The 120499-nt window shown below is 29.3% G+C and overlaps 2 protein-coding genes across 2 annotated transcripts; both read right to left on the bottom strand.

Annotated features, from left to right (window-relative positions):
• Positions 1-26516: 26516 nt before the first annotated feature.
• LOC132925241 (uncharacterized) lies at positions 26517-29526 on the bottom strand. The gene is made up of 4 exons (XM_060989651.1): positions 29502-29526; positions 27423-28226; positions 27215-27379; positions 26517-26671 (listed from the first exon to the last, which is right to left on the bottom strand). Exons 1-4 carry the CDS (start codon positions 29524-29526, stop codon positions 26517-26519), a joined length of 1149 nt encoding a protein of 382 aa, XP_060845634.1.
• An 11532-nt stretch (positions 29527-41058) lies between these two features.
• Positions 41059-106251, bottom strand: LOC132927542 (fez family zinc finger protein 2-like). The gene is made up of 4 exons (XM_060992088.1): positions 105829-106251; positions 56179-56892; positions 47276-47551; positions 41059-45234 (listed from the first exon to the last, which is right to left on the bottom strand). Exons 2-4 carry the CDS (start codon positions 56890-56892, stop codon positions 44914-44916), a joined length of 1311 nt encoding a protein of 436 aa, XP_060848071.1. The 5' UTR covers positions 105829-106251; the 3' UTR covers positions 41059-44913.
• Positions 106252-120499: the final 14248 nt, after the last annotated feature.

The raw sequence follows: 120499 nt of genomic DNA, 5'->3' as shown, positions 1-120499 counted from the left end.
ACTAAATATTTTTACAAATTTGACTAATTATATTTTCCGTTCAATATAAAATGCAAAATGAAACCAATCAACATGAAGTGATTGAGGTTGGAGCAACCGAAGGTATACTGTTAAAAAAAAAATATCATAAAAGGTCGTATTCAATCATAGAAAACATTTTTTTTTAGACAATGTTCAGTTTTGGCCAGTGGGTGAACGCCCACATTCATATACATGAATACCAGGTGTTCATCAACATGAAAATGTTATTAAAGACAACCTGGGGTTTCTTTACTTTAAAAGAAAAAGATCAGAAGAAAAAGTGTAAGTAATAAAATCTTTTATCATCATGTATATAGTACAACATACTGAAGAAGCTGAGTATTTCCATGATTTCATGTACCAGTATGTAGGTATTTGTATATTGGTTTATAAGAATGCGACCAGAAGCTTTCACTATATTTGACAAGGATATCAGAACAAATAATTATCTGGAGAGCTATCACGCAGCTCTTTTACGGTTCATTAAACCTCACCCTAAAATATAGGAGTTCATGGGTATAATTTAATGTATAAAAAAACGTTTGTGTTGGTTTATTTGTGCAAGTGTTAGTAAGGTTATAGATACATGTAATATGGTATGCATGTAGGAATATTGAACTATAGGTATTACCTTTAAAAGTATGTTGGTATGTATAATTTTGTATTAATTACATTGTGGGAAAGCATTTTTTTTAGTGGCTTCAAGATCTTTGATTCAACGTGCAAAACTTCTCTGTTATTGTTTTTCTCTCTGTTGTTGTTCATCTAAATAAATAAATGTTAAGTATCTATGTGTATGTTCATATATGTAATTGTATTAGTAATAATCAAATAATTAAACTTACAATTCTTTATTTTTGAATATATTCGACAATTTAGTTGATCTTAATGATTTTAGATTTAGATCATACATAAAATGTAATGGTAAAATTATGTTTAAAATGGTTAATGGAATAGCACCTATATTAGGATTTGAAAAACGAAGCTATGTTCCGGAGTATGAAATTTATCAATCGGAAAAAGCTGTAAATTAAAACACAATTAATTCTATAAAAGTGATGTATAATATAGCTCAACAATCATTCAACAATCACCTTTAAGTCATACAATTAATGAGTTTTTTCCGAGTGAAAAGACTGGAACAAAAGTTGTTCAATCAATACAAAATTTAATATATTATATATATTAAAAATTAAATAAAATAAATATTGATTCAAAAACTATACAATTAGTTGATCAAGATTTTAATCATATCGAAAATTTTGGTGAAACATTAACAGTCATGTTACATAATAAACGTTATAGTTCTTTAGATGGGATTAAAATTCAATATAAACCCATCTTTTTTTCTTTACGGCCTTTTTACTACACATCCAAACATCCAAAGTTTTGTCTGCAGCAAAAGTGAATCTATAACAAAACAAATATATATTATTAAAACTCTTGTCCATTCTTCGACCTCTGTGTCATTTGTACTTCTGAATCTATCGACGGTGAGGATAATAACCAACCAGAAGTCATCTCAGTTTCGCACAATCGTTGTGGCAAGTGAAAGTGAAAGTGCAAATCCTGGAAAAGTTGATTTGAATAAAATAGTTTGGAAGGTACCATATGTCACTTTTAATTATAAAGAAAGGTTGAAATTATTAAAACTTATAGAAAAAGAAAAAAGTTTGTTTATCCCGTTCAGATCTTCTGAAACCTTGAATATCCTGAACTCGAGTTCAATAAAAAGTTTTATGGAACCTGAAAACTGCTTCAAAATTAGAAAAACCTCGTTTCATAATAATTGGGTTACAAAAGGGGCGTAAAAATTCAATAGAAAAAGATTATAAAATATACGACAGAAGACCTACTGTGGGGTAAAAATATTTCTCAAATTGACAACATTTTAGATAATATAATCAGTTCATTAAGGAGTAAGTGAAATGATTTAATGGTTAATTTTCCTTATTTCTTATTTTTTAGTAGAATTTAATACATACATGATGTAAGTATTAAAGACTCCCTTCCACTTTGTAAAGGCACGGATCCAAAGCAAAGGTGTGGGGTGAGGGGACAGTATAATTCCTTATTCTTGCTGTACCTCTAGCCCCTTCCACGTTGGGTACGTCGCTAACCTAAAAAAATAATATAAATTATAAAACCATATGATATAGGAAAACAGAAGAAAATATTTCAAAAAACTTTAGTGTTGGATGAACAAAATATATTACAGTTTATTTTTTTCCTACAAACGACAAAAACTTTAACGATATAATAATTATGGGATACCTTAAAGTATACTATATCAATTTAGAAAGAACTAACAATGACACAGTATGTATGCAATAATATTCAGAAATATATACTACAATTTGTATTACTCCCCCTAAAACTTTAAAAATCTCCCTGCTTAAAACTGCTGTGAACACACAAATACATACTACTTACCGGTGACACATGCATAAACAATTGTAATTTTCCTTAACTTCATCTTCATCTTAGTAGGTACTCTTTTTACCACATAACTGCTAAGATTTATGTTAATCAGCATAAATATATATTAGTGTTTAAGATTAATGGCATTGCAAAATGTCTACATCCAACTACATTTAATGTGTTTATGTCCAAATATGAATCACTATCTCCAACATTATATAGGTATACTCTCATTCGATCATCTATCATAAAAAACTGTAAAAACTAATATTATTTTATATATGTACAATATATTATACTTCAAATAATTTTTTGATTATTTAAAATATTACATAATGTATTACTTGATAAAGTTTAGTCCAAGGAGTTCATGGTGTTCTTTAGATCCATTTATCCATACCAACAATTTTCATCACTCAGGGACCAGTGACAAATCTTGAACTTTGAGGATCATATTGCAAAAAAAATATAAAATAAGCCAATTAATGCTTAAACTATGCACAGATATTATATTAAATTCATCTTTTTTAATAATTTACTAATTACGTATGTAAATAATTTTTTTTTCTGATAACAATATTCTCATCCAGATGTTTCATCACAACAAAATTTGTCATTATGGTTTTGTCAAATTCACAATATTATTAATATGAAGCTTAAAAAAACGTAATTTAACTGTGAAAAAGTTAATGAAGTATGGTGCTAAGCCTGGTTATGTAATAATTAATAATAAATCAAGTGCAATGTTTATTAATTCATCAGATTTATTAGATTCAGAGTGATACACCAACCGTCATGTATTATTCATGCATCATTTATTGGAATTTTACTTGGCGTTATTTCCTTGAACAGGATACTTGAAAGGAAATGTCTACAAATCATATTTCACAAAAATACTGGAAAACGGTTAGGTATGATACCAAACCTGGACATTTCGTCGCAGACCCATATGATACATATAACTATATAAGACTCTTGAAATCAATGTGAAGTCAGTGTAAAATACTTTATCCGGTGATGTTGTATTCGAAGTATCTGTCCGTGAACACCGTAACGAGGATGGCTGGCTGAACTTACCGGACATTTTGCCAGAGGTTGGGTCACCTGTCGTTACGGTGTGGTGGAGAAGAAGGCAGCAGGCGGAGGTGCAGCTGGCGAGGTACTTCCTGTTTCAACAGCTGAAGGGAAAGAAGAAAGTTAGGGAGCTTGTAAGACAATATTGATTAGCGAAGCACCTTAAGCCGATTTCGGACCATGAAGTCGCCAGAACACCGGCCTTGAAGAGAAACTAACTCTTTGCCAAGTAATTCTTTGAACACATATACTTCCACCTTGTAGCAGTTGTACCACCATATTTTTAGAACTAACACAACGCCCCCCCTTGACTTAGTTTCTATTAATTTGTGTAAATTTTCAGTTGGAAATTCTGAATTTTTTCTTTATACATTTTCAATCAAGAGTACAGATCGCACCCTGAACGCTTCAACAATATTAAATTAAATAAAGAAAAGAAGGCTGACAGCGGTAAAAACCTAAGAATGATGCAGTAAATAAAACCAAGGATGTAAAGTAAGACGCAATCGCACGCATAGTCAAATAAGTCATGATAGTAAAGTTCGTAATCATTAATTTCAAAATTAGAACTCAATTTTAAGCTATTTAGATGGTCGGGTCTCGAGTGAGTAGAGTGTGGAGTGTACTGTTTATCTATCTCGGCTCATAGAACAATAATTTTAGTTCGAGTTATCCGCTTATTAATTATTACGTATTTTAATTTGTAGTGTGTACTGTTGTTTGTTATTTATTTAAGTAAATATTTTATTTTATTGTTATAACTTATAAGTACGGGTAAAACTCAATACCCATAGAAATTTAAGGATGAGTTGATGATGGGTTGGTCGAATCCTCATTTAAGGACAGGTTATTAAAAATTGAAGATAATGACACTAAGTGTAGATTTAAAATCAAAAAACATAAAGAGGACCCCAAAGCGTTTTCAACATTTCGATCAATGACTACTTTTGTACGGCAGACCTCATTAAATACAGCAGCTGCAGAAGGTGTTTTAGCATTATTTATCTAAATTTAATAAGTCTATTGCTCAATTTTTTCTTGTGACCACCTCGGAATATTATGCAAGAAACAATTCCAGGAATCAGAAGTAGGAAAGAACATCAGAATGCATCGATAAAGTGTACAACTGTAATATTTTATGTCTTATCACCACATTTTCAAGCCACTCTAAGAGCAAGCATTGGGGAACTACCATTTAGCCTATTAATCGATGAGTCAACCGACATCAGTGTATTAAAGTTTTAAGCATAAAAATGATGTATTTTGACTTAATAGTGGGTAAGATTGTTTTTACTTACTTGGCTTTAGTTGAGATGGAAGCATATGATGCAGATGCTATACAAAAAGCTGATAATGATGCTATTGAAAAAAAGGACTAGATATAACGAAGATTGTGGGTCTGGGAAGTGATAATGCGTCGGTGATGGTGGGAATCAACAAAGGCGTTTACACAAAACTTAAGGAAAAAGTTCGTTCTCTAATCCATATTCCATGTGTATATCATTCTTTGCAACTAGCAGTTTCAGCAGCAGCAAGTACAACATTACCCAGGAACATTGATTATTTAATCAAAAAAACATATAATTAGTTCAGCCACTCAACATTAAGACTGTGCAATAAACGATGAACACAATTCTCTTAAAATTGTAAAATCATGCGATACAAATAGCTATCCATTGAAACAACTGTTGGACGCATATTACGTCAATGGATTGAATTAAAAACTATTTGGAATAACTCGACAAAAAGAAAAATGTTATTCGGCAGAAGTTTTGTATGGTGGTACAGTGGTGGATAGGCTTATATTTTTTTACCGGCAAGTAATTTGAATAAGGGCCCTCAAACGCAAGTATATCCAAGTAGAGCTAAAAAAAATTAAAACTATAACTATAATTATTCAAACTATCCAATTCTATATACCGCAGATGAAGCTTCGGCGTTTATTATAGCTAATAAACTCACTAAACAACAGTACATTTATCTGGGTTCAAAAAAATAATTTGTAATATATATCCACCGTATGAAAATATAAGTATTGCGAAAAAAAACTACTATCCTAATTATATGGACATTTGGGAATCAAGCTGCAAAATACCACTTAATGATCTATTAGATTACACTACTAATAGAATATTTCAAGTACCAGAAGTATATACTTACAATTAATTTAAGTTCGACAAAAATTGAGATGTTGTATAAGTGGGGGTGTGATGGCAGTAGTGGTCAAACATGTTACATTTGTGGGTGTAAGTCGACACGTTTTAATGACATCGATAGTAAAACTTCCAAATAAAACTGAAAATTATAGATTCGGACTGATATAATTTTTTGAATATTGTCTACATTTGGCATATCGTTAAAAGTTCAAAACTTGGCAGGTAAACATCTTAAATATTAAAAATATTTTCATAGCCAACTTAAATTAATATTTATATATATTATTAAAATTAGACAGGTTAGAGCTATCAATAAAAAATAATTTATTGATAGAAAAAAATTAATACAAAATAAGATTCGGTCTGAAATGGGACTTTTATTAGAGGTGGTATTGCAAGGTAAACACAACTAAATATATATATATATATTTAAGCTAACGGTTTTTATTAAAAACTCAGAAAATGGCACTACAAATGATGATAATACTGCACGAAATTTTTTTTAGAAATATTGAAGTATCTGCAAATTGTACAGGCTAAATGTAGAATTAATTCTACAGTGTGGAAATATTTTATCAGCTTTGGCAAGCGGAAACATAATTAATATAGATTACTTTGAAGAGTATTGTTTAATAACGACAAAGATGTTTGTCACGTTATATCTATGGTACTACATGCCTGTGAGTGTGCATAAAGTTCATTACACCATAAATTCTTAACCATGGAGTGGCTGTGAATTTTTTTTTAATAACCCAAAAATAAATTTGTTTCGATATCGTTTTTAAGATAACAATAATGATGTTTGGCCGCATTCTGCCACTTGAAAAATAACAATTTTTTTTCTAAAAAAATTTAGATTACATGTCATATAAACCATAAAGTTATCGTAATCGTAAAATAAGATATGGGCATATAGCATTACAATCTAACAAGCATTTGAATTGCACACGGAAACCTATCACTTCAGTTAACCCGTCGCCGTCGCGTTGCGCATTGTGCGTTGAATTTTGCTTTCTCAACCGTCGTCATAACCCAAACTTGGATTTGTACCTCCGCAAAAACCTTGGCTCGAAGCATCTTACACAAGGTAGCTTACTGTATTGCTAGAAGTAAAAAACCCACATAAATTTGGCGAGTCACTTCTAAAACCATGTGCATTAGAAAAGGTAGAACTAGTACCTATGTGGTTTGGAACAACGAAAAAAAAAATTGAAGCTATACCTTTTTCAAATGATAATATTAACTCTAGGATTTCTGATTTACTAACATTTTGGAACAAGCAATTCGGGAATTAGATTCAACTCCTTTTCCATTCAGTATGCAGTTGGACGAAAGTACAGATGTTTCTCAATGCAGCCAATTATTAGTTTTTGTACGTTACATATATTCTGGAACTAATAAACCTCTAATCAACCTCGACGTTTTTATATATATCCATCTATTGTGCTTATTGTAAATATATTTTATACAGATTGTACAAATAAAAATAAATATGACAAAAAAAAAATTTTTTTTTGAACTGTTGTGTGTGACAAAGATTGTGCGCGTGTCATAGGTTAGCCATCTTTGTTCTACGCTGTCACACAACACTTTTTTGTGCTCGCTTGCAACGTTGCCAGTCTACTCGCTACGCCCGCCCGACCGACGCGACGCCGAAACGCCTCCATAGGAACCTCCGTAACTGTATCACTACCGATTTTCTTTGATTATGCTACCCGCGATGTATTGGGCGACGGTCTAGTGATAGAAAACTGCTATTTTTTTTTAAAAATCCGCTAATGCTATTGATATTTTAAAATAACAGTAATAAATAGCATCTATTGCTATTTTGTAACAACAGCTGATAATTTAATGCGTATTATTCATTTCAACATATTTTATTAGCAACTAATGTTTAATTTTTATAGCAAATATCAGTAACAGTGTAGTGTGTAGTATCATTTTTTTCATTAGCTGTTCAGGCCTTGTCGCCGGGCGATATGGTTTTATAGCTGGCGTTTTATTTGCATCGTTATTTGTTTACAACTATTACCAATTATCTTGTATATTGTTTAAACCATGAAGTGTTGGATATGAAATTGTTAATAATTGTAAACTTGAAAATAATGTGAACATAAATTAGCAATAAAATTAACGGCTTTATTTAATAATGATTCAAATGGACATTAAAATTTGTATTAGGTATTCAACATGCTACGTGCTCTGATATACATAATAAGGTTATTGCGACGTAGGCATAAGTATGTGGCGACACGGCCGGTATCACCACTCGCTTTCACGAGTGCAGTTTTGCCAACTCTAGTTTGTCATATATTATATTTTGTATTTGTATATTTATTTTATGTTATGTTGTCATCGCCCGAACTGTCGCGACTGTGCCCCCCTCCGCGCACGACTACTTCTCATCGCCGGCACGTCGCCCGTGAGGCGATTTCGTACGAGCCTCTTCGCTCGCGCCGTTCTTACGAACAAGTCGTTAACGTTTTTCTCGCCGACCGCGATTTTTGTAACGCTACGTGTAACACCACGCGACTTTTTTGTACCCGTTCGACCCGAACTTCGTCCGTCGACGAATCACCTTGTGATTTATATATATTTATTTGTTTCAATAAACTTTCACTCGTTTCGGCGTATTTACGCGCACGACCGCTAAACCTCTGCGTTAAGTTTTTGTTTTACCTTACCCTTGTACGGGCGGTAATAGAGTTTTGTGTTCGACGTATTCGTCACGTACGACTACCGAACGACTGTTGGTAATAGCGGAGGAAACTCACCCGTACCTCGTACGTTATTACTACAAGTATTAGGATAACGATTACTTATATGTGTAGTAAACCCAATACACTCGTATTGTGTTAAATTATTGTAGAAAACACATTAATTTAACATTTTTACTTACTTAGGTAAATAAATAAAATATCTTATTGCGTATAAAGAATCACATTTATTTACTGAGACATGTTCCTTACGTCGGCGTCGGGAACTAACTGACTGGCTGTGTGCAGTGTTGCCCACAGCACGTCTCGTGGTCCGTCCCAACCACAGATATAGATAATAAACTAGATTGCTAACTAGTATAAATTGACAAGCCAGCCGGCGGACGCCGATTTTCCGACATGTTGGTTGTGGGCTGTGGTATTTTATCAATTTTTATTATTGAAGTGATAATATAATACTATATTTATTATTACTTATTATTTATTTAAAATAATTATAGTATCTTTTAAAAGTCATCAAGAGAACTTTCAACTTATTACCTAAGTATTTCAAAAAGCCAAAAATATTTAAAGAACTAATCTTACTGCTACAAACAATGAAACAATATAATACATTATAATTTGATGAAGATATTGTCTCACTCACTGTGTAGTCCAGTGGCTCTATTACTGAAATATAAATAATATTTAATTTTTTTAGAAGAATATATAATTAGTGCTGATTTTTAGTTATTACGAGAAGTATCATTTTGAACATTGGGTTCACTAAATCGACAATAAGAATGTTCACTTTGAACCGAGTTTATATCAAATTTTTCTTTGCTGATAAACAAACTAGGGACTGCTGTTTCCTTAAGCCGCTTAATATCTGGGCGTTCTACAAACTCTGTGGAAGCAAAATGAATATCACATATCCTGTGATGTGTTGAGACAAAATTATGTCTTTTTATCGCAGCTATCCACTTTTCTTTCTGTACATTATTATTTGGAAATCTACAAAAGTTATTTAGTAAAATTGTATGTATTATGTATAGATAACCATGTTGAAAACTACTACTACAAAATAGATTAAATCTAATCTGTGCTACTGCCTACTACTAATACATACTTAAAAAAAACCACTTTGTCACGACCAGAACGATTAGCACATCCAAGCACACAACAAGTTTGTGGCATTTTAAATTAAAATTGTATTTTGTTCAATTAAACGGCTAAAGTAAAAATAAATAACAATTCTACTTTTTTTATTTGTAAGTAAAAGTCAATATACAATGTTCATTTGTTTGTTTTTATAAACATTTAAGGGTGATGGATATTATTTATTTTTAGATCAAATTTAAATCAGATTCTTTTTTTACATATCACTATCAAACAGTGGTGTAGTTACGGGAGGCAAAGGGGGAGCTTGCCCGCCTAACCTACTCTGAAAATTAACTTTTAAACAAAATTTGGTAATTTAAAAACACTATATTGAAGTTGTATAGTATTAAGTTCTATATTGTATATTTGTATCATTTATTTTGTTATTTTCATTTACTGAAATTAATTACTAATTACTACCTATATATACTTGTGTATTTTTAAATTTGAAGTGTGACATAAGATTGGTAATTATATAGATATAATTTCAATTATGTTTTGTACAATGGAACAGAAGGTTTCATTCAGTATTTCAACGAAATTACATTATTAGAATACTAACGGTTAGATATAATATCATGTTGTCTAGTGGATTGAGTTGTACATCAACATGCAGTCATGACGCAATATGCGACCGTTATGCGTCCGAGGACAACTTTGTGCAATATGGGCAAGCGTCTCCGCCGAGGCGCCACAAGCAGGGCCATAGCGATCGTGGTTTACCCGCTTGCGAGTCGGCAACGCATTAATGTGAATCTGAGCATAGCTTTTGAAATCCGACGACGGAATGCCATCAGGACGTCTCAACCACGCAACGGACGCCGGCTCTACAGAGCATAGTTTCAGCTCCGAACCATCCATAGACACATGAATATGCTGCGCATGATTAGGCTTGAGACGGTGATCCTCAACCGAGTGACGCGCAGACGCCAGAGCGGCCCTGTCATGAAGCCGGTATGCCTCGTGGACGCCGGCGACGGAAGAGTTCTTGAGTCTTACAAGAAGATTCACGTGATTTCGGGGTACGACGAACTGGAAGTCTGGAATACCTAAGCCATCCGCCGATGTTGGCGAGTGAATGTACGCGTTCGGGCATGAAGTGGTAAGGTCCAGCCAATGCCTGACAGCGCGGCGCGTCTCATGAGCGAGACTTCGTTGTTTTCGTACGGAGACTACCGAAAACGTCAGTCCGTGAACAAACTTCGGAATCAAGTAGTCTCTTGCGATATAAAGTCGAAGACATCGACTTTACTTCCTGCGAAACCCACGCCTAGATACCGTCATAGAGAGATAACGGCGAGGGTCGGGAGTCTTACACAACTAAGGGTTTAAACCTCGTCGACGGTCTTGACCTTACGACCCCGTCCGGATGGCACCAGGGTGAGAGTCGCACACTTCATTGGATTTACCCTGAGACCTGCTACCTCGATCCGGTCCGTGAACGCTTCACACGTTCTTCGCAATCCCTCCGGCGTTTCCGCCATCAGAATCACGTCGTCTGCAAAAGCAACCGCGTTCACTATGGTCTTACCCAAAGAGTAACCAACTGCTTTTGGAATTACTTGTAAACCGCTATCTAACACCAAATTGAATAAAAGCGGGGACCCCTTGTTCCCCTGCCTGACACCATTTCGTGGGAAGATTCCCCTTGTGCATTGCCCATTCGCTTGGAGAAAAGTCTCTGATTGCTGAAACGTTCCGCGATTATACTTTACGAAGCGCTGGTTGAGATTAATGCGACGCCAAGCACAGCCACTTGCACGACGAACGCGCATCCTTCATCACCGACTGTAAGAGGAAAATATTTTCCACCACACCATCGGCTCTACGAAATGCGCGCTGACCCTCATCCACCAGGGACAATTTCTCCAAACGACGCGCAAGGATACGGTGGAAATGTCGAATAGCGACCGATTTTTCGTTTAACCAATATTCATTTTTTTGTCAGTGTACTTTATGTGACGTATTTATATTTCAGCGCGTAGCCCTTTCTCACACTCTAATTAGTACAGCATTTCAAGATAATCCCATCGAATTAGTTGTGCTTTGGAATTATGAAGTTACTTAGGAACAAGATCTAACTGACCATTCAATTTTTTTTTGTATTTTTTATCACCCCAAGAATTTCTTATGAGCTTTATCATATCAGCCGCATCTAAAAAATTTTATTTTTATTGGAGTAAAATTGTGAAATATTAGATTATATAAAGTACTTACGCAGTATTTACAACAATCACAGTAGAAAAAAATATAAAAAATTAAAAGCAAATTAATAAAATATAATTTTTAAAAATAATAAAACATAATTAAATAATAACACTGGTAATGGTAAAATAAAGTAATAAGTCTTAACAATAAATAAAAATATACATCCACAAAAAATAATATCTATAAATATTTTATAACGATAAAGATTATAATTTTTTACCTTCTAGATTCGGGAGCTGATGCTGATTGTATAGGTCCATGGACCTCCTTTTTCTTATTGAGCTGCATGTCGTACCAAAGTTTTTGTTGTTTTCTGCAAAATGTTCGGCGGGATGCCAGGCTTTAGCGGGATTTTCAAAATCTAGGTCCCTGTACCTAATCGTTGTAGTTGTAGGATCCGAATGCCAGTATCTTTTTGGCCTCGAACTTTCATCCATCACTTGTAAATCTATTCATTAATTAACATAATTTATTTTTATGAAGTGATTTATAAAAATACGACAATATTGGATAGGTAGGTATAAAAGCGATAGGTATTTGCGTACCAACGTTATAAGTTTGCCTGATAATCTTTGCCATCGACATAAGTCCTTCAGCACCAAATTTTCTATTGAGAACTTCAAAGCAATCATTAAATTTACAACAAAACATGGCAGTTGGTTAGTCTTCGAAGCCAGAAATGTTATAAGGTTTTATAAAATAATAACCCATTACTCATTAACCACTGAATTACTCAAGACCCATAAATAAAATTAAACAATAAGTTAACTTAAAAAAATTAACTTGCATTAATTCTTCATATTTAGAATTATTGTATTTGTTCATAAATAAATATCATACTTGAGTGGCCAAGCAACGCTCATTTTATCAGAAACACCAAGTACAATATGATTTTTGATAACTTTGGGCACACTCAAATTTCCCGTAAGTTTTATATCTTATTCATATAAACGTTTGATATGTTGCCATTGAATACATTGACCATGAATCTATATTATACAATTAAATAGGTAAATTACAAATATGTTTTCTTAATTTTGTTTAGAATAATAGAATTGATATTTAACATTCAATATTTAAAACAATTTTACATAGTTTCAAATGTCAATTTTTAAAACCATAATATACCACCCAGTATCTAGTATCTAACATAGCATATTAAAATTAGAATACATAGCACCGAATCACATTTATGTGATATTACTTCAAATAGGTTTTTCGCACAAATGAATTAAATTTATTCTGTTCGTATACAAAAACAATTTCAGATACACCAAAGAACTTTTTATTTATAAATAAATACTTTAGCCAATTTGATGGCAAGTTCCATACATCTAGTTCGCAAAATAAAATTCTAGCAGTATTATATTGTTCTTTAGATTTTTGATTCAATTTATTTTATTAATAAAAGTAACACCTTAAGTATGTATTTTTAAATATTTTAAAAAGTAGTAGGAGTTAATTTTTTGATGTACAGGAATATTAAAAGCACCGTTTTCTGGACAACTCGACCTCACCACCACTGTATACTGATTGTATGCATCCAAAACGCATCCCCAGCATAGATACAACCTAACGAAGCCGGTGATATTATTATTTAAGTCGAAGTACAGTCATTAATATTTTTTAAATTTTGCGGAAAACCATGGTTCATTATGTATTTTGTATTTTAAATTTTTTTTTCATTTTTTGCATGTTTAACGGATTATTAATTTTAAGATTTCTATTTATTTTTGATATTTGTATTTCATTGATATTAATTACCCTATTTATAGGCGAAATTTGGCTAAATTTATGATGACTAAAATGACCCGTGGAAGGCTTTGTGTCCTCCTCCCCCCTTACAACACCATTCATGCATTTCATTTAAGTTTGTTAAATAGAGGTTCGCCTGTATTTATAATAAACATTTTATCATAAAAATTAATATTTACGGCATGTTCACAAAAATAAAATAAAATTTTCTATTCTTTCTATCATAAACTCAGCTGTATCACAGGTAAAATCAAGATATTTCAGTACTTTGATTGTATTTTTCACCCAGTTAGTTTTCTTTGCACTCATATGCTGTGTCTTTTCTACACTGGGCATCTAACTTAGTTTGAGAGTGTACATGGCATTTTTTTTTAATCCTACTTTTCCCTTCAAGTAGTACTATGCGTGATGGGAAATGACGTTCTGTGAGTCGAGTTGGAAAACCTCCTTTAATTTTTCTTCCTGGACGACTATGATTTATATTTGTATCAGAAGAATAAGTCTGAAGTAACTGTTCAATTAATTTTAAACGATATTCAGGTAGTTTCAATTTAGTTTTCTTCAGAGAATTATACAGAATACCAGAATTGAGGACAGATAGATCAAGTAAATGAAAAAAAAACTTCTTATACCATTTTATAGACCGTCTAGATGTATTATTAAATGACATCTGCATACCAGATTTATCAATTAGACCCATGTTTACATTGTAATCTAATATGCATTCAGGTTTTTTTAATCTTATTTCCTACACGGTCAGTTTTATTTGTCATTGACATTTTTGTGTCGTGTACAGTTGAAAGCATATGGACATCTCTTTTGTCCTTCCATTTACAAGTCATGATGTATTTTGTTGTAGCTGATATACACTGACTAGGAACTAATTTTGTTGGAAACGTGGGAATACCTTTTCTATTATTTCTAACTGTACCACAGGCACCAGTGTTATGATCTAACAAATATTAGTATAGTAATGGAGAAGAATACCAATTGTCCATATAGATTATATGACCTTTATTTAAAGTTGATATAACTGAACCTGATTGTTGCAGAGATTCATTAAAATTGAAATGTTTGTTATCGCCTGTATAAACCAAATAGTCCAAAACATAACCTGTTTTGCAATCACAAAGGACAAATAATTTAATTCCGAAACGATGCCTCTTAGAAGGAATGTATTGTGTGAACTTAAGCCTTCCTTTCCACTCAACTATACTTTCATCAACACATACTTTCTGATATGGTTTAAAAACTGAACGAAATTTCATTCTAAGAGATTCAATAATTGTATCAATTTTAAAAAGTCTGTTGCCTGGTACTTGATTTTGGTTATCACAAAAATGTAATAATCTAAGTATTATTAAATATCTATCTTGACTCATTATTTTACCAAATATAGGAGACAATGGTAGTGGTGATGTAAACCAATAATCTTTTATGTTATTTTTCTTTTGGTGTGCCATTAAAAGTGATAAAGCCAAAAAAGTATAGTTTACATTGGTTTCCATCCATTTTTTTAGTTTAGAATGCTGTTTTAAAACTGTATTTCTTATTATATAATGAAAAATTTGTTTGTTTGTTCAACAATATGCTGAACTAAGTGTTCATCAAAAATCATTTTAAAAATATCCAACTTAGAAAAATCAGGTGCTAAATCATAAATGAAATCTAAATTTATACCAGACTGGGCATCATTAAAATGAAATTGTTTTGGAATATATTTAGAACATACATCATCATTAAAGTTCCACTGACCAGAAAACACTTGTTCTGGTGTATTTACATTTTTACCTTTTTTACTGAGTTTATTTGCACCACTTATGTTGTCACTAATACTATTACTTATATTTGTTATACATTCATCAACATCCATAGGAACATTGGAAATATTTTAGACGTAATTTAACTAAATTTATGATGACTAAAGTGACCCGTGGGAGGCTTTGTGCCCTCCCCCCACCTTACAATACCATTCATGCATTTCATTAAGGTTGTTAAATAGAGGTTCGCCTGTATTTATAATAAAAATTTTATCATAAAAATTAATATTTACGGCATGTTCACATAAATAAAATAAAATTTTCTATTCTTTCTATCATAAACTCAGCTGTATCACAGGTAAAATCAAGATATTTCAGTACTTTGATCGTATTTTTCACCCAGTTAGTTTTTATTTGAATTTTGAAATCCGTTAGAGTTGATATCCATTATTCTCCTGTGTTCATTATAATAACTGCATGAATATATAGTACTGCGTGTGATGTTGAATCTTTTCCATAAAAATAAATGAGTCTTGATACAACATCGGTAACTAATATGATTAAGTAAAACTATTAAATGTAAATATTTTCTTTAGGAAATTTTTCTGTATGTGCGAGCACGTATATGTAAATCAACTTATTATGGCCTCATCTATGGGAGTTGAATAATCAGCAATAGCAAGTGTATCCATCATTAAAATTCCTAATACACTGAACTCTAAATTGAGTTGATTCGAAAATGATGCTGCATGTGATACCCAATCTAACATTCTAGCATGAGAGTTATGCATCTCTTGATACACTTTATAAATTTCTCTCAAAGTAGATCCATTTGTAGGAGTAATAAAATACTGATTATTGATTATACCGTTTAACACTCTAACATTTAAATATTATATAATATTATACATAAAAATTATAATAAAATGAATTAACTAAAAAGTTAATAAAAATGTACTAGTTTCTCGTGTTTATGTGAAATTTTTTTTTTTAGTTTTTTATCATTTCAGATCCACAATAACTAAATAATGCATTTTATAAAAAATTTTTTAGATTCTGAACGGAGTGATGAATTTATCGATTCTACAATGATGTGTGCTTTTTTTATTTTTATGTGTCATCACGTTTTCGTGTAATAATAGTGCTTTGGTTTTTGGCTTCAGCCGCTCTTTGAAAAGGAAATTGAATCTAGTTGATACTCTAGGGGATCAAAAGTAAAAAATGTCCAGCGTCAGTACAATGTTTAACAATGTTGTTAAATTAGCATTCCAAGTTGTAGGAGTTAATAGTGGGGTTCGACGATATTGTACTATTATATTATTTGTACATGATCTACCTTTGCAAAATTTTCCGTTTACATATGTATGGTCGAAATATAAAAGTAATTAGAAAAAGCAACTACACAAAATACATCAAATCCATCTAATATCAGATTAAATATAAATAATAGTACATACGATTCTAATACAGATCCACTTCTCCTTGCCAATGAATTTAATAATTATTTTTTAAAAATGGGCAACCACAAAGAAAGTAATACAATAAACCAAAATTCAAATATTTCTAATAATCAATCTCACTCGCTATATTTAAGAAAAATTACTAAAACTGAAATATCAAATATAATCTCCAATATGAAAAATGACTCAGCTCCCGGTATAGATGGTATATCTATTAATGTTATTAAGAAATTTAACAAATTCATGTCCAATATATTAGAAATAATCTTTAATCAGATACTAAAAGAAGGGCTTATTCCTGATTCATTTAAAAAGGCAATAGTAGTACCGTTATATAAAGGTAGTGGGCTTAAAACGAGTTTAACTAACTACAGACCAATTAGTTTATTAAATGTATTCTCTAAGATATTTGAAAAAGCAGTTAAAACAAGACTTCTAAATTACTTAGAAGAAAATAATTTATTGCCCAATTCACAATATGGTTTTAGAAATGGTTTAGGTACTGAAGATGCATTAGCACACCTTACAAATGAAATATATAATAACATAGACAAACGTAATAAAACTATCGGTATATTCCTAGACCTAAGCAAAGCCTTTGACCGCATATCTCACTCTATTTTGCTAAATCGACTACACTCTCTTGGCATTACTGGGACAGCTTTCAAAATTTTCGAATCATACTTAAACCAAAGAACCCAACAAACTAGAATAGGTAACACAATAAGTGAAATAGGTCAAATTCCTAACGGAGTCCCCCAAGGTACAGTACTTTCCCCAATTCTATACATTATATACGTAGCTGAATTAAGTAAAGTTTTTATATAAATGGAAAAATTTATTCATACGCAGATGACACGGCCATCATAGTCTCGGACTCTAACTGGGATACAGTTTGGCGAAAATGTGAAGCTGATATGTTAGTAATTGATGAATGGTTTTCGAATAATAGTTTAGAAATAAATTATGACAAATCAAAATTTATAGCTTTTACCAATGACATTAAAACTACACCACTTAAAAACGAGATCATTATACACAAAAAATTTAATTGCAACACTATAACATGCACCTGTCCAAAATTAATTAAACATCCTTTCATTAAATACCTTGGCATAACAATAGATCAACACTTAAAATGGAATAATCATATAGAATACATAATAGTTAAACTAAGACAACTAACATACTTTTTCATTATAGCAAAAAAAATACTAAACAAACAGCTAATTAGAATAACTTATTTTGCAATGGCTCAATCACTAATTCAATATGGCATATTAGCTTGGGGTGGTTGCAATACCACTTTAAAATGCAACTTATCAATAAGACAAAAGAACCTAATTAAAATCATTCTAAATAAACAGAAAACCTTTCCTTCATCTGAATTATATAAAATGTTAAGAGTACTTGATATTGACAATTTATACAAAAAGCAAGCAATTTGCTTCATCTTCAAAAATAAATTATTTAATATTAAAAATCTAACATACAACTTCAGAAAAACAAATCTTGAAATACCTTTCGTTGTTACTAAAAAAGCTTCAATGTCATTCTTACAAGTTGGATTACGGTCTTTATATGAGATTCCTAAAGAATTATTAATTATTTCAAATTATTCATATTTTAAATATAAATTAAAAAATTGGTTTTACAATTATCTTTAAATATCTAGCATTAAATTTTCTTTTTTACTATTGTATTTATTATTATTATTTGTTTTTTATAAGGTCTCTTACTATTTTTCATTATTATCACGGATACTAAAAAAAAAAAAAACAAAAAAAAAAATGTTCTCTTACTCTACGACACCTCAGTGTAGAGTAATGCCTAGTTAATATCTGTCTTTGTTATATCATGTATTTGTCTTGTAACTAGAAATAAATAAATAAATAAATTATTCAGCTCCATATGGGACTATATTTTTTAAATAAGACATACCGTCCTCAACAAACTCTATTGGGAGAAATGCTAACCCGTCTATCATACAACAGAACAGATTGGATTTGTTGTCATTTCGATATCGATTTTCAAGACCCAGTTCTTGTATTTTTTGATAGGTGCTCTGTGTAGGATGATAAAATCCACCACAGATATTTATATGTTCGCCTAAAATTTATTTTGCAGCATTAATCACAGTTATTTCAATATTCATATTTAAATACGTTGGTTTGGGGCTTAAATATCGATCTTTACAAATGTTTAGTATAATAGTAAACATACTTTCGTAACAGGATCTCGTTTTATTTTGCATAAAAATAAATAAAGATGGATTATAACAACTATTCTTTTCTATTCTATTCTTTATAAATTTATTCTGTACACTTATTATATAGCCCCTTAATATTTTTATATCCGATATTAGTGGAAGATATACCAGTTTATTCCATTTTTTTGGAATCTCTTCATGCGTTAGTAGCAATTTCATATGACCACTGCTTTTCTATAATTGATCTCATGTTTAGAAGCGATTTTTTGATTTTCTTTTGTGTATCATCCAGATACAAATCTTTACTTTCTTTTAAAATGTTAAATTCAGCTATATCACAGCATTTTTTTTAACATATTACCAATTTTTAAGATTACATAAGGAGCTCCATGACTTGGCTAGTTTCATATACGAAATTTTATTAAGTACCTACTAAAACTAATGGAAGAGTCTTATGTTCGATAGTTAGTTTCTAACAGCAAGCCACATTTTTGGAAGAATAAAATAAGAACTCACAACTTTAGAACTTGCAAAGGCTATAATATAATTCGTAGCCAAATCAGAGCTTAGGCTTCAATATATTATTCCAAGTTATAAGAAAAAATTATGTTTTAAGTTGTTATAAATAAATTTGAGAACTGACCATTGAACTTGGTACCCATTTAGACCTCACTTCTTTTGTCGTTGAAGTCAACAACCAAGGCATATATCATAACATTGAACTTGGCTCTCATTTCATATATTAAATATTTTTGATGGGATATCATTACTTTTTATACATAAATTATTAGTAGATACTTATTTATAATACAACTAATACCAAATGGTTTTTGTTAAACTACTGTATTTTCCTACGTTTACAGGGTACCTATAATAAGTTGTTTTTTTGTAGTATTTTCTATATTTTCTTGTACTTTTGAAATGTTAGAGTGAATTGCTCATTCAGTATTCGGAATTTTTTTTACGTGTTTTCTGTTTATACTTAATTTGGCCAAGTCGGAGCGGTATAACGTGCGCAGGTGGTGGTACTCTACAATAGAGCTCTCTTGTACATTGATTTGACTTAGATCCAAATTGATTAGAAGTACTCCATCTAAGGTTTTAACTCTGGAGTCAACATAATCATGTCCTTTACTTAATACAGAGGAGCCTATGTCGAGAAGAGCGCTGTCAACGCTAAGGTCTTGTGATTTGTATTTTGTGGATAGTAATAACTAATAGCATACCAAGCAAAACACCATCCTGATGATACACTTAGATTATGCAAATCTACTGCAGCCTATTTAATTCAGAAGCAGCTCCATAAGTAGTAGAACTAAGCATACTTGATCGATACTCTTCTTCAGAGCAGTAAGGATCTTTGTATTCACCCAACTGCCTACCTAGATGCCAAATTTGAACTTTCTAGGTAATCTGGAATTGGGTTAGAATTTTGATCTATAGGTCAGTGATAAAAATGACGATTTTTAGACGTTAATATGTAATTTGAGGTGTTTATGAAATTTGGAGCACCTGTGTATCTTACAATAATTTTAAGGTTATATAGTAATTTAATAAAACATTTTCCATCAGTATAGTATTAGGTTTGTTTAGAATTTATTAAATCATCACCAGTGGTATTTCTTGTATTTTTCCTATTGGGGTGTTTAAAGTTAGATTTATTTTTATGTATTTCTATTAACGACATTACATCGTATAATTGAACAAGTGAGAAAACCATAAGAATTTTAAATAAGTTATCTTTGTTATAATTGCTATCATATTTTTTTGCATAATACTAACTAGAATTCTCTGAATTACATTAATTGGTTATAAGCCATAAGTTAAAAGTACGCAATGCCCACATGTGTTGTCTCCGTCTTACAAGTGCGCAAATAGCAAATTTATACTCAGCAGATCACGTTTACCTCCGTTAGTTTAAAAATTAGAGTGAATCAATCTATTATAAAACTTGATGGTAAGAACATTATCTTTTGTTTGTTTATTGGTTTTTACGATTATTCAGTTTTTAAGTGAGTTATGAGAATTTTTAATTTACACTTTAACATAATAAAAAATTGATTAATTATTAATTAATCTATTAATATAGATTGCACAACTGCTAGGTAAACTATTCTCATTATTTATTTATTATTAAATACCTACATACATTTGGTGCAGTAAAAATTAATTTTGAAAGAAAAGAAAATTATTATCTCTTTTTAATGAAACTTCTATTTAAAAAAATGTTTTCAAAGAGCCATTAGTTTGTTAAATAGAGGTTCGCCTGTATTTATAATAAAAAGTTTATCATAAAAATTAATATTTACGGCATGTTCACAAAAATAAAATAAAATTGTCTATTCTTTCTATAATAAACTCAGCTGTATCACAGGTAAAATCAAGATATTTCAGTACTTTGATTGTATTTTTCACCCAGTTAGTTTTTATTTGAATTTTGAGATCCGTTAGAGTTGATATCCATTATTCTCCTGTGTCCATTATAATAACTGCATGAATATATAGTACTGCGTGTGATGTTGAATCTTTTCCATAAAAATAAATGAGTCTTGATGCAACATCTGTAACTAATATGATTAAGTAAAACAATTAAATGTAAATATTTTCATTAGGAAATTTTTCTGTATGTGCGAGCTTGTATATGTAAATCAACTTATTATGGCCTCATCTATGAGAGTTGAATAATCAGCAATAGCAAGTGTATCCATCATTAAAATTCCTAATACACTGAACTCTAAATTGAGTTGATTCGAAAATGATGCTGCATGTGATACCCAATCTAACATTCTAGCATGAGAGTTATGCATCTCTTAATACACTTTATAAATTTCTCTCAAAGTAGATCCATTTGTAGGAGTAATAAAATACTGATTATTGATTATACCGTTTAAAACTCTCTATAAAATTTAAATATATTATACATAAAAATTATAATAAAATGAATTAACTAAGAAGTTAGTAAAAATGTACTAGTTTCTCGTGTTTATGTGAAATTGTTTTTTTTTAGTGTTTCATCATTTCAGATCCACAATAACTAAATAATGCATTTTATAAAAAAATTTTTAGATTCTGAACGGAGTGATGAATTTATCGATTCTACAATGATGTGTGCTTTTTTTATTTTTATGTGTCATCACGTTTTCGTGTAATAATAGTGCTTTGGTTTTTGGCTTCAGCCACTCTTTGAAAAGGAAATTGAAATTGAAACTAGTTGATACTCTAGGGGATCAAAAGTAAAAAATTTCCAGCCTCAGAAAAAAACCTGAAAAAGTTACGGGAAAACGGGAATTTTTACGCATTACCACTTTTCGATGGTCGATTTTTTGATTTTGCTGTAACTCAAAAACGAATAATTGTAAATACTTGAAATTTTCGAACAAATATTTATATTAGCGTTATCTATTTGGGCTACAACACGATTGCGCATTTTTTTCTTTTTTACCCGACTTATTAACACCACAATTGCGCAAATAATTTGCAACATGATTGCGCACCAAATGATATGTGTACATATGCTATGTATAATAATTTATGTACAACATAATATAATATAATATACATGTATACTTATTATTTATTATCTATTAATTTACAATTTTCCATTCCAATTATTACAGGCTTAGGACTGTCAACAATCGGGTTCTACGTAGTTTTTTAGTATATAATCGGCAAACCCAAAATTAGACGTAGGGGCATTTTCAATTAAATTTAAAAAAGCATTCTCTACTAAATTTGCTGGTAAAAATCCTAAAGCAAAAAATTTGTTTAGCCAAACACCCAATGAAGAACTTGATTTATACTAATTTAATAGCTGACTATCTTTTTGGATATGTCTTAACCAACTTTGATTTAAATTAAACCTACATTTTTAGGTGAGGGCTCCAAGTTAGGCGTTTGTCAAGTATAATGCCAAGATATTTGGTTTCATTACTGACAGGAATATTCACGTTATTTAATTTAATTAAGGGACAGTTGCCATGGCGAAAGGTAAAAGTAACTGAAGTTCGACTTGCTTTAATTTATTTTAATCAACCAGTTTTTACACCAGGCTTCAATTATGCTAGTATGATATTGTAGATTGTGTGCAGCTAAAAATTAAATTAATATTGAAGACAATTTAGAATCAAACTAGTCAAGACAACTGTACAAATAATTATAATTAACATACAATTTCTTCCAATAAAAGTTTCAACAACGTTACTTTAATACTTACAAAACAGTTTACTAAAATGTAGGGATTCCCGGTGAGCGTGATGGTCATCGCGGAGAACTAACGTTCTCGTATATATTGGGTTTTGGCCATAGCATTACAATATTATATTGAATGTGGCTCATAGCCGGAGGGGGGCTTAATATCTAGATCAGCATGTATATAAAGTGTATAATATATATGTTACTATAGGTAATGTTTATCTATATTGTACATATTATGTTTATTAACTATAAATAATGATGTAACGATTGTTACATGACCTTAAGAGATCCGGCTAATTCTGAGCTGGAATAACAATATAACATTCATTTACCTATTTAATGACGATTTTGATGAAAACGTTATGGGATCTGGGTGGTTGGATCTCACAGTGAAAAATGATCTCACGACAGCCGCAACGCTGCTTCGTTTCTATACCTACGTTGGATCTTACAACGTATTAAGTTTAAAAGATAAACACAGATAAGTATAACAGAAATAAATGACATTATTGTAATACATTTTGCTTCTTTTAAAATACATAATAATTGGTAATATATTATTGATTACAAAATATTTTTTGTATTTTGATTAATAACGTCAGGATAACACTGCAGCATGAAGGCTAGAATGAGAAGACCAAGCTCATATGGCCGCCCGCAGGAAAAAACGTACCGAAATGAGTCGCACGATTAAACGGCCACAGGTAGCGCTGCGTATGCTAAGGTTGCTTCCTTAACCCGCGTAGTATAGAGATTATTCATGTTTATTGCGTTTTTTGTAAAATATATGCATTTTTTAGAACCATGACCCATTATGAATTTTATAGCTCGTAAAATTACGCATTTATACATGTGCACCATAGCGTGGCCAGTGAGGGGGGGGGTCAGGAATCAGATTTATGTAATTTATATGTCTATAAAACTACTAATTATAGTATAATAAAAGTTAATACTTCATATTACATTAATTTAGATACAAATTTTAAAATTTTAAATTTATTAACAGTATACGAAGAAAAGTTATATAAAATGAACAATAAATAAAAATTACAGTATGAACGCCGCAGATGTGTGTTAGCTTGTAAGAGATTTAAGCGATTTGAGATTTATGAGACATGAAAAAATAGAAGAAAACTAGAACCAATGCATATTTTCTGAATTTTCGTTGGAAATTTAACATATTACATCGACAGTAACACATAGTGGAGCAAATTTTGTAAAAGCGTTTAAAGAATTTAATTACATCAATTTTGGTAAAAAATACTAAGCATATTTATCCCTCACCAAAATTTTAAAAAAAGGTTGAAAATAAGTATCAATTTCTTTTTGTGTATATTTTGTTATAGAAGAAAACACTATCAGCGATGATGAAGAAATATTTTTTTTCGATATACCTCTTGAAGATTAGCTTATTAATAATTTTGTTTTACCTCACCACTCACTGTGCAATGAATTCTTGTATCCATGTTTCAGCGATGTTTTATTGGAACGTGTAACATCGCAATGCGACTTGCATACGTGTATGAAAAACATTGCTGAAACATTTAATGCCCTGTTTTTGCTGATATTCAGGAAACAGTGTACGCTCATTTTTCGAAACATAGATGCATTATTTCACGGCAATGCAAATCGAATGTGTTCAAGTAATGTGTATGTAACATCAAAAATGTACCAAATAAATACCGTGCTATATTATATTTCATAAACATTTCAAATCAACTTATAACATTTATTAGATGTAACATAGATGTTATTATTTGCCATAAAATATGAAACTAATTATTTTAAATCGAATTAAAAAAATATCCGCCAACCGGGAATCGAACCACAGCGTTATCTGGGATTCTTAATTTTACCTACCTAACTGACCTACGCCTTTCACCTACTAGCATACACCTAACCGTTAGAAAAGTTAGTATAATTATTGTGTTAAACACATAGTGTTTTTACAGTTTGGTTTTGACAACAGAGATTCAGAACTTTTTCCAGTCCGTCAGACGTCAGTATTGTTATAATGAAAAGTTATACAATAGAATAAATAGTAAGATAAGTACTCAATATTATTACATGGAAATTAACATAACATATTAGTAATATTTTTACTTTAGGTAGGTACCTTAGTAAAATAACATGGTTCAAAATCATACATTTCTTTTTTTCCAATACTTTACAGAGGAAAGAAAATTAGACATATCTACATTATGTGAACATAATTACTAATTAAGTAGGTAGGTACGTACCTACCTATTTAACATATGTACACCAACTTTGAAAAGTCTGAAGCATTTGCTGAATACTTTGAAACCTGCTTCACTACGGAAGACGACACTATTCCACAAAGAGAAAGCCCAAATGAAATACCGAGTTCAACTAACAATGAGCATAACATTATCATCCCAACATCTCCTAAAGAAATTCAACTGCTCATATCTAAACTTAAAAGTAAGAAAAGCCCAGGTCACAATCTAATAACCAACAAAATCCTAAAAAACCTGACATCAAAAGCATTATTCTACTTAGCCTCTTTATTCAACTCAGCCATGCGCATTGCTACCTTCCCTTCTACATGGAAACATGCTATAATAGTCCCTATTCACAAACCAGGAAAGCCAGCCAATTCCCCCACTAGCTACAGACCAATCAGTCTACTACCAACACTATCCAAACTGTACGAAAGAATATTGTTGAATAGGATAAAACCCTTCACGTTATCCCGAAACATCAATTCGGATTTAAAACCAAACACTTCACATGCCACCAAATCCAGCGCATATCCGAAATAATTGTACATGGTTCCAAAAAAAAGCAATATACCACAGCAGCATTCTTAGACCTAACTCATGCCTTTGATAAGGTCTGGCAAGTGGGCTTGAACAAAAATTAAAAATATTAAAATTCCCTGAATACCCACTCAAAACTATCAAATCCTTCATCTCCAACAGATCTTTCAAAGTAAGAGTGGAAACAGACTTCTCACAACTACTAGTTGGGATAAAAACCCAACTTAAAAACTTTCACACCAAGCTGAAAGATTCGGACGGAGCCCGCCATTACCAACTAGGAAAGAAAACCCAAAATAGGCGACTGCGACCCCGACTGCCTCAAGACATTCTCATATCAGACACCGAAGAGCTCTCATCAGAAGACGAAGAATAACCAACAAATAATGTCAAACCTAACTATGAACTATTATACCTCTGTAATCACTAACATAAAATATGTAAATATTAAATTGTAATTGTTAATGTAATGTAATGTACCGTACTTGTAATAGCACCTAAAGTGCTGAAACATTTTAAAATAATAAATTAAAAAAAAAAAAAAGAGTATAGGTCTCATAAAAAAGGAAGTGGATTTGAAAAACTGTTGAACAACCAAATAGATTTCTTGTTTATTATAACTTATAATAAGTCTTTATTAAAATCGTTTTTCTTGGAGAAAGACGTGGATGCAAGTAGCTGAGTTTTAGTTGGTTTCAATTGTAGTCGATTTAAACCTTGAATGTGTTTTGCTGTTTTAATATGTTGAATAACAGTAAATCTTTTCTCAGAACTAACTTTAATATCACATATTTTACAAAATAAAACAGATTTATCTGCCAAAAATATTGTTTCATCGAATTCTTTTACAAAATTGTTTAGCCGATCATAAGGTTTAGGCTTTGATCTAGGCATTTTAATTATTTAGTTGAGAATTCACGCAATAGTACGATACTTTTCAAAAAGAAAATATCACAGCTCGAAAACACGACACGAAGAACGCATAACAACAACTGTCAACTAATCAAAAATATCACGAAACGTCCTGTCTACGGGATTATATGTCATAATTTCATAGAATGTTATTTTGGTAACATTATCGGCTATCGCCTATCGAAATCACGTGTGAGGTACAGTGGCGTATTTAGAGATTTGATGCCCTGGGTACATATAATTTGTTGCCCCCAAAATTTTAACATTTATTTACCTTTGTTTTATGATCATTAAAAAATAACAACATTATCATACATAGAAATTTAGAACATGATATAATATGAAGCATAACATAAATTGAAACATTTAATTAAACAAAAGAAACATTAACATATTTTATATTTTACGATGAGATTTTTGGGCAGCAAAATCTTCAATGACCTCATTATAACTAATTGATTTAGTTATCTCACATTCTATATTTAAAATTGCCAAATTGTTTAAACGGTTGTCATTCATTGAAGATCTCAAGTATGATTTCACTCTTTTCAGAACACTAAATGACCGTTCAGCTGAAGTATTAGAAACCGGACAGCATAAATACATACAACATACGTAACGCAATATCTACATATGGGTAGACATCTGCTATATTGTGATCTTCGATGATTTTGCACAACTCTAAAATAGATTTTGGTGATACAATTCCTGGTAAACTTTTTAAGTATCCATGAAAATGAATACATTCATTTATAAATGATCCATCGAGATCTTTAGGATACTGACTCTGTAATTTGGTAGCTTTCTTTCTCACTTCAATTACTGGTAAATCAATCATGTTTGAAAAAAATCCGAACATAGTATTAATATCATCATAATAGCTTTTACGCTTCCTTAACTCTGAAAGTAATGAATCTGTTATGACAAAATATGTGTTTATTTTAAATGATTCTCTAGCTTCAAATGATGTGTCGCCTTGACATGATTCATCGTATGGAATTTTTCTTTTCTTCTTCCTGACAACTTTATACTCTTTAATTTCAGATTTTTCCATAGCTAGTTTTTCATAGTGTGAAAAAGTATTTCTTAAATCTGTTACATAATTAATTAAAGATGTGTATAGGTTTATAACAATTGTCAGATCAATTTCAATAGTCTGTAATTTCTTGCTTGTACTATTAAACCTCTCTAAAATATCATTCCAAAATGACACAAGAATACACATTTCCAATCTATTCATTTTTTTTATTAACCCAGTTGATTCACATTTTGTCTTAGAATTTTCTATTGGATTTTCAACAAAACCGTTCAATGCTTTAAGAAGTTCTGTCCAGTTTTGAGAAAGACTTGAACAAGCTTCGTGTCTAGCTGCCCATCGAGTATCATTCCGCGTGTTCGGTCGAGTATTGTCATTGTTATCTTTATAAATTATAATAATTGAGGCAGTAAGCACAAATAACTTATCATGAAACACTATTATTATTAGCATTTTAAATTTAAAAAAATGATGCCCCTTGAAATTTGATGCCCGGGGCGATTGCCCCCTCTCGCCCCCCCCCCCCACTAAATACGCCACTGGTATACCATTAAGGCCATAGCCCATAAATAACAATGGGAGCGTTCGGCGAGAAAAACAGCAATACTAATTATATATATATAAAACCATAAAATTAATATTTCTGGTCTAGAAAATCGATCTAAATTTAAAATTTTTTGTATAAAATATTTATATAATTATAAAACTACCATTTTCATATTAAAAATGCTCAAATATGCACTTATAATTAAAAAATGGTCAAATATGCAAAATATGGAACTATAAATTTTAAATATGAACTCGTATTACCATGAAACAAATTCCTATATTACTTAGCTATGTTTTAATGATTATTGAAAAACATGCAAATTTCTAGAAGTTCCTAGCCCTAATTATAAGGTTTTACAATATGATTAACAACAACAAGCATATCATTTTGTAAGATAATATACTTGTTCTTTTTTTTTCTATGTTAATACAGATATTTAAATCATGTAAAATAATATTTTTAAAAAGTGTATCATTTAATTTATAATACAAAGAAGAAGTTGTATTTTCAATTTCTTTAAGTGTTAAATGTTGAAATGGTAATATAGGTGTAGACAAAACTGCTTTTTGTTTTTCTAATATTCTGTTAGATAACTCCTGAAGAGGATATCTTCCCCCTTTTATTGAATATTTTATCTCCTGTAAATAATTTTCATATTTAAAACATCCAAAATTGTCTAAAGCACCATGAATTCTTACATACAGAGGTAAGTGTACCAAGCTATGTACGTTATATGATACAAAATGTTTTCCATATAAAGAATTATATGAAATAACAAATTGTCTTAATAGTTCTTCAGCTAAATTAATTTGAGTTTGACAAAGAATAGGGCACACTAAAATTTTGATTGCACAAGATAGCAACATAAAATGCGAATAAAATTGTCTGTTTAGTTTACCTTTCAAAACAATAGGGCCAAAGTAGAACAGAAAAGATCTTAATTCCGTTGCTTTCCAGTACCTAGTCAATATCTTCTATTTTTCTTGGTAAACGACTAAACTCAGTCGGTACATAAACTCTACGATTTATTAAATCAATCGAAATCTGTTCTCTGGAAGTCTCATTAAGTCGTACATTTTTTTTGCCTTTAACCCAAAATTCAACTAACCTTTTAGTAACACCAATACATACATTGTGCATATAATCTAAACAGACCAAATCAATTATATTTATAGGTAATAACTCTAATCTCTTTTATGATATTCTTCATTAACTTTATTCCTAAATGACTCATTAGTTCTGAGAGGGGAGTTATTTTCCAAGAACACTACATGCCTTTCTTTATAGGAGCCTTTCTGTGCACAAGTAGTACAACCAAGTTGAACACTTAAAATTGACTATAAATTATTTATTAAGTACTGAACTTAATTAGTAAAGTTACTATTATTTTAATAATTACCATTTGTTTGTTCGAAGCTTGTGGAACAGTAATTCTATGTAGACTATTATTTTGTACATACGACGTGTCACACTGATTAAAGCCATCTTCCACGGCTTGTGGAACTTCCAAGTTTATATTTGTTTAGATACTCAGTGTCTGACTGGAATTCTTTGGAATTATATAAAAATAAAATTAAGTGGGTATATAGCTATTATAATTTACCATTTGCTGAATGGAGTAGCCAGTAGATAATATACTGTGTGTATTTTTCTCTGTACTCTGCAGGTCCAATATACTATATCCTAAAAAAAATATAATTGTTAATTTGAACAGTCATTATAAATATTTTCATGTTGTTTACCCCATACCTACATTATGTACACTACATACCTTAGGGTTTAAAGTAAAATAGGTCAACATAATAGAAAATAAATATTTTAATATATAATATATTTTATAGGTATATACTTTACCTTCTTCTTCAGATTCTTCTGAATTTGACTAGGTACTTATCAAAATTAGATTTTTGAGCTTGAATAAATAGTTTTTTATTATTTGACTTGACTTGTCAACTTCAGTCGTAGATGAGTCTGAGCTCAAAACAAATTTATGGTGCCATGCTTTCTTAAAATTACCTATAATTGATATTTGTAATCTTTAAAGTTAGGAAACTGTAGGTAGGTAAAGAGTCAAAATAACATTTGGTATTATGTCAGACTTGTATAGTTGTGTAAAATATATAGATAACAATTAACAGTGAATTATACTTACTAAATTCTTAACCATTATTTGCCAACCGTATTTATAACTTGGCCAATCAATCTCCGGTTCAATTGCTGAATTTATTATGTCACTAGAAACTATAGTTGGCGGTGGTGGCCATTTACAGTAAACAATAGTACGGCCATCTTGACCAGCTGTCATAGTTAACCAATTTTTTGGTACAACGCTGAACTCGTTGTTGAAGTCTCTGTGAAACTCCCTATCACCCATTTTTTGGTCATTGGGACCTAAATTGTATTAAAATAGTTGTGCGATAGGGCTGCACAAAGAAGCCGGCGGACGAGTTGACGCGCATGTGTGTGTGTGCGCACGGACGGCAGTCTACACGTAACCCGTCGTGTGCGATTATTTTATTGTTACTGCGACAAATAGTTCGATAACCCTGTAAGGAGGGAGAACGTGGACTGTATAACTTAATGGGGAAATGAAGAGGCTGGTTAATTCCTATAGCAATAATACAACTAACGATGATGAGTGAAGGCACCCTAACACAAATATAAAAACAATAGAATTTTACGACTGATAATATATATAAATTTATTGCGTCGGTTCTGCAAATTAATCTTACGTACTAGGGTTAGTATATAAGCACGATCACAAGTCGATCGGCGGAGAACGATTGAATAGATAGAAATAGTACAAAATACAGCTTATATACCTAAGCATTTACAGTCCGTTTAGGACCTTCGCTGCCTCAACCACATCTTTCCACCTATCTCTGTCTTCACTATCTTCAATCCTTATTAATTCTTCTGAGACTTCCGTGAGATCCGTTTTCACTATGTCCTCCCATCTTTGTCTTGGTCGGCCCCTAGGTCTTTTACCGTTTAATCTTCCAATGAAAATATTTTTTGCAATACCGTCCGATCTCCAAATATGACCCGCCCATTCTAACCTTTTGCTTTTTAGATACGAACTTATAATGGGTTTATTGAACATTTGGTATATTTCTTGGTTAGTTCTTCTTCTATATTCCCCATTCTCAATTACAGGGCCATATATTCGACGTAGTACTTTTCTTTCAAATATGTTTAACTTCTCCTCATCTCCCTTAGTTACCGACCAGGTTTCACAGCCATACGTCAAGACCGGTCGTAAAAAGCTGGAATATAAATATTCTTTTGACTTCCTGGACAAAAGTTTCGACTTAAACAATTTCGCAAGTGCATAATATCCGGTTCCGGGACATTTGCGGTCAGAAAATTTGCGGTCGACAACTTTTTCGTGCCGTTTGCGGTCAGCTTATTTATATCTAAATTTAAAGTATATAATATATAAATTTATTCTATATACTATAATATATAAGTAGGTACATGTTATATTTGAACTTTCCTTCACACTTTTTCAGGCTTAGGACTGACAGTATTTTTTACTGGCGTGTTTAAAAGATTATAATTGTTATTATTATTTTTTTTATTATTACTATTATTATTATTGTTACTATCATTTTTATTAATATTATATTATAAATTATAATATTATATTACTTATTCTAATTTTTGAATATTAGCAATGATATTCAAACATTTTGTCAAATTTTTGTCAACTTCATACTGAGCTAAAGTCTTTTTGATTCGTTGGTCTAATTGTATATAAGTTTTTTTTCTTCTTTTGCCTTCCATATTTAAGTAACTGCGTTCATATAATAAATCAGAATTTTCAGCCTCTTTTTTTAGACAGTGATACAAATCATTAAAAGTTGGCTGTGGCTTATTTAATATTTTATTTAATTTACTGTTCCATCCCTCAACAATATTATTTCGATACCTCCTATATTGGTAACCATTGTGTACTGCTAAGCTTTTCCTTTAGTAGTTTCCAAAATTTCTAAAGAATCGTTCATTTTAATAACACTATAATATACCGACTATACGAACTCTACAAAGGTGTATACTATACTAAAGACTGAGTAAATGTTATCGATGGATATCGATTACATGTAACAATTGACATAATACAATTTTAATTTAATACTTCCAAAGTTCTAACACTTTATCTATAATAATACCCATAAACAACCATTGAACCAAACAGCAAAAAATCGGTAAATCCAATAATAATACGATTTTAAACATATTTTTACAATAAATATAGAATCAATTTAATATATAATTATTTAGTACATAATATAATATATATATACCTTAGATTAGATAATCAGGTGGATAGAAATAATCTGACCGCAAACGGCACAAAAAAGGTGCCGACCGCAAATGTCCCGACCGCATCGGTGCCGACACCATAATATCCCTTGTTTCCTGATGCAATTCTCAATTTGATTTCGTTGTGCATATTGTTACGGTTGTTTATATTAGTTCCTAGTAGAGATCAGCACGGGCCGTTTTTTTCGGCCCGATCCGGCCCAAAGGTTAAACATATAAATTGTCCAGGCCCGGTCCGTTTGTAATTTTTTCAAATTCCAACCCGACCAGGCCCGTTTGTAATTTTTTCAAAGTCCAACCCGACCACGCCCGTTTGAAAATAAAAATATACATAAACTTTCATTTCCTTTCAGTATTGACATAGTAGACAAAAACATTTCATAAAGACAATACATTTATTATAAAGGAAAAGATATTAATTTTTATTAAAATTTAAATATATTATAATAATTACATTTTCTTTTTGAAGAAATCATTTAAAAATAAAAGGGAGTCAACAGTATCACCTTTAAGTCGTGTTCTTCTTTCTTCAATAACTCTTCCTGATGTGCTGAAAGACCTCTCACTTGCAGCACTACTAGCAGGGATCGCTAAAATTCTTGATGCAAGTTTAGCCATTAGAGGAAGTTTATCACTGTGTTCCTTCCACCATTGTAAAATATCTTGATTTTGATTATATGATTCCATTTGATAAATGTTCAGTTCATTGTTAAAATCATTATAATTGTCTGATGGCAAGCAATCATCCTTCCACTCAGAGAAAATATTATCCTCTTCTGATTGAATCGTTTCTTCAATCGGTACAGGTTCAGACTGACTGCAGTTAGAAATGAGGTTGGATTGCAATTTTGATAACTCTATTTTAACTTTTTCAATAACACCTTGTCTTTCGTCTATATTTTCGACCATTCTCAGCTTTTTGAATGGTGGGCACAAAAATAAAGCCATACCATGATAAATCTTAGTTTTAAATTTCTCTTTAAAAATAATTAGAGTTCGATGTGCTAAATTTTTAAATATATCGTCATATTTTTCCTCAGAGACTATACTATTAAGATGTTTTAATAACTTAGCCCGATGAAGTAGCACAAGTTGTATAGTAGGTCTTATTGTACCTTCAAACTGATCAGATGCTTCTTTGAATGGAGTTAAAAAGAAGATCAATTTGGATAATAATGATTTGTTTATGTCATTCATTTTTCTATTTTCCGCACCATATATTTTTATAAGTTCATCATACATATCATGTACAGCACGCAACATAGCCAAATTGGAATTCCATCTGGTTTCTACATGTTGAACTAAAGGTCTAGAAAGCAAATTGTTGTCACCATTTTTTTTCATATACCTAACGAGAGACTTAGAAGCAGATATTAGTTTTTCTATAGGACTAAAATCAACAGCCATACTTAACAATTCATTAATTAATTGATCCTTTGAATTGGTTTTTGTGAAATCAAATGTTGTTTGTAGAATATTATGTAAAATGTGTGCAGAGCAATTAAGTCGGTTGTTTCTATCCAATGCTTTAATTATGTTAGAACCTTTATCAGTTACCCATGTAATTTTTGAAAGAAAATTGTCTCCGCTTTCTTCATTATCTAACCACTGATTAAAAAATTGTTTTAAATTATTTCGTATATTATCTCCAGTTTTTTTTTGGTCATAAGGGAACTGTCCAACGTGCAAAACATTTGAATTAAGTTCCCAGTTTTCATTTATATAATGAATAGTGATAGAAATGTAAGATAGTTTTTTATAATCATCCGTCCACATATCTGTTGTGGCACTACAACGGTTTTCATAAAAATATGGCATAAGCTTCAACATTAATTTGTCACGCAACTCTTTTGCAGTTTTAATGGTATTTCGAGCAATTGTTGTTGGATGGGGTAGTAAACTATCAATATCTAGATGTCCATACTTTGCACCCAAATTAACTAAATATTGACAAAGTTCTTTAAAACCATTTCCATCCACAAACTCAAAAGAACGTAAATCCAAGCTACACATTTTCACACTCTTTTCTACCATTTCATTCGCAACTTGTGTAGGAATATTTTTTTTCAAAATAATTGTCAATACTTAATGTAGATCTATTTACTAATACACATTTATGCCTCTTTAAGTGTGATGTTCCATTGGATGCAGTATAACTTAAAAGTATTTTACATTTTGTACAACTTACAAAACCTGTATCCATTTCATTTTTATAAAGAACTTTTACAAACGACTCCCAAACACCACTTCTGCCTTCAACTTTACTTAAAATACATTCACCTGAAATAATTTTGCTCTGGATGTTTTTTTTTGATTTTAATGGTTCAGAATATTGAAAGGATGATGTAGACGTAGAGTCACCATCTTCTCTTTCATTTGCATTTACATCATCTTCAATGTCTAAAAAAACAAATTCAATTTTAATTCAATTTAAAAATACATTTTTAGGTCGAATGCTTCATAGGGCTGAATTTATAAAATTTAAATGGTTTTCATACATTATTGTGTTATTTAACTATGTAAGAATTATTAATTTTTGTTTTCATTATTTTAAATATGTTATTATTTGTTCATAAGACTGAATTTATTACAATTAAATTGTTTTAATGCATAATATATTATTTATAATACTGTCATGCAACTATTATATTTATAATAATAATATTGTCTATTACTTTTTATCTTAAAGACTTAAAACATGCTATTATTATTATTTACAATTTTTAAATTCATAAGGCTGGATTTTATAATATTTATAATATTACGTACATTGTACAAATATAATATTTTTGTTTTTAGTACCTACAGTACAGTCTACACCTAATCATTAAAATCTTAAGTGAAATATACCTATACAATATAAATTAGTACATCTCCAAGTAAAAAGCTTTAATAATAATAAATTAATAAAAAACATTTATTTACCTGACATTATAGACCGGACCGTGAGACCTGTCCAGTGTCCAAGTGTTCACCGTTCAACGTGTGTTAATTTAATATTGTTATATCTTGTCAGACGACAAAAAAATAAAATGATTAAATATTTAAATGTAAAACACAATCGCACAATAATAAAATTAAAACTGTGAAGTATCAATTTTCGACTGGACCGTGTTCACTGTTCAGCGTGTAATTGTGTATTAATTGAATTTGAATGTTATGTCTTGCCAGTCGACGAAATAATAAAGATTAAATGAAAAACATAATCGCACAACAATAGCGATAAGTATTAGTATATAGTATTATTGGTTTTTACCAGTGATCTATTTATAAATATCATACAGTCTGGGAATACAATTATTATTATTAATTTAGATAACCTAGATCACATAGTGTTACGAATTAAATTAATAAGTTTTATTTTTGACCGACCCGGACCCGACCCGGCCCAATGAATAATATTACGATCCCACCTATAACCAACCCGTAATATTTAAATTATGGCCCGGCCGGAACCAAGCCCGGTATAGGTCGGGCCGGGCACGGGCTGGGTCGGGCTGGCCCGGCCCGTGCTGATCTCTAGTTCCTAGATACTTGAAATCTGTTACTTGTTGGAATACATATCCATCCACTAGCATATCATCCAGAGCCCTCTCTTCTCTTGATACTACTAGGTATTTGGTCTTTTCTTGATTGACTTTTAATCCTATAGGTTCTGCTGCTTTGATTAGGTCTGCAGTTCTCATTTCCACATCAATTCGAGAACTACCAATTATTACGATATCATCTGCGTATGCTAAAGTAGTGTTCTGTTCCAGAATTTCCATATTTTGTCTAGCAGGGAGGGATCTAATTACTTTTTCTAAAGCCAAATTGAAAAGTATTGGAGAAAGCGCATCTCCCTGTCTTAGGCCAGCCCTGACTTCAAAACTTTCTGACAGTGTATTTGCAAATTTTACTCTACATTTTGTTTCGGTATTGCACTCTTTTATCAGCTGGATTAGTTTGGTTGGTATACCAAATTCCTCCAGTGCTTCCCATAGTTTTCTCCTTATAATACTGTCGTACGCCTGTTTGAAGTCCACGAAACAAAGATGCACTTCTCTACCATACTCATAGTACCTTTCTAACAATTGTCTGATACTAAAAAAACATTTCCTACATTTTGTTTTATGATTATTCAATATTATTAAAGTAGGACTTTAGCCTCCCCGCTCAAATCCCAAACGCTATTTGCGCCTATGGTACTAATGTACTATACACAATACCTACAGTACCTACTAACACGCGTTAATAAAAGCACACCACCAAATAATATTAATATCATGCTATTTAGTATTTTTTAATTTTTTATAAATTAATGTAACTTACCATTCTACTAGAAGTCTGAACATCCATTATGTATTACATAGGTAATAAAGTGTTGTATCTTGTGTATGTAATAAATAATATTTAATATTAAATGCACGTCAACAGTGAAATGTGAGATGTGTCTATGTGAATGTGAACAGTTTTGAACCGTTAGAACACGCCGAACACGAATAACACAATGATTCAAAATTTATAAGTTACAACAAATGAATAAAATTTATTTAGATGGTCAAAAACAAATGTAAACCTGCAACAAGTAGACGGTCGTAGTATAAGTACTGTGACACATATTATGCGGGTTGTTGACTACGCGTATCGACGGGATGCTATCGTACGATGCACGAAACAAGTACCTAGGACCTAGATAATAACTAATAACGACTGTTGAGTGTTGAATTTTGGAAACAAAGTCAGTTAAACTGTTTATCTATCTACTGACTTATATTATTATTATTTTATATTACTGAATAAAAGTATAGCAATATAATATAAATTGTTCTGGTATACCAACAGAGTCCATCGGTGGAAATGTGGTCATATTTGTGGGGACGACATTTTTACCTTATCCATTAGCGTAAACACACATTTTCACATGTTAAAAGTGCAAAATAGTCGTATAGAGAGATAAAAACCTATCGGGGACTTGATATTGTTCTAGGGGCTTGGGAATTAGTCTGACCTTAAGTTTGTCCCTTGCATAGAAATTACAATCTAGCAAATAACAATATAACGAAATTTACGAAATACAGGAGTCACAACTCACAACAATGAAAGCCGACTGGCTCGTACGTCGTATAATATATTGTATAATAATTATGTAATATTACTATATAATTTATATTTTTATAAATTTATAATTATTATGTTTTTTAAATTTCAACACAAATATTTTTTGTTAATGACAAAAAAAAACAGTATTCAGAAAGGCCCCCTAAACACTAAGGGCCCTAATCCAGCCGCATTTTCTGCATTCCTGTTTTTACGCCACTGCTACTTTTTATTCAATAGTATAGGTAACTGATAAAATCGTAACATATATTATAACTTTTTTCCATAATTATTAACATATTATGTAATATAATTATTTGAAATTTGTAGGAAACAACATTATGATATTGTATGCATGTTTCATTGTAATATCGTGTCATTGATAAATCATAAACATGTATAGAATATTAGTTGTTGACATATAAATACTATTTTTATGGAACAATTATATGATATCGTATACATGTTTTATTGTAATATCGTGTCAATGATGAATCATAAACGTTTATGGAATATTAGTTATTAACACGAAAAACATTATTTTTATAAAACAGTTATAGAAAATTGTGCTGATGTTAATTGGTAATGTTTTTTTGAAACCTAAATTCAACATAGCATCAATGTTATGTAACTTCCATTGCACAGTGGGCATGTTCGTTGCGCTGGTATTATACTTAAAAGTCCGGTGAAAAAAAGTCCGCAAGTGTAAAACATATTTATTATATATATATTTTATTATTAGTATATTTTTGGAATATTTAAAAGAAAATCATAAATTAACAAAAATTATATTTTGTAATAATTGTACTGTTTTTTAAATATTTTATTTTATTTAGGTGTGTAACCGTAAATACAATAATACAATATTATAATTTAGGTAAGCAAATATTTGTAAATGGTTATTCTTATTTCATTAATTATTAATGTATATCGAATAAGTGTTCATTAAAAAAATATATATATATATGTATAAATATAATTTTTTAAATAAATTTTTACCGGACTTTTGTTCGGGGGTTCTGTTGCGCTAGTCAGTAGGCTACAACTAAAAAAAAAAATCACGAAATCACATTCACGCAATTTATTGATAAAAAAATTTCTTTTAATTGAAATGTAACACCTAATCTTAAGACTAACAACATAACTATGTAAAAACCTTCAGGCTTAATTTAAATTTAAAAAAAATTGTTTAAATAGTAAATACCAGCATTTATTTAATGGTCTGTGCTCTTATATTTCGAACTTCAATCCTTCATAGCTTCAGGGTCACCTTGGTTAGGTTAGGTTCTACCCTTTGAATCATAGGTAATCATAGGTCTATAACATCTGTAAGACTTGCAATTCGATAAAATGTGTACACATTTATTATTAAACCACTTGCATCCAAAAATATTGTTTATTATATCAACTTTACAATCATATGTCCCACGTCCTTCTCTCTTTATAATCATAAAGACTCATGTTTAATTCTTGAATTGTGATCCCCTCCTAGTATACACCTCTGAGTTCTTCTTAAATTGTAATTAAATTGGACTTATCTGTATATTTTAACGGAAATTAACACCACTGGGCATGCTAAATCAATAATTATTGCATAGGTAAAAATAAAATAAAAACATAAACATCAATCATTAACTATATATTCATACCTATATTATAAGTTGTATATACAATCACTGATTTAGGTAGGTAGTTATACTTGTACAAGTATTAATGATGTATTATAATATGGTTTTTCTAAGTAAACAAATAAACGAACAAAAAAAAAAAATACACGAGAATATAATAGTTATTATTTCTTAAACAGTCAAACATATGTACAAAAAAATTAATAAAGAAATATAACAAAATATATTGCTAACGACCCAAAAAAAAAAAAAAACAAATATCAACATACGAACGTAGGTCAATAATAATATTTAATTAAAATACAATAAATTATACCTAAAGAGTAAATAAGTGTGGGAGATTAAAAATAACAAGTTAAAAATATCCACACACACACACACACACACACACACACACACACACACACACACACATATATATATATATATTATACATGTATAATATATCATAATTATATTTTTATATAATATATACGCCACCATAGACAAACGATATTATTTAACCGCAAGATTAGGCATATTCTGTCCAGTGAGAGGATGCGTAGAAGAACCCATGTTTGTCGGGCCGGCCCGCTGAACAGAGTAAAAGTAATAGGTATGACCTATATCATATCATTATTTTAACACAGTTATTATTTAAATATGAACGTCTATAAAATATTGAAGCCATTAGTTAGGTATACCTATGTCCTATATGCTTAATTTGAGACCAATATCAATTATAGTAATAACAGGCACTGCAAATGATTTAAATATTACAATTATTATAATATGTCCTATACATTTTTATAAATCGCATACCGGCATACCTACCCAACATTTAGAAATGTATTTTTTAGCTATATCAAGTCTGCCATGATAAGAAGAGAAATATACAAGCAACTTACATGCCAACTACCTACCGTCATTATATAGTAACTCTTTCCTTCCATCATTTAACTTTACTTACCTATATTTCCTATCTACATTTGCATCTAATTAAAACTATTACATAAATTCTATGAAAAAAAAAAATTGTACCTGTTATAAATGTTCAATAAATATATAGTAAAAAAAAACAATAAATAACTATAATATGATCAACTAAAAACTTCATTAAAATGTCTAACTGCGCATTGGATATTCTCGGATTTGTTTGTACAATAACGTATTGGATTGCCTAAAACCAAAATTTAAGTTTAAAAATGATATTTTATTAAAAGAACGTCGCCGAAAATTGTTAGTTTTTTCAAAAGGACGTCGTCGCTGAAAATAGACTAAAACTGATTATAAAGCCATTTTAGAGATTTTATAACACTTGGAAATTAATGAAATTTTGAAAGGCGTGACATATTTTTGTTTTAATTTTTTTTAACAAAACGTTACGAACGCTAAGAAAAAAAGAATATACAAACTTATAAAAATCTAATCTTTGTTAAAATGCTTAACAAGTGAATACCTGTAAGTTACATTAAATCGATAATCAAATATGTTAAAATATGTATACTTATTTTCATGAAAAAAAAAAATTGTAAGAAATTACTTATACTAATTTTTTTTTAAAAATACCAGCAAGACGTTCTATTAATAAAAAACAAAACAAATTATTTAATAACTTCAAAATATGTGATTTTATTTTTATAAAAATTCTAGTGTAAATATTCAACATTAAATGGAGCTATATCTATTTATAATTTAAGTTACAAAATACAGTTATTTACTTCATCTGAAAAGTATCTATAAAATAATGTTTTTTTTTTCTGGACTATAAAATCTCCTGATGTTAAAAATTTACAAATTTAAAAACAAAACATTTATTCGAGAATACCTTAAGATACTTTTTATTAAATAATTGGTACTCACATACCTATATATGTAAATTCATAATTCGAATTCGATTTTAGAAATTTATTTTCAATGCGAAGAACTTTACATTTTAGTACATGTTTGCGTAATACCGTGTTACGTAAATACTATTATATTACATTTATATAGGTATGATTTTGTTCCCTTGCCATAAACTTATATTTTCTTATTTTCTTATTTAATTCGTGACAGGAACAATTTTGTTTAATCCCAATTCCAGATTTCAGTTACTTATTAGATACACATTCAAAAGTAGGATTGTTATTTGTCAGTAGGTATGTCTCTATATGTATGTATAATTTATTAATTGTTGTAATTTTGTAAAATAAATACGGTCTACTTAGCCGAACCTCTTATAACATCAATCATGAGGATAAAGCAGTATTGTATACTTGCCAACTGTTATTTTATTTTGTGAGTTTAAAAATGCCTAAAATACCAAATAATAATCGTATAAGACATAAGAGTTGTTAACCGAGTTCGGAGAAAATTTGTGTTATACCGATGGAGTTATTTTATTCTGTAATCTGTGCGAAACAAGAGTAGGTATTTTTTCACCAAGTTCCTACGTAGGCGGCGGCCTAGAATGGAAATTTAAACAACCCAGAAGTTTATATTATTTTGTACGGGGAGCGAGTGACCGAATAAATAATATAATCTGATAATTTTACGCACTTTCGTGTAACAATAAATAATAAAAATAAATGAATATCACACAACTATACAAATTTAAAATAACAAAGACGGACGTCCAGATGAATAATGAATAATAATAATTTCTAACGTGATAATATCAGGATTATCAAACATATAAAAAAAAAAAAATGAACAATGCTAATATTACGGTGCTTCCATAGACCTTATACTAGAATACTTAGTATAAGGTCTATGGGTACTTCAGCCATTAAACTTCATATGACAACTGGAATGCTCTCCTGCCATAAGACTAATGTAAATATAACCGAAAGAGCGTGTAAGAAAAAGACAGCAGATAAGAACGGCAGCGCTATATTTTTTTATCATATATTCTAATACATAATATTACCATTGATTATTATAAATACTAGTATTTATTTATATTTATTTTTAATTTCTTGATTTTTAATCAAGTTAGCCTGGTAATTGAAATTAAAAAAGTCTGAATTTTTAGAACTTCCAGAATTTTTGTTAAATAGGAAAATGATAAAAATGTAACTCAGATATAATGAGTAAGTGGATAATTAGGCTAACTTTAACATAAAATATTAATAAGAGATCCAATATCATCCCAAAGCGGTATAACGATTTGAATCCACAAAAACGTCGACGTAAACAGTCCCAAAATTTCTATTTTTTAACTTTTCTCCAAAACTATTATAGCTAAAAAGTTGGTTGATAGCTCATTAAAAAGGGATTATCGAGTAGATACAAAATGTAAGATTAAAAATTTTCAAAAAAAAATATTTAATTTTTCACAATTAAAAAAATAGTTATTTTTTGCTAGATTTTCATTTAGCGTGGTAGATTACCGAAACTGGAGAACGGATTTTGTTATTTGGGGTCTTGTTAGATTCACATTGGCTAAGAAAAGTGCTGTAAAGATTTTTAGAACTTTATCTTCAATCGTTAACTCATTACAAAACTATAAAGCTGAAAAATATAAAAAGCACCCAATAAAATTTGTTTTAATTTTTTTTTTGAAGCTCTGTAGTGAATTAACTATAAAAGATAAAGTTCTGAAAATCTTCACTGCACTTCTCCTAGCCAACGTGAATCTAACAAGACCCCAAACAACAAAATCCGCTTTCCGGTTTCAGAGATCTATCTTACTAAATGAAAATGAAAATAAAATACATTATACATACCTATTGCATACAATTAATACATTTCTAAAAATTGAAAATCAAGAAAGTTTACATGCCGATCTCTGACTTGGTAAGCGTTTTTTACTAGTATTTATAATCAATGATATTACTTATCAATAAAATGTTGTTCGTTTAACGTTTTGTATTTTGTTCTAAGTTTAAAAATATATATTATATTAAAATTTCAAAGACAATTTTTCGATCGAGTAAAAAATATAAATCCTATACACAATACACCCAGTTATGCACTTTAGAATTACAAAAAATGACAATCATAAAATGCTTATTTTTTTGTTATTGTACTTTCAAAGTGCATACACGATACACAGTGTCAACAACAGACGCAACATAAACAAGTTTAAAAGTCATCCCTTAAGCATAAATTAAACAAACTTATTTTATTTAACCACATGCGTAATCTGAGTTATACGTATAAAATTGGTAACATATATATTGATATGTTTACAAAGTTATTTTGTGTGTTATAATATTATATAATCAAATAGAAATTGCGTGTCCAATACTTTTTATATTTAATTGAGCTTTTAATTTTAAGAACCAAATTAAAACAATATCGTGGTAAATGAATTTAATATATTAGAGTCACGAGTAAGACAAAGATAGCAACGCCTTTTGTGTGCGCAATCTCTTTCGGGCGACACTGCTTGGCAAGCATTCCAGTTATTATATAGAATTCAATGGCTTCAGCTCGCCACTGTTCCGCGGTTGCCGCTGGATAAGTACTTATAGGTACCTCTATAACAGTTGCAGTTGCCGCGCGTGAACAGCCACGGTTGCACGAAAAAAGACAAAGAACGTGCTTACCGGTAGGGCAAGGATAGGGTCTGAACTCCTGCCATTGATTGACAGAATTTAAAATCGTTAAGGTGCAAACCACTGATTGCGTAATACTTTTTATAAGTTAAAAAAAATGTGCAACCCCCCTTTGAAAAATTCCTGGATACGCCCCTGGTGCTTACCGACACAAACGGCTCACGACGGCGGTGACATCTCACACGTCGATCGCGATACAAAAACTCATTTTTTATTTTTTTGTTATATGTCGGTGTTGGAGCTGTACGAGCTTATCGCAGGCAAAGGTCACCGAGTTGTGATCGCGAAATATCGCAGCGCAATAAAATAATAATATCATATCTTGAACAGGTATCGATTAGGTGATTTATTGTCACACAATATTTAAAAACAGAAAAACATAAAACAGCGGAACAGCGTCAACAAGATCAGATTAAAATTACACAACAATTTGTATTTACATCATCTATGCAGTTAAGAAAAACAAAAAATACTTATACAAATCTTACATCTCTTAGCTGCATTTTTTCAAGCATATTTCGATAGCTTTAACTGTATGCTCGCTTGCACGTTTTTATCATATTCGGTGCAACAAGCTCCGAACCACCCCCTAAGTATAAGTAAAAACTAAAAGTATAATAACCGCGGTTACGATGGTTACTGGATAAAGAGACTACACCTATACGTTAAAAAACGGGACTAGACCAAACATCATATTATTATTCGTTCAGAAAACACGAGGTATCGAATTCAGGACAAAAACGTCGACAATAGATATATTATAATAAGAAAAATAGATAATATTATCAATAGAGGTAACCATAATAATAATAATATACGTTATCATATAATATTATCATTACGGTCTTTGGGCGTGTTACACGTAAAACATACAAGTATTTTGTATACGCGATAATATTATTATTATACAAGTAAAAATTCGCTCGACGGACGACAGCCTCACCTAACCAGCCTCCGTCGGGAATCAGTAACGGTGCGGCGAGTTGTGTGACATGATCGCGTTCCTGTGGGATCCGGCCTGGACCGGCTGGAACGGTGGCACGCACGTGCCGAGGCCGTGGCGGATGTTCTGCGGCGGCGGCGGCAAAGGCGGTTGCGCCGTCAGCGCGGCTGCAGTGGCTTGCGGCGCGACCGCTGCCGGCTGGTGCTGCGGATAAGGGGCGTCGTGGAGTTTGCGCAAGTGTTTCTTGAGGTCGAAGTTCCGGCAAAACCCTTTGCCGCAAACGTGACATGTGAATGGCTTCTTGTCGTTGTGCGTGTGCATGTGGAACGTCAGGTTGTACACCTATTCGGTATATCGGCGCACGAGAAAAAGACAAAACAACATTTAAAAACCATATCACGAAAACGAGTAACGATAATCGTACCGTCCCGAGACTCTTTAGGCGTGTGGGGGGGGGGAGATCTGAAAGAAGCTCAACTCAAAAAGATCATGACGAGAACACGTTACGGTCCCCCATCAGAGTGTCTACAGATATACCTAGTGTGTCTCTCGTATACAATTAAGTAGTGGTTTATAAATTTCACTATAATATACACTTGTGTAATTATATAAATTAAGTTTACGGTAACATGATCATATTTATTATTCTATTATCTATGTACAATCATAGTTATTTAGAATTATTTATTTTTTTAAATTATTTAATGTCTTAAAAACATCAGTCTTAGGTAAATATATTATATACATATATAACAATAATAGGTACACAATTATATTTTTAAAAATAATGGTAGTCTTATAATACATAAGTCAATATCAAACAGATGGTATTTTACCTTATAAATAGTCAATAAAATAAATGTATGATGGTAATTTAATAGTAAAATAAATATTTAAAAGTAAAAACATTGCTTAGGTTTATATTTTTAGTCAATATTTGTAATTTGAGTATTAATGAAAATTATTTTGTCTCTAATTTATAATCATACACGTGATTTAGGCTTATTAGAACTTTGGGTTTAAGTTGCGCAGTCTCGGTTTAAATTCGTTTTAAAACTTCGATAAATGAATTAATATTAAGATGCGGAGACTCAAAATAGTTATTAAACTTGTTACGGAAAGATTCACATGCATTGATTGTATGCTGAATGCTTGAATTTTTTTCAGCTCATAAATTAGGAAGATAAATGATATAATCTGACTTCGAAATTACAAACTTATGTTGATACTAACATGATGTTTGAAAATGTTTGGAGCCACATTCATATTACATACCTGTAATTAGGAGACAACTAGTATGCACCCAAGTAAGCTACTCACTGCAAAATCGCTTGAAATCTAGGCATTTTCTCAGCACTCTCACTCAAACTAAAAACAATCCAACTCGTTCTCGTAGTTTCAGGTAATTAATCCACTGTCATACAGTATTCTCGTTGATTTTTTGTGAAATCTTTCTACTTTTGTGTCGTAATGTTGAACTTGTTGAAGGTCGTATAAAGTGCACTTGATCTTAAACACTCATTTCACCTCGTTTAAAGCGTTAAAACCACTCAAACACTTGTATCCTATACTTGGATATATAATTACTAATTAAAAGTCTAATGAAGAATTTCGTTGTTTCCCAAACCAAAAATAAATAAATGTCAAACAGACAGCTTTCTGTTAAGTGAACCGATTTGTATGCATTTGGATAATTTTACTGTGTGTCGTATAATTATCTATTCATATTTTATACTAAATAAGTAAATGCAAATTACATTTTCATATTTGTACAGTACTTAAATAGTAACTATATAATATAACTAATTATATTTATAACTTTTAAAGCATGAATTTAATTTTAAAATTTTAAGGTCCTATTTCGTATTCGTATATTTAATATTTACTTCAGAGTTTTTTTTTAATAATTATCCAACATGTATTCTCGAAAATATTAATTAATAAATATCGCGGAAAAATGATTTTAGCCTTTATGTATATTATATAAATATATCACATATACATTTTTTAAATTTAGCCAAAATAAATTTATATGGCTTATATTATTAATAAATTCTTTTAAACTGACATTTTTTTTTTGTGACATTTATATTTGAGGAAATTATGTTAATAATTTATAAAGCATAGCCTCCCCTCTACAAAAAAAATCACCTAATCTAAGATATGGGTCAAATCTCTATAAGAAAAAAAACCTAACGATTGAAAATCATAAAAATAAATTTAATAATACGTAATTGCTTAGCAAAATATAAAGATAAATTAAATTGTATAGGTACCCAACTCGGTATTTCTAATTTACCGTGTTGAGCTTAATACAATAATACGTTCCTTTGATATTTAGTCCCGGTCAGGCACGTCTATGATGACATTCGACATTAATTACCTGATGGAAAGCTTTGTGGCACACGGTGCACTTATACGCTTTTTCCACACTATGCGTGAGTTTGTGATTCTTGTAGTTGCCCTTTTGGTGAAATCCCTTGCCGCAGTATTCGCACGTGTACGGCTTGTACCCCGCGTGTATCCGCGTATGCGTATTCAACGTCGAGCTCCTGTTGAACGCCTTGCCGCAAATAGCGCACGTGTGCGGCTTTTCTTCGGTGTGTATGATCTTGTGGCGGCACAGCGTGGACGCTTGCCGGAAACCTTTGCCGCACACCTGTACAACCCACGAATACAATATACAGTAAAATATATTAAATGTATGGTACAGGCCGATTCTTTTAACGTAAATCAGGCAATAGATATATGGGATTTATAATTCTACTGATCAAATGTCATCCGATTATTATTATGATGTCACCGATGGTCACATCACAGAAACATGTAAAAAATAGTACGCCCTTAAATGTTTATTAAATAACGCGTGTATTTCATTTAAATACAACAATCACTAATTTGCTTTTATTACTTTTGACCAGCTATATTAATTTTTTTCGATCGTTGTAAAAAAAGCGCATGTTAATTCAATTTCTCCTCATTCGACAAATATATGAAAATATTATACATAAGTATATGGATATACCAACCATTATTTATTTTTATCGCTAAAATACAAGGCTGGGCAAATTAACGATTATTTTTAACTCGTTAAGTTAAGTTATTTTAAAAAGAATCAAGTTAAATTAAGTTAAAAGTTATTCATATTTTTTTCGTTAACTCGTTAAGTTAAATGTTAACTTTTAAAAAAAAAAAAGTGACTTAACTTAGTTTAAAGTTAAAATTTTTTAATTTGCAAAAATAATAAATTCCAGACACATAATCTTGTTAATTAGATAGTTTTTCTTTACGCTCAAGAAAATTACCAGGACAATTTAAAATTATACATCTTAGTACCAATAAGCTATTAAAAACTGTGTTTTTCTAAAATAGACCCTAAAATTTTGAATTATTCTTGCATTATTCTATAGACAAAAATTAGCTTAATTAAAATTAACTTAACGTTTTAACATAATTTTAAGTTTTAACTCGTTAATGCCCAGCCTTGCTAAAATATGTTTAAATATTAATTATGCAATGAAAACTACAATACACTAAATGTATATTTCACATTTGAATTTTATTTTTTGTAATGTTATACGTTAATAGTCGTTGATGTATAATTTTTGAATTATTAAATATTTATTATTTTATATAATTATTTAATATTCAAATGATCACAACAATTTGGCCGTGTGTCAAATTGGATGCATATATTATGTATATATATTATCTACATGTTGATCATATTTACACATTGAACGCAATTTATACCCATAAAATACAATAATTTTATATTTAATTTTAGATTATACATGTAATATGACTTTTTATATTGATTTAATCATTAAATTTTAATTAATTTTTTTGTTCAAATGTTTTTATTATTTTTAACTTGTAATGACATGTATTGAAATATTGAAAATAAAAATTCTAAACCCTTAATCATAAAATGACACAAGGTGAGAACTGATCATTAGATATTCAGAAAGTAACTTATTATTAGAGTTTAGAGTTTCAGTGAGTGTTCAAGTTGAACCTCGTCGTGCATTATAAAATAGGTACAATAATAAAGACAGACGACAGTATACTATTAAAAATGTATGACATTTTGATAATAGCTGAACAAAATTTCAAAAAAGGTATTTAACTAGTAGATAGCCAGATAGGCAACTACTGAACCAATTGGAATTAAATTTTGCTCAGATATATTCTTTGACATTCGGGGCGTGTTTTTAGCTTCGTTTTTCAAACTATTTATATTGCTATAGGGTGACTTTCACACAGGAATTTCATTTCGGATAATGAAAATAGACTATTTTTTTTGTTTCTATATAGGTTTGGCAATGGTTATAGTCTATAGAAATAGAACATACTTATATAATCTAACTTTATGTCTGTATAAATATATGTTTGTATCTTATATACTTAAAAACTAATCAACCGAAGACCTGTTTTGATGAATATTTGAAAGATTGTGCTATGCTTAGATATGTCAAAAAAGTTTAAAGAGCAGTTCGAAAATATATCAAGTACTATATAAAATCCGACGCAGGCGGATTGTCCATATTGGTTGAATTAGTTTATACAAAGCTATTTGTGCGACAATTGCCCATGAACTGAACGCTATTATATAACGCTGTATTTTATATTTGTTCATTTTTCTTGAATGAATTCGAGTATATAGCTTAATTATAACATAAAAATAAGTAGACTAGCTCAATATAGAAATTATAAAAAAACTTCCTTTTTTTTAAAAAAAAAATTATTTAATTGCTTTTAGTATCTGATTGAACGACAATAAATTAATATTTATGTCTTAAATAGTACCTACCTATTTAATTTTATTTTCAGAAAAAATAATAAAACGAATAAAAAATATGTTTGCAATAAAATATATAATTTAATTTTACAGTTATACGAATATATATGAATAGAAATTTAATTAATTTATAAAATAAATCACTATTGTAAAACTTAAACTTCCTAAGCTGTTAAATGTTGAATAGCTTAATTAAAACCGAAATGCTTTACCTAACCTAAACTTTTTAACCCTTAAGGTTTAAAATGATATTGGATTAGACAGATTTTTTTTTTACCGTAAATGGCCGGTTTATTGAACATAGAAAAAATTGTTTATTCTGAGGAATATCGTTATCTAAATGGAAAAATTATTAAGGTATCACAAAAACTTTAATGCCAGATTATCATTGTGAACAAGTGAAAATGAGAATTAATGTTCATCAGTCATGAGTTAATTGGTTAAGTCGAAACAGTCGAGTATTTTGTAAAACAAAAAATACGAGATGTACAAAATAAGTCAATTCAAAGTAGGTATATGTATTTATATGGGAAATATCAAATATTGTATAGTTACTAGTTCTATTTCTTTTAATTTTATTTATGTATAATAATTAAAGCAATATTACTGAAGTTTCTAACATTATTGAGCTTGAAAGTTTTATCAGATATACATTAACATTTAACACAATATGCCAATATATTTATAAATTATAACAAAAATAATTTGTTTTGAAAAATAATGTGTATTTTATAGTAAATGACGTTGTTGTCTATTGTGTGGTTATGACCATCCCGCGGTATGGTGTGTAGGGATCTGTGGAAAACATATTTTTTCTTGTGTAATATAGGCTTTTTTAACATATTTATTATGCCTCGAAAAAGGGGTACTCTCGACTAAGAAATACAGTTATAAAACAATATATTGAATATTGGCATAATGGTACAAGTAGCTGATGTAAACAATATCGTAGTGGATAGTATTTCAAGTAGATTATTTTGAGTCGATATATTGTTTGAAAATGATTTTATATTGTTACATTTTCCAAAGACTTAATAAGAAACCAAAAACACTTAAAGGGAATCAAATGAATTTCTACATGACTGACCTCGTGGTGCATTAGTACGTGAAAGTAAAGGTATATTAGATGGGTAATCCTCTCAAATATGTGACCGATTTAGGGTGCACACAATAATATTTCATATTGCTTAGGTTTCAGTAAGTAAGTAGGTACTTATTAATTTTTACGGTATTATGTGTGTTTGTTTACCTGCAATGAATCGAGGAGGAAAAATAAAAATAAAAACTGCGTAGTATAAAGAAAAAAATCGTATGATATGGTAGGTCACTAAAGTTATTACTTATTAGTTTAAAAAACATAATACATTTTCGTCAAATTAAAAGTTTCTTCTAGAAATTTTTTATTTTTATGAAATTTATGGTATTTAAACTCAATTGATTATATCATATCATGTATTCTCTACAACTAAACTCTTTCATAGTTTTAATATAAGTGTGATGAGATGTTTTATTAATTTATTATTATATTTTCTTTAGAGAATGATTGACAGTTCTTCGTGAATTGATTTAGAAAAGTAATAACTAACAAAATAAAACAAATTTGAATGCAACATTAATTATTGAACATGAATGTTTTAAATAATGTAACAGTTTTATCAGTGCTCATTTTGGTTTACAAAATGCAATTTAATTGGTTCATATATTTAACGATCTTAAACTTTATTTTAAAAGTTAATTTTGTTTCAAAATGTATTTTTAATTAATCAATTAATTGTTTTCTAATAATAATGTAATATTAGAAAATAATATTTATTATCAAATATCAATAATAAAATTTGACTATAGATAATAAAAGCAATTTTATATTTATTTAATTTCCGATTTCTAAGCTAATTTTAACTGTTACTTGTTATTATAATAATTATCACAGATTTACAGTATTATAAACTAAATTTAATTTACTTAAGTATTAAGTAGTGTTGTACCTGGATTAAATATGATTGGCTTACCATGACTAGCTGTTCCATGGAAAACAAATATATTGATAAAAATTATTGATGTTAATTACATAAAATTGTGCTCTTTTTTAGATTCTGAACAGAGTGATAAATAATACTGATTATAATATTTATGATATTGTGTTTTTTTTTGTGTGCGCATACACGTTTTATAATAGTAAAAAAAAATTGAGCTTTACTACTTGATTATGTTTTTTTTGTAGGACGATGAAAAATTTAATTGGTACTTATAGGAGGACAAAATTGAAAATTCCTAATATTTTTTAATATAATTATTAGGAAAAACAAAAACATTAGGGAAAAATAGGAAGTTTTACGCAAAATTAGTATTTAACAAAACTGGCTTTCCATGTTATAGTTTAAAAACAAATAATCGTAGATAATTACATTTTTTACCAAATTTTGATATTCCCATTTTCTGGATAAAATTGTAAAATGTTTAAAATATTTTATCTTTTTTGAAATATTTAATAACATATGAAGTCATAATATTTATACAATTATATACATAATGTATGTAACGTTATAGTATGAAATTTGTTATTTTATATTTACATTAAAATTAAATTAACACTATATTTCAGAAGATAAAAAATTATGTTATATAAAAGCTATATAGATATAGAACTATAATTATGTCATTAAAAACTATTGATTGAATTCAAGATAAAATAATATAATTTAAATTTTAAATATTTTTAACATTTGTACTTTTAGAACAAAGTGAAAAAAAAATGTTTATTTCAAATTATTACATGAAAATATAAAAATACCTATAACAATTTCTTTATAATATAACTTAGTTGCAATATTTTGATATTTTAATAATTAATTTAATTTATTATTAAATACATAATACGTGTAAACGTGGAATCACAATAAATCATACTAGTTTGTACATAATATAACTGACCACTATCGGGGAATCTATTATATATCTATAGTTAAATTATATGGGTTGTCTTTTTAATTAGTATAATGAAAAAGTAGGACAAGTATAGGTAGGTACTTACCTAGATATTTCATGAAACATCTCAGTTTTATACTAACCCTAACATAAATTTTTCATTATTCGTAGTTGAATTACCTCAGTATTTATTTTTAATAATAGTAAAAAAAAAATAAGTTCGACTTAATGCATTTATACATATTATAGTACAGTAGTAGGTAATAACTAATAAATTATAATATTTTTTTCACAACAATATTAATTAACCACTACTAATATTGTATCTTGTAGGTACACTTATACATTAATCGAAAATAAAATTAACATATTTTTATGGTAACTAGAGGAGTTAAATTTGAAATATCAATTTTTTTAGATTTTGTATCTGGTTATCATATTATTTTTAATATTCAATATATATTTATATATTATAGTCCTTCAATATTTTATCAATAACAGCGTGAAACATAATTAATTTTTATTTTTATTTTTGTTTATTGATTTGACTAATAAAGTTAAAGGTTAGAGACCTTGCGGGGTGTTTGGTACTTGGTAGTTCTCATTATGCTGATCATTTTGAGTGGTGTGTTGTTTAGTGTATATTTTAATACGTTCGCATGGCGTACAAATACGTGGTAAGGGTGCGCGTCGTTGAGATCAAACAGATCGTGCAAGTGGGTAGACAATAATGCCTATGATTAGTGAAAAATCTTTTGTAAATATAACGCAAACGTTTTTACTACAGTGGGTGATGGTTATGAATTGATTTAGGCGCAATGAAAATCTGAAAAGTGAAAAGTGTTGTTGAATATGTTTAAAATGAAAGGCTAAGTTTTCAACTCGCGTACTTATTAGTTATTATATTATTATCTAATTATTATTAGCTTTCGACATTCATACATCTAATGATTATCATTTGTATTATATTTACAGCCCGTGTACCTATAGGAAAATTTCTATCATATTATTTTTAAGGTTTAAATAGTTATTAATTTATTTTACTGATATACTGATTATTAATACTATACTATATTGTTCGTAGACTAGGACGAACATACAACTCTTACACGGAATTCGAAATTTTAATTGTAATACTTGTTGCAAGACTGATAATCATATTACAGTGATTCCGATTTTCGTTATAAACCTATTACAGTATTACAGTATTACACGTACAGGTAATACAAGTATAAAAATAATATACCTAAATATTATGAATTAGAACAATATTAAAAATAATAGTTTTATAATTGTGTATTGACAAAAATAAACAATTAACCTAGATTATATAATTTTCTGTAATAACACTAATAACTAACAGGGTAATAAATAATATTATTATAAAATATTCTATAATGTTTAATTTCTAAGTGTTTCTTTCTTCAATGTATTCTTTTTATTTTTTTATTTTAATCAATAATCGATTATCTTTAATTATTTTAGTTAGATTTAAAGTTATTTTTAAAATCATTGCCAATTATCAATCTACTCACACATTTTTTTACCAAAATCTAAAAAATGAAACTTGTAATGGGAAATGAAAATATATAATATTATTGCTATGCTGATGGTAAACGAAATTGGGAATAACAAAATGATCGATTTTGGCAAAAAAAGTGAAACACCCGACCATGGTCTGCTGTCTGTTGTCTCAGACTCAGCTGTGGCGGCTGAGTGGGTGTCAAGGGGTGAGGGAGGTTAATCAACTACTCGTGTATTAGGGCCCTAAAATGAGCCTTTTGATATTACATTTTTCTAGTCAATATTCATATCAGTTCAACTTATAGTAAATGCAGCAGTGTAGCCAGAATTTTTTTTAGGGGTGTTTTAATTGTATGTTTTAATACAACATGTGGGGGCTATACTCACTCCGTTGTAGTCATCAATCTTCATATTATTAATATACGAAGGACGAAGGTTACAAACGATACCCATACCAAACACGTAAAATATGCGTTCGTCGTTTTGAAAATCGTTACACATTTCACAGTGTTTTCGTATGTCAGAGATAATTGTTTTTTTTCATAGGTAGGTCTCGTAAACTATTAGCCGGTCCGCCCTAGGGGTTTTTACAAGAGTACTAAAATGATCGCTCTAGGGAGTTTATTTTATTCAACTACTCTTTGTTCAAAATGATTAAACTAAACAGCATTATTATTATTATTATTTTTTTTAAGTACAATATGGGGACGAGTTATAATAAGTTGAACGCAAATAAAACCATATATTTTAACAGATGAATCAGCTTAACAAGAATTCAGTAAGTTACTGCAGTAAATCGGATGAATAAATATCTTTGGACGATAAATAATTGCGTTCAAAAAACTATTCTGTAGATCAAATTTCAGTTAACCATCATGATTTTCTGAGAACTTGTTATGATTGTTTGGATTTTTTTATCGTTTACTACATTGAACAAAAACCACAATAATACTATTGAAAAACCATGTTAAATTGAAAATAATCATGTTAATACGATTCTATTGTTGCAACTTTTGAACATTTTAAATCAATTGATAATTGTTAATATGATATTTTCTATTATTTTCAATGTATAATTCATCATTTTTGTCACAAATAAACAGATGCATTAAAACTTTTAATATTTTTGAATATTTTAATTTATGTATTAATATACAAGCAACTATAATATACTAGTGTAAATAAGTAGTTTTGTTTTCAATCATAATTTGTTCTACTTATTTCATATCACAACATTATTATTAATATATTTATTTACTACATAGTCATTGGCGCAAATTAGGTTTAAGCTACACTTGAGGCGATTAGGATCTAAGACCAGACTACTTGGGTGTATTTATACTCTGCAAAGGTTAAATAAACTACTGGTTATCGTTTGCGTATCGTCTGTTAACCTACGTCAAATTATAGTATATGAGTTGGCTGGTTATTTACAATTCAGTAGGTGCTGTAGTCTACATATTATAGTTTGAGTGGATATAAGTTATAGAAATAGACTTATGCGTGGGTTAGAAGCGTTTGGGTTGCACTGTTTTAGTAAAAGTTCATTACGATTTATAATATGGGTGGAACTTGAGTATTTTTTAAGAGAGCAATATTTGCAAATGTTGGTATTTTAATTACCTACATCAAATTTTTTTTATACACCCCATCCGCTGTTAAAGTCAATGTACGTCCAAATATATTTTAAAAGAGGTTTTGGTGTACAATGCACATTAATAATTTAATTTCGAGACTGACGAGTTTTTTGTTGTCGGGGAGAAGACATATAACTTTATAGTTGCAGTGCGAAGTCGATCAACTAATGCAAGTATTTTAATACTTAGATCCATCCTAGTTATGCGTTTGTAAAAGTTTAGTCTAAGACATGGAAAAGAAAATAACAGCAATCAGGTGCATTTATGAGACGAGTACAGCGATCGATAATGGAAAGTTACAATTATTTCAAATCCCTTTTGAAATCTTGAATCACGGGAATCTTGGGTATGGGACATAATCGTATATACAATTTATATTTTCATGTAATTGATGTGTACCTTGCAAATAAACGGCCGAGCGCCTGTGTGGACAGGCATGTGTCTCGTCAGGTTGTAATGGGCGTAGAACACTTTTCCGCAATGATTGCATGTAAACGTCTTAACCGGTGTGACAGAGGTGACAGCCTGCGACAATTCCTTGGCGCTGGACCGTGGCAGAACGGGCTTGGATGCGGCGAGTCGCCCGAGCGTCATCTGATGTGATGGCGGTGGCGGCGGTGGGGGCACAGGAAGTGCAGGAAGTACCGGAAGTGCAGTGAGCACCGGAAGTTCGGATGACGGCGGAGGCGGTTGTGAACGGGAATGAGCTGGTCTGTCTACCGCGGCGCATGGCAGCTTGGGGTGTTGTTGATAGTGAAACAGCTGTACGGCCGTCGTCGTTGTCGTCATCGTCGTCGACAGATAACGGTCGTTATTGTTGACCGTGAGCGGTGTCCTTCCGTCGTTGGCGGTGGTAGCGCAGTGCGTGGATTGCAGTGGATTGGACCTGAACGTCGGCACATATTTTTTAAACGCCGATTCAAGTGCGTGGAAATAGTCGGCCGCTGGTGCGTTGGGCTGTTTCCGGACGTCCGGTTCCATGATCCGGGCAATAGAGAAGGTCAACGAGTCGGTCGACTTGGGACCGTACTTTTTCCGGAAACCGTCTCCGTCCCGGTTATTGCCGATCGACGTCACCGAATCCATGGCGGCGTTTGCCGGTGAAAAAATCATCTATAACACACAAACGCCACGTTAGAGTACGATTAAGTGTAATATACAGGGTCGGGGGAAAAGCATTAAGGAGTTGATTAATTAGTTAAATTGTTTAATAATAATAAAAGTAAATAGGTACGGATATAGGTCATTTTATGTATAATATAGTAGAATAATACAGAATAATATCTAAATTATTATCTGTACTAGCTTATTAGTTCGTTTTGTTGGGAGAGGAGCGGTAGTGAGCTGTGTGCCTGTGTTTTTGGCCTGGTCATAACTCTGAGAGGGCACTAATAAGTATGTGAAATTTGAATGAATATTACAATAATTATCTCCATGATTTTTATTAATGAATTTTATTATATGGCCTTGTAGAGTTGGAGATTATATTTTGTGGTGGGTTATTTTTTTTACAAAATTTCACCTTGCGTAGGAATTGATTACATTCAAACATAATTTCTATTGAAATGATTTGATTTCAATTTCATCATAATACTTAATTATTACCTATTTGTAGATTGTAGAGTGTAGGGTACCTATAGCTGGTATATGTATATAGCACATCATAGATTCGAGCGTATTATTGCACCACCATTCATAGCAGCAAAGTAAAGTATAATAGAATATTCGGTCATTCGGTGGTTTGTTTTAGGGTATTTTTTTTTAATTTAAACTTATTTGAAGGCTTATTACTCACCAAAAATTAATAACTTATATCTTGCACTTAATAAAAATAGAATATATAATATTATATTTTTTTAAATTGTACATAATTTTTATATGATAAATCACGTTAATTTTTAACAACCTTAAAAATATATTGTTATTATTATAATTTTTATTTTTATGTAAATATATTTTTCTACACGACCATAAAACAGGAATGTCTTTCAATATTTATTATAATTTATAATAAATAACATCCCACAGAAAAAATGTATCCCACCAACATTATAATAGGTAAATCACTATATTATATTCATCGCTCCGCCGATAAGAATCTAAAAAAAAAATATGGACGGAACGTAATCGACATATGGAGTAAACGTTTTCAGTTACAAAAAAAAAAATCAGTGCTAGTCTATAACTAAATCCATAAAATTGAGCAATTTTAACGTAATATGCTGGGAGTGCAATATTTGGTATAGCTTCAGCCCTGGGTGAGGCGTTCGATCGATTTTTTATGTCAGTACATCACGCAAACATATAACTAATAAATAACTTTATTTGTAGTTTATACAATAACGAACGTACAATGCGCATATTTATGAAATTTAACCGGATGGCAGACGGCCGGCTCTACATCGTGAATATTTTTTTTTCGCAAAAAGGCAATTTTACTAAATGGCTTATACGAACAAACACTCGTCGTACTTAATAATTTTGAGTGTAAGCTACTTTTGCACGTCGCACTTTTCTAATAATTCAAACCACCACCGCAATAACACGTACTATCTATAAGTATATACTAGGTCTATAATACAATAGCACACGTTATTATTGTGTACGTACATAGCCCGACATAGGTACACTCCGGAATAAGCAAAGCCTATTCAAGTCCCTTCTTATACCGCACAATTAGTCGCGTAACCGGGGTGTGGGTAATGGATATTTGTTTTTTATTCGCCATCCGCCCCTCGCCGAAGTTTTTGTCTTCCGACCACCCTCTGTTTAACACGTATACGTCGTGCTATTATCGCTATTACGTTATACACGTTTATTGTAGTTCACGAACGGTATATTATAGTTATAACATTGTCGTATATTTCATCGAAACAGTGGTGCGCGCGGATTAGGATCGGACGATAACGTTCCACGCCGCACGTATATTATAACAATATAAATATACCTACAACAATAAACTAATTAATTCAAACGGAATATAATATTATGTATATTTGTGTGTGTGTGTGTGTGTGTGTGTGTAGGTCTATCGTGTATATTAAACCAGTGGTTAGAATACTTTGCTCCCAAAGTGTGATGTAGGGACCACGGAAAAAAATTAAAATTAAATTAAAGTGTATCATATGTTACATCGTTACTTTTAGAATATTTAGATATTTATATTTATATATCCCTCTTGGAAAAAAATTAAATTTTACGTTGTTAAAGATATACCAGCACTACTGTGATCATCCTCATCGAGTACATATAGAAAAATCAGAGATGTGACAATTCTTTATAGTTAGTTGTCGAGTGTAGGTACCTCATCATTGAATAGATCACTGTAACTACTAACTGGTGATGTATAAACAAAAATGTGTATAAAATTTATTTGAATTACGACAAAATGATTTATTTATTTTTATGTCAATTTTCAACTAAATAGGCATACCTACAATGTCATTAAAATTTGAACTTTAAATTCATATACAAGAGATCGTGCTTATGTATTATTTATAAATAACTATAATAATGACATAAGAAGAACTTAATATAACATTTTCAGAAATTCGACCGAACAAAAAACTTTTTATCGACACATAAACACTTTAAAAATATATTTATTAATTTTTTTTCCTTATTATTTATTTTGTTTATTAAAAGTATGGACTGTTGTTCCAATAGTTATATAATAATGATTTAAAGTTCATATAAAAAGCTTAAAATTAATTTTTTTAAATATAATAATTGAGTATAGAAAAGGATAATTTAAGTAACAGTAAAATATGTTATGTTTGTCCAGGTAGTATTTTTTTAAATAACAACGAAATAACTAAAGCTGTTATTTTACTATATGAAATATCTAATTACCTAAATCAAAATTTGACATTCTAACACTCATAAAGATTTAGTATAACTTTATTTTAAATTTTTGATTTTAAATTCTTGCAAGGAAAACTTATGAATTATGAAAAATGTAGTATAATAACTTCAGCCAAACCTTAAATATAAAAATCTTATTTTACTACAATATAATTTTCAAATTTTCGCAATTTCGAACAATTTCATCAATATTTAAAATTATATAAAAAAAAAATGAAAAAATAATAATTGTCTCAGTATATTTTTTAATTGTTGGAAAAAATCCTGTATAATGATTAAAAACAATATTAGTTTCATTTTTTTTATTTCAATATTTATTGCCGTTTTATAGTTATTTTTTTTTTTTTAGTTTCCCTGTGTGTATGAAGGTAAAACTTACGTTAATTTTGACCCCTAAAAATACAAACTATATCCAATTTACTGTCAAAAATCACCTATAGAAAATCGAATCAATTTTTTATACATAAAAAGTGACTTTACAAAAAAAACATAGGTACACGTTATTGTAAAATCAATACATTTACTTATACTTTCAGAATATAAACTGTGTTCAGCCGACAAATTTTAATACCAATTAGTCAAATTGTATAGGATTTTACACATCACAGTTTCCAAATATTTCTAATTTTAAATATATTTACTATTTTGTTTTTACATACATTATTAAGAAAACAAATTTAACATCTATTTAGGTACATGTGGTTTGCTTTATTGAAAAAAAAAATGAGTAAATAATTGACATATTTGGTATTTGCAGTTTATTGTAGACTTTTTACAGTAACTTAAGCGTTTCCCGAACATAATAGTTTGGAAATCGTGTATATCGAATTATGTAGTTAATATAGTGACGCGCATAATATCGTTGTGTATAATATATGCATGTGTATAATGCCGTATGCACGCCCGTCGGACAGAACGGCCGAAATTTATGTGCATGTCTTCCGTTTTCGATAACCATCGCTGGACAAAGGTCATTATCGTGTTTGGTTTTCATTTCCGGTACCCGCTAAAAACTGACCGCTGGATATCATGAGCGTGCACAGTCCCCCGTAACGTGTGTTTCCCATGATGTCCAAAAACGAAGTAGGAAAAGAAAATGATGTTCACTTTTTTTAATTCATACATTTTATGTATAACATTATAATAATATGTATATCCAAAGTCTAGAGCGAAACTTAAGGAATGTATTAATTTTACAATGTTGTGTTGTTATGTTATTTTTTATTTACGTTTGTGATAGATCATTTTACCAGCTATAGAAAAGTGATCCGAGCACGCCATGCAGCTAACCCGTAATGTGCCCTATATTCTTAATTGCGGAACGTTACGTAGATCGTACAAATATGAAATAAATGCAGTGGTAATTTTTCTTTTTTTCCTAACACTTTCTTAATTTTTGTTAGCCACAAATAGATTGTAGTAAAATGTAGAGACCAACGGCAAAAACAGTACAGATTCGTTGACTCATCGTGCACGATAAACTTATTAAAACGTTAGCCGTTCGTAGTCGATAGTTTGATGCACAATATTTCTATAATATTGCGATAGAAATCGAACAAACAATTGCAAATCAATTACAATTACGGTTAGAACATAATGCGGATAATTTATATTATTTAAATTTAAAAAAAATTCAATTCCTACCCTTCTATTTTATACGAGAGACGTCCTTTCCACAAAACCATCGATTCATTAAATGAAATCTCTTTTTTTAGTACTCGATTTAATACGGACAAGAATAATACGGTTTTATAGTCAATTAATTATCTAGCCTTGTACAAGCGATTTAAAGGTTTCCATTTCGCCGAGCTCATTATAAGATTGTATAAGAGTATCTGCATCATCCACCAAATCAACATCACTATCGGAGCTTTCAGAATCATTCACAGGCTGGGAAGAAGCTTTAACTATATAACCGTTATCGGAGTCAAAAAAGGGAAATCGGTAAAAATACCCGAAAAAGAAATACTCATTGAAAAAATGCTCGCTGGTAAAAATACTCGAAAAAAAATACCCCATAGAAATAATATCCAATAAAAACATACAAAAGCATAAGTACTAATAAAATGATCTCCCATCCTTATCGTAAATAAAAAGATTAATATACACTACACTATATATGTAGTTGCATCATATGTCTCTCAGAAATAGATGATTATTATTTATGTAAAATTACATAATTACATAATTATGGTTAAAAAAAAATCAGCCTTAAGTGCATTTTATTAATTATTAATTATAATTATAATTATACAAATATTATTGTTTAGTATAATTCTAGTAATACACAACCATTATTAAAAATAATAATATCAGAAATCAACTAACGATACTTGATCACTTTCAAAAGCACACACGACCTTTACACGACATCGGCGTTTGTACTAGGTATCTCTTTCCATTATGCTTAATCAATATGAGTACATTCTATTTTTTTAGTTTTTAAAGTTAACAAATTATTATTATATAACAATGATAAATATTATCTTATAATATAACACTGTACTTAATGTTTTACTTTCAGCTATTATTTCCTCGGGTAATTTTTCCAGGATCCTAAAAAGGTCATAATTTTTATCACTTTCGAATTCGAAAAACATCTGTTTAAACCTGCTTTCATATTCACAACTCGTATAAATGCGCTTTGGTCGAGATGGACTCGATTCATTCAATTCATCACTCATATTGTAACAAAATGCGAATAAAATACGTCAAGTAAATCGTCAACTAATGAACAGTAATAATTACGTATTGCACGGTCAATCACACACTTGGTACAACTACTACAACTGATAAAGTAATGCGAAATAAAAATGAAATAATAAAAAGTAAGTACTTTCCATTAGGTCAAAATTCGGAATACGGTTTCGTCAAACCTACCGCTGGTCAAATTAAGACTAAATGAAAATCAGGACAAACGTATTTGACGCCTCAAAGCGTCGTCCGCAGCGAACAATATTAAAATAATCAAACATATCAAATTTGTTGAATTTAGAAAATACATAATTACTAGTGACAAAAAAAATTAAACAATCATTATAATAATGTACGCAAGATAAATTTTTCGATTTGTTAAAACAAGTTGTTTTAATGTACCTATATAGTAAATATATTTTATACAAAAAAATCATGTTAAAAATATTGTCTTTCACCCTGTAGACTGATTGTGACTGACAAATATATTTTAAATTTTTATCTATGCAATTCTATAGCTACAACCTCACAAACTTCAAATACAATATAATTAATGAAGATTACAGAATGTCTATAGCTAAAGTAAATATTTTCTCTACAGTACCTATACAATAATTTAAATGTTAAAATGAAACTAGAAAGCGACTGCGATCGCTTCTGAATCATTATTAATTTCCAACGTATTAAACCATCATTATTTTTCAACAATATATTACGCTTTACATTTGTATAATATAGATATCGTAGGTAACAGATACTACATTGGTACTCGTTATTCGTTTGTTTATCGTTGTTCGAGCTTTACGGTTAATTGAGTATTAAAGTGCGAGTACCGACGAAGTGAATACACGTATATTAAACCCATAGGTAACTTAGGCTATGAATTATGATTCTTTATTATAATTATATATATAATGTACATTGTACACAGTCGACATAATATGGCCATGGACTGCCACGTAAAAGTTTACTAGACAAGAAGAAAATTATCATTACGTTTTTAATGGCCTTTGATCCTACTAAAAAGCCTGTCACTTAAGACCCGTCCAAAAGAACAAAATAATTATTAGCATACGTACATAGAATGTATACATATATATATGTATGTTGGGTTTTTTAATTTTATTTTTATTATTATTATTCTTTACATAGACGGCAGAGACGACGGACTGCAGTGAAAGCAGTGCGTGCTCAACGACGTTCTAATACAGCAGGTACTTGGCCTTTGAAATAATAATAATAAAAAAACGAGGGGGCGGTGACGACGTCGGCAAATACTTACTGCTAAACTGAACGCATTTTGTTTTGATTAAAGTCCCATCATCCATCCGACGACTACTACTCGACGAGTGTTTTGACGTTCAATACGAATATTTTTCTTCTACTAACACACGTACGTGTGTGTATATGTATATAGTTTATAAATAATAATAATAATAAAGGAACCCCGGATCCCGGACGATCTTTTTCCTTTATGTGTTTGCGACACGCAAAATCCAAGTGATTTCGAGTGTTTTTTTCTTTTTCGAATTTCAATACATGCCACCCTGTTCTAAAAAATGAAGCGTTGAAAAAAATGCGTATTTCAATCGGCGGAGGTAGAAAAGCACAGTTCAAGACATCGAACTTTTCAACTATTCTACATATATATAAATATTATTATTTTGTACGCCGTAGTATTCTTTAAGGTACGGGGCAATAAATATTAAAAAAAAAATGATGATGATGATGGCTGCAAATACGCGTCTATAGGTATGTATATATGCGTAGTCGTGTCCTTGTGGTCCGATCGATGCATTCCCCATTCACGTCATTCGCATTCAGCACTAACTTATTAAAAAAAAAAAACATAATATTTTATATAGGTACATTTTGTATGTGCGCCTCGAGTGTTCTCACTTGACGGCTAATCGCACAATTTTTGAAAACGCGATAAACTTTTCTGGAAATATTTTTATTTTTTTTGTTGTCCCCCATTGGAATGTCAAAACGGTTTGTATACTTATGGCGTGTTTATATTTTAATATGTATGTGCATGTCATATTTATTAAACCGATGTGCGTAAATACCATTACTAATATGCTATGGCGATAAATGATAACATACCTACATACGTCATTTATATGCTATAGGTGATACCATGACATATTTAATGATTAGGAAGAATTTAAATTTAAAATTTTTACATATCTACATATTATTTTATACCAAGTGCTATGTGTTAATTATTTTCATCAAATATTTTTTTAGTTAGTTATTTGGTGTAATTAGATTACGAGATTTTCACGTGGGGGGGGGGCTAAGCACTTTTTTCTTCAACAAAATGCGCGTGGGTAAAGGAGGATTCCTCTAACCCATAAAACTAACCTAATAATATAATACTTTATCTCAATTTATTTGCTCCACTCTGACAGTTACATCCTTCTAAGGTCATATCGATAAAAAAATTTAGGACGAATATGTCTTTATCGTTTTTCTGCAAAAAATTATTTGAGTCTTGTATACAAGGAATTAATGTAATTTTTATTTATTTCTTTTTCAATTTTCTTTTGTAAAGTTTCAATCATATTCCAAGCTTGTAAATAGTTAATTGATTTAGTTTGCAAATACACTGATAAGGGACTTGATTCAGCATAAATGTCTGACAACAAATGAGCAATTAATGTAGTTTCAAATTTTGATCAATCAGTTATCAAATATTTTGCCATGTATTTGGTGTGAACTTTAAAAATTTGTAGACTGTAACTAAAAACTCTAGAAATACCACTGCAAGTTTACAATTTAATTTTTGAACGAATTTATCTAGTAAAAAAAATAAGTCATATATATAGTATAATATGTAAAATTAAAAATAAAGTAATATTCAATACTAGGTTACCTACCTATTATCATCCGTAAAATATTTTACATATTTTTTGTTAATATAGCAATGTACTCAAACCAGTTAAAAAGTAAAAAAATGTATGTACCTTAATCACCATTAATTTTTACATTAATTCATTGCTTGAACTTTTACTAATGTTATTTATTAATTATTATATTAATTGAAACTCGGGTAACCACCGAATCAAGTAAAATATAACCTAAGTTTAGTTTAACGTCATGCACTATAAAACTATGAACTTACGAATACTACGTATGAACTTTTGTACTCACTATAATATCAACTGTTTATACGATTCGTTTTTTACGCAGAGCTTTTATGAACGTTTAAACCGTAATTTATCTTTTAACCTACGGGTTTAATGTAAATTTCACGTAATTAAAAATACTATTTAGAAGGTTTATATTACCTGGGCAGGTACCTAATTGTTTTTTAATTTAGACGCTACACCACAAGAATTATGGGGTCCGGTAAAAATCACGAAACTCATGCCGCCGCATCGACCGCAGTAAAAATATAAAAAAAAAAATGGTTTATGTAAGTCGTTCAATTGCAAAAGGTCTCATATCCAAACAAACACAATTGTACGTTATAAACGAAAAACGATTATATTTTCTTTTTAATATTCTAATAAGACACGTTGATTTTTTTTCACTACCTTTTGTTTTCGTTTTTTTACCGCACGGCCTCATCAGTAAAATGTTAATCCCGAAATCATATAGTATAAATATGATGACGTCCATATACTATATGGATATACCGACTTATAAGTTACGATTACCTATGTACAATGTAAATTATACGCGTAAATACGGCATATACTTATCACTGCTGCCATACTTATATGTGCAGATCATTCGGATTGCGGATCGTGCGCGAGTGTTATCAACGAGTAAAATATTATAATGTAGGTACCCATTATTATTATTATTATTATATTATATTCTCCGGTAACGTACACTGCCGGCCACTCGAAATGCCGCCGCGTGGTCACACTCGACCCCCTGCAGATGACATGTGAAATCAAAGGGATTTCGCGGGGACTCGTTGCTTTTGATTAATCATATCGGGTTGTACCGGATGCGGTAAAACAATCGGATTAAAATTTGAAAAACATAAATATAAAACCGGCAGTACAATTAATTATCCGTCGGACCCGAAACCGATTGCTCGTCGCGCAATACAGTCATCGTCCCTCACTCGACATTATAACGGCACAACGCAAACATTAACAACCGTATAGTATTATACATAATATAAATATTATATAATGGCGTGTTACGATTGCGCTGCTCATTATATTATTATTATGGTATTATTACGATTTGCAAAGTACAACGGATGTATGGGGTACTGCAATATTATATGATAATGTCAATAAACAGGAATTTTCCCTGCCATTAAAATTACAATGAATTTAATCCGAAATCGTTTTTACGTTATAATGTTACATTAAATGATAAATACTATGCTTTGGAGTAGTAGTTGTATTATAATTTAACGCGAATTCGAGAATACGTAATGCATAAAATACGTCATATTATTATATCGGCTAGTAGATATCGTTTGTTGTACTTAATATCGAATAAAACGTACTTACGACTTACCTATGCATTATTTCACATAATAATAATATTATATGTGTATAAACATTATACAATTTTTAAATACTAATTATATAAAATATTTTGTATTTTTGGACTTTTTGTCTGACTATAATAATGTGCTCAGACTTTTTTTCCGACTATAAAAACTGAACCCGGACTTTTTGTTCAACTTTTTTTAAAACAGACATTTTGTCCTCGGACTTTTCGTCCAGGATTCAGCGGCTACCTAGGTACTTTTCCCTTTTCATAATAATTAGTTCCATGCTATTGTATATTTTGTTTCTATGATCGAAATTACATATGCATACCTATAACATAGTATACTGAGAAAGACGGCCTTAAAATTGATAATAAATTAATACACACATTTTTAAAATTTAAAATACGAAAAAAATGATTTAAAATTGATATCTAAAAAATTTAATTTTCGATACTCCAGTTTTTAGATTCAGTCGATTTGACTTTTTTCTTGTACTCGTAATTATAGATAATAAATTAACCGTTTTACAAACTTATTTTACAAAATTGCATCATATGTTAATAACCATATTAAGGCAATCACAATTTTTAAAGCCGTTGATTTTTATACAAGCTAAATTGTGTATGTTCTATCACTTTAAATAGATATTATCAATGTTTAAAAAATGATATTAGATCATTTTTTTCAACTTTAATATAGGTATTAAAATTTATAACACTAATTGTATTACGTTCTAATTACTCGTATTAATATTAAAATATTTCGAAAATTTAAGCTTTTTTAAAACTGGTAAATTTAACAGCACACACTTTCGTGTTTAAACGGCAATTTTTATTGACAGTTTATTATTTATTAATATTCATAGAGATAAACGTCAATCGCATTTACATAAATAAAATAGTATAATACATAAAAGCGATATAGATAACAATAATGGAACAAAATTACAAAGTTAATAGTGTTTAAGGACAAATATTAACATCAATAAACGATTTGAAAACTGTATTACCGAAAAATCGAAGAGTAAAAAAATAAAAAAAAATAATAAAAATAAACAACAACACTTATTTATTTATTTCAATTAGGTATAGGTACAATACTAATCGCGGGCCCGTTGAACGTTTATACGAGTACCTATTGGGTTTGCGTGTCGTTATCTCCTTCGTGGATAACACGTAGGTATATCGAGTCATCGATGAAACTTCAATAAAAACGGTGCAGAGTCACGCTTTATAAACAACAAAAACTTATCGTGCATTCTGCTCGTGTACAATTATTTTATATTATTTGGGGTAGGTGGATACATTACGGCTCATAAGTTATAAGTAGTAATAACCAATCTATGAAACGATTGAATATGTACATATCTACCAAACGATTCGCGTTTCGACGGTAAGTATTATTATTTCGATAGCGATGCGACAGGCGATAGCGCACAATATCAAAAGCGCGATGACGCGTAATACTACAATGCGTGAACATTAACAAGTTTAGAAGTTGTTTTTAAATCTAAAGTGTATATTTTTTCTGTAATACTTTCCATTTAAACAGTTTGTTCAAACTTTCAAAGGCGTGTGGTTGCCCGCAAAAGTGTTCGCGGGAAAGATAATAACAATAGAATAAAAAATAACAACGTGAAACCGCGATTATATATATTTCTCTTTTAGAATCATTTCCCGCTTAAAATAAGGGGCGATAAGTGATAACCTTAAGACAGAACATTCATCAGTACAAAATTATTCGAGACAGTTTTATTACACAATGTTAGGTGTTTAGTAGTTTAGAATGATCTACCTACTATTATAGTCAAGTTTCATAAAACGTTAATAAATAATGGTTCACAAGGTGTAATGTACAAATGGATCACTAAATCATTGTTGAGGAACTATAAAACTCGCTATTGATTCAAAATGTTCAGTGTTTGTATATGCGATAGCATTTTTTAAATACTCGAAAATTTTACGTAAAACCAGTTTTTGACAAAATCAAAATGACGTATTTGTTATTGTAATTCAAAAATGAATAATTCTGCAAACTTTACATTTTTACCAAATATTTGTACTACTGTAATATAGCTATTTCAGCTTAAAAAATATTTTAGCTCTTTTTATACAATTTAAAAATATAAAGGTATATTTGAAATTTTTAACTTTTTATGTTTATTTTAAATGTATGTAAGATAAAATTTTCGTTTGTGATAAAAAAGCTTGGAAATCTCAAATAACTTTTTCTTATATCAATATTGAAAATATATAGGCACATTTTTTTTGTTTTACAAGTGTGTAAAATTGTTTCATAATATCAACATTTTTATCAAAAATTATTATTTTTTAATTTTAAGTGATTTATATAGCCTAATATGAAAACCAATTAACATCCCCCTATTATATTTATTGAATTACAAGTTAATACTAGCTACCGTAATAATCTATGGAATAATATTATAATTATTTTATAATATATTATGCCTATGCGATTTTTTTTGTTAAAATAAGTTCAACCTATTAATTACTTGTTGAAATTTAAAACTAATAACAATACAAATATATAATAAAACATCATTTAGGAATATAAATTGACAAACTATCTCTACTTACAATAGTTTTCCATAAACAACGATTTATCCATGAATTCAAGTTCAACAATGCATAGAACTACAATCGCGTCCTAGATTGTATTTAACAGGCAAGTTATGTCCGAATCAAAAATGTCAAAAACAGGCATTGCAGTCTACTTGAGTCTAAATACGTATACTTTTTTTATAACCTTGTTATATTCAAAAAATTTAAATATTGTATTCATTCCCATACAGCGGAGCAACTTCTTTGGTACTGAATAACTTTATATAAGAAATAATTAATAGGTATAAGAAATATAAGATAGGGGTGCAACGGCTAGAAATAACCCGTAATACATTACTCGATAGATTCGTTTAGGAAAAAAATATTAGTTGAATATTAGTTATAAATTGTACGTACAAATAATATTATCTTCTCCAACTTGCTTCAAAATCAAAAATACGTTTTATAATTTAAAAACGTCAAACACTAAAATATAATTGCGTGTGTGTGTGACTAAATACTGAAATACTTAAAACTGTCCAAAAATATTTTGATAGTAATATAAATAAATAACGATGATTTGTGAACGAATCAGTTTTAAAATCTAACAGTCGAAACGGGTTTCCTCGATACATTCGATAATTCGAGACGATCCGTAATTCGTAGGTATAGATAGTAAAATGTGCTCGATTCCTATTGAAAAACTCGTGGTAATAATTAAAATAAAACCGCGAAAATACAATATACAGGAACACTTCAGTAATTTGAAGTAAAATATTGGGCGCAAACCAAATGCCAACTCTTGGCACTTTGACATTTTTCATAAGTTTCTCCACCAATATCAAAAATGATCGAAAGTCAATTATATCTATAATTTCGTCGTGGTCCGATTGCAGCAGTTTACCCAATTTATTTACTTAAAGGATTTTCGGGGGCAATTAATAATATATCTATTATCTACAAAGCAAATAGTAGCGTACCTACTGACTTACCTTAGGGCTGTGCGCAATGTAATAATATATCAAACTTGGTCAAGAAAAAAAAGCAAAAGGAAACGTTTAACCTCGGGAGACTCTATTAACCACGAGTTTTCCGTGACGCACTCTTCGCCGCCGCTAATGACACTGCCGTTTTATTGTTACGTCTCTTTTATTATATACTCTTTATTTTTTTCTTACGGATGTTTACGCATTCGGTCCGCCCCAACTCGTGCGGCCCTCGCCCCTAAGTTACAAAAGCATAATACATACGTATTTTCATACTGCAGGGTATCTCACCGCGATGGTTTGTCCGCACGAAAATAATTTTTTACAAATCGTTTTTTTTTTTTTTTTTTATTCTAATTTATTAATTTATTATTACGTTTATTCTCTTGTTTTAAACGTTTCGCGGTGTAAGTACATATTATAAAGGTTAATGTAGGTTTATAATTTGTTGGTCTGCTGCAAGTTTAAAAATAGGTACCTAAATAAATAAAAGTAATAAATTTCCACTATGTCGTATTTACAATTTACTTATAGAAGTAGTAATAGAACCTAGGGAGTTTGAAACAATAATAAATCATGTAAGTAGTAGGTGTACTGATGCTTGCGTATAATATACGAATTTTGAATCTGCACAACTCAATTAATACTATAAATGGGTTAATAACAGCGTAAAATTAATTTTGCTTAAGGAAAACCTGTGCAACAAACTTCTTCAACCAACTTCAAAAACGTTTTAAAATATTTTCCCGAGAAACAAAAAAACATTCAGCTAGTGTAATGTACACATACATAATAAATACTTAATTACTGCAAATGTAATGTTGGTGTTTTATATTTTAAAAAGAAAAATTGATATTTCTTTTTTTATTAGAAATAAAGGGAATTATTAAGTTTATCGAAATACATTTCAACAATATATTTCAATATACATCGAGCACCTGCTTCAGGTTGCTGTTCTTTGCGTTGCAGCTGGTTTTTAATTTATCCAAGCTAAGGCCTAGGGCTATCTAGTATTATAAGTATCTGGAGTTTTTAATTACGGTTCCAAGTCCAATTATATAAATGCTTAAAGTAGTGAATTCTTTGATCACTGTGGCGTCTTATATTTTGAATATTGTTTTTTATCACTTTATTATTTGTTTATCTTATATACACACTCAAACGACCAATATTCTATGGTTTCAAACAACGCGGTATTCACTATAAAACCGGAATCGAAAAAAAAAAACCACGAAAAGGTTTCTGCGGCTGACCGGAATTATATACTTGTGCTGTTTTCGCGCAATTAAGTACTGCGCGGGCTCGCCCACAAAAGCCGCAAACGACACACGAGTACTCACCACACATTTTTGATTACCATCGCCATTATCGTGATCATTAGACATATAATATAGTTAACATAAATTGTGTACGCGATATTATGCATAGGAATAACACCGGCACACGCATTAACGAGGCGCACGCGGGCCCCGGGGCGCAATATTATTGAACGTTGTCGCGGCGGCGGCGCGTCGTCGTCCCGCGTTTTATTTTTTCGACACGGCGGTCCGCCCCCGCACGATTACCGGTGAAACGGGCCAGTTAACGAGTCACATGTGCACTAGGTTTGTATACAAAATAATATGCGTGTCTATTGTGTAGACGTCGTGTGTTCACGTGGCACTGTTTGACTCGCACACGCCGGTGGGTGCAACATTTTAGTTTAAATACAATACATAAACAGTTGATAGGTATTGAGTCAAAAGTTATTTTTTTTTTTCGATATGAAAACTTATTGGCTCGATATGTGATGTATACATAGCTTCTGATGCTAATTATGGTCACTTTATTAGGGCTCGGAAGTCAACAAATCGATAAATTGTTAAAATGTACAAGCTATAAAAAAAAAAAAAAACAATAACAATAATAATTCACGATGTTTTGATTATAATTTTATATTTATATTTGTCCCTAATTATAATAAGTAACAACTAATATAATTGTTACTATTTAAAAAAATTAATTTGATTCTGTTGTTGGTACAACAGTGGGCTTAAAAATTATTTTGAAATTATGATAAACAATTTGTCTGCTAAAATAAAGAAACACGTCCAATCAGTGACGTTGGCGTACCCAGGATTTTACAATGAGAAGGGGGGGGGTTGAAAATAAATAATTACTTAATTGTAACAGGCGCATTGTCTTAAAATTTAAAATAGTTGCTTTTTTATTTCTTTCTTAAATTAAGCATAAAATAAACAAAAAATATGTGAAAAAAACAACAAAAATAATGGGCAATAAAATACATTTTTATTTAGTCCAGTCTAATAAATGTAGTCGTTTATGTGATGATTTTGAAAATTGTTGTAGAACTTCCAATTCGGTTAGATTTTCTTTTTTATTGATATTTGCAACAGCTAAGATCAGCTAAGACGTTCTCCGTCATGGTTATAATCACAGACTAAGATATATGTAATACCTATACTTATTAATATCTTATTCCGTGGTTCTAATAAATGGGTAAATACACGCTTTGAGATACTATATTAAGTCGTTGGTAGATTTAAAAACAAAAATAATAATACGGGCAATGGGGTGGGGGGCTTCAGCCCGTAATCCCCCCCTGCATACGCCACTGTGTCTAATATTGATTTTTTTTTAATTTATGATCCAAACATTTATTTAAACCTCTAATAGGACTATAGGAGTATTTTTAATTTTGGTCGTTGCTAATTTTTACATGACGTAGTCTTACATACAATCGTTCCATAACGACCCTTTCATCTGAAAAATAATTAATATATTGCAATATTTATTTATAATTTATTTTATTAAACAGTGGGGAGAATCACTAGGCATATATATTTTTATATAGTTTCTACAGGTATAACGTATAATATATACTTATAGGTGGTAGCAACGATATAGACGGATTGCTCGATAGCTGTCTCCTATCGTTTGAAAATGAAAATTAGAAAGAACAGTATGGATTTTTTACATAATAGACGTTAGTAATTAGACAAGACTATTTTGAATTTAATTTTGAATTTTTTTTCTTTAATATGTTTTTTGGCGCATTATTGGATACCATACATTAATATGAGCATTAGGTTTGACAAGGGGTCTATTTATTTTGGTATGTTTACTACATGCTAAATTCAAATTATTTTAACCTAATAATAATAATATTATTGAAATGTTTATGCTTTCGAATCAAGATAAAAAAAACAACAAATTATCTATATTTTCATAGTTAAACGTTCACATCGCAGGAAAATTACATCAACACCCTGTGTTGTCTCCGTCTTACAAGTACGTAACATAGCAAATTTATGCTCAGCAGATCACGTTTAGCTCCGTTAGATTAAAAATTAGAGTGAATCGACCTATTATGAAACTTGATGGTAAGATCATTATCTGTGTTTGTATGTTGGTTTTTTACGAGTATTAAGTTTTTAAGTGAGTTATGAGCATTTTTAATTTACGATATTTTATATACGCATAACTTGCTAAAAAATTGAACTATCGTAAAAAACCGACACACAAACACAGATAATTTTCTTACCATCAAGTAAGTTTCATAATAGGTCGATTCACTCTAATTTTTAAACTGACGGAGCTAAACGTGATCTGCTGAGCGTAGATTTACTATGTTACGTACTTGTAAGACAGTGACAACACATGCGCGGGTGTGACGCTCTCTTATAATAGCTAGCTATTAGGTATTCGATTAAAATATACGCAAGAAAATAATAATTTAGATTTAATAATTTAATCAATTATAATACTGTAAGTGTACTTGTAACAGTACATAGCTGTTCAATGTCCATGTGCGTGTGTGTTCGCACGCGCGTATTGTTATACATCAATATGTATATGTATATTTGTTAGTCGTAGTTGTCGTATTTGAATTGCTCATTTAAGCCTACGGGAAAAAAAACAAAAGGTATGGGAAAAAAAAGGTATTAGGCATATATTATACGTCTATATAGGCGATGATGAGGATAAAAACCCAATAGCACCGATTATGTCATCATCATCGATGGGAGGCGGCCAACTATGTGTGACGACGGGTCGAGGTGCAACGCGCATATATGTGCACCGTCAACAGTACATAATAATGTATTATAATACTATACAAGCTGCAGTGTTTATGTGCACATATTATTATATTTTTTTTTATAAACATAAAGGGCACAAGATAATTACACGTGTTATACATATTTACTGGAACGCCGCCGAGGGGCATTTTCAATAAGCGCAAGTGTGTGCGTATACGCGTGTCGGTGTGCGTTTTTTTCCGCGATTACACCCTCTCGCGGGCGGCGATAAATCGACAACACTCTCCGCCGTGTAATACGACGACGAATGTGCGGTCGTCTCGGCCCCTCGTGCCGATTACCGCAAACACATGAGCGCTATTTGTGTGTGTTCGTTTGTAACAAAATAAATAAAAAATGATAAATAATAATGATTACGACGAGAGTAGCAAAAAAAAAAAGCAGTAGGTAGATCGTTTCACTTCACCGCGGAGGTTTGCGCTCCGCAGCGGTGTAGGTCCTCCGGGAACTTGACTATTAAACATTATGTACACAGCGATTACATGTATTATCGTTATTTGTATGTCGGCGGGAGGGCCAATTTCGGGTGCGGGTCCGGACGGCAAACGATCTACATCATCATAATACTTGCGAGTTATTATAATGTATAATATTGACATTGCTGCGAAGAGCTCCAAATATGTTGTACGAATCGCAGTCATTTGTAACATACACGTTTGCATTACACGGGTTTTATCAAGCCTACTCTACTGTGTATGATATTATACGCGTCTCGCCATATGTCCGGAACAAGCCAAACAAATAACGCGCCATACTCGTGCCCGCGAGCTAGCGTTTTGAAAACAGCGATAAAGCTCTACGGCCGCACTACCGACGAGTCGCTTCGGGACCGTAGTAAGCGGCCTCGGGGCGAGTCTACGGACGGATATAGTAACCTAACCGTGTTCACCGTGTGTACTATAATACCATTCGGAACAAATCGAACGCACACAAAATCCGTAAACCATCTGACGTTTTCGCTGTATGCGCTGAAATCGTCTACCTAGTCGCGGACGTGGCGGATACGACTACAGCACTCAATAGACGCACGAGCACTATTAAATCTTCAAACAATGTTGTAATAGTCATTTTTGGTGTTACGGGATGACATTTCAAATTTATTTTGTATTCATTGACTTATTTTATTCGACAATATTATAATTTGAATTTTTAATTAGTTACCGTTAATAAATCATTAAAAATTAAGAATAATAATAAAAAAAAACATTTTCTAGTAAATGAACAAATTATTAATCCTATATAATGAACATCAAATACCTATAATGAATGAACAAACTAATTTTTTTGCTTAAAATGTAATAATTATCTATATGTTTAAAATTGTAATTCATGATTAAGCTAAGTAAAACAAATTGATAGTGGTACACATACACATTACCTTATATAGTAAAATATTTATACGATCTATAATTTAATTTTTAATTTTTTTTTTATTTATAAAATGCATTATATAAATAACGATTTATATAATCAAAACAATATATTATTTTATAATACCTAAAATACAGTAAATTCAACAATTGTTATAATGTTTATTTAAAAACAAATAATTTCTATTTTCCAACTAGTTATAATAATATTTGGGGATTTTTAAAGGAAAAATAATAGAGAAGATAATGAAAACCATCTGTAGAATATGTGCAAAGAACGGTGATGTTTTCTTTTTCATCACTCTTTGCAATTTCATAAAAATTTTACAAGCTTTTTGGCCCTAATACTTTGATAGATTTATAACATATACCAGTATTATCGCAATTGATAACTTTGTAACCATCTTTCAATATATCTTATAAACCTTGCTCTGTTAAGTATTAAAAAACATCAACAAACCAATATCGAATAGACTTTTCGGTTACTACAACTGTAGATTTTGAAATTATTTCAATGTTTTGTTTTGCAATTTGCTGATGTCTTTCAAGAAATAAATTTAACCACTTAATACCAAGGCAATCATCTGTGAAGGGATCAAGTTTATTTGATTCTTTTAAGATTTTTTGAATTCAATCTTCAAAAGTTTCTAGCTGTATTGGAAATCCTACTCTTCCTTTAGCCAAAATCCATTCAACAGTTCTATTTCCCACACTATCTGATAACAGAGTTGAAGTACCCATTTTCCGATACATAGGTACTTTCTTATTTATTTCATTGCTTAATGTATATTTGGGAATAACTATTTCTCCGTGAACTTTATTTAAAGTTTTTTCTTTATTTTCTATAGAAACAAGTTACTTCAAGCAACAGCACTAATCAAATCAACGTTAGTATATTTGATTCGAGAATATTATTCTTATTATTATTTTCACCGTTATTGTAATAACTCAAAATGTTGTTGTAATTTAAATTGTATTAAGACGCTCAATAAATTATATTAATTCGCAACTATTGTTATATTCAGTTCATAAATGTAATTTAAATTAAATTAAGAAAAAATATTTATATTTAGTTTATTAACTGGACATGACAAAATAATTTGAAATCCAATAAATGAACAGTTGTTCTTTCATTAGTTTAACATATTTCATTAAAACCAGTATATATGAACACCATCAAAACGCATAAATTAAGTTATGTTATAATTAAGTAATGTAATACATGTTTTACTCGGACAACGTTTTACTAAATCTGGCACCTATATAGTCATATAGATATCTATTACCTAAATTAAGGAGGTATATTTTATGCAAACATAAAATATAACATTTTTAGTTTTTTAGGACCTTGCATATCACTTTAACAACTTACTACGCTTACGTTTACAGTGGTTTTAACAATAAACATTCGTTATTATCTAACAGTATTAATATTCTCAAAAAAATATTATTTTTTAATGACTTCAAACTATTAAAAAAAAAAAAACAATTTCCAAAAACTTTTTTTCGAGATGATGAATTTTTACTGTTAAAAAAATCACCATGTGCATGGTTACACACCACCACACCGGGCACTTTCGCGTAATCTATTGTTGAGAGAAATGGAAAACCGTCTATTGTAAACAATTCAGTATTGTATAGTACTTGAATAAAACATTTGAGTGAAAGTATATTCAAATACTTTTCAGATTCTAAAATACATATTTTAAATACTTTTTGAAAAGTGCTTAGACGTGAATACGTTAATATTTTAAATACTTTCTCAAAGTATTTAAAAATAAAATCTTATTTTATTTTAATATTATTATAATGAATAAATTACTATTTTATTTTTTGCGTAAATATGTTTTATAGATAATAATATAAATTTTCTAAAAGTATTTTAATTTATACATTAGTTAGGCAGAACCCATATAAATTTAATTAATTTAATTCCAAATGTTAGTATAAATAATGTAAAAAAAACTATAATTTAATTTTAATATTTTGTAAACATAATTAAATTGAAAATACCTTCATAAATATTTCTTACAACATTTTTTACTATTGACATATATTTTTGTAAGTGTGACTCAGTGAAACATTGTAACCTAACCTATATGCATTTTAAAATGATTAAAAATGGGTAATTTATACCATACCATATGATGTATAATATAAAATTATTTTTATAATTAATGTATATATCCATATAAATACCAAAAACATTTCATTCAGATGATTTTAAAATTTAAAAAGGTAGGCAAGTGGGCACCACTCTGCTGTACATTAAATATTGAGTATGTCACTATAGGGCCTATAGGGCGTGTTAAATTCAATGATCTATCATTGAATACGAAAAATAATTTTGAGCAAAGACAGTCTATATCATTAAGTATATTTAGTGATATGTTTTTTTATACATAAAGCCATTTATTTTACTATTATAGTACCTAACGGTAGATTGATATAATTTTTTCTTAGATAATATAATAACAGTTATTATATATACGGGTAAATATTATCCAATATTGTAGAAATTTGAACTTCAAATGCTCATAAAAAATAATTCTTCTTTCTTGTAGAATTTTTTATATATGTTAAAATACTTATAAAGAAACCTATATTTAATTTTCAAATCTTAGGTATAAATAGAAAATTGTTAATTTATTTCTAACAACAAAATAACGCATTTTTTTAGATTTTCGCAAATTTTGTCCAAAATTCTAAGTTTAAATGTTTATAAAAAAATTATTGTAACTATAAATTGAGTACTCGCAAACAATTTTTTTAAGGGATAATTAACTTTGAGATTACTTATAAACTATACATAATAATACATGCTTCTATGGTATGTTGTGTCAAATATTCAAATACGAACGACCGGCGATTTGAACGTAGAATAGATTTATACTGACTAAAACTCCTTTCAAAATCACACGAGGTTATTGGTGCATATTTAAATGACACGATTTGTCCTGGAGTTAAATTAATATAAATATCTTCTTTTTCATTCTCATATTCACCGCTTATAAATCTATGCATTTTTAAAAGTGTTTTAAATCCCTTATTTTTTTTCAGTATAAAATCCATTTTAGTTTTTACCTATTCTGCTACTCTCCCGTTACATTTATACAGTTTATCTTTCACATTTAAAATAATTTTTAAGCCTTCATCAAGAGATGGTGTTCTTTTTTCTAGGTTAGTAATAGCTTGAGTGAGAAAACAAAATTTACTTTTTAAATAAGCTAAATAATTTTGTTAATGCTTATCTTCAAACAATTCTTTTGATTTTTTAATTGATTCTTCGTCGTCTAAATGTGATATTACAGATTTTATTGAACCAAAATTATTTGAATAGTATTCTACTGCATTTAACCATGTACCCATCTAGTGATAGTTGGTTGGGATGGTAAAGTAAATCCGGGAATAGTTCACGTAGTTATTCACACATTAATAGATATGGTTTTGAGTAGAAGAAATAGTATTTTCATAAATTGTAGAAACATAATTTTTGCGAATTGTAGACTGTTCAGGAACACATTTACCAGTACAATTTTCTAAAAAAATTTGAAATTATGGATGTGATTTAACTTTCATAAAGGTATATCAGATTCTAACATTGCTTGACATAAATTTAGAGGAAAATTTGCTTGTTTATTTTGGTTTTCTAATGTATTTTTAATGACTGTTTAGATTTGGCTTTTAAACTAATATTTTTGTTATGCTTGCTTGTATTTAAATGCTGTACTACCTGAAAACGTTTTATTACGGGCACAGCTTAATCACAAATAATACAATATAATATTTTACCTTCTGTTTTAAAATCGTCACTTGAAAATTCTTCAACAAATTGACATAACATGGCACTTTCACTTTGAAGTTATCGCATTTTATAAAACTGATACTGTTATTTAAAGTTAAAACCGCTCAAATTTTTAAGTATAAGTGTCCGCACATTTACGCAACACACGACATACTAATGAAATTAAATACTTCAGTGCTATCTCACTGTAGTATACGTCGTTTAACAATGTGTAGGTAATTCTATCGGTCATCCAACTAAAATAAGATTAGATAGGTAATATTTATACTATGTTTATATATTTACGACAATTCGACGGATAAACCAACAACTATCGGTTTTATGAAATAAAAATTTAAAAAAATCAAAATCTCAAGAATTTATAAATATTAAATTATATGCATTGTGTTCAAAATATGCAAAAATATGCAAAAAAAAATTGGTTCTATTTAAACAAGAATAAGCCAAATCGTGGATAAATCTGACAACCAATAATCAATTTGAACTTAAGGAAAAAACATGCAAATGCATATAAATCGTAGCCCTAACATTAAACAGTCTAAAAAATCTAAAAACAAGGCCAATAAATCCAATATTAATTAGATGGTCAGGATGGACAATTTTTATTTTATAAGTAATGAAATCAAACATGTAATTAAAATCATAATAACATATTATTTGTTTATTCTTAAGACAATATAAAATTGTGTCTGAATTATAATATTACTATATATACATATATGAGGACATGTGGTATAGGTACGAATTGAATTTTAAAAACATCCGTTTTTTCAGAAACCTAGTTTAAAAGTGTAGATTCTTAACGATTTACTTTTATTTCTTTCATAATTCATATATTTAAATGGTTGAGAGCTAAGAGGACCTACTTTTCTATAGTCCAATCAAATTAAATTTGTACAAATATTTAGCACACTGCCATTCGAATGATTTGTACTGCTACGGTTTACTTGAAAAATTTAATTTTCCAATTGTGAGTGGGGCTGGACAATTGTTTCTCCCGCCCAACCCGCGAAAAAACTGCTGTTTTTTACAACTATAAATTATAATATACAACTTTTACTTTTAGTTTTTACGATTATTTACACAAACCAATACAATTTTTGAATGACATATTTCCGGGGAGAATCACAGGATTTGTCCCGGTTCTATTGAAAAATCATAAATACCTACACCATCCACCATCGGATACAATACTTAAGTTTTGTTTTGTTTTCTTATTACTACACATAAAATATAAACTTTTACATAATTTAGCGAGCCCGATTCGCAGAACTGATAACTTCAATTGTTAAACAGTTTTCAGATTAAATAAGTTGAGATGGTTAAAAAATAAAATGGCTTCATAACAGGAGTGCTGTATTTGTGGTGTACAATATTAGTTTCGAAACCAACTTAAAACGTACTTACAACTTGGCATACTGTACACTCATAGTATCAATTACTAATAGTATGATACAACGATACATGTTATCATTAAACATATTTATTTATATATATTCTTAAATGTAACAACTTCTGTATCTACTGTAATATGGTATAATTATTATTTACGCAATTCGTTTACACGCAAAGTTAATGACTATTTTAATGGATGGTAATTTATTTTTTAAACTTGGTTAATGTATTATTATTATATTGTGTACTATTAAAAAATACTATGAAGAAGAACATTTTTTATTACCAAGAAGAATAGAGGGTATAACTCCTAATTATTTTTTAATTCGGACGCTACGCCACAAGAATAATAATATCCTGTTAACTATCGTGGAACTTTTACACCACCATATAGTCATAGTAGGTACCGAAAGCCGATTAAACAGTACTTAATTACTCAAACGTTTAACAAAAAAAAAGCGAGAATGTGTTTTTTTAACGAGTAGAAATATTTTTAAAAATTTTTTAAACATAGACAAACATTGTTAAAATAACCTATTATTTTTAGGAGCACTAATAATAAAAAAAATATTTGATGCGATAGTATGACCATTTATGCAGCCATTTAAGAGAATTTTAGCATATTTTATATTTTTGAGAAACACATTTTATCAGCCGCATTCCCTGCGACCAAAGTCTACAAGTGACTTATATTATAATATGATTAAATCGCGATATCTTCGTCCATCACCACAAACACCGATCGATTGTAATATACGATTATAATATAATATACACAGCGTTAGATTCGCGACCCCGTCGGAATAAATATAGAAATTCTGATTGAAAGTCGAACTGCATATTATACGTGTAAGTATTTTTGTACTCGAGCGTAATATCAATATTAATATTATTATTATTATTATTATGTCGTCTACTTACAAGTGCGCGTTAAATCATCGTATAATGGAAAAACACGGAAACCGACGACGTATTTTGTAAGTGGCGCACGAAAATTGGACGGATGTTTATTATCGTTATGGGTAGGTGGTAGGTACGTATATATATATATATATAGTATGTTATGTGTGTGTCTCGTGTGCGCGCGTATTGTTTTATGGGGGAGAGACTGCGCGTTATATATTTCTATATATATTTCGGGCAAATCGAAAACATTATATTATTATCGTTCGTCTGCGCGCGGGTCGGCAATAACGACAATATTGAAATACAATAATAATAATAATATGTATAAAAGTATATCCGCTGTTATAATAATAATAATAAGATGATGATGATGTTATGTCATATGCGTTATATAGTCGAAGTGATTAGCAGTCGGCCCGTTCGCGCGCGCGATACACTCGTTTACGTATACGGTAGTCGTAATGAGCCGCCGCCGCTGTCACCGCACGTCAAAAATAATCGCATTTACCCGATTAAGTGCGTTGGCCCGAGGGATTGGGCCCGCGCGGAAAACGACGGATGGGTGGGTGGAGGAGGAAGAAGAAGAAAATAAGGGTCGAAATTCTATTTAACCGCAACGGCGACGGGACCGCGCATTAAAATATTTCGTTTCTGCTGATGAAGTGTCCCGAGGGTCCACTCGCGTGTGATATGTTTTTATCGTCATCGTCGACCGGAGACGGGAATCGGAATCGGAATCGGAATCGGAGAGTCGCAGTCGTCGCCGTCGTCGCCTCGCCTATACACCCGTACACACCTCTTTTGTCCGCCCCCGCAAACCCTTCGCGGTCGCTGCTGACGTGACACACGTACGACGAGGGTGTGTGTGTGTGTGTGTGTGATGGTGGATTGGGGGAGGAGGGTATTGTCATCGTGTCCATTATTTTGTTTTTTTTTCAGTCTGTTTTCAGACCGCTTTTTTTTTTTATTTTAATTAAAACCCCGGCACTCGACCGCGTGTTTGTGTGAGCTAAAAAGGACAATTATTGTCATTATTTTCAATCCTATATATATATATATATGTGTGTGTGTGTGTGTGTACACACCGAGTATATAGACGTTGTACCGGAGCAGACCGATGTGAATCGACAACGGAAGTGATTAAAAAAATAAAAACATACTAAACATAAAACCACGCGTCTCATAATATAGAGCACAAAAAACGCACGCCAAACTGGATTGGGAACATCATTGTAGTATATGCCGCGGAGGTGGTTGAAAAAAAAACGATTTGTCGCCACCGTTTTCCTCGTAGTGATTTATATACCATTGTAGCGCACGTTTCGTGCCGTAATATTTTTTATATAATATACTTTTACGTTAATATATACACGTTCAATGATATAGTTGCTATAACAAGACTGGAAAGGGACATATGACACGCACGCGACAGCTGCATCGATGATCGAATACAGCGTAACGATAAGTCCTAGATGGGATGACGACTGGTTCAAAAATGTATTACCGGTATATATATATTGTGCTATTTTTTTTTATTGAAAGACAAGACTTGTTGCAGTATTTTGGCCGGTTTTTCAAATATGGGTACTTATTACATCATAGTAATAGCAATTATAGGTACCTACTTGGTGTAAAGTTATAAGTATACTTTAAATACCTACCCAATTGATTTCTAAGGTTATAGTTACTTGTCGTTTCCAACATTGAATATAGTTAAGTTACGAGTCAATTTTTAATACGACCGATACGGATATTTATGATACATACAGAATTACTTTTAGTATTCTATAAAATGTTTATTGTTGTTGAACCAAAAAATAATGTACCTATCAAGTAAACGATTTGGGATTATCGTTCTCGTTTGTTGTCAATTTGTCACCATCAGTTGTTTTTTCATTTGGTGCTCCGTCGATAATTTTTTGTTTTTCCATTAGTTAAAACTATTATTAAATTTATTTATGACGTAATCATTAATTTATATTTTTATATCTGAATTACAGTGTTGCTTTAAAAAATTTAATTCATTATTTATTTATCTTATTTTTTTGATTTAACTAATAATACGACTTCATTGTTTACTACCAGGGTATTTTCCAAAACAAACTAATTAGCATTAATTTACGAGTAAATAAAATTAGTTTATAGTTAGTCACTTACTGAATAAATAAAATAATTAGGCTTTCCTCTACATACAAAAAAATATAACTTAAAACCCACCCATTAACCGTCACCATCCGAGAAAAATAATTACTCGAAAATTATTAGGTAGGTAGTATATCTTTTCTTATGTAGTTCTTTACTGTTGATCAAATGTTCAATTAGTAATAGTACCTATTATGTAAATGCGAATAGATCAACTATATTTTGGTGCCAATTATTACAATAGGCCGCGCAGAAAAATTAATTAAAACAACTTCAATGATTAAAAATGACTTTACAAAAATGATCATTTCCCATAAGATAATTGTATTTTAGTTTTTATTTATTTTTCTCGAACATTTGAAATATAAAGACGTTTATAATATAACGTCTGAAAATACGTTGAACCTTCAACTAAAAAATAAAAATAAATGATCGAAATCTGACTGGTTCGTGAAAGCGGTGTACGAGCTTTTTAAATAAGGTAACTGAAGCAAGTATTTGTGTTAAAAATGCCTGTGTAATAACGTTTCATCTCATAAAAATGTAACACCTATTATATTGTGCAAGAATGAAATGGCATGAAAAAACGGTGTCATACAATATTCTGTAGAGGTGTATAACTCTATAAGTAGGGAATTGATTATACGTAAATGCATATATTTATTAGAATAAACTGTTTAAAGTTTGATAGTAAACTTTGATGATTTAAATTGTTCTTATTAAAATGATGCTTATATTTTTACATATTTTACTAGTTTGTAAATATATTGGAAAATATTTTTTTAAGTTTTTAGACAATATATGAAATAATGATAAACAGACAGCGTTTAAAAAAATATATAATTACCTATCATTTTCAAATATCGGTGGATATCATAGGTACAATCAAATATATACCAATAATACATAAGACGGTTTAAAAATATTAACAGGCAAATTAACATTCTAGCATAATTTATAATTAAATATTAGACTGCATGATTTGAATAAGAATAACTACCCAAAACTAATGTTTTTCAGGTCATCATATTTTTTTGTACTTTATATTCATTTTTTTTATAACTATATTTAATATATTTTACAATTTTGTATAAAAATACTATATGTAGTTGAAGAACGAAAATATTTTATAAATTGTAATTTTATAAAAATTTATTTACATTATATATATTATATAAATCTATTCCTGAGCTAAAATTAATCATCAGTTTGTGCCAGTTTAAAACTATAATATATTCCATGTTGAATGATTGTATTAGACACCGAGAACAGATTACCACTTGGAAAACCTTTAACCTTTGTCATTGGATAAGCTCATATAGTAAAGGAATTATGTGAATCTCTTGTTGTTCGTTTAAATTATTACCATCGTAAGACATTGTAACTAAAAAATTATTTACTTTTGTTTGTAAAATACAACGAGTATTATATACCTAATATTTTCAATTATACAAACATGAATCAACGAATAAGCGCGTTCCCTCAGCCCTTTCTAAATCCGCCACTATCTTTTGTAAGTAAAAAATTACTCTATTAAATATCTTAAACTATAATATGTACATCGATAATAAGTAATAATAGTGATTACTGTTAAATTAATTTTTTAAAGTTTAAAATTTGTATTTATATATTCCTATTCCAATTAGGTTAGAATTATCATACGTCCTGGAACACGGAAACTCGTCACTGGCTTATAATTTCAGTCTAGGTTGTCCCGTTGATCCCATAGAATATCCCAGTAATCTGTAAATAGAATACTGCATGTATTCCAAAATTCTTAGTTATTTTTATTTAAACATTTAATTCAACGATCAACTTAATCAGTATTGTATAAAATTCCTTTTAGAATTTTTCCCGTGTATATCATCGATTGGAGCTTGGAGCTGAAGTATTGGTAAGAAAAAGTAATTCAATATTAATTCCCTGCTATTCTATACCATTCCTAATCACAATGCAAATTTATTGAAAAGATATTTTCACTAATTTTTTTAATAGTATATTGGTATATGTAGATTATTTTAAATTTTAAATCTGAACTCTTAAATGATAAATTGAGTTGATTTAAATTAGGTATATAATAAAATAATATAAAATTACAATATTCATTATTATACATATATATTTTTTATGTATTATAAGTTATAACAATTTAAAAACGGCTAACATTTATTGTCTGTTATAGTGTACTTTTTTATTCAAAATTATTGTTTAATCAGATGTTTGTGTTTTCAGTTATTAGTACGAATTACGTATATAATGTAATTATATTAATATATAATGGCATAATGCACACGTTAAATTTAATTTATTATACAAATAAGTAGTAATATATAATAAAAATTAAACTACTATAAAAGTAAAAATAAAACCAATATGATCCACAATCCAGTACTTGCACACATTGCATATATTCACACCAGCTACTTACCGTTTTTCCAATTATAACTAACGGTATATATAACGCACTACCGCAGTACCTATATATTTTATTGGCAGTATATTTAAATCCGCAAAAATCAATCTACCCGCAACAAATATTCGTCGGTAAATAATTAGTTTTTTTTTTCTTTTTGAATAATTTCACGCGTAAATTAATGGGTTTCTCGCAGAAAACGTAAAGTTGTCTGTGAGCTCAATCTTTTCCTCGTTTTTTTTTTTTAACATGTTTTCGGACGGTTCCGTATACCCAATAACGATTTGCCAACAGGGAATCCATCCCTTCTTTTTATTCAACTCTTGTGCACAAACAGCAATATATATATATACCTATACATTAAACATATTATATAAAACTACTTCGGAAAAGAAATGTAATTTGTTTTGTTTGCATATGATTGAAATGTTTAAATAATTAAAAAAAATAAATTTATTAAAACTAAGAGATTACACGGCGATGACTAACTATTGTCGGATATTTAAAAATATCGTTTGTGATCCAAATTTTTTTATCCCTTCGTACAACAGATGAGTTCTAATTGAAGAATACATAATATACAGGAATTGAAAATCATTATTCGTCGTTTTAATTATAATTATTAATTGTTCTTTTCGTATATATTATTAGCTTCAATTATATATATATATATATAATAGATACGGTAATAATCTTAAATACTCAACATACACATTATCTCGAAAAATACTAACAATTTTGAAAATATTTTTTGATATTATTTTAATCCTTTAATAATAGTAAGTATAATTTATTTACTTAAATGATGATACTTTAATATTATAAATACTTCTTAAGTTTTTTAATTTTTTTTTAATAAAAACATACATTATTAATATTATATTCCAAAGCAAAATATTTTTCTGAAAATGTTGGTACATAAAAATCTAATGTTTATTGAATAATTAATTGTTAAAACATGATCAGTTTAAAAAACGAAGCTTTGCACCAACATTACTACGTAGGACATCCCTAAGACTTATCTATGCTACTCCACTTCGTTTATCAATACTTTTAATATTTATAACTTTATAACTTAAAAATGTAAGCATCTAAATTCTCAAAAAAAAAAAAAAATATTTTTTTTATTTTTTATTTTACTTTTTATTATTTTAATATGTCAATCAAACTGATTGTGAATTCACCATGCATATTATTTTTTAACAAAATCTTGAAAATTGTTTAGACTGAATACTGAATGGGATTATTATTAGTATTCAAACTAAAAATAACAATATACCACTGAGTTCAGATAACTACATGACTACACCGTATGGCCACGTGAACCTTGTTAAATAAATTAATTACTAATGAGACAATTGCCCATCGACTTGGTATCTCTATAGTCTAAACTCCAATTTGTTTGATATTTCATTTGTACACACTTTATAAGTATATATATATATATATATAAATTATGCTTTTACACAGTGATTCAAATAGTCACGTTTCATTTAGCTTAAAATAAAAAATGACATTTAATGTTTTAAAATATTTTGATTTTGTGATAAGTATTTGTAACACATATTTTAAAGATCATTTTTAAAAGATTTTTTCTATGTATGTTATGTATCTATAGGTAGGTCGAAAGTGTGTATAATATAATAGTGTATATTAAAACACTATTAATTTATTATTTTTAATATTTTAATACAAATATACAATCAATACAAAATTTGAAGCTCGTGCTCATTACTAGAGACAAAAAAAAAACAACATAATATGCACATTATGGATATCAATTTAAAGATAAAAAAAAAGTTAATTAAGCTATCGCCTTAATCGTAATGATTAATATTTAATCACGATTATATATAATATAATGTATATCATTTGAACGTTGATAATTTATAAATCCTAAAATTAAATATTAATCGTTATTTGTATATTTGATTCATCTTTTACTAATAAATATGTCGTGTTAAGACTCCATAGCGAAGTTTGATTATAGAACTGTTTAGAAGGGCGCGTGACTACGATTTGATGCACCCTTTCACCCTCCCAATCTTACAATTCTAACATAATATTTGTACGATATGTGTAGGTTTAAAAAATGTCTAAATATTTCTTGCAGTTTACCTTTATTTTCAATTGAAAATCGAACAAGAGTATTGTATTCGTGATACAAGAGGACTCCGCACACTGCCAACGCCGGATTTGTTGAATCCGGCTTACAATCGGCGCGACATAACAAATACGTAAAAGTATGAACCACTTTTTATAACACTGCAATCTTGACCATTTCAAATCTAAGCGAGTCAATAAAAATCTAATCCGGAGGCTGTTTATTTGTATCGACAAACGATCCGCCACTGATTAATGTACTTGCTACGTTTAATATTATTATATTATGTCGATGGCGGTGGGCAACAACTGTCGCCGTCGGTCTGTCGGCGCGTGAATTGTTGATGTTTATTGTTCGCGTAATCATCGCGTGCACCCATAGTGTGTCGTACGCTTCGCGGTTTATAAACCCTCGTCTCCATTATATAGCCGTCATTATATACAGATAGACGTCGACTGGAATCACGTCAAAACCAATTCAGGTAGCGTAAACACTGTACAATAAAATGTGCATACACACGCACGTGTGTGCGTTTCACATAAGAACACAAGGAGCGTTCCTTCGGAATAAACGACCGAAACGGGATCGCTCTCCCAAAAATAATATCCCAGAAGAGGGTTCATCAAAGTATATAAAATATATATATGTAGGTGGTGTGTCGTTGACAAGTTCGCATTCAACGCCGCGTAGAGGATATTATTATTATAATAATATTATATTATAATTAAACGGTCCGTCTCGGATCACTCGACGAGCCCGTCTGTCTGCGAGTATTGTGACAAGAGTTTGCTCACATAATGTTATTATGGTCACGTCCGTAACCTAGGAATTAATTCGTTTTGGATGCGGTCCATCTTCGCCAAAATAAATAAATATCTTTTTTTCCGACCGCCTATTCGCGCCAAATTCACCTGCGTCGTACAGTAATTTTACAACATCAGTATATGTATTTGATGCAAATGGACGGTTGGAAAAAAACGTACCTTTTTATTTTGGCACAAATGGGCGATGTCCCATATTCTTGTGATAAAAAAAAAATTGTTTCTTTGTAAACCTTAGTGCAAATAAGACTGCAATAAATATTTACGTTCATCCCAATCTCCCGTGACAAAAGAGCGTGCAAAAAAAATGCATTATAATTTATTTGCCTATGAAAGAGATTCATCTTATATATTCTTTAACGCATAATAATATACATGATATACGTAGATATTACACTATCATAGAATGAGTTATTTTTTAAGAAAATCAATCAAATATTTAATGAATAATTTCTACGCAGAACTAAAGACTAAATGTAGCTTTTTTTTTGTAAATTATCAATATCCTGTGTTTTATTATTTTTATTTTAATAGGTAAAAAAATAAATTCTATTTAAATTGATGAAATTGTTTATACTTGTTGACTTTAAGTAAATAACGAATAAACTGGAATGAGTGGAACGTCCTTCACCCTCATACAATAGGTTTGATTAAATATATATAGACAAGCATTTATGGAGTTAAGTGTTTGTATCTACAATTTCAAAATTTCAAATTGGCAACGTATAGCTAATTATTTTTTAATTAAATTAAACAGCAAGAATTTGACTATTTTTATGTATCTAGTGCTATATATTATATAAATATAATAAACACTCAAATTGAGTGCTGTTAAAATCATTTTGAAAACGTTCGTTAAACAATAATATATATATATCAGACGCGTCTGCAAGGGGGGGGGGATTTTAATGTTTAAAAATTACTCTTATTGTCAACAAAATAATAATGATCAAAATTGTATATAATAAAAATAAATAGGTTCTTCTCCCTCCCTTGAAAACTGTCTAGGGACGCCCGCCCCTGATATATATTATAATATAATAATTGATTATGTTACGAATATTGTAACATTTTTTATGTCTTTTGAGACGTTTTAGAAATCCAAGCCAATATAATGAATTTGTTTCGGGAAGCCAAGAAGTAAAATACAAAATTATTGCATATTAAAAGTTTCTATACTATTTTGCTATTTTTTATACGAGATCGATGTCAAGGACCAAGGTTATGTTACAAAAAAAAGTTGCTTATTGTATCCTGAGTACGACATGAATCAAGACCCTTGACAAATAACTAATAATTATTATTTATATTACAGTTGAAATACCAATCGTGTCGTAACACGATAGATTTCTGCAGATTAATCATAATATTGTTATTATTATTATTATTATTATTACTAATATCGTCATTTCCGGAATTTTTCCTACTATATATACAACACAGTTACCACTTACCACAATATCACCGTATCGGCACGCGTATCGCCGTCGCCAACGGCCACTGCACGACCTCCCGCGTGATATAATATCTATAGGTACTGTACACAATAGGTCCGTGTTTAAAAACATGGTGGAAACGATGTGTTTCCTATTCTGTTTTTGTTTTCATTATTTATTTATTTTTTATTTTTTTACAACGCCACACGCACGTACGCGATAAACATCTCACGTATTCGTTTTAACAGTCCGTTTAGTCGTCGTTATAATAATATGAACGTGACCTCGTCGGGCTCACGTTCAGGATATATATATTTATAACTGTGTAGCGTTAAGGTTTCGAGTATTGAAACGACGCTTATTGCTATCGCGCTGCTTCAATAATTAACACGTAACCCTTATCGAGTGCTATGGTTGTATGTAATATAATATACAGTATACGGTTTAAAAGTTTTCCACGTCTATATTAGTAGGTAGTAGGTACCGAGGTACCTCGAGGTTGCCTGTGCTCAGCTATCCGCATACTTTTCTGTACACTATAAAGCTTGCAGAATATCAATGTCAAAAAAAAAAAAATGCATATTTGTGACTTAAAAATAAAATAATAAATCACTTCAAATTTAATTTAAAAGCGATAAAAAATTTGTCGGTATAAAATAAAAATTATAAGCTCCGAATCAATAAAATATATAAATTAAATTAATTCGTCGGCTACCTATGATAAAATCTAGATAATATAGTATTAATAATATTTTTGTCTTTCTGCATCTATATATTTCATGATTTACTGATATTTAAATAAGCTTTACTATATAACAAGAATACAATATATATTTACAATGACTACCCAGCATGTTTAAAAATAATAAACAGTGTTCGAATTGGGTGGGGGGGGGGGGGGTGCGCAAGGGGACGGAGCTCCCCTACTATTTATTTTTTCACAGGAACAGGGACGGCACAAATTCATGTCCAAAATAATTTTTTATTAAAATGTGGATTTCAATTAATACTATAACGAATTTTACAACTTTTAATATCAAAATTATTTTTGATAATAGTTTATTAATTTATTATTATTATTATCACTTCTATGGCCCTATATATATTTTTTGTAGTTTGCTTATTAATTAATTATAATATCACACTTTTCTTTGCCTATGATTTATTTTAGGTACATATATATTTTATGGACTAGTATGAAGGTAGAATTAAAATAGCTGTGTAGCTTAAAAGTGGTATTCAAAATATAAGTAAGGTTGGCAGGGGGGCAAAGCCCCCCACGGTCTGTGTTAAGTAATTGTGCACTTAGAACGCAGTTTTTAAAGCGTCCTCTACTTAATTTTTCCCAATTCGAGCACTGTATAAAACACTTTAGGTTTATCGTCCTTATTATATTAATACAAATATTTTGTTCAACTCATTAAGGTTGTATTTTCGACGGTTAGCTCTTCTCAATTTTTCTTCAACGAAAAGTAATGTTTTTCACTCGTTTCGAAAAGGCCAACACTTGCTTCAATGACGTTTGTAGAAAAAAAATCTACGAGTGCAATTTTAATATTATATTTTCGATTCACACAAATCTAAGAATTTAACAAGCATCAAACCATTTAAATTAATTTAAGGACACGATTATTTGTCAAGTCAAGGATGGTTCTTATTCCTTTTTTCAATGACTTCAATAATTGCACTATAGCCTGGAGTAATTTAATTATATCTAAAGTTTATTTTTATTAATATACCTATATAAGCTATACACAGAATCATCAAAACAATGAAATACTTGGTCACCAAAGATGTCGTGCATGTTAAAATTATCTCTATGGAAAATTGGTAAATCCAATTATTTTAATGTGAGTTTTCTTTTCTTAATTTATAATTCTGATTGAATGAAAAATTAAAAAAAATATTGGTTGAGCTTATTAAATAATATTTTCTTTAATCGTATTTTTCAAGCAATTAAAAATGTTTGTTAAAATAAGTAAAACTTTGACAAGGTAGAGCAAATTAAGTTAAAATCAAATTGGATTAATTTACACATGTGTAATAATGTGTTATAATTACTGAACAAATTAATGGTAGAAAAACCAATAGTTTTCAAACCATTAAATAATTTTAAATTTTACTGAAAGCTAAAGATAATGAATAGGTCAATTTAAACAATTTAAAAAAATGTATTATTTATTTATTCTCTTAACATCCGCAAACAATCTAAATTAATTGAAACAAATAAAATTTGTTTTAGTTTTCTCTGACATATTGTTATTTTCACAAATATGAAAAACTTAATTTCTCTAACTTCAAAATTAATCATTTTTTACTCAATTTTATGTTAATATTTTTCGAACTTAAAACTGGATTTTTTTTAAATGTTTCTGATGAAAAATAGAATATTAATATATTGGTTTTGATGTATTAAATTTTATGGACAGTATCGTTACATATTAAACACTTATTCTTTACGCCGTAATATTTGATTTTGGAATTCCATCGAAAGCTAAATATTATGCGATACACAATTAAGTACAATAATACACAATAATGCATGAACAAGCCTATAATATTATATAGTATTATATAGGTACAAAGAAAAAAATTACTCTAAAGCATAAACTCTTTAGTTTTGCGCATTTTTTTTTCGACCCAGTATGCATTTGACGGCAGATGACAAGTAATATACGGATTAAATTCAAACTTCTTAAACACTCCACTTTTGTGTTTGACGCACCCTATTGCGGTAATCCTGTTTTGCACCAAGTGCCAGACAGTCAAAAACAACGTTTAGTAAGAAGGCGAAAAGTTCAAGTCAAAGAAATTGAGCAGTATTGTCGATAATAGAACCATCGAAACTTACAAATGAAGCAGTAATAGATATATAAACAATGTGTAATATTGTATATACTGTATAATATATCACTATAATGGAAGTAACTATTTTATATGTATAATTATAAACATACATAAAACGTTGATACATCATTTTATAGATTATAATTCATTCAAACACTATTTTTTATTCTCGATAATAAATAATTAATTATCTATCAATTATCAGCCCCTATTATTGTTTATAAATAATTGTATTAAATATTTTATTGTACTTACATTAAAATTATGTAAAGACGTTGGGGACTTTTAAATCATTATACCTAATGTGAAAAAAATTGCTTGCTTACAGCTTACATTATTTTAATAATAAAACCTTATATTTTTTTATCAATAACAGTATTGTAATACTTTATTTTAATTTTAAAAAGTATAAAATATACTTATGAAATAAAAAAAATATACACGATTTTATCTAGGATATTTGATTTAAAAATTAATAATTAATCTAAGACTGGTAATTTCATTATCTTTCTTATTCTGATGTGTTTCCTAGAAAACATCTTCATACCAATATTGTTAAAAACATATTTTATATTATACTTTTATACAATACTTAAGTTTTATGTATACTTAGACACACTCCTTGCGTTTGTTTAAAATTCATCGAAATCGCAAAAAATCAATAACTGTTTTTTAGTAAGAAATTCATAAAAACTATTCTTATAAATTAATATAATTAAATTAAAATCTAATATGACCCACTTGACATCTTATATACAGCAGAGCAGTATCTATTTGCTCATCTTTATTATTATTATACCATATAAATAATACATTTTTTCTTTAATTTAAAATAGATATAATTATAATGATGAGTGTTTAAATAATATATTAATATTTTGATGATAATTATTGATGTAATGGTGTGTGTTTATAATAAATTTTAATTTTTTACCAATGATATAAGAGCTTCCTAGTTAGGTACTTCTTTAAATCAAAACCAATAATATAATTTTTAATTGACTTCAATTCTGACCATCTCCACTTTTACAAATAAAATGTCACCATTGTCAATACTCCGCATTTTTTAATTGGTTTAACTGCTCGCGTACACTAAACTGTAAACAAATGTTTCATATATTTTGCATTCAATAAGAACATGTTTGGCTATAATGGAGACCCCACAACATGCTCAAATAGGGGGGGGCTTCTTTCTTCGTTAAATGGAGGTGGGTGAGGCGGGCGGTTCCCATTAATATACTCTAAATTGAACACAATGCTTAATTTTCCACTATGTACTTTACTTAAGAATGTATTTTTACTTTATCTATATTATTTTATTATCTTTACTCTATTATTATTTAAACTTTTATGTAACATATATATGTAGCAAAATTTAATGTCACGTTCAATATGGACACAGATGCCGTTAAAAGTTTGTTTAATAATATGTTAAGATCCATACTATTATAATAACCATCCGCAAGTGACAACGCTAACAACGGAAAGAATGTGTTATTGTAGTACCTGTAATATTATATAAACTACTTATATTGTCTTATATAGGTATATAATATTATGTGTACATTGTCAATTATTATTTATAGGACAGATGTAAACGCGGATCGTACATAATATTTCCGGTATAATGTCATATGTATGTAAGAAAGCTTTAAAATACCTATTTGTGCGCGAAACTACAACGTACATTATTATTTGGAGTTGTACAAAATGATATACCTACGTTAGCTACGATCACAAATGAACGTCTGCTGAACAAACGAATGAACAAACAATGTTTTATAAAGTCAACCGCCCATCACAACGACCACGTTCATAATTTTTGCTCTTGGGTAATCGATGCAAGCGACTGCGCGACAAAATATAATAATATAATATTTTTTCAGCGCTGCGCTGCCTTTCACGCACCGCCAGCAGAGGATAGGAGGAGTTTCATGCCACCGCCTCCGCAGCAGTGTGCGCCGCGTCCTCTCTTCCACAAGCCGACCGGGGCTTTCTCCTTAGCACCCCCTCTTCTCACCACCACACACACACACACACACACACACACACACACATACATACAAATCCCAATATGACCTCCCCATCGCGCCACTCGTTGACGTCGAACCCTGATATCTCCGTACCCCCGACGTTCACCGCCGACGACGATGTAAAAACACTCCGGACCGGAGGTCGGATCGGATAGCGCGATTGAACACGTTACGCGAAAAAATATCATTATTATATGTACAACATTATTGTTCGTACAATAATACAGTATATAACAATATGTATCACAATATATCGTGAAAGTGTATACCTATAGCTGCGATAGCATTCCGATCGTTCGAGATGACGCGGCAAGAACGCGATTTTCAAAAAAAAAAAAAAATAAAATAAATGAAAATAAATTCTACGGGTTTTATGCTATAATATAATGTATATAATCTATACCTGTTTAGCTATACAAAAATTCAAAATCACGTACATAATATTATAACATATAGTACCTTTACCTATATCCATAAACATGCCGTTGTCGTCGATATATTATGGAACATTATTATTTTCTTAACGGCCTGGTCGAGAACTCTTGAATTATATCAGCTGTACCTACGCGTCGACACTCGACAGAGTTGAACAATAGTAATATAATTAGTTAGATACGTCATGCATCAAAGTTATGTAACCGAATTACATTTGTAACTCGTGACTTTTAATCAGTTAATTACGAAATTTTTACATAAATTATTAAAATTGTTGTTGTTATCGATATGGAAATTATTTTTTTTTTTCAAAATAAGTCGACGTAATTCTTGCATTAATACATGGATTATAAAGCTTAAACAGTTACAGCATTTTATATAATTTTATCATAAGTGTTATTTCTTTTTCTTTACATTCAATCTTCGCTTTACAAATTCACAAAAATAAATATTAATTGTTATGTAATTGTTATGTATTATAATAAAATTGTTAGATGTATTTTATTTTATAATTTATAAGATTTGTAATATTGGTGTATAAGTTTTAAACATTACTATCCTAATGTAAATGTTGCTATCCATATTTCGTGTCAACATGATAGATATAATAAAGTTTGGCATTTGATGTATTATATATTTTATCTATGTATAATAGACCTAATGACATGCTCAAATCATGCATATTCGCTATTATACATTTTATAATCAATGTTGTAATACACTAATACTTATAAATTATAATGAACTAATACATTTTATAGTTATAAGTTTATAATCAAAATAACACACATCTCTCTTGATCCCGTGGTTTCAAATTAATATCCATTATTTTTTTGAATAAATAAACATAAATAAGTGAGTAATTATTAACTTTTAACTTTAAATCCATCTAACTAAGTTTTTGTAAGTGCCACTTGTAACATACTGTTACAATTTCCAATGTATCTTATGTATCTTGTCATCTTGATACATAGGTAATTTAGGCGTAAATTATAATTTCAACCAGTTATATAACAAATTAAATCCACCCCTAACTGTCAAGTGGAAGATCGTGTACTCATTAAAAGAATATGTTTCTTTGAAATTTATATTAAACTAACTTTCACGTTTAATGCTAAATTACAACATTTGCATAGTACGTATTATACAATATGTACCTATATTGGAGTAGTAAAAATGTATGTACACGAGTATGTACAATTTGTACATTTTACCGTCATTGTAAGATTTAAAATTGAAATGTACAAAACCCAAATACATAAGCATATACTAGCTGTGTATATTATATATATATATCTACGTATAAGGTATGTAAATTAAAATGTTTGTGTAGAGATTGAATCACGAGAAATGTACTTATTTTTTATGCAATGCAAAATGAGTTTACAGGATTTTGACATACAGTGTAGTAGTGAACCTACATGTATATATGATATACATTCAAGTACGATGCTAATTTAAATTTACACAGAAATTTGTATTCACCTATTTTCAAAATGAACTTGCATATAATATGTGAATGCCGCTGTGTCTATATATTTTATACACAGCATTTTATGTTGTGATTAAAATTTAACAACGTTCTTTAAATCATTGTGTAAAATATACACATATTATGGCGTTGTACGACGTACAATATGTATTATGTACCTATAGTAATAATCGTAGTACATATTATTATTGTATAGGACGCTCCATCCGTAGTAATTGTTATAACCGTCTTACAAACGCACAATGACTATATGCATTATACATTGCTACAAATTTACGCGTTCGGTAGAAACCATTTAGTTTTGTTAGTTTTGATATCAGACAAATTGACTTATTATGTCAAACTTAAAAGTCATTATAAAAAGTCTTTAAAAGAGCATTATCGATTGTTCTCGATTCGGTTCTGTTCAGATAATATTAAAATTAAATGATGGTTTCCGCTAAACGTTAATTTTCAGCGACCTATATTTAAAATATGTAAGTTATGCGTGTTTAAGACTAAGACGACAAGTGACAACACTCGATACAAGTATAACATCCTCTCAGTATAAAATATAACATGACTATTATTATTATGCATGGTAGGTTACACACAATAATTGAATAATTATGTAAAAAATACTGTTAAATTGTCATCACAATTATGCCCGAATTATAAAAGGAGAAGAGTTAAAACTATTGGATTCAAAAGAGAAATTCTATTTATTTTTTCAAATTTAAAATATACTTACTTCTCATAAAATAAATCAAAGACAAATTTTCCCTGTACTATATAATTGGGATTGCACTATTTCCGTATTGGTATAGTAAGTAACTAGTTACATATTACCTATCGCAAAAAGCAAATAAACGTCGTATTTACAAGTAAATAGAAAGTGATCAAACGTTTTAATGTTGATATGAAATATGCGATAAACCGAAGTTTCTAAAGACTCAATTTAATATATAGTTACAGATAGTTATCTGGCAGTTGCGTATCCCACACGAGTATTTAAGAAATAAGGGGTAAAACTTATATGCATAAGGCACAACATCTACTTATTTGTAATAATCGATATGACTTCGTTTGAAATGTTTAAACTTACCAACTTGTAGTAAAACTAATCTATGTTGCTTATATTAATATTTTGTTTAAACATAATACAGAATATAACGTTCCTGTTTAATATAAGCTACCCACTATAGATAGAATGAATACCATCATAATTTTGAATTAAAATATTGAACATAATATTATCTGCACAAAAATAAAATTTTCCAACTTCTATAAAATAAAATTATAACTGTACAAACACCGAATTACCGCAATATCACATGTACATGTTGTTGGCATTTGATATATTGTAATAAATAAATTAAATACATTTAAATTTAGCATTTTAATGGATGTATATCAGTGAAGCTGTTTGTCCTTAGGTAATACATTAATACACACTTATACTTTTATCAATTATTTTTCTGATTAATAAAAAACGTTTCCCATTAATTTTTAAAGCTCTATGTAAACATTTTATTATTAATATATAAACAATATTTATTTTGATTTTTAATATACAAAATTATAAAAATTGTTATCATAAAAATGTAACTGTAAATTATGATAAATATAAATACTTATTACTATTCGTCTTTACGAATTATTTTAGCAATGACTAAACAAATTTACATTGAACTTTTAATGATATATATTAAAAAAGTAAAAATATTCATTATAATAATGCGTTTTAAATTCTCAAAAGGTCTCAAAAAAAAAAAAATAAATAAATAATAAAATGTAAAATAAATATTATTATAATTTATAAGGTACATCTATACATATAAAGAGGCATACAAATAATACCGCTGTGAAATCGTATTTTTATACTTTAAAGAATAAATAATCAAATGAAAACTCGTTGGTCAACTCTAGAAAGATTTTCGGTTCACTGAATATAAATAAATAGATATAAGATTATGCTCAAGTATGAATATCTTTCTATAGGTACTATTATACCCTTGCCTCAAACAATGAAAAAACCATTTGTCCTACACAAACCACTGCAAACCACAGTAATGTATAAGAAATAGGTAGGTATTTGAATTTGGACCTTATATACTATATTATATGATGGCAAGATTGCAGCATGCCAGCATACAATAGCCAAATTTAATCTTATTACAATACAACTGTAATATCTATCTCGAGCGATCTAACTTAAGACCTTTTTTGTATTGTTATATCATTGTGCATTGGGTTATACAATGCAATTAATGATAATAATTGGATCTAAATTTGTAAATTTTCAACGAAAAATAATGAAATTTAAGATATTTAGAATCTAATATAGATATTTTTAAATACAAATATGTTTAACAATGAAATTGCCTACGTACAGTTGTTCAACTTTTTATAACATCGTTATATTATGTTCTATACTTCTATAATTATAATGTTTTTATGTTTCTATAATTCATACTTAAACTTATTTGGGTAAATTTTTTCCTCGGACAATGAAGTGTTACCGACATTAATAACAACAATAATGGTTTTTTATCGAACATGTTTATCATTTTGGCCATTTAATTGTTCATAATTACATAAATCAGTTACACATAAAATATAAGTATACACCTATTTGTATTTATAATAAAATAAATAAATATATACTGATAATAAAATCTAAAGAAAAATATCATGTCAGTGTACTAGAGAAAAGAAAAAAAGAAAAAAAGAAAAAAAACAAGAATACATTTTTATTTAATTTTAGTAATTATTTTGAAACTTGCATAAATGACGGGATATAAATATTTTAATTGTTTAATTAATAAAAATTAATTTAATTATTGGTAAGTATAGGTAGACAAGTTTAGTTATATTATAATTTTTTATTGAAAATATTCAATAATAGTCTGATATATTATGTAATAGTATATAAAAATAAATATATTTTTTGTTAGTTATTATGTCATAATATTTTACAGAAGTATTCAAATAATAACAGTTTTTAAGTTCAAACTATAAATTATTTTATTAAAAAGGTAACATTTAGTAATTCACTGTCAATTTAATGACAGTAAATTCATTGATTGGTTATACGTAATATGTATCAAACAATACTGATATTATTTCTTAACAAAAAGTAACTTCTAAAGAAGTGTATAAGTCAATGCGACCAATATTACAATGTCCAAACAAGGATAAGTACAGGGCTGTATTTTTTTTCCTATCAATTAGACCCCACAATCAATTATCAGTCTAGACACTGAAAGGTCTTAATTAAGGCTTGTATTGAAGTTTAAAAGATAAATATTACATTCAATTATATTTTATTCATAAATAGGTAGATATATATTTTATAATTCAATTCTCGTATTATTTAGACCACTGGATAAAAAATCACCGCAACCATTATAAACAGAAAGAAGACAATAAATAAAAAAAAGTTCTCTGCTACAGGAAATCAATTGAAACAGCCATAATTCATCGTAATTAATAAGTTTAAAATATATGTATATATTTTTTTGTTTTAATTTTGTATTTATTACAATATTATATTTTGTTATTAGTTTCAAACTTTCAAACTCTCGTTGCTCTACAGTTTTACACAATCAATTTAGTACAAGAAAATAAATAAAACATTTACAAATGTATTTATGCGTATGTATATATAATATATACGTATATATGTATACGTACATATTTAAAGTTAAAATATAGATATTAGTTGGTTGTTATATGATTCTTTCAATACATAAAATATTATATATACATATACTACAAAGTATGCCTTTTCTAATGTCTCTTAAAATTATTAACTTTTATTTTTTTAACATTCCTTTTAATATCAAAATATGTATTTAATTATATTTTAAGTATAAAATGTTTTGTGGTGCTTTGAAAAGAACTTTTTTGAAAGTTTGAAGTATAAAAATAAAGCACAGAACAAACTGCACTCAAGAAAATATAGCTGCACTCTTTATTGGTCTGTAGTTATGCTGCTATCGTTTATCATCACATTATCTATACATTTATTATTAAAGTAAAAGTAAAAAATAGTTTCAAATTAAATTAAATTTTATCTATTATTTATTATGGATTGTGTTATTTATTGAAATATTAGTTTTAAAAAAATATATAAGACTATAAGACTATTTTTTAATTTTTAAATAGGCTCAAAATAAATATTGTATATCTACAAGGCTCCATAATCCTAAGCATAATATAATTATTTATATAATATACTATTATACTACTATATTAGTTATATTATAAATAGTATATATTTTTTTTATTATTATAAATACAATGCCTCGACTACATTGGTCATTGGCCACTTATTAGAGTGTTAAACTCTACGGGATTTTATTACATTATATAATAGAAAAAAAATGAATGAATATAATTTGAAATTAAAAGAGAACATGTGTACATTTTGATTTAGTTCTGATTATATGGCTTTGTATAAATTGGTATCTTTAATAAATTTCAGTAAGTTGTTGATGTTTACAGGTTCGATGTTGAGACATTAACAGACATTAGACATTAGTTGTTGTTAAAATGAACGATTGGAGCAAGACCAACGGTTTTAATTTTGTTCCCAACAAATCAAATTGTATATTTTTTACGAAGAAAACCAAAAATGAAACTTAAAAATATAATTTTACCCATAGTCAAGAATATGTAGTCAGAATGACTTTCGACCAAAAATCTGAACTAAAACAAATACATTTCTACAATGAAATCAAATATTTCAAAAACTATTAGCATCATAGAATTGATAACAAACGACAAATTGGGAGCACAAATTAAAATCTTACTAAATGTATACATGCAATCATTAAATCTAAATTTATCTACAGTAGTGCAAAAAAATCTGTTTTAGACAAACTTGAGACCATCCGAAACACAAACTTACGCCTAATAACGAGTGTACTCAGAAGTAGTCTGATCAAAAGCCTGCTATGCATTTCGGAGAAAAAATCTTTAGAAAAAGACGTCAATTACTTGATTCAAGTACCTACGCTACCAAAATATCCTCATACCACGACAACCCAGTCTATAGAACTCTATTTAAGGAACGAAATAGGAATGCATATAACTTACAAACTATCATAAGCAAACCAATTGGCAATATGGCAATATAATAGAACCCTTTTTTTATAGCCTATATAATATAAACCCAAAACATATAAATTGCCTCTCTTATAAAACTACCTTGGAGACCAAATAAATTTTATAATTAATCTTAGCTTTGCTGAAAATAAAAAAAAAAAACACTGACCCCTGTCCACTAGATATTTAGATGCTTCTACAGAGTAAAAATATAAAACAATAATCAAATATTAGTATTTACAGACGTGTCCAAAACCGAGACCAATATTGCTTTTGCGATAACTATCAACGGTTCTGTAGACACATTTAGATTACCAGCCATAAACAACATCTTCAGAAGCTTTAGCGATCAGAAAAGCAATCTAACTAATCAATAACATGCCAAATCACGTCTTCAGCATAGTATATTTATTTTTATTATTATATATCTTTTTATTTTTTTGATTTACCTATATTACATATGACTATAAAGAAGTATATATTATATAGTATACCTATTGTATTCTTATAGCTATAAAAGGCGTAATCATTTATTGTAAATTCTTCTTTACAATTAATTATTATTATTATATAGTATAGTAGATGTGTACAGTTTTTAATAGAATTTGTTAAAACTTTTAATATATTTTATTAACAGACCAAGTTTACAAAGTATACGGTCTCACGGGGTGGTATTTTTTTATGGAGGGCAACGAGTTTGTATTGAATAGTTATTTTTATTTCTTATGAAAAATGAAAAGCAATATTCTGTAACCGTTTAGAACAGCCTAACCTGTATCACCACATTACATGAATTTTTACTATAAAGACTGAAATTATGAAAAATATTGTATGTACAAAATAGACTTAAAAGATAAATTAATTTATGAATCATCTACTTTATTTTTGTTCTCATCAAATAACATGTTTTGATGGAAAGAAAACTACATTATTCTTACTACTATACAGATAATTAATAAACTTAGTTAGAAAGATCAATACTCAAATATTGAAATTACCCTTCGAATATTTGTGTTAACTCCGCCCACTATCTACCACCAAACGTTGGTTTTCCTATTTGAAGAGAATAAATTATTATTTAGTTTCAACTATATTGCAATTTTAAGGAAATCCAAATTAATTATCTGTACGCCATAAAATATGACATAACTTCTAAACTATATATGTATGAAGAATTATAATATTACAAATTAGGTAACAATTACTAACTAAATTTTATGATGTTTAAATAGTTTTCGTATGTTATGTTTAGTTAAAATCATAATGTCTAATTTTCATTTAAGTTGATAAAAATAAATGATACATATATTTAAATCGAAACATTTTAGATTCTGAGCTAAGCAATGAATGAATCAATTTTACAATTATGTGTATTTTTTCTGTGTATGCATAGAAGATAAGTAGTTGAAAAAATACTTCGATTTTAGACTTTGAAAGTGGTTTTTGATAGCAAACTGGATCTTGTTTGTATTTTAGAAATGTCAAAATTATAAATTTCCAATATTTTTCAAAATAATCGGGTAAAACAAACAAGCAATTTAAAATAACTTTGTTCTTTTTTTAAAAAAACTGAAATTTTCACACACAACTAGTTTACCCAAACTAATAAGCATAGATAATTGAAATATCCTTCCATTTATTTTTTAGTTTTATCACAAAATTCAATAATTTTCCTCGGGTCAATAAAAAAATAATTCGAACCATACATTTTCTTATAGGCTATAGCTATATAAAAATATTCAAAACAAATATGCACAATCAATCTTTATAAACATTTTAAGTTGAAATTTCAATAAAATTCGTCAAATTAAATATTTTAAAATTGTTTTGCTTTTGAAAATGTATGAAATTTGTGTCATAGCTTAGGCTTAAAAATATATAAATAAGCAATAATTTTTTATAGACATTTTAAGTTTACATTTAGATGAAAATATACATTATTCAAAGTATTATGAATAGTGATCATTATTTTGTTGAAAAAAATGTTTATGTGAACTTAAAACTTTTTCATATATTATTATATTTTAAACACACAATGACATGTTTTCTTCAAAAATTAATTTAACCTAATATACTACTAAATTAGTAGTTTATAGTAGTACTAATAGTAAAATAAATTAATTTAATAGCAATATAAAAACACATAACATGAAATACACTTTATTTAAATTTAAATTTAACACATCCCTCACCTTTACTCATTCAACACCTACTGTACAGCAGAACAGCCTGTATTTTTTGAATTTAATTTATAAAAAAGTAAATACATAATTAAATACAAAATATTGAGGAGACATATTATTTCTAGATATTTTGTTTTACAAAAGTTATTTTTATTTTAGGTATATGTGTGGCAAATTAAATTTAGCATACCCTATAAATTATAAAGCTAAGTTAACCAAAACCCAAAGATGCCTCTATGCAATCAAGTCATACTCCCGTTTGCCAAATATTCGTTACCTACTTGTTTAAATATACCATGACATAGAAATTATCCGCTTATACAATTAGTTGTCAAATATTTTATATTACATAGCTATGTAATAGCCATATAGTTATATGTACAGAAGAATACATCTCCTCGAGGAACATAATATATAATATACAAGTTAAAAGAAAATGATTTCATACAACATTATATTTTTCCAATTTAGTACAGTTTATTTTGTGCTATTAAGTATAAAATTAACTAAAATGTAATAGATATTATGTTTTACTATACTTACCTACAACATAATATAATTTAGAATAACGAGTTAATTGCATAACAAAGTTATCTATTTGTAGATGTAAGGTACCCAACACTAAATGGTCTAAATGACCCTAATAAACCCGACTTGAAATTGTTAACTTAATCGTTAAATAATTTTAATTATTTCCATTTATTTAATATTAAATAACAACATTCGTTAGATAATAAAAACTAAAATAAAAATGAGTGAGTTTTTGCGTGAAAATGCGTAAATGAAAACTGTAGCTGATATTGTGAAAGTATATTATAAGTAAGTATAGGTATATAATATATATATACATATTACGATATCGCGTATAATTTAGAATAAAATACTCTTGTAAACACTTACCGACTAAAACACGTGGACAGAATGTGAATGTACAAAACGGTGTAGCGGTCAACAGATACTTTTACAGAGGAGGTGGTACCTGTACGGAGACGGCGACGACTTTGACGGCTGCCGCGATTTTGGCGCGCAAACGAAATCGAACGCCGTCGTCGATCATTTCCCGCCGACGACGGTGTTTATATTATTATTATTGTAGTACACACAGTAGCGGTTATCGGACGTGAAACGATAATAATTATTATTACAACAACAGTTTAGTTGCAAAAAACTACCAATAATAATACGTAGTTAAAATGCCATCATCGTCGTCGTCATCGTCGTCCTCGCGACGAGCGTCGATCACGCGTCCGGAATAGAGACGCCGTGGCGTTGACGGTGCATTTATTATCGTGTCTACTCGTCGCCGGCACGCGAAGTCGTCGTAGTCGCGTCGGCGGCGTTTTAGTTATTGCGTGGGGGTGGCGACAACAACGGCGCAACAGCAGCAACCAGAGGCGGTTCGATTATGCGTGTTCTAGTGTGTGTGTGTGTGTGTGTGTGTGTGTGAGTGTGTGTAAAGTATATCGTCCGCCCCTGTAACATTACGGGTGAGTGCGGAGAAGGGGTGGACCGATATGGCTGGGGGGGGAGGAGAGGAAGAGAAATAAGAAGAAAAAAGACTCACCAGCGTGCGTACGAAGAGACGATATTATTATTATTATTATTATTATTAATGCGAGAGAGAAGGGTAAAAGCCAAAATCGCGCATCGACCCCCGGCACGGCGGCGGCGAGTTTTGTTTTCTTGTTTACACCGTCGTCGTCTACATAACTACCTATATATATGCTAAGCTCTGCAGCGCGCGTGCACCCTACGCCACCTCAACCCGCCGAGCTGTAGACCGGAAATATCTTCGTAAGCGGCTAAAACGAGCGCGGAGGCGGCGACCTCTTCCGGTCTCCCGGCCCGATCGTGCGGAAGAAGGTGGCGGTGACGGAAATAATCAATTACGCGACGACGACGACGACGACGACGACGTCGACTACGACGGTGGTGGTGGTGGTGGTGGTGGTGGCTGGGCGATGGACGCGTGCGCGCGTGGACCACGGGGAGGGCGTGGCCGTGGCCGCTGGGCGGGACTCGCCACCATCGTCGTCTTCGTCGTCCCCTTCACAGACTTCCGACGGCCGTCGTCGGGCTCGCACGCACGCACAGAACCTAGCCCCTCCGCCCCGACGACGCCACCACGGATTGCCGGAGTAATCAGCTTCGCCGCGTATAGGTTAGGGCCACGCCGAGGCGATATTATTATTGTTGTGATCGCCGTAAAACGGAATAAATTTAAAACGTTCGAATATTTTATTTACATCGAATAATAATACACTCGCGCTAACAATAATAACACATGATATTGTGATATGACACTGATAGCATAAAGTTTATATAGACGTCCGCACCAACAATAAACCTCCTATACCCGCAGTCGTATGATATATAGGGGAGGAGGTGTGTATTATTATTACTATTATTATTGTTTTCGAAACACAACTTTAGGTGTACATGATATTATATACGTATATAGTAATCACAGACGTTCGCATTGAATACCTTCCGGGTGCTGCTATACACATTCAATATATTTTTATATTATACCTCCAAAATCGTGTACATGTCATTGATACAGCTATAAACAACAATAGGACTATATCTATACAAATTATGATATATCCGCCTAAACGATACTAGTTTGATTGTTCGACTAAACGTGTACACATATTACAGTAAGTCATTTGGTATCAATAGGTATTCTGGACTTATATTGAAAAATATTTTGTGCCGATTCAGAGCGCAAAGTACTTAGCTCTAAGCTGCACTTGAATTTAGATTTCGAATCTATATTATATAATATATATCATGCCAACTGAACATCAGAACATATTGTAGCCGTATTATACAACAGCCAACCAAAATGAGTCGAGAATTTTCAACGTCTCAGTTCGACATATTCATCATCGTTGGATAAGGCAATAGATAGAATTTAACCCTCCAGTCGGAGGCAGTCTAGCCCCTCTTAATTTACGCTTATGGGTATTTATATAGATGAAACTGTTTGTACATTTTTACTGTCGTGAGTTTTTAAAGAATAGAGGGCACACCACGTAATATTGTAAATCAAATTATAATATAACGCTCACTCGCAGTTGTCTTGCTTCACTTTGAGTTTAATGTTTTATCAGTGAATTTTGTATACGCATATTGCATATAATATAAGCAGTGTAAATTATCAAAATTATATTGCAGCAACAGGATTTAAAAAATGAATATAAATATGAATAATAATATATTTTATTACATAGAGATAATATATACCTATCTGCACAATTTCACGGTAAAAATATAATTTATGTTAGTCTATGTCTGTGGTGACACAGCATATATACAGTAGACTCTATTAATTCAACCTACCCATACTGTGCAATAATTTGTAGCACAAACGGTTCTGTGATGTTGCGATAAAACATGTAACATCACAAATAGCGTTAGTGTATTTAAAACATCCCATGGACCGTATTTGTACCGTAATTATGTCACTTATAAGACATAATATACTGAACATATCCTAGTAACATCTCTACAACGATCAAACATGAAGTTATCCTTACACATTATAATATATGAGTAATTACGTTGATTTATGAAAACGATAATCTAAAAATAAAATAAAAATAAAAATATGATGAATTACTAAGCGCCAAGGAGTACTGATAGTGCCAAAATATCAAGACTTTATACAACACAGTAAAATGGATATATCAAAATTAATATTCTTGTTGATACCTATATTATACCATTTATACCTATACCTATTATGTCGCTATAGAAATATAATAGATATTATAGTTTAATCTAATATTTTTGAATTATTAATTTTCAACTATTTTTAACTACAATGATATATTTTTTAATTACAATTTTAGATTTAAATTTATTAATTATATGTATCTTATATTTTATATTGTCATACTTGCTGTAAGTTGTAACATGATGCATTTCGGTTTTCGTTGCATCATTAAATTAATATATTTTCATTTATCGTCTGTCCTGTGAATGAGTCTATGGCTGTAGCCTGTAATTTTTGTATATTAATCATTTCCTCTTTAATTCATAATACCTATATTATAAACATTGTTTTTAAAAACAAAGAACCTTATTGTCCTTATTAGGTAATAATGGTTTGTATACTGAAATATAGTTATTCGCGGTTAATGGTTATACTGAATGACATAACAAAACCACAATTGATATTATACCAAATTATTTTTTATACTAAAATATAGTTCAATACAAATATACAATCATATCCGGTTTTATATATCTAGCAAAGTAATGTAATAACAAAAACTTCTACTGCTTCACCGATAATAACGCTATAGATATTACATATTTGTAATTGTCTGAAATTAATTTTTCGATTATAAATAATATATTTTTTAATTTAATATTTGTTACGCTGAATCGTCTCACGCTAGAAAGTCATATGTGCATAATCGATGAGCCCGATGAGGATTATTGACCATTGAACAAAATGTCGTGTGCGCTAAATTATCATAATTACTGAAATTATGAAATTACTGCGCACAATTGACTGTATATACCCAGTAATAGATATTATGATGTACCTATTTCAAATTAATCAAAAAACCATTTTAGTACAATGAATACATGGATACCAATAATCGTCTAATGAAATTATTTAATTCATAATAAAATTAACCAACTATTTAGTTAGATTAAAAATTAAACTAGGCTTTTACTTTTCAACTGATTAATGTCGGGCATTTATTGCTATTAGATACAAAAAATAAAATAGTTATTAAAATCTGATATAATATCAGACTTATATTTTAAACTTAATCAAAACTATCCAAATGACTGAAGTAAAAAAAAAATATGTGTATAGCTTACAATGCTTACATTAAACGCAGTTAAAGTCGAGGTAAATGTACTGACGTTATTTAATTTTTTACGGCCAACGCTGAGCGAGATCAGTTATATTGTATTATATTTTATTGTCCCGTGCGAAGGCGTCACTATGTTTTTGGTATTATCTGTGTCACCAAAATCGTTGTGTTATTATAACGCGATTAATTCGATTCGTCACCTATAATTACAAAAGAAAACAAGCAATAGCGTTTTTACGCGCTATAATATACTTAGAAATAATTTATTATAGGATCTGGCGATTTTATAACCGATTAAAAATTAATGAAAATCGCAAACACGAAGCAATAATACACTTTTTTTTATATTAATACACATAGATACCACTGCATCAGCGGCGTATCTGCTATATCTGTACCGTGGCGGCGTGGTGTTTGCACTCGGTGATCAAAGTGTAGACGACTATGGTGATAATAATAATAATATATCGGGTGACGGCGGTGAAAACGGTGAACACCGTTATATACACACAATGGGCCGTCAAAGGCGGCAAAAGTCCTCGAAAATCGCGCCGATGGTAAAAAGAGATTATTATATAAGCTCGTGAAATAAACAACATGCGCGCGTGTTAGAAAAAAAAAAAACACAAAATAGAAATGTGTATATACGCGCGATGATCATAATCATCGGACGACACGTATAACACAGCGTCTCTGTAGCTTTTTTCCCCTCTATATCATCTCATTTTCTATTGTATATATACATAATATGTACAATAGTAAAGAGTACCTACACTCGGCCGTTGTGTATAATACGCGTATATGTGTATATAAATATTATACTTATATAAGTCGCGTATACAACGTGTGCAACACCCTGCACATATATATCTGCGTATATATATATATCCGGTCCAACGATAGGCCTTTGAACAGATGTCGCTCGGGATCAATACATATATATATATACATGTACACACCACACACGTATTATATTATACCACTCGCAGTGCTATAATATAATTAATTGATTCCGACGCCATCGGTCGTCGTGACGAAAACACTTCGCAATCTCGCGTCGTTGTGTGGCAGAAAAAAACTAACTCAAATGGCACACGCAGTTTATACCTAAATAATAGAAATGATAGAAAATTTAATAATACAAAACTCCTTATAAGTTATTAATTTCTCAGTTAAAAAATATCTATTATTACAATATTTTTTTATAAATGTTTAAAGTCGCGAAAATTAGCAAATTATTTTGTAATTAAAAATTCATGATGACATTTTTAGATTTAAACCTACTACCTAGCTATTTCCTAATATTAAACATTTAACATAAGGTTCTTTATAAGACTTTTAACCTATCCCAGAAATTAACTACGGCCGCAACACTGGGCCAATCAATGGCGTACTTAGACCTGAATTTGGGGGGGTAAAGAAAAAAAGATATTTTAAAATGTACGCTGTTTACTTTATTATGATAGACAATTGTTATACCCAAGTATTAAATTAGTACAATTAATTACAAGTACCATAAATTTTAGTTTTCTCATACTAAATAAATTCATAAATTCTAAAAATTTCGGGGGGGGGGTGATCCCCAGACCCACCCCCCCATTAGTATGCCAATGGGGCTAATACTTATGGTCAATACTGTATTTTTTGTTACTGCTATAGTTTACTGCTACAATACTGGCGTAATGTTGGCATATTATGAGATGACACTGTGTTCTGTACTGATATGCCGGTAATGGACCAGTACTGTATGTACAGCCTACCAAATAGACATGCATAACATACCTTGAAAATCTAATATTTAATATAGGCATTATTGCCATTATTCCTCTTTATATAATATTAACACATTGGATATTATTAACTCATTATTAATGATTTTATTAATAACAAAATATATTATTTATATAATTAGATAATTTATAAAATATTTATTTTTTGTACCTTACAAAAAAAATGTATATTCAATTTATTTAATTTCACCCATTTTAATTGTTTTAATCTTTCTATTTTCCCGCCTTTTCTATTCTCTGCTCCCGAAAACCAGCGACTCAATTGGCTAGTAATTTCTTTACTTTTTAGATCCACAAAAATTTTTTAATAAGTGGTTCAAACATAAAAATATATTGTACTTAAAATAATGTATATACACAAATAAAATTCTACCGGAAAGACAAATTAAATTTTTATTAGCATTTCAAGTTAAAGTTTTTAAGGCACTCAATATTCAGCCATAAAAGAATTATTTCTTCTTAAACAATATACATATTTTGTTTTATTTCAAAAAAAGATAACAGCAGATACTAGCAATTTTCACCAAATGTTTATATTATCGTTTTCTATTACATGGGCCCGGGTAATTATCAAAATATTTTTATTCTTTTTAAGTTATTTAAAAGCTTGAGAATTTTTTAATTTTTTTTTTATAAATGTCAATAAATATAACTATTCGGTATTTACAGAAAGATGGTATTAATACTTTGACCCCCATGATATCTAATATGAGATCTCATCTAACTTTATCTTAACCGCCACGAAGGTTTTATATAGGTTTACTAAAACAATTTTAATGAAAAAAAATTTTCTAATTCCATTCAAAATTTTTACCTATATTTAAAATTGTTCTGTTAAAACGTTCTTTTTGGTTTTAATTTAATATGAACTAAAATTTCAAATTAAATCTCATGGCCGTAGAATGTCACTATTAACAAAATTAATTTTTCGACCATTACCATCAGATCTCAAACTAAATCTCTCTTTGAATAAGTACTTAAATTGAAACTTAAAATTAAATACCAAATATTATTATTTATTACATCAAATATATTATTTGAGTTATATGAGCATAATATAAAAATAATATACATATAACTTATGTTGCCTTTAGTTCTATAAATTACAAAATTATAAACAAAAAACATAACTTTTATATGATAAAATAATAATTATATGAAAAAAAAACTTATTTATACTTTTTATTATGAATAGTAAAATAATATTTAAAAACAATCCTATAAGAATAATAAAAATTAAGTTATACTCGTATAACAAATAATAATAGTATATTATATAATATCCAAATAAGGTACTCCTAATTCCATTACTATTTTTGTCCCAACACTAGTTTCAATACAAGCCTCTTTACTAGCATATATTTTTAAAATAATTATGCAGTATGAAGGAATAGCTTGAACTCTTAAATACCAAATCTATCACGTTTGTTTTTAATATTGCTTAAATTTTGAGTTATATAAGTTGATATAATATGATATAAATATATAAATGATAATAATAATTAAATATTAATAAATTGTATAAGTATTATAATAGTATTAGTAATAATATAATAAATGCAATATTTTTGGGAAAAAATATATTAACCTACCGTAATACTATAAGTAAAATGAACCACTTTAATAGCAATATCAAAAAACCATATCAAAAAATGTACTTAGTGATATAAACCGTCTTTACTCAAAATTGTTTTTTGTAAATTCATTATTCAATGATAAATCATTAAATTCGAATTTAACACACACTTAATAAAAACCCACTCTTTACCTAATAAACAGGCAAACGGTATCGCCTACCTTTTGTTGATAATTTTTAATACATTTACTCAATCATAAATTTATGCAAAATTGTATTAAATTGGTTAAAAAGTGATAATTTCGATTTTTATTAACAATTACTAACTTCTGCAGACGGTAGATCTATATTATATTACGGCAAGTAATATATTGAAAAAATAGGTTAAGTTTTAGTATTTTACTATGTTTGATGATATTGTCCTATTCGTGAAATATTATCTTTTTCAAAATAAATTTGACTTCGAGGGACATGCTTGAATCAAAAATATTTAACTTTATTATGTATTATTCATTTTATTAAATACAAGCTAATACTATAAAAATTATATTTAATGCTAGATTTACCACACAAAAACGTTCAAGTCAAATGAAATTATAAAATCGAAATATAAAACGTACATAAATTATAAACATATTTGTAATAGGCATCAAAAATACTGTTGGTTTTTGAATACACAAAAACATCTAATATTATTTTATTTCTCTTTTCAACAAAAATTAAACATCACTATGTCATTATAGTTTATGATATACTATCATAATCTCTTTATATCACTGATATATAATCCATATACATACATTTCACAATAAATCCTAATTCTTGATTAATTCTATAAATTTTATTTACACATAAATGTATAGTTAATTTATGCATATCAAAATAATATTATACACATTTAATTTATACATTTCATACATTTATAGAATAACATTTTTTACAGCAAATATCTGCCTTTTTTATCCTTACATTGTAGTCGTATAGGCAACATAATATACATATATCATTAAGTTTAGCCTATGCTATTATGCCTATTTATGTTATGAAAGCTTCAAATTTTTTTTTGTTTTCGTGGTTCACTATAATTGAACAGAGACGATTTTCCAAGTTCTGTGTATAGACATATTAATATATCCAAAATACTTATGTTATCATTAGTTGATTATGGTGTATGACTGTATAATGTGAATTTTACACTCTTTTGTAGAAGCTATGTGTTCCCTTCCGTACGTACAAATATTATATTTGTTGTATTTACTTTTTGTCTAAAAGAATTTATTTTTTTTGACAATTATATTAATTAACTGAATTTTCCGATAAAATTTTTAAAACTGCGTTTAAATTCGTTCAGACATTTATTTTAAACGAGCTTCTCTCATTTTTCTCTGAATATATAAACCATTAGAGTAAATGATTAAAATAATAAGAAAAATAATTAAAAATTCACTTATATGTTTATATTATACCAAATACCTCTGATAAATAAATTTTATATCTGCAACTAGAAACTAGAAAATATATTTTAAATGAACCTTTCCTTTTTCGGTCAGTACATTATTTTAGTCATTAATGTAAAATTACACTGTTATAAAAAAATATATGAAGTAGATATATTTAAAATAAATATTAAATCAGTGTACAATAAGTCAATTTGTTTTCAATAATAATCAATTGATTTAAATATAAAATAGTTGAACATTTAAAAGAACATTTTTTATAAATGAGTATAAAATAAATATTAAGTCGGTATACGTATAACGTATACTTGTTATAAGTGCCTATACAATTATTAAAATAAATACAAATGAATTTTTAACACGAATACTTACGTAGCTAACTAATAATATGTACACAAACTGCATACGACTCTGCAGTATATAAATCCTTAAATGATAATAACGAAACATCTCTCCAGTCCTCGTAAGATATACGCTAAAACCAACAACTGAATCGGATGATATCAATGATATCATTTTAAAGATAAATTAATAATACAATTTTACATTTATGACTAAAATAGTATACTTACTAGCCGAAAATAGTTATTACAGAATGGCCGAAAAGTTACACTGCCGGAAAAAGGTCCCGCCCAATAAACTGTAGTGAAATAATGCGTTTAACATGATTGAAGTATAATACGATAAAATGAAAGATCTAATTAAATTTATCATTATAGATTTATTATTGGCCTTTTCTTTGGGTGACACGATTCCACTGAAAACACATTTTTAACAATACGATTCCGCAAATTTTTACTATACAAACAGTTTATTTTATTTTATCTGAACGTAACATAATAAATTGTTCATAAATTCATTATTATTGCTGCGACATTAACAATGGTAAAATAAAGATTATTATAAAATAAAACAAAAAAATTAATAATAAAGTAAATATAAAGTATAATATATTATAATTAGTTATAATAGTTGATTTAAATATAATCCCGTGATATTATATTGATATCGAGGAACATCTATTGTGATAAAAATTTAATACTAATACTGCTAATAGTTCGATTTGATTTTTATTAATTATTAGTATTAGCTATCATTTTGATGTATACATTTGTTTTTAAAATAAAATTTCCCGACAATGTCAGAATAGTTTTATGCGGAATCGTGAAAAATCGTGAAAGCGTTTTCGTTTTATCCATCGCCTGCAGCACTCGGCAAAAATAATTGAAAACAAATTTGTTATATTCACGAATAGTTTGATACATTTCCGAGAAAAACTATAACGTTTTTTACCACACCATTATTTCTGTGAATTTCTCATCGCTTTTTATAATTCCTACTCTTACTGAGAAAAACGAATTTTCCACGGTTTGGGTTTTGTTTTTTTTTATCCCAGCCTAACAGTTGCAATCTATTCACTATTTTTTCATACATTTTATTAGATTCTGAGCAAAGTTATGAATGTATTGATTTTACAATGATGTGGTGTAGTTTTTTTGTGTATGATCATGATAGGACGATAGGTTATCATTTAAATGCTTTGATTTTTAACTTTGAGGGTAGTTTTGGATATAAAATTAAAAATATAATTTGTATTTTGAGATGTCAAAATAAAAAAATTCCTAGCGTTTATTTTATAATCGGGAAAAACAAACAAAACACTAAGGGAAAACGAGAATTTTTACGCTAAACCAAATTTAGCTTAATTTATTTCTTTATTTTGTTATAATTCAAAAAAAAAAATAACCACAAAACTTGAAATTTTCACCGAGTATTTAAATTATCATTTTCTATATTAGGTATAATTTTTAAAATATTTTAACCTTTTTTGAGCTATTTATAGACAATTGAAATTTGTCTTGAAACTTTTAATAATAAGTCAATAAAAAAAATTATTAATGGGTAAAAATACATACAAATTTAAAACAAAGGATAATAAAATATTATAATGCTGTATATCATACACAAAACCAAGTTAAATTAAATTAGAATTTTGAAAATCTCAAAAAATACAAGTTATTTTATAAATGGAAATACGTAACAAAATTTCTATTTACACCTCACATTATAAATACTAGTAGTATACAAGGTTCTCTATAAGTTTTTTTAAAAATATAAATAATACAAAATTAACAGAAAGCCAAATTAATTTTTTATGAGCATTTCAAGTTACGACATTAAATATTTACCCGTATAATAACTATTTCTTTCCAAATGATTCTTAAACTTGAGTATAATTTAAAAATGAATAACAACTGATACCTAGGTATATGTCAATATAATTCTGTTTATACCCAAGTTTTGAAAATTGTATGCAAGATTCCTCGTGGACATTATACGTCCAATAACGATCTAAATTATTTTGTAATAATTTAAAAACATTATTCATGGGAACTTAAAACATTTACGTATATTATATGATAATGCAATTTACTATAAACAAGATATTTTTGATTTATTTTAAGATATTATCTAATTATACTATGAACCTGTTTTTACTGTTCTATGGTATTTACAGAAACATGTTATTAAATTTTGAGTCATATAAATTTATAAACGAGTAATATGGTATAAATAAATATTATTTTAAAAATTAAATATAAATAATATAATAAATGCAATATTTTCATAAAAATTATATCATCCTACCGTAATACTTAAGTAAAATAAACGACTTTAATAACAATATCAAAAAATACATCACGAAATATACTTAATGGTCTTAATGTATATTGAGTCCATCTTTGCTCAGAATCATTTTTCTTATACAATGATAGATGGCCGTAGATCATTGAATTCAAATATAACGCACCCATAATAGTGACCTACTCGATAACTAATGTATAGCAGAGTGGTACCCAATTTCCTACATTTTTTTTCTTGAAAACCCTAAGTACCCAAACTTTGTGAAACACTAGAAGTTTTTTTTTGGTCACTGTACAGTTCTAATTTGTTAGGTCCTTTAATTGTGTATTTGTGAAATTAAGTCTAACCTCATAAGTTTAACTTTCCCGATAAAAGGGTAAATCAATAATTATGAAAAGCTGGTCAGAATTGAGTACTTATCGTTCATGCAAAAGTAAAATATGAAATTAAAATTGTAGTGGACGAATGAGTAACGTCTGAGCGTAGCCATACGAGTACATAATATATATTATATTGTATACGACTATGATAACATCAAATATGTAATATAATAATATGCAGGTACCTACGTCTCTTTTTTATAGTGTGCCTACGTATTTTATATTTTTTTAAATAATAAAATGATGATTATAATTTATAGGATAGGTACTCACTATATTGAAATAATATAGTTGAAACGTATACGTATTTTTTTTTTTTTTTCGTGCAATGAGAAAATAATCAAACGCTCGAGATCGAAAAATATACGGCAAAGTGCTCGCAAAGGTCGAGTAAATAATATTATAATAATAATAATAAGTTGCGCACAGACGCATAATTTTTACTCGAACCGTAAACAAGTGCTTTGCCCCAGAAGTGCCCCTCGGTGTATACGACGAGACGGGACACAAACGGACGTAGGCACTTCGGTTGACTTTGTCGGCGGTGCCATAAAAGACTGCAATGCATAATATAATATCATACACACACACACACACACACACACACATATATATATATATATATTATGCGTGTGTATATGTATTTTACCCGCGTAAAATATGGTGTATTTTTAACGACAGCGGAAAAATAATTACATCAAACACTCCGCGCGTCTCTTTGTGCGCGAATACTTCCAAATAATTGTTAATTAATGATATTGTATAATAATATGCACCGCTAATTTAAAATTTCTCGTGTACCATAAACTTACTCGCGCCGTTGTTTACGGGCACGACGTTGACGAGCAGGAGGTGGTGTGTATTTATGCCGCGAAAAAAAATTTTAAAAAACAATCGATTTTGCTAGACTATATAGTTGTTTAGCGTTGTGCTCGCGGGGCAGAGGATATGGGAATCCCCTAGGCCTTTGTACGCGTTCCGAGAACGTGTTTGTTCATAGTTCGTGCATATAGGTGGGCGCATTTTTGTAATAGATCAAATATACGCGAGTTCGTGGAAGTATTGTTTTAACGAATGTCAAATAACAATAACAATAACACAATATGTGCAAATGCTCGCGATGTCGATTCTGAGAAAACGAACATGGGCTATTCTAAACGCAATATCATAATGTACACTAAATGGAAATTTACGATTTACATTTTTTTACGAAAATATGAAAAATACATGATTACTTTATATTATGTAAAATATTATAAAATCGCGTCAGGGGTAGTGTATAGGCAATTTTTAGACGGCCGTGTTAGTGCGTGACCCGCACAAAGACGCTTCGACAATAATTATTAAATTACAAAATGTTATATTTTAATAATTAAAATATGAACCCGTCCTATCTGCTATTGGTTATTTGTTTATTTCCGCGGGCTACTGTCGATTCGCTCGGTTTAAATAATCGTATCAAATATTTCAGTACCAATTCTAAAATCAAAACAATTAATTTTAAGTAATTATTGTTTCGTTAATCGTACGGTATTATACACATTATTATTATTATTATTATTATTATTATGTAGATAGGGTTATTGAAAATCAATTATTTTCCATATTTTAGATTAATTTGGAGTATTAGTTCCAACATAAATTCTTCTTTTTTTTATTATTTGAACAATATAGTTGATTAACACTAACGATTCATGATGCATATTGCATTTAGATTGAAATGATTTAATATATAAATGTATAATTTAAAAGTTAATTAAACAGTTATTTTTAACAACCATTAATACTTTACTAATATGATACATTGTAATTTTAAATTTCCTTTGTTTATACAGATCTTTACACTAAATTCGTTGTTTTTCAAAGTTCCGTTTTCCTCTTCTAATTTTTTTATTTTACTCGTCTGTATACCATCTTATACGTCTTATATCTATTGCTAAATAATGAGGATTCATATTTTTTCTGTACCATTTAATTAGCATTAATTAATTCAAATTGTAATAATAAATTATTGATTATTATTGTAATTTATAAGTTATAAGTCGTATAGATATAAGTTTATATTTAACTGATATTTACATTTGGATTGTAATATTATCAATTAATTTTTAACTTTGACTTGTTGTTCTAATAAAATATAATATTACCTTTTTATCGAACAAAAAATATTATTTTTAATTTTAATCATATTGAGTTCTATTTTTACAATTAATAATCAATGGTTTTTTAATTTGACAATAAAAACAATACATGTTTGTCAGCAATTTTGTATTTTTAATATCTCTATTTTCAATTGCCGTTAAAAATAATTCGGTAGCTCACTTTACCACCTATCTAGCCGTAGAATACCTAGAACATTTTATTAAGTCGTCAATGGGTGTTTAGGCTGTTATTTTATATTAAAATTTGAAATTAATACTAACATTAATAAAAAGCATGATTTACACTAATAATTACTAAATCATCAATGAAATACCCAGGGTTTTGCTCGGGGAAGGGTTGCTTATAATTTGTTATGTAGAAAAACAAATCCGTGTGTTAATATTTGGCGCCCAGGGCAAAATTTAAAATATTCGCCCCCTTATTTTATTTATTATTATGTATTTCATTCCCATTTAATTGAATTTTTTTTTTTACGACGTATTTTGAATATGTATTGATTTGACAAAAAAACTAAAGCTGATTGCAATAATAATTAATAAACAAAATAGTTAGGTATAAAATAATTAAAAATTAATACAAATCACAAATTATATTATATTTACAAACGTATCATAAGAGCGTATCATATAGTTTCATATAGGTACTGAGTTTAAAACTTAATTTTCCTGGACTTTTTGAAGCAAAATCTTCAATGGCGTCTTCAAAATCGATATTTTTC

Source organism: Rhopalosiphum padi, chromosome 3 (assembly GCF_020882245.1).
Source record: "Rhopalosiphum padi isolate XX-2018 chromosome 3, ASM2088224v1, whole genome shotgun sequence".
NCBI classification, from domain to species: Eukaryota; Metazoa; Arthropoda; class Insecta; order Hemiptera; family Aphididae; genus Rhopalosiphum; species Rhopalosiphum padi.
The sequence above is the reverse complement of the archived record's forward strand: the minus strand, read 5'-3'. Positions and strand labels throughout refer to the sequence as shown.

Bases quoted from the DNA above. Each gene is read 5' to 3' on its own strand.
- LOC132927542 (XM_060992088.1), bottom strand. From the start codon at position 56,892: ATGATTTTTTCACCGGCAAACGCCGCCATGGATTCGGTGACGTCGATC. The intron at 47,552-56,178 runs GTACACATCAAT...TGGGTTGTACAG, and splicing joins CTCGGCCGTTTATTTGCAAG to GTGTGCGGCAAAGGTTTCCG. The intron at 45,235-47,275 runs GTAATTAATGTC...TATACCGAATAG, and splicing joins GCCACAAAGCTTTCCATCAG to GTGTACAACCTGACGTTCCA.
- LOC132925241 (XM_060989651.1), bottom strand. From the start codon at position 29,526: ATGTATGTATTGGTGTTACTAAAAG. The intron at 27,380-27,422 runs GTATGTTGTATG...CTAATACTTCAG, and splicing joins ATATGTAGATATTGCGTTAC to CTGAACGGTCATTTAGTGTT. The intron at 26,672-27,214 runs GTAAAATATAAA...GTGATATTAAAG, and splicing joins TGCTGCCCAAAAATCTCATC to TTAGTTCTGAGAAAAGATTT.